The sequence below is a fragment of the Watersipora subatra genome, chromosome 7 (genome assembly GCF_963576615.1).
Source record: "Watersipora subatra chromosome 7, tzWatSuba1.1, whole genome shotgun sequence".
Classification (NCBI taxonomy): domain Eukaryota; kingdom Metazoa; phylum Bryozoa; class Gymnolaemata; order Cheilostomatida; family Watersiporidae; genus Watersipora; species Watersipora subatra.
In genome coordinates, this window is record NC_088714.1 from 32,048,231 (window position 1) to 32,192,409 (window position 144,179).

General features: G+C 35.1%; 4 protein-coding genes across 7 annotated transcripts; 2 read left to right on the plus strand and 2 right to left on the minus strand.

Annotated features, from left to right (window-relative positions):
* Positions 1 to 7,364: 7,364 nt before the first annotated feature.
* On the minus strand, positions 7,365 to 21,815 carry LOC137399291 (N-acetylgalactosaminyltransferase 7-like). 2 transcript variants are annotated; one of them, XM_068085334.1, is made up of 12 exons: positions 21,537 to 21,815; positions 19,494 to 19,635; positions 17,949 to 18,087; positions 16,464 to 16,630; positions 14,448 to 14,655; positions 12,936 to 13,112; positions 12,061 to 12,178; positions 11,184 to 11,303; positions 10,752 to 10,842; positions 10,216 to 10,346; positions 8,362 to 8,583; positions 7,365 to 7,838 (listed from the first exon to the last, which is right to left on the minus strand). In XM_068085334.1, the coding sequence occupies exons 1-12, from the start codon at positions 21,747 to 21,749 to the stop codon at positions 7,698 to 7,700; spliced, it is 1,869 nt and encodes a 622-aa protein (XP_067941435.1). In that variant the 5' UTR covers positions 21,750 to 21,815; the 3' UTR covers positions 7,365 to 7,697. The 2 variants fall into 2 exon arrangements, with proteins under 2 accessions (XP_067941435.1, XP_067941434.1); XM_068085333.1 differs by having other exon boundaries at positions 21,528 to 21,815.
* A 2,083-nt stretch (positions 21,816 to 23,898) lies between these two features.
* LOC137399404 (symplekin-like) lies at positions 23,899 to 65,735 on the plus strand. Its single transcript, XM_068085502.1, has 27 exons — positions 23,899 to 24,026; positions 25,890 to 26,012; positions 26,746 to 26,819; positions 27,519 to 27,645; positions 29,506 to 29,612; positions 31,238 to 31,444; positions 33,020 to 33,117; positions 37,678 to 37,937; positions 40,006 to 40,173; positions 41,208 to 41,343; positions 41,751 to 41,885; positions 47,038 to 47,151; positions 47,686 to 47,772; positions 49,885 to 50,083; positions 52,682 to 52,763; positions 53,262 to 53,375; positions 53,578 to 53,731; positions 54,360 to 54,450; positions 55,119 to 55,263; positions 56,060 to 56,194; positions 57,978 to 58,164; positions 59,801 to 59,988; positions 60,569 to 60,745; positions 61,386 to 61,541; positions 61,795 to 61,891; positions 62,498 to 63,201; positions 65,325 to 65,735. Exons 1-27 carry the CDS (start codon positions 24,000 to 24,002, stop codon positions 65,406 to 65,408), a joined length of 4,176 nt encoding a protein of 1,391 aa, XP_067941603.1. The 5' UTR covers positions 23,899 to 23,999; the 3' UTR covers positions 65,409 to 65,735.
* Positions 65,736 to 68,996: 3,261 nt separating this feature from the next.
* Positions 68,997 to 92,083, plus strand: LOC137399439 (organic solute transporter subunit alpha-like). 3 transcript variants are annotated; one of them, XR_010979160.1, is made up of 10 exons: positions 68,997 to 69,182; positions 70,907 to 71,054; positions 71,707 to 71,867; positions 73,303 to 73,376; positions 78,211 to 78,369; positions 84,051 to 84,183; positions 85,690 to 85,939; positions 87,529 to 87,708; positions 88,185 to 88,270; positions 91,366 to 92,083. XR_010979160.1 is itself a non-coding variant. In XM_068085550.1 (9 exons), the coding sequence occupies exons 2-9, from the start codon at positions 70,934 to 70,936 to the stop codon at positions 91,422 to 91,424; spliced, it is 1,137 nt and encodes a 378-aa protein (XP_067941651.1). In that variant the 5' UTR covers positions 68,999 to 69,182; positions 70,907 to 70,933; the 3' UTR covers positions 91,425 to 92,083. The 3 variants fall into 3 exon arrangements, 2 of the variants coding, with proteins under 2 accessions (XP_067941651.1, XP_067941652.1); XM_068085550.1 differs by lacking the exon at positions 88,185 to 88,270 and having other exon boundaries at positions 68,999 to 69,182; XM_068085551.1 differs by lacking the exon at positions 88,185 to 88,270 and having other exon boundaries at positions 68,999 to 69,182; positions 70,912 to 71,054.
* A 135-nt stretch (positions 92,084 to 92,218) lies between these two features.
* LOC137399440 (transmembrane protein 229B-like) lies at positions 92,219 to 99,637 on the minus strand. The gene is made up of 3 exons (XM_068085552.1): positions 99,544 to 99,637; positions 97,497 to 97,694; positions 92,219 to 92,806 (listed from the first exon to the last, which is right to left on the minus strand). The coding sequence occupies exons 1-3, from the start codon at positions 99,632 to 99,634 to the stop codon at positions 92,604 to 92,606; spliced, it is 492 nt and encodes a 163-aa protein (XP_067941653.1). The 5' UTR covers positions 99,635 to 99,637; the 3' UTR covers positions 92,219 to 92,603.
* Positions 99,638 to 144,179: the final 44,542 nt, after the last annotated feature.

Sequence of the window (144,179 nt, forward strand, 5' to 3'; positions counted from 1 at the left end):
AAAGTGAACTAGCAAAGTAAACAAGCAAAGTAAACTAACAAAATAAACTAGCAAAGTGAACTAGCAAAGTGAACTAGCAAAGTGAACTAACAAAGTAAACTAGCAAAGTAAACTAGCAAAGTGAACTAGCAAAGTGAACTAGCAAAGTGAACTAGCAAAGTAAACTAACAAAATAAACTAGCAAATTAAACTAGCAAAGTGAACTAGCAAAGTAAACTAACAAAGTAAACTAGCAAAGTAAACTAGCAAAGTGAACTAGCAAAGTAAACTAACAAAATAAACTAGCAAAGTAAACTAGCAAAATAAACTAGCAAAGTAAACTAACAAAGTAAACTAGCAAAGTAAACTAGCAAAGTGAACTAGCAAAGTGAACTAGCAAAGTGAACTAGCAAAGTAAACTAACAAAATAAACTAGCAAAGTAAACTAGCAAAGTAAACTAACAAAGTAAACTAGCAAAGTAAACTAGCAAAGTAAACTAGCAAAGTAAACTAGCAAAGTGAACTAGCAAAGTAAACTAACAAAATAAACTAGCAAAGTGAACTAGCAAAGTAAACTAACAAAGTAAACTAGCAAAGTAAACTAGCAAAGTAAACTAGCAAAGTGAACTAGCAAAGTGAACTAGCAAAGTAAACTAACAAAATAAACTAGCAAATTAAACTAGCAAAGTGAACTAGCAAAGTGAACTAACAAATTAAACTAGCAAAGTAAACTAGCAAAGTAAACTAACAAAATAAACTAGCAAATTAAACTAACAAAGTAAACTAGCAAAGTAAACTAACAAATTAAACTAGCAAAGTAAACTAGCAAAGTAAACTAACAAAATAAACTAGCAAAGTGAACTAGCAAAGTAAACTAACAAAGTAAACTAGCAAAGTAAACTAGCAAAGTAAACTAGCAAAGTGAACTAGCAAAGTGAACTAGCAAAGTGAACTAGCAAAGTGAACTAGCAAAGTGAACTAGCAAAGTAAACAAGCAAAGTAAACTAACAAAATAAACTAGCAAAGTAAACTAACAAAGTAAACTAGCAAAGTAAACTAGCAAAGTGAACTAGCAAAGTGAACTAGCAAAGTAAACTAACAAAATAAACTAGCAAATTAAACTAGCAAAGTGAACTAGCAAAGTAAACTAACAAATTAAACTAGCAAAGTAAACTAACAAAGTAAACTAGCAAAGTAAACTAGCAAAGTAAACTAGCAAAGTGAACTAGCAAAGTGAACTAGCAAAGTAAACTAACAAAATAAACTAGCAAATTAAACTAGCAAAGTGAACTAGCAAAGTAAACTAACAAATTAAACTAGCAAAGTAAACTAGCAAAGTAAACTAACAAAATAAACTAGCAAAGTGAACTAGCAAAGTAAACTAACAAAGTAAACTAGCAAAGTAAACTAGCAAAGTAAACTAGCAAAGTGAACTAGCAAAGTGAACTAGCAAAGTAAACTAACAAAATAAACTAGCAAATTAAACTAACAAAGTGAACTAGCAAAGTAAACTAGCAAAGTGAACTAGCAAATTAAACTAGCAAAATAAACTAGCAAAGTAAACTAGCAAAATAAACTAGCAAAGTAAACTAGCAAAGTAAACTAGCAAAGTAAACTAGCAAAGTGAACTAGCAAAGTGAACTAGCAAAGTGAACTAGCAAAGTGAACTAGCAAAGTGAACTAGCAAAATAAACTAGCAAATTAAACTAGCAAAGTGAACTAACAAAGTAAACTAGCAAAGTAAACTATAGAGTAAACTAGAGTCTACCCACAAACTGTTTCTTGCCAGAATAACTTGAGTGCCAAGCAAGCAGGAGGTTGTCTGGACCAGTTCTTAGAAGCTGAAGTTGATGATGAATGTATACGAGGTGTTATACTCAGCCTGATCATAGGAGGTTAGTAACATTATTAATCCAGAAAGAAATGGTGCAGCTACAATGTGATTCCAGATTTTTTTTCACTTGAAGATATAAAATGTCATTAAACAGCATTGGCTACATATAAGCAGAAAAAAGAGAGCTTCAAAGGATATCTTTATCTGCACTTTGAAACCTTTGTGAAATGTTTTTAAGTAACTCTTTCTTTGCCACCTTCTCAATTTGAAATTATTTTTCTGTGAAGTAAAAAGCGATGCAATCATTGTCACAGCATAATGTATATGAGGCGGCATATGAAAAATGTTACTGCTTCCTATTTTTCCATCAGCAGTAGAATTGTTGTCTTTTGACTTAGGTTAAGCAGCTAGAAACAATCACAGGAGAGTTTCATAAAACCATTCTGCATAGCTGTCAACATTTACTTAAGCCTCAGTTTTAAAGCATTGTGTTGAGATGATTCACACAACTAAAGGTGCCAAGTCTAATTATTGGTCACAATTCTGAAAATTCATTATGCATATACAAATAATACAGACTTATTTAGTTGATACAGGTATAACATGACTTTAGTTAGTTGATGCAGGTATTACATGAGATTATTTAGTTGATACAGGTATAACATGACTTTAGTTAGTTGATACAGGTATAACATGAGATTATTTAGTTGATACAGGTATAACATGACCTTATTTAGTTGATACAGGTATAACATGACCTTATATAGTTAATACAGGTATAACGTGAATTTATTTAGCTGATACAGGTATAACATGACTTTATTTAGTTGACACAGGTATAACATGACCTTATTTAGTTGATACAGGTATAACGGGAATTTATTTAGCTGATACAGGTATTACATGAGATTATTCAGCTGATACTGGTATAACATGAACTTATTCAGCTAATACAAGTAAAAAATGACCTTATTTAATTGATACAGATAAGACATGACCTTATTTAATTGATACAGGTAAAACATGACCTTATTTAGTTGATATAGGTATAACATAAATCTATTTGCCTGATACAGGTATAACATGAATTTTTTCAGTTGCTACGGGTATAATGCTATCTGAGACAGTAGTTACATGTACATGTACATGTCATATATAATTACTAAAGGTATGGAGTCAAGTCTAAGCAGCCTCTCACAGGTTTTCCTAGACTTGCTACATGATCCTGAGTTACAGCAAAAGCTTCAGACAGAGATTGACAGTCAGTTTCCATCTACTCAACTCATCACTCTGAAGGATAAGTAAGCAAGTAGTCAAGTACATGTATACAATAGATGCTCCTACTATGTAGATAATCTGCTTCGAGAATGTTTATATTATAAGGATTTTACGTTATAAAAATAGTAAAATACATATAAATTGCTTAATCCATTCCAAGGTTTTCCCAAACTCATTCCTTTGTCCCTTTAAATAGAAAAAAAACTAAACTTAACTTTTTAATGTAATGGTTGTAAATAAATTTCAAAAAGCTCAGCAGAAGATGTTTTTCAAACCACAAAAAATACATAATAGTTTTTAAATAGTTGTAGACAATGGGTAATTAGGATTGCTTTGTAAAAAGTTAAAACATCATAATTAAAAATTTAGCTACAGGAGAGTTTATTTGAATTATCAAATCTTCCAGTTTGTAACATTTCTAAAGAATTTTAGTCACAAAATAATTTGGGATCCATCTGTTTTAAATTCACTCATGATAGCACTTCATTGTTATTCACATTATTTTAGTTTCACCATTGCTCTCTTGTTTGGGTTTTTAGTAAAAACTATTATGACTTTCAAATGTCAGTGTAACATAGCTAGTGGAGAACTCAGCTCTCAGTTCGTGAATCATTTTTTGTAGTCTCGGCTAAAGGATTTTTTATAAAGGTTATTCAACGAGTTTGTAGTCATGGTTTGTTGGGCATGTATGAATATGCACCTTACATAACAAACTACAATACTAAGAGTGCTAACACTGTTGACTAAGAAAGTGTACATAGTCTTCACTCTAGTTGAAGTTTATTCGATATTATAAACACAACACTGGGTGGCATGGTCAATTCTCAACATACCACTGCTGTGAAATAACTAACTTGTAAAATCAGGGATTTCTACCACTCACTGTATGACTAATCTAAAACTCTTAATAAATATATGAATAAAATACAGTGATTACTGTTTACTCCATGTTTGTAGAAACAGATTACCTTTACTGAATGCATATCTACTAGAACACATTCGCTACCTCAGCCTCTCACCTTTGCTTGTCCCACACTTTACCATTAGAGACACACGAGTCGCTGGCTACCAGGTATTGTTTATATTGTCTTACACCAAAAAAGTTGGACTACAATTTCAGAAGTGATGAATTCAACCAAACTAAAAATATGACAAAAACGCCACTCAATAGATTCTATAAACAAAGTTCAACTGTGCAAGAATTTTATCAGCTTAAATAATTACATGTAGGAAGTTTTTCGTCGATAAATTGCTTATATCTGTAAATTATTGGTGTCTATAAATTGTATATAATGCTGATATCTATATACTGTTGATGTCTATAAATTGTTGATGTGTATAAATTGTTGGTCCATAAATTGTTGATGTTTGTTAATTATTGATATATATAAATTGTTCATGTCTATAAATTGTAGGTCCATAAATTGTTGATGTTTCTTAATTATTGATGTCTATAAATTTTTCATGTCTATATACTGTAGATGTCTATAAATTATTGATATCTATAAATTGTTGATGTCTATAAATTGTTGATGTCTAGAAATTGTCGATGTCTATAAATTGCTGATGTCTATAAATTGTTGATGTCTATAAATTGTCGATGTCTATATATTATTGATGTCTATAAATTGTTGATGTCTATAAATTGTTGATGTCTATAAATTGTCAATGTCTATAAATTGTTGATGTCTATAAGTTGTCAATGTCTATAAATTGTTGATGTCTATAAGTTGTTGATGTCTATAAATGATTGATGTCTATAAATTGTTGATGTCTATAATTTGTCGATGTCTACAAATTGTCGATGTCTATAAATTGTCGATGTCTATAAATTGTTGATGTCTATAATTTGTTGATGTCTATAAATTGTTGATGTCTATAAATTATTGATGTCTATAAATTATTGATGTCTATAAATAGTCAATGTCTATAAATTGTTGGTCTATAAATTGCTTAAGTCTATAAATTGATCAACACAGATACCAGCAAAGACACGAGTTCTCATCAATGCCTATTATACCTCACACAACCCTGATATCTATCCTGAACCGTTTGAGATCAAACCGGAAAGATTTTTGGATAATGATGGCAAACTAGTGAGCCCAGGTCATCCATCAAGACGAAAGTATGCAACAATTAGCTATACTCCAATATATATTACCAATATGTGGCAATACTTCTACCCAAACATAACATAAGGGCTAAACTTGCATGACACAATGACCATAGGCTAATGTCAAGGTTCAGAACAGAACATATGACTTTGCATTTTTTTATAATATTCAAAAAGCTTGACAGCTTCCTTAAAAATAAATACATGTAAGAAAACCCAAAGAACTGTATATATTAAAAAAGTTCCGAAATAAATAATCTCAGAAAACCGCCATAATAAATACTTCAACGCTTCTAGCATAGTACCCAATATCATGTTTATTGGCCCTCACTATAATATCTTTGACACAATACTTCAATTCTGTGAGAGTACTTACTCCCTTTTAATAAACAGACCTCAACAAATTGATTTCAGGATATAATTTGGTCTTAAATTATTTGCTATTTACTAGGAGAGAATAAACAGAGGAATATATTCCTCAAAAAGTTCAAATACAAAATAAAAGCAAAACACTATCATACTAAATTTGTTAGACCATCAACTTTCTAAACGCTTTGATACCCAATTTATAGGGTTCTTCTTTTAGCTTTGAGGCTGTAGTTACTGCATTTTTAAAGCTACCACAATTTTATTTAAAATTGTAATTTTTTTAGTTTTGCAACTATTCAAACTGCATAAACCAGTTGCGATTGTCTGTTTAATAATTTCAGTTGTATCGCGTTTGGTGCTGGAAGAAGAATCTGTCCTGGAGAGACATTTGCTAAGGCTAGGATATTTGTCTTTCTCGCTAACATCCTACACAAGTTTGAGATAAAGGCGGTAGGAGAGATACCAGAGCGGGATGTTAGACAGTACAAGCTAGAGGCGATATTGACTCCACCTCCGGTGTCAGCACTATTTTCTGTAAGAAAGTAAATCCATTAACAGAGAAATACAAACTGGAAACGATATTGATTCATATACTAGCTGTATGTATTTTTGTACAAAAAATTGCTATACTTTATAATTCCTTTTCTGTTATTTTTATCTTTTTATGAGCAGTTCAATATAAATAAAGTTAATGGAGTCATTTCTATTTGTTTGATCGTTTATTGATTTTGTTTGAGTATTTATTTCGTTTGTCGAAATACTTATGGTTGTTAGTGATTAGGAGACTCTTCTAAAAGCCATTTACACTATTTTGTGAGTGATTCTGAACTGGAGTGACATTGATACAATCAAACTTGACCTACAAGTTTTAAAGCCAAAGGAGCTGCTCTGCTATTTTAATAAGAGTTTAGTTTATTTCTGCAATTTATCCTATCATACATTAATTGTAAGTACATCATAATACTGTACGTCTTGTACTACATGTACTCTAATAAGTATGTCATAATAGCTCATCAAGAGGTACATACGAATCCCTGTGTCTATGCATCCCTGTGTCTATGCATCTATTTGTCAGTAATGCTTTTACCTAATATTCCTTCTAAAACATTTAAATATGGCTTAATTTGAACTCTCTTAGCTATTATCAGCAGGAGAAATTATGGTGATACTAAATATATAATATATACACGAGTTCGAATCCAGTATGATGCACTCTTCTTTCACAATCCCCAACCGTGGCTTCAGACTGATGAACATATAGTTCTTATTGTAGTAATGATGTCAGTGCTGTTCATTGCAGAATATTTTAGGAAAATAATATAGCTGCAATCAGTATAACGAGCTATAAAAAATATAGCGAGTGAAGTTTTACTAACACCTTGCTTCCAATGACTTTAATTCTTATGTTCAATAAGATAGCAGAATTTTCGCTCGATAGGGCAGATAGATGAGATGAGTGGAGCATGCTCAGAAGCAGCATGACTGATGAGTTTTCGTCATATCTTTGACAAGACAATTGCTGGTAAGACAGCAAATCATTAAAAAAACTTGAACCAACATTTTTGTCTTATTTTTTATTCATTTTCGTTTAATTATGAGTTTTTAAAAACTAGATAACTTTACAATAATGACTGCCAAAAAAATGATTGGCGTTAAGACCAAGGAAAATCAACAGCGATAGCAATTTAACAAGATTGTGAAGGCCAGCAATGCATTGCAAACAAATACATTGGGTCAGTTATTCACTTGAAGATAAGATGGAATTTTCTTCCCATAACTAGCAATTAGATGTACTCAATTAAGTCAAGTTTATTGAGCAAGTAAAACCAAGAAGGAAAAATAAATAAAGCCTTTACATAAACTGATAGATTCATATTTTGTACATAGAATGCAGTCCATCATTGATTTATCAGAATGGTGTGCGTCACTCACTGCAAAAACAAAGTATAAGTTCATAATTTGTCTTAGGAGAACAAGTTATGAAAAACAAATATTCAATATTATTAATAGACAAAATTATGAAATCCAATCAGTTGAAACCAATACATTGATTAGATAATAGCGGAATGCATTGGACACACACTAAAAATTAGCCGAGACAAAATACGACTGACTGTTGTTCATTTAAAACTGTTTGACTTGGATGAAGTTGAATTTTTGTGCTGTAATTTGACTATCGCATGTTTGCATGTCGAGTTCTTGGTCATTTCCATTTGGTTTACCTGCGCATTTACCTGATGACTTGTCCCTGATCTGCTTTGTGTCCTGCAACACAAACAGAAAAGCGTTATATGAAAAATGTACAGTATTTATTCTTCTAATTATATTATTTTTAATCGCGCTTCAAAATAGTAACAAATGTTGCAAAAATGGTATGCTTGTTTTTAGCTAAGATATTATTTGTCGCAAATAAAGAGCAGCATACAAAGCTCCGCTTATATGATGCCATTCGTCACTGAAAACATGGCAGAAAACTTTGACAACATTCGGGGGAAATAGCTTCACTACAGTGGGTCATTTGAACAAAAGCTATTTTGCATGACAAGTTAGATAATTTTTTTGTCAAATGAAGTCAACCTCACTGATTGGTTAACGAATGAAAACATAATGTATCTTTGTAAACTTTGATTTTGTGCATGTTGATGAAAAAAATTCATTTGATGCAAAATGACCTTCAATCTATATCTAAATTGAATGACTCGTGTACATGAATGAATTTTATTACATAACAAAAGCAGCTAAAACAAGTGAGTTTTTTTACGTCTACAAATGCAGTTGGTTAGCTAACCTCTAAATACTCCCAATCACCGGTTGGCTGTATTGGGCAGACTATCACCTCCACATGACCCCCTCGAGGCACCAAACATCTTTCTCCAGATGCCAGCTGTCCTTTGACATTCAAGCGCATTAGCTGACTACCGCCAAGCTTGTGGCAGCGATAAATCGCAGCATTTCGGCCAACTGACCAGCCGACAGCATCCCAGCAGTCATCGGTTCCCTCTTGTTTGAGCTAAAGAAATCAATAAAAAAGTTTCCTGAAGATCAATTTTAATCAATAATTATCACAATCCTCATCATGAAACCTTCCAAACAAATACAAGAGGCAGTTCACAATACAAGTCACAGCTTTGCCATATAGAAAGAAGCGCGAATTCTGTCATTTTTTGCAATGAAATCCTATCAGTACACAGTTTTTTTGTATTCAAGATTTTCCCACAAAAACAGCTTATTAGCTCGATAAAGCTGTAACATAATTTGACTGAGCGTCTGTCGAATGAAGACCATTGATGGATACAATAGAAGCAACAAAACTTGAGTTACTTGTGACATTTCAATGAAGCACTGCAGTTAAACAACAGAGAAAGGGGTGGATGCAGAATTTTTAAACTCTCCTCTTCACCTTTTAACAACCATCCTGTTAAAACACTAAGAATATGTGCTAAAAACACTAAGAACATGTGCTAAAAACACTAAAAACATCTGCTAAAAACACTAAGAACATGTGCTAAAAACACTAGGAACGCAGTTAAAAACAATAAGAACATCTGCTGAAAACGCTAGGAACATCTACAAAAAACACTAGGAACATTTGCTAAAAACACTAGGAACATCTGCTAAAACTCTAGGAACAACTGCTAGAACACTAGAAACATCTGCTAAAACACTAGGAACGTCTGCTAAAACACTAGGAACATCTGCTAAGAACTTTGTAGTACATGTATATCTAACCTTCACAGAGAGCGCCTTCTCACAGAGAATCTATTAAAATATTCCACCAACTATTTTTGACTTACACTCACAAGATGCTGTATTTACCAATGGAATTTACACCTGCACAAAATAACTTGTTTTCCATCTTCCTAACAATACAGAAAACAAATACATTTCTTTGCCATTCAATAACATACCTAAAGGTATGAGATCTATCACCAAGCTGAGCTCAATCGAAATATTTTTTTCTAAATATCTGTTTTATAACTACGGTATAAAAAAAACTAGGAGAACAACACGGAGTACAACACGGAGTATACTCTCACAGTTTCGTGTTCAAGACCAAGTAGGAAATAATTTGTTTCTAAATATGTACGATGAAAGCAACAAACCAGTGGAGCTGCCTCTGAACAGGCTCCTTTTGTCTATTCAGTAAAATTATACAATCTTTTATAGAATAGAAAAATTAAATCCTTTGAAACCAGGTGTTTGCAAAATTCATTGCAAGATAAAGCAAGTCATATTCAGCTGAGATCATTAGAAAAAAAGGAAAGGAAACAGGAAATAGTTTCTCTAATGAAATAAGCAAGCGGTCCACTTACAACTAAAAATATTACTGCAACAACAAAGCCAAGGAGTTTTAATATCCCGCAGTGATGCACACATGTGAATATTATACTCTTACTACAGCTTATTACTAGAATTACATATGAGGGTGAATGGCATTCTCACCAGCTCTTCAACTCTTAGATGAGTCTGAAACTATATCAGGATAAGACAAATCCAATTGATTCCTGTTTGCTTATGACTTGATAGTAGTGAACGATTAGAACTGCCCCATATAATGTTATGTAGATTCTGTCATCGTAACATTTATTACATGCAACACAAAAAGGTAAATAGCTATGAGAAAATAGACTAAGGTACTTACCATGCCCCAATGCCTGTTTGCGGGAGGCGGAGGAAATCTATCATAAACTTCATAAGCTATGTTACTCATGAACCATTGAAAGCTCTTGCAATTGTGTTCTTTTTTAAATGCCAGTTGTTTGGAGATATCACCTGCAATTAAAATCATAGTTTAGGTCTAGAATGCGAAACGGCACCTAGTAACCCCTTTACTTATCACCAAGACAACTATGAATTTATCAAGTGTAAAAAGAATTTCAATTATAATACATATGTGACACATGAATATAGACAACGAAAATTTGTTACATTATTAGCCTCAGAGTTTTTGAAAAGTTTGTAGGGGATCCAGCCTACTAGCCACTCAACCTTTTCAACAATAACTCTTAGTCTAGTCCCATTTACACACTTAATAACTTTTGTGTTTCACTGTGCGTGTTCAATGAGTTGAATCAACTCTGAGGAGAGGATACTACCAGCAACTGATGTGACTACTCAAGATACTAGTGTTGCCAGATACATATAATGCAGACAACAAAGGGATTGGGAATCACTCACCAATATCATAACCTTTAACTGCAGGTTCTCGGGTATAGAAATACTCCTTGAACTCGTCATCCAACCACACCTCTACGACCCTCATATAGTTCTAAACAAGACAAGCAGCTATGACATCGCTATAATAATAGTGGTCTAGTGTTGCGCAATAACACCACCATAATGACATGAAAAGGTCTCAAGATCATAAAAATAGTCAGCATTTACGAAAACTCACTACAATGTGAGATCTGCTGCTGATCATGTGTGCAGCTATAAAAAAACCACACAATAATAGTAGAATAGATACAAAGGTAAAATGTAATAATCAAATTATAAATACCCTTAATACACAAAATATTTCTGCAAATTTCATCAAAAACTATTCTCTCTATACAGACATTAGGGCTAGCTAATCATTTTTGGAACAACAAAGCAATTCAATTCACTTACTATTTGGATGACAGGAATTTTTGTGTTTATGTTGCCAAAACCGTATGGCATATGATTTCTGTAGACGTGAGCAACTCGAGAACACGGGACCCATTCTATCTCCCCGCCGCATTGCCATATCTGCAAAGTGTAAGGCTATATATCGACTAACTATACCAGCATAATTGTAGGAAAGATAACCACAAAAATAGGCACAAAGACCTTTTAGCTATAAGAAAAAATTTCCTATGAATCTTAATACTTTAAAATAGAATATATATTTTAAGTTTATTGTTGGCAATCATCCTCGCTGAACATCTCAAATGACAAAAAGTTTAAAACCTGTATAACTTTCAAGACCCTACAAATGCATTTTTGAATAACAATGTATCGCAATAATTTGTCACACATACGCTTGTTAAAAATGTTTATTATCATTCAAAATGATAATAACAAGCAGCCTTGAATGATCTTGTATCTCAATAAAAAAGGCATTCTCTTATCTGCCATGAAATTGTTTTTACTATTTCATAATAACCAAGACATCCGCAAATTTTATTATAAACCTTGAACTGAAAAACAAGTATGCACGAGGTATTCATACTCTGACTTGAGACTGTACCTGGCCATAGACTTTTTTGAATAGAAATTGACTAACTTATATGTTCATAACATTACAGGGGTGAATAAATATGTACATCAACAAAGCGAATTCTGCACACCAACAAAAAGTTTTTTATACCAACAAGGAGAAGTCTTTACACCAACAAATAAAATAATATAACTTTTATGATACAATATTATATACTTTGCAATTCAATGAGCAGCAAGTTGTTCAGTGATAAGTGCTCATTAACAGACTCGAGTCTGGAATTGTATACAAGATAAGCACAAATACCTTAAAAGAAAGTTCAAAATTCTCTCCTCCCCAAATTAACAGGCCATCGTCATAGGCTCCCAACTCAAAGAAATACTTTCTGTCCATTGCAAAGAGACCTCCGGCATGTGTTGGGGCTCTAAGAGACAGAATACAGTACAAAATATGTAGAGTTTACCAATCAATGAGGTCTCTGGACAAACATAAGACTTCAGTAAACATCAAGATGGTAAGATTTACTCATTCCTGCAAGAAAATATGACCTAAAACATCTTTATACCGAGCAAACAGAAGAAAATAAAAATTATATACAGTGTAGATCAATATAATGAAGAGTAGGTACTGGAAAAGAAAAAAATATATACTAGACCACATGAATAAATCAAAGGCAGCAAGTAAATGTTTAAAAATCTGTACTTAAAATATACTTTATATTGACAGAGGCAATGACAAATCCAAAAATAATATCTAGAACACAATGCATAAGCTATATCTATAGTTTATATTCTCTAGAATAATATCTAGAACACAATGCATAAGCTATATCTATAGTTTATATTCTCAATGTTCACAGATAAGAACTTTAAATTTGATAACATCAGGGTTAGAAGAAAATCTACAAATCAACAAAATTTCTATGTAATGTCTCTCTAGCTTAATGAAATACTTTAATAACCAGATATAGATATTATGTACCTATAAGCGTCAATGAAATACCTTAATAACCAGATATAGATATTATGTACCTATAAGCGTCAATGGAATACCTTAATAACCAGATATAGATATTATGTACCTATAGGTGTCAATGGAATACTTTAATAACCAGATGTAGATATTATGTACCTATAAGCGTCAATGAAATACATTAACAACCAGATATAGATTGTATGTACCTATATGGCTCACTGAAGTGTGTACGCCTGTCAAGCTCACGCTGGGGCACCTCTGACTCCTTGTAAAGGAATCCCCACTCGAATATGCCTCGGTAGTGAGTGCCATGGCCATATACTGGTCTCACTCGGAATGTGTTGAAATCAATACCATCTATAGTTGGGACAGCCATCAACTTCCTACAACAGGATGTTGAGCAGTTTACTAATATAAAATAGCTAGATACTTACAAACGCCTTATTGAAGCCAAACGAGGCACATCGGATCGAAAACCCGGTGCTAACTTTTGCTTTCACCAAACTTTTATTACAAACTGGTAGACTATAAAGCCTCAGTGTATTGACATATACATGTATAACAAGCCAAAGCATGGCAGAACTAGATTGATCAATCTATTATCACTGTACTCTCGGTATAGAACTCTCGGTATAGAACTCTCGGTATAGAACTCTCCGTATAGAACTCTCCGTATAGAACTCTCCGTTTAGAACCCTCCATTTAGAACTCTCTGTATAGAACTCTCTGTATATAACTCTTCGTATATAACTCTCCATATATAACTCTCCGTGTAGAACTCTCTGTATATAACTCTCTGTATATAACTCTCCGTATATAACTCTCCGTATAGAACTCTCTGTATATAACTCTCAGTGTAGAACTCTCTGTATATAACTCTCTGTATATAACCCTCTGTATATAACTCTTTGTCACTTAAAATCTTTTTGTAAACTCACCAATTAAAGGGAGAAAAATTACATGGCACACAAAATATTAACACAATTCTTATTGCCAATATCAGTCCTTCCTCACATATCATATTGAATTCTTTATTGTGTTTCTAACACTAAAACTGTTCCAAGTAAAACTCATTGCATTGATCAACGCTCCATTGCCAGACCGAAACTATGATATATTATTGCCTGATGGAAACCTAGTGCTAGGAAAATGGTGCAACCAGATCCATAACAGATGCCTACATTCTTCAGCACTTTTAAACAGGAACATCATCAACTATCAGAGTAAGAATTGATTTCAAAGGATTAAGCAATCAGCCATCTTTGATGTCAGTTTTTAAAAATCCCTAAACAACATGAGCTATGAATTCTATACATTAAATGCTTGGCTGTATCCTTTATAGGTGTGCCTAAAGGTTATCAAACTTTAGGCATGTGTGTATAAATTTCTAACAATCAAAAAAGGTAGCAATTTCCTGGCAATAATTGGATGAACCCTTTAAATACTTCTTTAAAGGTCAAAACTCACAAGGTGAGCTAGTAACTCCTACCATTCACAACGCACCAAGATTTGTATTTATACCAACACAAAGGAGTTGAAAAGCAGCAAGTAAAAATCTTTATCAGATTCACCAGTGATTGGCTGGTATGACCTTCACATCGGTTACAGTCCAACAAACTACAGCGGCCTCAGACAGAGCATCGCACCAAACCTCACTACAGCAAATGTAGTTTGATTCTATATGAACTATGGACTACTGATAAATTTGTACTACATACCTATTGTGTTTAATTCTGGCAAGAAGTGGCACCAGCCAGTTTCTGTTGCACTCGCAATGAGCATCGAGGAAGACAATTACATCACCCTCTGCGTGTTGCGCTCCGATAGTGCGAGTCCTGATGAGACCCTCCCTCTGCGAGTTTCTGAAAAGCTTTACTAACCCATTGAACTGCTTCAAATAGTCCTCTAGAGGCCCTTTCAGGTGGGCTACAATATAACGTGTAGTTTCATTATTGTTTGCCTAAACACACTACACCGAGTAGTTGGAGCGAAGGCATAGAAAAGCCAAAATGCATACATGTACTATGCAGAGTTACACCCTCTTCATAGATTATTGAGTTTCCCTTTATTCATAAAGAATTCTTGCTAATGTAGCTTATTATAAGAGCCTCACATAGCCTGAGAGGCAGTGGCTAAGCAAGAAACCAAAATTTAAAAAACCCAATAAACCCCTACATACTGTAAAAAGCAACAATAGCATGTTAGTGTAGTAGTGGAGCAATGCACAAAATAAAAACAATATAATGCCATGAAAATAATGTTGTTCAGAGATAAAAAGTAGCGATAGACAGTAAAGAAATATTAGTCTTTCGCCATGGAGAATGATAAGTAATGAGTCTAATACAGTGCACCCTCAGAATATGACTTTGATCCGTTCCAGGGTTGGCATCGTATGGTGAAAAAATCATATGTAGGGGTAAAGAAACCATAGTAATTATACAATGCAAACACCCCCTGGTAAAAATCGTCAAAAATTGTCCTTAATGAAACAAGAAACAATTTGCGTTGATACTGAAAGAAATCCCGAGCATTACCAGGCTTAATGCTAGTGCAGTATATAATAATTTCTACAACAACTAGAATGCTAGTACAGTCAAACATGGATAACTCGTCCACGGATAGCTCGAACACATGGTTAATTCGAACATTTCCTTTGGTCCGTTCCCACGTAATGATAAATTGCTATAGATAACTCGAACTCAACACTGTTAAATCGAACTGTTTTTTGCCCAACAGCTACCGAAACGGTTGTTTTCGCTTTAGAAAATCACTTTATTCAAAGCCATAGAGGTAAACTTCATCTTTTCGTAATTCATATGCGTCGTTATTACCACCATCGGCAAAATATTTTTGTCAATGACTTTTCTAAAAGTTTGGTGAAATTTGATTTATACTGCGATACGATGAATAGCACGGGCTAGCCGGGTCACGCGCGCAAGAATTTTCGCCACGCACATACAAAACAAAAATCGCATGTTGTTTTGTATGTGCGTGGCGAAAATCCTTGAGTGCGTGACTCGGCTAGCCCGTGATGAATAGTTTTCCGACGTTGATTCCGTGTTGAATCAACGTCGGAATGTTGAATGTTTAAAACGTCTTAAAAAATGTTGTAATTAAACGTATACGTTGTCTGAGCTACAAAAAACTATTCATCGTTTGACCTAAACACAGAATACGTGTGTACATTCAATAAGTATCTATTAAAAAAGCGTGAGTGATATAGAATGTACCGTGAAACCTCGTAAAACTTCTAATTGAACTGCCTCGGAGTGTTGCTCTTAACGAATCCCAGGTAAAGTAAGGTAATCTGCATAAACTTCAAGAAAAAACGGCAAAATTGATCGTGGGTAAAACTCCAAAAGAAAAAAATGTCTTTTCTTTTGAGCATTTCAACAACGATCAAGTTTTGCCAATGTCAATCTGAAAAACGTCCTGGCAATAACATCACCTCAAACAACAAACCAATCTCAAGTGATAGAAAAATCTCTATACTTTTCATGAAAACGTTTTAAACTTTACATTAGAAGCATTTAATTTGAAACAAGCCATTTGTGCTTTTGATTTATATTATAGTTTGTATATGTACATGTATCTACTAATAAATAAGTAAATATATGGACTTGTGACAGTGCTCTGATAACTTGAATGCTCTGATAATTCGAACACTTTTGCTCGGTCCCTTGAAGTTCGAGTTATCCATGTTTGACTGTATATAATAACTGTCTACAGCTTACGTTTGTCACTGAAGTCATCAACCATAACAACCTCATGGAGCAGTTCGCGTGGAGACGTGTTAATAACACTGTGTACAGTTCTGACGAGGGTTGAGAAGCCCTCGTTGTGGAAAACAAGGATAACGCTAGCGGAGGGCAGATCAGTAGTATAGTGCCAGTACTTGCACCTGTAATTCATACACCAGCCACTAATAGATTGAGCATCCACAACACCATACGCATTATTAGGACAAGGCGTTTGACCACTTCTGTTGAACAAAATTTTTTTGCAAAATTTTCAAATAACAGTTCTATGTTGTTTACAAATTTGAGAGTCAAAACTTTTATGAAGCTAGACTCAGTTTAAAATAAAATAATATTACTTCAATTTCCAAGTTTTCTTTTCGAAAGTTAACTAACAGTGAAAGTCTCAAATACATGCCATGACTAAAGGCAATAAGCAACAAAAGGCCATTATCATTACGTGTGAAATCTGTTGTTTCTTCAACCAATGAGAATGTTTTAAGTAAACAAAGTGTAAATAAAGAAAAAGTAAAATATTACTGATTCACAGTTTATCAGAGTCGGTGCTGTCAGAGTTTCCAATGACCAATATCTATCAGTAGCTTTGGCAGTAAAAGATTATCTGAAACGAGCCGGTCATGTCATCTGAATGAAAGGCAGTAGACTTCCAAAACCGTTCTTATACGGAGAACTCGAGGAAGGTAAACAAGACCAAGGAGAAAAGCAAAAACGTTTTAAAAATAACCTCAATAACTATCTGAAGTAATGTTTCATTGGTCACAACACTTGGGAGTACCTTCCAAAATATAAAGCTAAATAAAAGCCCAAGTTCATCAAGGTGCGGAGCGGATAGCAGGATGCAGCATTGCGACTAGCTGAGAGCTCATGGAGAATGGCCACATTTCTAATACATTCGAAATTAATGATTTCAAATGTAACAGTGCCCAAAAATATGCAAGGCGAAAAATGGACTAAACAGCCAGTCTACATCTCATAATTAGCATAGCAAGCCCATATCTTACTCTATAACGAAGGATAGCAAAAATAGGCTAGCATATTTTCAATTTCGAAGAAATAACACAAAATATGAGCTTCGGTAAACATGGGAACGAATACAAAGATAGTGTGTCTTAACTTATTACGATTGTATCATTCCCATCAATGATAACTAATTAGATAAGATAGTCCAGATTAATAAAGAATGAAGCTTAGTTAAATATTGTTGAGTTTACGTTAAGTTGTTTTACTAATTCAATGCATTCAGAAAGCTAAAAATACACCAACAACTAACAAATCAACATGCTAAAAGTGTACCTGAGCAGCTTGATGTTCACTTGTAATAAGAAAAACTGCAAATTAAAATCTCATCAAAGACATTGATAGTTGAGTCTCGAAGATCAACACGTCTTCATTGAAGATTAAAACTGATGTCTAGACCAGATATCTTTTAAGGCTCCAGAAGACAGTTATAATATAACTTACTCATCAAGCCTGGTGTCTGGTATAGTTCTGTTCATGGCTATTTTATCGCTAACAACCATGTTAAAACCGTACTGGTTCAGCTGTTTCTTAGCCTCAGCATCCTCCGACATGTCATGATAAACTGGCTCTCCACCCTCACCTGCATTACATTAGCATTGCAAAACCTCATTTGACCTCTTGCACTACTGTGAAATGAGTTGTCAACAAACACACTTACAAATAGTGGTCGATAAATCCTTCATACAATAAAAATTGTCTGACACATCTTCCCTTTAATAAAAATGGCTTTCAACAGTTACTAGCCTGGTAGGGAGAAATTACACAGAGCGAGTTGAAAAGTAAATAATAAAAGTATCCAGTTTGGATTTTAGCAGACCAAGCTTATCAGTGGTGTTATCAGATCACCACATACAGGGACTTATTAAACTCAATCAATGAAGCCCATTACGTAAATTTGAAGCCTGATAATTCACTTCTGTTAGCCTTCATGAGAGCTATGGTAAGATTTTGTGCTATCTTTTAGAACCGTACAGCCCAAATGAAATATTATATTTCAGAAAACAAAATGGCTCAGGCATGAAAAATCTAATGCGACAAGCAAAACATGTAGGGCTGCTGAGGCACCGCTAGGTGAAGTCAGCGCTCATTTGACACTTGAGTGAAAATACTGCAGACAGAAAGTAAAATGAACATTTCAGCTAGTCAACAAACTACTCATAACATTAGGCTACTCGTTGTTGCCTCAAAAGATTAGCAAGGCGTAACAGGTTATATGTGGGAACAATCCCTCAAAAATCGAGTATGATATCTGCTTAGCTTACTGCAAGTGGAGGCTGTGCATGTTTTTAAGAGCCATTACTACACAAACAATGTCTCTGTGATCATGGCTGAATAAGTCTGAGTACACTGGTAAGGAGACCTTGACACTGGAGACATGCCCATTTGTAGAGAGCAATTTAAGGTTGGATGTCATTCCTGTCACCACCTGTGGCCTTTGTTGGGAATTGAACCCCAGCCAATGTATCACCAGGTCAGGCGCTCTAGACCACTAGACCACTGCTGCTCTTAACAGATCTTTAAACATTAAGAGATAAAAAGAGGTTAAAGTCAATAGATAAGATTTAAAACTGCTGTACTTTTTCCCCTTAATACACATCATTGTCTTTACAATTGCAGTCTTCAACTACACAAATGCTGGTCACTACTCCTCCCATATAGAGATCAGGCGTTGTCTTGTAACCATGGATACCGTGTTTTAACTGGATGTTCAGCTTACCACCCTAGCCATGAATATAACTCGAACAACCTTCTATACGCAGAATCAGGAAACGCGAGATAGCAAGTGCTCATCTAGTAAATAGCGGCATCCTAAAGCTAAAACACTGATAGTGCCGGAGATTGTACAAGAGAGACGCATCATAAAGAGTGTCTGAACTAAACTAACACTCTGACTGAAAAAACTGAGTTTGAAACTTTCATGCAATAAATCACGGTGCTAAGCCACTCGTTTACCAATATGTTGGTTTTGGGAGGCTCCGTACATACCCGGACCGCTGCCTTTTTTGATGACGGGCTCAAAGTTGCCCAACTCTCCATCTTTAAAAACTGCAGTAGGCTCACTGACTACTGGCTGCTTTGAGAAACCATGCACACCCTGAATGACCTGTGAGGGTTTGCCCATCTGAGGCTACAAGAGACATTAGCTCCATTAATTCTAAACTTATAGAGTCGACAAAAACTGTACAATCTTCTATATCCCTGACACTAACTACTTCAAAAATAGTTTCATCAGCTTACAGAATGTTAACCAGAAAAAAAGTTGAAAAAAGATTTGTGATGCTAACATTATAAAATTATTTGTTAAAGACGAACTTGCCAAAAATTTTAGTACATTTTATCAGATAGTATCGACATTTTCTATCATTTGCGATTGTTTTTGGTGTTTGAGGTGATCTGACTGCCAGGATGTTTCAAGATTAAAATTGACAAAACTTGATCGCGATTAACAAGGTAACGCTCAGGATAAAAATACGTGCGAAATGACATCACTAGTAGCTATCGTTGGTCAGCTATGTTGATCGCTATCAGCTATAGTTGAGATCGGCTCTTGCGTTCAAGTTGCAGCATTACGTGTCTCTATTCTGGCGGTATCTTTCCAACTACGGTGGAGCCGCCATAGGACATTAATTTGTTCTAGTGTTGGCATCGTAAGGCAAAAATGTCATAATGAGGTTTTGTCATATAGTCATATAGGTCATATAGTTTCTCTAGGTTTTCATACCGGAAACCTAGAGAAACTATCTAATGCAAACACTCCTGGTAAAAAACATCAAAATTTCATATAAGTACTGTACATATGAAAAATAAAAATTAGCAACAAAATAGTGTAACAACCTTCGTAACTATGGCTACTTACAGTAACTTTATTGTATTTAGTGGTTATGATCTGCTTAAGATTATGGTTATGATTCTTACTTTATCCTTTAATGTTGTTTATCAATCTTAGGACTCATGGCTAACAAACTAAAGTTATATATGTAGTTATATGGTTATATGAGTATAATAAATTAAAGCTTATAGTAAATATTAGATTAAACGCTAAAATGCACAATAAATTTTAATTTATGCTTACTTTTCACTAATTTTCATTTCACTCACACAATATTAAATATTTACGTAACCCGAAAAATGCTGAACGGAGAGAGCGCGAGAGCATTGTGTCTCTTTTAAGCATTTTGGGAGGGATTTCGGCGAATAGCATATCAGCATCTTCATTATTCCGACGTATTCAGCACATCAACCGCCAAATTTGAATTGCAAGAGGCATTTTTGTTGATGTCATCTGGTAAAAAAAAGTCGTAACGAGGGACAAAAAACATCGTGTTCTACATCATAAGGCAAAAAAAAATGTAAAACGGGAACATCGTAATCTGGGGTGCACTGTAGAAACGTTATAGTCGCACTTTTTCTTGATCTGAGCATTTTAACTGCGATCAAGTTTTGTCGATTTTAATCTTGAAACATCCACGAAATCAGATCACCTCAAACATAAAAATCAATCACTAATGATATAGAAATACTGATACTTTATGATAAAACCTACAAAGACTTTGTGCAAGTTCATCTACAAGGGCCTCTAACAATCCGTAGGAAAGCACACTTGCGCATTTTCAATTCAAATCATCTTTCAACGGATGATTGATAAACTTTCCTAATCGTTCTTAAACATTGTTGCTAGACGAGTAATCACCCTAATGCTGCTTATTGATGCGTGTGAAACTGTCTCGTGGTTTTCATATATCACTAATCTACAAGATACAACCCAGCACGCATACATACATCACGACCCCACCTTATTTAACTAATATATCAGAATGATAAATTATACCAAACAATTTTAGACAACGATGACTAGCCAAACAAAAGATGTATAGATAATGGTAAGATTTATGTATGCTATTTCAAGTCGAACACCATCAACTGGTCAATTTAGTTCTTTGCTATTCCCTATTATTTCATTCAATATCTTGTCACTTCAAAATGCCTTACAAAACTTCAATGAACGTAGAATCTACTCACCAAGTTCACATGAATTTTCTCTGCGATATCAGAGATATGTTTCTTTGGGGGAGGAAGGCCCATGTTGGGACCATTGTCAGTATGCTTAACCTTCCTTCTGTGCTCATGATAGCCTCGGTCTCCACTAGGCCTCTCAAACATAGAAATCAGGGAGGGACCCGCAAATACCACAAACAAAATGGCTAAGAAAATTTTAAAAAGGTTTTTCAGGGTCAACCGCATCCTGCCCTGATTGCATCAATCTTGATAGCTAAAGAGATCGTATCATAGCACCATCTTCAATCAAACTCCCCTGAAAAAGTAAAGCAAAGGAGTAAAAAAAAGTATTGAGCATCCTAAAACCGCTTTCGCGTGAACCAATCAAACCTTAACAAAACAAACTCATTTAGGCAGTAATACTATATATAAATTTACGTGCTTCAGAAAGTAGCTTGATAGAATAAATCTAACACAAACATAACGACAAATAAACCAGTGATCTCACAATGCTGAAGTTTCAGAGCACAGACCAAAATAAGGCAAGATTAGAGCCGTATTAGTAAGATTAGATATGTCTAATCCCTGACTTTCAAACCCAAAACCCTATTTTAATAACTGTTTTATGAAAGTTGGTACTTGACACTGATCCATGTGCAATCAAACCTGTACTTATAATCACTTTAAAACATAGTTTTAGCATACTGAGCTCCGAATAAATTAACTCCATATGTAGAGTTTTCACTGTTTGTCTCATTCAGACAACTAAAATTTGAATATTCAGCTAACATTTTAGGTAACAACACTCTTGTTGTAAATATTTTCACCAGATGATTTTTAATTTTGAGAAGATATGCGAAAAAGCACAGTGAAAATGTAGAAGATTGGTAAAGTAATATAACATTATGATAGCTAAATTACAGAATATCAACGGAAGTTGGTGTCATATAAAACAAGATCTATACAATTTTTACAGTTTGCAAAAACAATACTGATGCATAACACAGCAAAAAGGCTGAGAACGCCTGAACTACTAAAGCTTTGGTAAAACAGATGCTTCACGTAACTGAATGTAACAGACAGACTCCAATGCAGAGTTTTGGATCAAATGAGAATGATACAAGCGATGTGGAAAATCTTTATATTGAAGTACCGATTGTTTTTGCATTATTTCTCTATCCATCTGATTTAGCCCTATTTGAATGTACACATACAGAAGGGTATTTTTTTGTTTTTATGTAAACAAAAATAACTTGTTCGTTAACCAGCAGCAAAGGAGAAGCATTAATAATTCTTGCAAATGTATGTCCAAGCCTATGTGAATATGAATAAAGCTTCGACAACATACAATCGTTTTTTCATGTTACCCGTAACTCTATTTAACAATTCTTAATTTTTCTATATATAATTATTTTGTTAAAAGAAATATTATGAATACGGATAACTGATTCAGCTGTTCAATGAGCATGGCGGTGAAAAACAATTTTAAAAAGCAAATGTGTGTTTGTGATCTTTGTAACAAGTAACACTGATTGGCAGTACATCAACCACCAAACTGGACAGCAGACAGAACGAAATTCGTTTCCATGAATAATCATGGCACTTAAGTTCAGATCTACATGCATTCAAAGCATGAGTAACTCAAACAAGATCAGTTATAACATAAGTATAGGAAATCCTCTGTAACAATTTTGTGCATTAGCTAAACAACTTGACATAACATTTTTTTTATAAAAACTTGATTGTAAGCTGCGGTTATAATTGCAAAAGTTGAGTTTTTTAGACAAAAACTTGACTTTCCTAAGACAGTGTGCTTTTAAGTTAGTGAAAGGTTATTTTTAAACGTTAATCACCATGAAACTACGTGTTCACTTCAGTAAAACTTTAAAAAAACAGTGCACTCCAAAAATTAGGGCTTTAATATAAAGCATATGACGCATTTTAAGTGGCAATATGTAAAAAGGGAGTACGATCCAGCTGACAAAGAAACGGTGTTGCTGATGTTAATCACAACAAATACTTTTTTGAATACAGCAAGTATTCAAAAAAATAAATGTTTACGTGTTATTATTCAAAAAAGAAAAGCTAAACGGTTTTTATTTAAAGAACGTTTATGTTTACAGACAGTAAATATAATCGACTTAATGTAATATAAAGCAATAAGCACGATAGGTTTCAACAAAAAACAATGAGAAACGCACTTCGCCAAAATTTGTTTGTGGCACTGTATCCGGTGCCGCAAATTGACCAATTATCGTCTTTGTTAAACTATTTTCTATCTCCTGCCAAAAAGTACTTAGTCACAGTTTTTCCTTACAGAACTACTGAATCGAACAGCGAGCCCAATTTTATTACTTTCCACCTAGCATTCGGAGTGCGAAAGTAGAAAAAATCTGGTCACCGCTTACTTAAAATGCGTTTCCCAGGCCGATCACAATAACTAGTCGAATCAGCCATTGTTTTGTTTGTTTCTACAAGTTACATAATTGATTAGCCATGGCTGAACACAATTCCTATGACTTGGTAGGTTCTTAGCTTCATATAAGTAAGAAAATTGCAAGATGCATTTTCTCGTGAGCGTCTGTTTTTGGTAGCGTTCATGCAACAAACGATTCGGTGCTATAGATGTTAAAAAATTAAATGCGATATAAATATAGCAAGGTAATTTTTAGTCTTCGGGCGTTTAAGCAATGATGCCACAATTTCGTTGTTTTTTAAAGCTATTGGTTTCAATGGTATATTTTCAGTTTTAAAATAAACGTTCTTCAGAAACTATAAAGCTGTTTAAAAGGAGAGGAAGCTTGCTTAAATTTAATTTTTGCGCATAAAGATGTGCGAAAATAACAAACTGAGATGTTGTCTTTATGGATTTTCAAGAGTTCGATATATTATTATTTAATGTTAATAATTAGTGTGACGGTTTATAGTCCGAACCTCGACTGGTTTGAAACTCGACGAGTTTGTATATCGACAACGGTTGGCCCAATCTCGACAGCAGTTTTACTATTTTACCATCTACTATTTTCATAGTAAATGAGCGATTTATATGTAAAAGACTTATTTGCACAAAAATATCTTGTGATCCATTTGATGCAGCACTCCCCAGCTTATGTAGGCCTAACAATATTTTGCCCAACCTAAATATAGAACGAATGCTAAAACAAGTAACAATCATAAATATGGTTGACTGTTATGCTAGCAAAATGTTTTATTTGAAATCTAAACTTCAGTGAGTAGCTTTGATTTTTATTTTTTGAAGTGAGGATAGAACTGCAAAAAGACATTTATTATTTGTTGAAGATTAAATTATTGTAAAACTGCATCAGCCTTTGTCGATGTTCGGACCAACCTTTGTCTAGATTCGGACCAACCTCTGTCGAGATTGGGACTTGTCTAGGTTCGGACTTGTCGATGTTGGGACTGTTTCCCAGTGTGACGCCATCAAAACGTAAGGGGCTATTAAAATATTAACAATAGTTATGCAGCTGTGTGTAATTTTTATAAAGTTTTAAAATCAATTTATTGCAATAATTGCTTAAAAATATGATAAAATGATAAGCTGCATAAATTCATAAGTTGCATAAATCCATAAGTTGAAGCGTGTTAATATAAGGCACACGATTCACAGTCATTACTCAAATTAATAGCTGTTCAGTTGACACTGATTATTAAAAGTGTTATTTAGCATTGGTGTGTTGAAATACTGTAACATTTTTAATCATTTCACTTAAGGCTTAAAAATTGGCAAGCATCACATCTAATGAGTATTTAATGCAATTGCCTCGATGAATGAGAAGCACACTTTGAACACAAGGCATTTCAGTCTGGTTTGTAAAATAAAATACTTGAGCTTTTGTTACGTTGCTGTTTGGTAAGTTAGTCCAATAAGCTATTACTTATTATATGTTTAAATTAAACGGTTCTAATTTAAGAAACGCTATAATAAAGTCCAGTAGGAATAAAAGAGCTTGCACAAGTTGCTGTGCCAACAAACTTGGTTTGAACACCATTTTTGCCCAAGTTTTATAAAGACATTCGTATACGGTTTCTATAAAAATAGTTACCTCTGTGACTGGTAACTAGAAATAACTTTTGTGGGAAATGATGGAATAAAAGAGTTAAATGTTAGCTCACTGAACATAACCTCTTTAACGATCATGGCCTTTTACGATAGATGAAGCAATCTTTCTGTTAAAGATAACGGAGCTGAATACACCTATACAGCTTTAGGTTGCTGCAGTAGTCAGTGTCACCTGGGTAATAATTGAATTGGTCAAGTCATTGTAGTGTTATAGTACCTTTACAATTTCCATTAGCATATTACAGATGTTCAGAAAAACACTTTACAAGTATGAGAATTCACCAATTAATTATTTTATATAACAGGTGGTTGAGTTGCTGAACCAGGCTTCCCTTGAACGACAGGGGGCAGCGAAGGTCATTTTGCTTAAACAAGTTCAGGAACTTATTATTAACAAAGATCCAAACTTGCTGGACAATTTCTTTGATGTAAGTCGACCTACAAACATAATGCATATCATTACTATATTTGCCTGATATCTCTGATTCATTATTTGCATCAGGTTCTAAGTCTGACAATTAATGATGATGAAGTCTTTAAGTAGAGGTGATGGCATAGAAGTGATGGTGTAGAAGTGATGGGGTAGAGGTGATGGTGTAGAGGTGATGGTGTAGAGGTGATGGTGTAGATGTGATGGCGTAGAGGCGATGGCGTAGATGTGATGGCGTAGATGTGATGGCGTAGATGTGATGGCGTAGATGTGATGGCGTAGAGGTGATGGCGTAGAGGTGATGGCGTAGATGTGTTGGCGTAGATGTGATGGCGTAGATGTGATGGCGTAGAGGTGATGGCATAGATGTGATGGCGTAGATGTGATGGCGTAGATGTGATGGTGTAGATGTGATGGCGTAGAGGTGTTGGTGTAGATGTGATGGTGTAGATGTGATGGCGTAGATGTGATGGCGTAGATGTGATGGCGTAGAGGTGTTGGTGTAACTGTTGAACTCATTTTTAATTGTTTATGTTTTGGCATGAAATCGACATTTTTTTCACTTGCATGTAAATATACAATCAGTGTTTTATTGAAGTACTGCAGCTATCAAATATTTTTAAAATTGAAACTAGTCATCTTATTAAATTTGCATATCAATTTTTCAAAAAAACTACCATACAACTACAGATATATCTTTTATGCTATCATAATTTCTTTGATGCCTGCAGGAAGTTATCGGATTTCAATCTGACCCAAGTGTAGATGTGAGGAAGTTTGTCATTACCTTTCTAGAGCATGCATGGTGAGGTTTTTTATAATAGTTGTTTATAATTGTAGTCCTAATGCATTTGGTGTATATTGTTTGGTTCTATGCTAAATTATAGCTATGCAAGTCATAATCAAAAAAGTTCAAAGATCCATGGTATAATTTGTGACCAACATGTAGCTAGTGAGGTCACTCAAGATGCTGCTTTTCAGTTGTCTGTTATAACTGTTATAGATCACTGCAAAAACTAGCACTCAGGTTTTGTGTAAACCTCAGAACGACTACATCATTAAATTATCATGTGCGACAAACAGCTTTCAACAACAAGCTCTAAACCATAGTATAACATTCGAGTAGGTAGATGAATTTATTGAGTCAGCAGAAAATAGCCAACTATCCTTCAGACCTAAAATTTCAAATGTTGAAGAAAACGATTGAAGCCATAAATAGAAGCGCTTGTTTCAGACCCAAACTGATGTTTATAGATGTAGGACAGAATATTGGGTTAGCTTTCGCAAAAGTTTTAGAAAGTTTGTTAAAAGTATCAGAAAGAAAAGAGTCGGCATGAAATTCATTCCCTATTTGTTAATATTTGATCAAATTATTAAAAGTTTTTAAAGATTTCATGCCGTGTCAGTTTGCTTTGCTCAAACTGACTGATTATTCATCGCTGCCGCTGCCAGCTATTAGGCAACTTAGTCTTCTATGAAGGCTGATGAGCTGAGGTCGTTGTAGCAAAGTTGATGGTGACATCTTGTCAAAGATTATCGGCAACCTGAACATCTTGTTATATGATGAGAATGTAAACATAAAGAAAAAGGTGATGCTGTCCATGGGGAGTCTTTATAGAACTGCCATCAAGGTTAGTCACCAACTCTAACAGCATGTTTTAATGACCGTAGTTTATTGTAGCGATAGGAAGGTTGGGTAATTAGTCATCATTATAAACACTGTTTACTGCAGTTGTTCAGACATAACTTGTTGGTATAGATTTATATATTGTCATTGGGTGTAGATTTGTATTTACCGTAGCTGAGTATAGGTTTATGTTCTTAGAGGGTGAGTACTGGGTTATGTACTTTGACTGAGCATTGGTGTATATAACTTTACTAAATGAATGCCTGGCGGTGCCCGGGTAATAAAAAAATCTTTGTACAAAAAATTCATTTTTATTTAACATATACATGTCTGTGTACAAAATTTACCATCATAACTCTTGAACTTTATATCATGAGAAAAGTGTTTTGTGCAGTTCAAATAAATTGAGAGAAAAACTAAAGTCTGTTTTGTTATAATGAAAAATAATATGATACAATTATTATGAACTGAAAGAACAAATTAAAAATCATGACTATGTTGAATTAATAATAACAATGAGTATATAAAAGTGTGCATGTATAAAAATTATTTACTGTTGCAATCTTGAATACGACAATGCTGGTACCTCTTCATATTCATACAAACATAAAAATGAGATATCAAAATTAAATACATTCGTGAAGCGTATGAGGGTACCTCGTCTGACCAAACAGCAGGAGAATGTATATGTAGAGGCAATTCCTTACTCGAGAATGTCTATTTGAACAGTTTTTAGTTTCCCAGTTTCTAGCGAATGCAAAGCGAGGTTGAATTTTTGCCGTTACAGTTACACTGTAACGGAACATTTGAAAATCAAATGGCGCATTGAAAATTACAAATCAAAAAATTAATAATGGATATCAAAATTAGCTTTTAAAAAAATTTCATAAGACAAACAAACGCTAAACGTAATATTAATTCGTAATAAAACATACATATTTAGCTTTAACTGTAGATAAGCTACTATAGGATGATAAGAATGGCTTATCCTTGTGTTTAGGTGCATGTGTCTACAAACTTGCCATTGAAATTGTTGGGAGCTATATTATAGTGCTGTGCAGATTTTTTGTTGCTAGATTTCAGTCGCCATAACTGGACACAGGAAACAAGATGAAAATGGAGATTTATATATGTATAGATTAAGTACAGGGTTATGTACTGTGACTGAGTGCATGTTTATGTATCTTGACGGAGTAGTTTAACTAAGTGTAAAGTTGTGTACTTCGACTGAGTACAGAGTTATGTCTTGTATTTGGACTGAGCTAGGTACATTGATGAGTACAAGTTTGTTTACTTTAGTTTAGTACAGGGTTATACACTCTGTGTTTAAAAGGAAAGATTTACATGCATGTCGTTCTTTGGTATGCAGTCAAGACCCAAGGAAGCTTTGGTGTACATCTCTAGTCATGAGATTGTTACTCGGTCTGATGATGACCTAGAAAAACGAGATGTTTAAGAGGGTCGCAAGAGTAAAATTTTTGCCAATCTTGGAATCAACAAGATTAACTATAAAAACCTAGGAACTCCATTTGTCAGTAACTTAAGATTCTTTCACACAGTGTTGTGAATTCAGTGAAAAGTCAAATTGTTCTTTTAAAAATTAACAATAATAGACTCAGTCCGGAGTGACAACATTTTTTAAACAAACCGCTGATTTCATTGGTGAATCTACCACAGACTAGTCCTTGCACGGTGTGAGTTGCAGATGTATTAGCTAAATCTATAATTACCTGCTAGATAGGTAGTAGGTCTAATGGTCATTTACTCGACTGCACATGTAGTGTTTACCATTAATCGAAGAAGCTCTAGCGATTGATTTTGTATTATATATTTGGTTTGTTCTATGTCAATGATGCCATTTTAGTGGATAATGCAAGCCAAGAGCGTCACAGAAGTTATGGAGGAGACTTGGAAATACCTCACACAGATGAAGAACCATATTGTTTCACTACTCGATGATGACAATGATGGGTAATACTTGAAACCGCCCTATTTATCATTTATAAACAAAAGGTTCCTATTGTTGAAAAGTGTAAGAATAGAGGCAATAGAGGCCATTAAAGTATTCATTTTCTGTGATAGACCAGATGTTTACATAAATATTACAAACTATAACAAAGAAAATAGAAGGATGCGTGAGCTGGTAAAATATTTATGGAATAAAAAGTTTGGCTTTAATTTAAAGCGAAGACACATGGAATAATCTTCTGGTCATTGCGTGCCCTAACAGGCTTAGCATTTTTTGTAGTCAATATTTTCATAGAATCTACTTATGGTGTCTCTATATAAACTATTATTTATATGCATCACAATACAACCCCTATTTCCTTATTCCTTTACTGCTAAGTGATTCAGGCTTATTGTCCATTGTTACAAACAAGCCATTTCAAAGTCACCATGTTTAGTAACTAGTTATGGCAGTTGTTATTTATACTTAAAGAAGTTCAATATGATTCATATAGAGTTTAATCTTGATGTTGGCTGATCTGTAGGTATTAAAAACGACTCAGTTTTTTGAACTTCTTCACTATGTAGGCTTGTCTGAACTTTTCAATAAATGTCTAAAAATTTAAATGCAAAGTCGGGTTTTAGTAAAAGCGGAGTATGACCGTGTGTTTGATTTTACAAAATTGTTAAAGCCTTCTGTTGCACTTCTTTTTATTGGTGCATAAGCATAAACATTTATTTGTCCTTTGCACCGTAACGTAACGTTGAAAAACCAATATTTGGCATGCGTGTTCTTATTTACCAAGTGCTTCTATTATAATGACAACTTCAAGCCTTTTAAGTGATGTACCTCCATTGTTCATACATATTGAATCTTTATTTAGCAGTTAAATACCATTTGAACAACAATATTCTATAAAATAGTAGTTATACAATGGTATGTTATACAATGATATGTTATACTATGGTATGTTATACAGTGGTATGTTATACAATGGTATGTTATACAATGGTATGTTATACAATGGTATGTCATACTATGGTATGTTATACTATGGTATGTCATACTATGGTATGTTATACTATGGTATGTCATACTATGATATGTTATACTATGGTATGTCATACTATGGTATGTTATACTATGGTATGTCATACTATGGTATGTTATACTATGGTATGTCATACTATGATATGTTATACTATGGTATGTCATACTATGGTATGTTATACTATGGTATGTCATACTATGGTATGTTATACTATGTTATGTCATACTATGGTATGTTATACTATGGTATGTCATACTATGGTATGTTATACTATGGTATGTCATACCATGGTATGTTATACTATGGTATGTTATACTATGGTATGTCATACTATGGTATGTTATACTATGGTATGTCATACTATGGTATGTTATACTATGGTATGTCATACTATGGTATGTTATACTATGGTATGTCATACTATGGTATGTTATACTATGGTATGTTTAAAAAGTCGGTATTACTCATTCTTTTGTTACAAGTGTCTCGCTAATAACCAGCCTGTTGGTATTTAGGACTTGCAAGCGCTTGTGTTCAATATTTTACGCTCTTAAATTATGTTGCTTTCAGTTAGTGTTCATATGTGTCATTTTATAGCATACGCACCCATGCAGTCAAGTTCTGTGAGGCCGTGGTGCTTGTCCTATCAGGGAAGACACCCGACTCAGATGCCAAAGAAGATGACCAGAGTCTAGACATAATATCAGAGGAAGAGGGTTTTCTCAAGAAAAAGAAACTGGAGGAAGATGGAAAAAAGACTTTCAAACACATGTTGGAGTTTCTTACCTCTCAATCTATTACAAGGTGCTTTTACCTGTTGTATCATATATCAGTCTATTACACGGTGCTTACTTTCACCTGCTGTATCATATATCTGTATATTACAAAGTACTTTCACCTGCTGTATCATATATCAGTATATTACAAGGTACAGTCAAACATGGATAACTCGAACTTCAAGGGACCGAGCAAAAGTGTTCGAATTATCAGAGCATTCAAGTTATCAGAGCACTGTCACAAGTCCATATATTTACTTATTTATTAGTAGATACATGTACATATACAAACTATAATATAAATCAAAAGCACAAATGGCTTGTTTCAAATTAAATGCTTCTAATGTAAAGTTTAAAACGTTTTCATGAAAAAGTATAGAGATTTTTCTATCACTTGAGATTGGTTTGTTGTTTGAGGTGATGTTATTGCCAGGACGTTTTTCAGATTGACATTGGCAAAACTTGATCGTTGTTGAAATGCTCAAAAGAAAAGACATTTTTTTCTTTTGGGGTTTTACCCACGATCAATTTTGCCGTTTTTTCTTGAAGTTTATGCAGATTACCTTACTTTACCTGGGATTCGTTAAGAGCAACACTCCGAGGCTGTTCAATTAAAAGTTTTACGAGGTTTTACGGTACATTCTATATTACTCACGCTTTTTTAATAGATACTTATTGAATGTACACACGTATTCTGTGTTTAGGTCAAACGATGAATAGTTTTTTGTAGCTCAGACAACGTATACGTTTAATTACAACATTTTTAAGACGTTTTAAACATTCAACATTCCGACGTTGATTCAACACGAAATCAACGTCGGAAAACTATTCATCACGGGCTAGCCGAGTCACGCACTCAAGGATTTTCGCCACGCTCATACAAAACAAAAACAACATGCGATTTTTGTTTTGTATGTGCGTGGCGAAAATTCTTGCGCGCGTGACCCGGCTAGCCCGTGCTATTCATCGTATCGCAGTATAAATCAAAGTTCACCAAACTTTTAGAAAAGTCGTTGACAAAAATATTTTGCCGATGGTGGTAATAACGACGCTTATGAATTACGAAAAGATGAAGTTTACCTCTATGGCTTTGAATAAAGTGATTTTCTAAAGCGAAAACAACCGTTTCGGTAGCTGTTGGGCAAAAAAACAGTTCGAATTAACAGTGTTGAGTTCGAGTTATCTATAGCAATTTATCATTACGTGGGAACGGACCAAAGGAAATGTTCAAATTAACCATGTGTTCGAGCTATCCGTGGACGAGTTATCCATGTTTGACTGTACTTACTTTCACCTGCTGTATCATATATCAGTATATTACAAGGTGCTTACTTTTACCTGTTGTATCATATATCAGTATATTACAAGGCGCTTCCTTTCACCTGCTATATCATATATCAGTATATTACAAGGTGCTTACTTTCACCTGCTGTATCATATATCAGTATATTACAAGGTGCTATTACCTGTTGTATCGTATATCAGTATATTGCAAAGGGCTTTTATCTATTGCATCATATATCAGTTACCTGTCACATTGAACATATCTCAACTATATTTCTACCACCTAACTTCATGTGTATCATGTTTTTAATACTTGCAGCGTGAACCTGATGGCATGTATGACTAGCATGACTACAATAGCGAGAAAGAGGCCTCAGTTCATGATTGAAGTTATACAAGGATTTGAGTCTCTGCACGGTTAGATACTCTCCTTATTTGTAGTTTTAACTTTGATCAATAGATTAGTGTTTGCGATCAATATATACTTTCTCTCTTAACTGCTGGGAAGAGCTTGCAGTTAGCCACATCTTCTGTGTCAGAGGAGAGCATTGATTACTTTTGCTGCTGATGATTGGCTGTAAGAATGAATTCATGAGTTTATTCACACAATTTAGTGACAAACTTCCTACTAATAGTTAAATCTAGCTTAGCTAATTTGGTTTTGCAAATGTTTATCACAAAAAACATTGATTTATAAATAATATGAACTTAAAAAGCATCTCATTCACGTTGACTGTTTGCAATTCGATTTGGATAATTGACTACTTTAGATGTTTGTAAATGAATGTAAATTATAGACATTTTAGGGTGATTATTCAGTTCATCATTAACAGGAAGTTGTTTGGTTTATTGATTGGCGGAGCTATTCCTCTAGCTTGAGTATTATTTCACAAATAATTTGCCCCCTCCAATCAGGTTACAGTCTAAAGGTATGTTTACATCAGGGTGATTTGTTGGAGTTGCTTCCACGCCAGCAAAGTCGGTTTGGTGTAAAACGAAAAGTGTCTCAGTGGCCGATACAACATCAGTGAAATGCGCATACTATGTTTGTCCGATTATGATGGTCATTATTGACGGAATACAACATGAATTTGACCAATCATATCTCTCAATAGCACCAAAAATACAATACCTATGTTAGTCCAGTGCATGTGATGCTGAATTGTAAAATATCAGAAAACGGCCAGCAGAAGTTTTTTTGATAATTTTAAAATGGTTAATGTAACATAAATTAACTAAAATAAAGTTCTTGGAATCTGAAAACTTGCCATTTGTAATAAAAATGTTACAAAATACAGTTGCACTATTTCACAACGCGCGGTCATGATTTTATAATTACTACGCCATATTAAGCAATGCGCTTTACTATGAGTAATCCGGTTTGTTATTATTAAAAAAGTAGTGCGTAAGCCGCATGCATGTTTGCAAGTTGAAATGGAGAAAAAGGCTGCTACCTCATGTGCTTTTCACTGTCTGAAATCAGAAAATGACAACTGTAACGTGATTGTTTTATCATCAAAGCGGCTCGGCACTGCCGAGTCATATGCTCAGAAATATATTAACTATTATCTTGAGCCACAAAGGAGTTTATCCAGACTCTATTTGCAACGATCTTCCAAGGGACTAGAAGTATCATCATCTTCTACCACTACCAACACCTCTCAAGATATCACTATCAGCTGCCATGAGAAATGCTACAGCCATTTCACTCACAAGAACACATTACAATCAGCTCAAAAGAGAACTGAAGTGAGTTGAGTAATGCTATCTCAAACAACGATCTCCTTTGCTTATAGCCTTCGGAAGACGCCACGAGAGTAAATAAAGTTGTGCCACTCTGGAGAAAACATTCAGAAAGCAGAAACAAAAGCACAAACAAGCTACAAACAGAATTCCCAATTTTATTTAAATATATTTTTATTTCTGATTATTCGTTCGTTCACTGTTACAAAAACGATCGTTTTTGAAACGATCGTTTTTGAAACGATCGTTTTTGTTTCTCAAAACGGCTTTTTTTGTTGCTAGTAGAAACCAATCTATTGTAGTTTACTATTAGTAAAAAATTGAATAAAAAAGACAATACGCTAACCAGAAATCAGTTTATAAAAAACGTTCGCGTGGTGACATAATAGCTCTGCCAACCAGCGTCAGTATCGCAAAGGGTTAAGGCTATGTATATATGAGATGCAACTGTTTTACGCAGAGTACACAAAAGTCTAGTGTGTATGTGTAAAATGGTCTGACTCAGGGTTGTCAAGTTACATGGTTGAGAACCCGCCACCCCAGCTTAGCCTTTCATTCCATCATAATATAAACATATTCTTTGCAAAAATGAAAGTAAGCTTGCACATTTTGCGTAAAATCACCACAGCCAGAGACAGACCCAGCTGTCAATATTAATGAATCTCAATTGGAAAATAAGGGTATAGGGGAGACACCTAAGCCTGCTAAGAGAAAACGAGTGGCAAACCAGCGACCAATCTTACCTCCAATATGTATTCTGTGTCAGAAGGAACGCAAGTGCAAGACTGGATGTGTAACCACTACTATTGATAAACTCCGAAAAACCCAGTCCAACACTGCAGGTAAGTCAATGAAGAATGTTTAAATAATCTATGACGGCTGGTTTGATCTACACTGTAGTTGGTTTTATGGCATAGTATTATTATGGCGATATCATCCGATTTTGACCTACTAAAGGTAACCTGTAATTTATGGTATATGTTTGAGTTGTGCTATTGGTTTTGCTATTTTTCAAAGATAAACTCTAGGACTGTGCAGAGATCCTTGGAGATGAACGTCTTTTGCGGGAGTTTAGCTGGAGTGATGCTGTCGCTCGAGAGCTGAAATACCATAAATCCTGCTATGATAAATATGTATATGACGCCGAGAGGTAAATTTCCTATTCTATTTCTTTTTAAGAATATTATTGTTGTTAGTGCTTTATAGTCTCTGTGTGAACAGGTATTCTATCTTTGATATTTGTTTGTCATGTGAAACACTCAGCACTGCAAAGCATGATTTTATTTAACAGATTACACAGGAAAGATGTGGTATGTATAGAGTGTGTAGAATAATAGGTATAAAAGGTGTATGGTATATGTTGTAATTTGTGTGCCCTTCCACTATAGAGATTGACAATCTGTTTCAGTTGTAGTTTGAGGCAAAACAACAACCCCAAACATAGTGGCGCTGAACTAGATTATTAATAAATCTCAACTTGAGACTCTTTAATATGGTTAAAGATCATAATTATTCGGCAGGGGGAAATAACTCACCTCAAACATAAACCTATCAGTGCAATGTAATCTTAGTAGAAAAAAACAGTTGATTTGTGTTATATAATTCTTCTTCAACATGGCTACATTATTATCCTGCTAACATCTACACACCCTAGGACTGCTAATAAAGAGCTTTCACATGCTTGTCTAACAATTTGATATAATGCCATTGCTGTTTATGGTATGAATTAACATTGCACATATATAGACTTTATTTCTTTCAAGCCCAACATTCCTCCACCTCAAGGTAATGGCTGGCACATGACTAAAGAAGACACACAAGAAATAACTTGGTATCAGAAATCTGTCATACCACCACAAGTTCTGAAGACGGTACATTACAAGTGCGACAAAAATGGCTGCCGTCAAAGATGCTCATGTAAGATGGCCAACTTACCACGCATGCCACGCATGCTGCGACCTTTGTGGCTGCACTATTACAGAATGCACTAACAGGGGTGTGGAAGAGGATGAGGAGGATGATGATGAGGAAGATGAGAGCTAAATCCTATTATTAAGTTATCAATATGTGTGTATTGTTATTTATCAAATCTCAATAAAAACCACAATTATTTGTTGAAGTTGTCTCCCTTGTGTCTGTAGAAAATACATTTAATAGCATAATGCATCTATTCACTTGTGTAATAGTTCAGTGAATAGGTATGAAATACATTGATATAATCACCTTGTATATAAAACAAAGTTAAATAGTTGTTTAAAAGCTTTTAGGTCACCGTAGACTGCCACGCACACAGTACATGTGTAAATGGCAAATGTCGCTGCCAATAAATTTGACGCTGATTAAGTATTGGCAAGGTTGGCCATTCCGACAAAATGAATTTCTAAAGACATACATTACAGCTATCTTTTCGAACAGTCAAATCTTGCTCTGCTTTTGGTTTCCTAAACTAAAAAAAATTTAACAATTCAGCATCACATGCACTGGACTATGTATTCTGTTCTCCTAAAGGATCAGTTAAAAATATCTTTAATAGCATCAGATATGTCTACACCAGGATGACTTAAAATAAATATTAATTAGTATTTATTTTAGTAATTACTAATTATTAATTGCTATTATTATTACATGTACTTGGCATGTGGTGACGGAGTGACTCATTTGTGTTCATGCTGATAAACAGTTTGAATGGAATAGATAGCGATGTATTTCATTGGCAAAACAAATACTTAAAACAATGGCATGTTTTGCACAGTCGAAGTATGAGTTGGTTTCGTGTAAAGTCTTTGCAAAAACTTATTTCACACAGACTAGCTTGTAGCTTCATAAACAGAGTAGAAGCCTTTCCAATTACAACTCTCTCATTGGAAATACAATTCCGACAATTCATCCTATTATAAACCCACCTTTAGTTTTTGTTAAATGCTGCGATTTGTCTTTTTTTTACAAGCAATATCAAGGGATAAGGTTAGTGTTCTATCGTGAACTCCATTTTTCATAGAGTATTAATAAGGAAATACTGTAAGTCCTGCAATAAACATCTGCATTTACATGTTCGGTGCTAGCAACATTCATACTTTTTGCAAAGCTCATTTGGGTTGATCGATGGTTACAGTTTTTTTATTTTATCTGGTGTTTTAGTTGAAGAAACTATTACAGTCATGGTCGTCAAAATTTTTATGTCAATAGATAATCTGATTTTAATTTATGTAGCTGGTATTTAACTGTATTTACCAGTGAATCTGCCACCCACGTTGGCCAACAGCCAGGTCAGTTCAGTCAGGAAGTCTCTCAAGCTCCAGATGCTTGCCCTTCTCAGGCACCCTTCTGCAGTCGACTCTATACCACAGATAGCCACACTGCTGACAGATCTCGGAGCAACTCAGGCCGAAGTCACCAAGAACATGCCAAAGGCATCTGAACTCGCTGCCAGCCGCAAGAGAAGGGCAGAGAGCGAAGCCGAAATTCAACGAAATAAAAAGTTTGCTAAAACGGAGGTGGGCTTCCTTTCGTTTGCTCTTGTCTATTTCTATAAACAGATTGTTTTGTAGCTTCTTGCTATAAATGGTAGAATCTTGTAGCTTCTTGCTATAAATGGTAGAATCTTGTAGCTTCTTGCTATAAATGGTAGAATCTTGTAGCTTCTTGCTATAAATGGTAGAATCTTGTAGCTTCTTGCTATAAATGGTAGAATCTAATATTCAGTGTTTCTATGCTTGTTAAACTTGTAGGAAGTTCAGGGTTTCAGATGCCAGTGATACATTCACTATTACCCAATATTACTTTTTGCTGTGACGATCAAAACCCATATCTCCGTTCCTTTATACAGTATATAAAATTTTATTTTTTGATTTTAGTAGCCGCTTTTTCAAGTCAATTTGAAAACTTTTATTTCATAGCGTGGTAAACAATTATTCAGATTAAAGTTAATCTACGACGAGGTTATAAAATCAACAAGATAATAATTTATTTTTGTTCAAGTTGTGCTATAGCAAGCCTTTTTTCTAGTTTTTAGACAAGGAGTGATGTGTTTTATGTATACGAATATGAGTAAGATATTTTGTGAAATTGCTTTACTTGGCCTTCAAAGTCATCTTTAGCCAAAGTTAATTTAAGCGTCTTGCTCCAGTATTTCGCATGTGTTTAGTACTATTGAAAGATTCAATTAATAAGATTAGCATGCATAAGATGTGGATTGTTTTACTTACTATCACTTTTCAGTATAACACACAAATATAGATACAATCATACTTCGACTTACGAGCTTAATGCGTTCCGAGACTGAGCTCGTATGTCAATTTACTCGCATGTTGGTGCAATTTATTTATATATAGAACAATTAAATATATATTGATTGGTTTCTATACTCGAAAAATGCAAATAAAACACTCAAAACAAGATATTGTAACAGAAGAAAACATGTTGGTTATTGTCCTAACTTACCACATGCTTTCAAAAAGCAACAAATAAAAAATAATGCAAGGAAATGTGATTAATTAAAATGTAAAATTAAATACATACAGTAGCAGCTAACGCTAGCATTTGCCAGGGAGGGAGATATAAGTGTTATTCTGCATTACAACAGTTGAAGTTGATAAATTTGGGTTTTATCAAAGTCTTAAAAAACAAACTTAAAAGCAAACCTAAAAGCAAACTTTCATTTTTAACTTAACGTAATTAAAATTTCTTTGGCGTTCATAGTTGGAAGTTTCTCGCTGGTTTGCTAATTTTTCCTTTGTTTCGCTTTTACGACTAGCCGGCTGTTTTAAGATAAACCTAAGGAGGTTTACCTTTATCGCCCTTTCGACATGTTGCGATTAGAACGAACACTGGTGTCGTCACAAAGGGTTAATGCACGACCACTAGCCAACTTGTCCGAAAGTCTATTTTTATAATTTTTATAGATAGCACCGGCCTTTCCACATAGGCCTTTTTGCATTTTAACCACTGGCCTTTTCGCTTTTATAGAAGCATCATTTCAGTTACGCTGTCACCGGCCAATTGTTTATCTTTTTTCCAATGCCTGAGCAGTCTCTCCATCAGCGGTCGTGAAGATCGCTGCGTCATTTAGAAACTATTGTTAGTCCTTTTGCAAACTAAATGCCCTGAATATAACCCTTCAGTTTGATAATTGTGGATGTATTTCTGTCATATTGCTGAGCTAGCTCAATCACGCATACACATTTCGCATATTTTACAATAATTTTCTGCTTAATATCAATTGTTATCATTTGCTTTTTCTTTCCATTAACTTTCATTTTACTGGCAAACTTTCGATCTACGCACCGTACTTTTAATTCACATAATTCTGCACTGAAAATTGCGCACAAAAAAACACGGTACAAAAGTATAACCTGAGTAGTCAAAAAATACAGAGTGATGCTGTTCTCATAAAACACCTACAGCATACTTCGCAACTGACTCACATGCTCGTATCTCAAACATTGCTCGTATGTTAGTGCTGAAACGTGCTTAAAAGCTGGCTCGTATCTCAAGTTTCTCGTACGTTAGAGCACTCGTAAGTTGAAGTATTACTGTATTATATAATAGATCCTGTTTCACCAGATGCCAGCACTACCTGTGGTGGCTGATGCAGAAGATGAAGAAGATGCTGAAGGAAGTGCAGGAAGTTCTGACAAGGCCAAACCTCTAAACCCTGTTGAAATTACGACTGAAGACATTATTCCAAAGATGTACAACACCAATGTTGCTGACCTAGTACTTCTCAGTATGGTATGCTCATCTGTACCTCACTGTACTTCAACATCCACACATTTATATATAAAAATAAAATATATGTATACATGTTATACACACATGCACGCACTCATATACATGTATCTCAGTGTTTGTTTGTCTTTTTGTTTTTGTCCCTTTGCCCAATTATAGCGATTAAAATCTAGAAATTAAAAATCCACTTCCCTTAGAATTTTAACTCAATATTCAAATCGCAATTCTATGAACAAGCGCATAACCAATAAACTAAGTCATTCTTATTATTGCTAAAGCTCTTACATATAGGTATATCCTTACCTATATGTAAGGATATCATATCCTGTATAACCTTATCACAACTGCGCACACTAAATATGCACTTATTATTATTAATTAATAGTCCCTTTTACTGTTATTATTCTTTAGAAATTCTTTTAAAAGCTTTTTTTGCCATTACTTTTTTAATTTGTAATTTTGAAATGTGCTGTTTCAATTTCAAATGTGCCCATTACACTTCTATTGTCAGTTTCGGTATATCTGTAAAAGCTAAATACTTTGCCCCCACTAAGGAACTGCCCCCACATTTTCTCTCTGTTTGGTCAGACAATGTATCCGACAAAGAAAGTCTGATACCTCATTTTTATATTTGTACCACTATTAAGAGGTACCGGTATCGTCCAGCAAAACTTTGAATACACCGAGCTTCTGCTGCAACAGTAAACTTTTTTATACACACAATTCTATGTAGGCATTTTTTATTTTTTCTCGTAATTTATTTGAACGGGACAAAAATGCTTTTCTCATGATATCAAGTTTAAAAGTTGGAATGGTAAATGTTGTATGTGTTAAATAAAAATAAGTTTTTTGGGCAAAGACTTTTTTATTATTCGGGCATTCACCTAGTCTATATATTTTTTTACCAAAGTCATCCTTGTTTGATATACAGTAATGATGTGCTTTCTCGAAGAAATAGGTGTTATATTTATAATCATATAAAGAAGAGCACTGCCAATTACACAGGGTAGTTGCATGTTTAGAACTGGTGTTACTAGGTAATGCTGCCAGATGAGATGCCTGCCCATTTCCAGTCCACATATACACCCATCGCCGCTGCTGGAACTCCTGGGCAAATAAAGCATATCTCAAGGCTATTAGCTGTGCAGCTTACAAGCGCTGGTCTTGGCAAGGGTTGGTGTCCTTTTATTTCAAGATGTCTGTTGTTATGCTTCATCATCTTATCTTTTTATGCGTGTAGCTTTAATTATTTTGTTCTGCAGAAAAAAATTCATCTCTGCTGCCTCTTTGTTCCAGTGCTTAGATTCACATTGTCTTAAAATTTAACATTCAATGTTCACTTAATAAACTAACTGTCTGGTGTTGTCATTTTGTTTTGTGTTTAAACATTTGCTGTTTACAATATATTTTACTATTAGTACTAGCATGGGGAGACAACAACTGATAGCAAACTATGCTACCTATAAATCAGATTCTATGTCAGATTTGGAGGTGTTGCTTTATTTTCTTTGAATGTTTCACAAAATAAGGCTGTACATTGTTGTTCATTTTCTTATGTCCTCTCTGTTTAATCCTCTCAGGTATTGAAGAACAGAGAGCGAAGGAAAAGGAACAAGCTAAGCTGGAAGTACCACCAACACCCTCCAACAGCGCTATACAAGTAGTTGGAGAGCTTTCTTCACAGGCTAAGCAGCCGGTGATCCTACCAATGTCAGGTAATTGTTATGGCTTTTATGTTTGAATATTGCTTTGTTTTTACTTCGTTGTTAAGTACTTTAATCAGCGACAGCAAGATGACCACAGAAACAGGATATCCATAGCCATAGTCGAAAAGTGGCTGCAGCAGTACAATGAAGGTAATATAAATTGGCACACGGAGAAATAATCTATATATATATATATATATATATATATATACAGTGAAACATGGATAACTCGCCCACGGATAGCTCGAACACATGGTTAATTCGAACGGTTTCTTTAGTCCGTTCCTACGTAATGATAAATTGCTATAAATAACTCGAACTCAACACTGCTAACTCGAACGGGTTTTTCCTAACGGCTACCGAAACGGTTGTTATCGCTTTAGAAAGTCACTTTATTCCAAGCCATAGAGGTAAACCTCAACTTTTCATAATTCATAAGCGTCGTTATTACCACCATCGGCAAAATATTTTTGTCAACGACTTTTCTAAAGGTTTTGGTGAAATTTGAGTTATACCAAACATCCGCTTAGCGATCGCCCTTCGGAAGCGAGGTAAAGTGAGGTAATCTTTGCATAAACTTCAAGAAAAATCGGCAAAATTGATCGTGGGTAAAACGCTCAAAAGAAAAAGATGTCTTTTCTTTTGAGCATTTCAACAACGATCAAGTTTTGCCAATGTCAATCTAAAAAGCGTCCTGGCAATAACATCACCTCAAACAACAAACCAATCTCAAATGATAAAAAAATCTCTATACTTTTTAGTAAAAACGTTTTAAACTTTACATGAGAAGCATTTAATTTGAAACAAGCCATTTGTGCTTTTGATTTATATTATAGTTTGTATATGTACATGTATCTACTAATAAATAAGTAAATACATGGACTTGTGACGGTGCTCTGATAACTTGAACGCTCTGATAATTCGAACACTTTTGCTCGGTCCCGTGAAGTTCGGAGTTATCCATGTTTGACTGTATATATATATATATATAAATCTCAAAGTTTATCTGTGTATGTCTAGCTATAGCTATTAAAATCTTGGAATTGAAACTCACGGAGATTGCGACCACAAGTTTTAAATCCACACACTCTACTACTGAGCTATACAAGGCTTGTTGATCACGTATGTTATCATATAGCATATAGCATATATAGCGCATGCACATGCTAAAACTATTATTATTAAACTATTAAAATTATTTGAAACTTTATAAATTCTATTAACGCTATGAAACATGATGCTTTTTCGTGTTTTCTTGAACTTCTATTTTTGGTTTTTCACGAGGTTTAATTGCTATATCACAATCAAGGCCGATTCTTTTCACACGGACATTTGTATTATCTCCGTAAGAACCGCCTCGACATTCTCTCTCCATTCGGTCAGACAAAGACAGTGCGTTATCTCATTTTTACATTTGTACCAGTATCGAGAGGTACCAGTATCGAGAGATACCAGTATCGAGAGGTACCAGTATCAAGAGGTACCAGTATCGACAGGTACCAGTATCGAGAGGTACCAGTATCGAGAGGTACCAGTATCGAGAGGTACCAGTATCGAGAGGTACCAGTATCGAGAGGTACCAGTATCGAGAGGTACCAGTATCGAGAGGTACCAGTATCGAGAGGTACCAGTATCGAGAGGTACCAGTATCATCGTGGCGTATTCAAAGTTTTGGTGAATAGCTTCTGGTGGAACAGTAACTTTTTTATACACACACTTGTATGCACACACTTTTTATACACTCACATACTTCTATGCAGGAATTATTATTATTAATTCAACATTTTCAGGATTTTTATTTTGTTTTTTCAGTTTGTATTAATTGTATCATTACCGAATCATCTTTTATTGTAATTGTTGCAAAACAAATTTAATTTACCTATTACTTAATAATTATTTCAGATTTACATTTAAACACTTTTATAGTTGTTTTATTTGTTTTAATTTATTGGACCTGCACAAAACATTTTCTTCATGAAATGACATTTGAAAGTTACAGTTGTTTGACAAAGTTTGAAAACCTTTACAGTTGTTTTTATTTTCTCTCTTAATTTATTTCAACTACACAAAACACTTTTCTCATGATATATAGTAGTGCTGGGCACAATTACTTTTTGGGCAACAAGTTTAGAGTTGTCCCCTTTGTTATTGTATATTTGAAAGCTAAACAGCAACTGACTTACTACATAAGTGAAACAAGAGAGTAAAAGGATTATTACATAACAATTACATAACAGGTGAGTAAGTCAATATGAACAAAGAGTATGACAACAGCTATATACAAATACAAGATAATGACGGTGGTCAAAGTCAAAAACTAGTACATATTCAACACCCTTTCGTGCGAGTTTTTTGAGTATCGGGTAGATGGTAGTGCTTGGCACGAGTACTTCTTGGCCAATGAGTTTTTCAGGTATTGGGTTTGTTGACACGGGTTTTATGTCTAAAATTTCCAAACATCAGGCATATTTTGAAATTTACAATGCAATTATAATTCTATTCACTTTATTTATTGTTTGTTACTATTTTCAAACGACTGGTGTTCGTGCTCGCAGTCTTAACCCTTTGAAGTTTGAACCCCAACTGTCAGTTTTCTGCCATTGCGTAGGTTGTGTAAGAACCTCTATTGGCCGGAATACCAGCATTCACATGGCTTTGTTTACAAAAGCCATTTCTAATTAACAGCGTAAACCAATCAAATTAATTTTTGCACAAGATATTAGACCAGAAATTTCACTTCCATTTGTAACAGTTTTCAAATATCCTTACCTACTTCCTTCGTTTTGATAACAAATTTTATTTGAACGATATCGCGAAAAAATTGATTCGTTTGTTGGTAGGTCATAACTGATTGGGATGCAAATAAAGAATTTTATACAACTAATTATAATTTTCCAGTATATTTTGAGTCATAAAATAATGATGAACATGTGCTCAATGGTTATGGTGCTATTGTAAATGTTTTTACGAGTTTTTTAAAATCATACAAATTTTTATAGTTTCAGCCCGAATAATGGTAAAGTACTGTTTTTTCTGTTTGATGACATTTGCTGTGTGTTGCCCGACTTTTTTTACTAGTGTTTTACCAAATATCATATATTATGAGAGCGTTCAGATATATATAATACAAGTTTAAAAACTTTGGATCGTTGGATAGATTGCCCAGGGTTACTGACACGCAATGACTAATATGGCCAGTGTTCAAAGGGTTAACAGGCAGGTTATTAAGCAGTATTTAGAGCGCAGGGCGCAAGAGACCGAGTTTTCGTCTACTCAACGAATCCGTGTACCGAAACCCGAACTCGCAAGTCAAAACCCAAACTTGCAAGTCAAAACCTGAACTCGCAAGTCAAAACCCGAACCCGCAAGATCGAAATGCTCAAAATTTCTATTACCCGAGACTCGAGAGAAAATAAACCCGCCAGTTCAACGAGTTTTATTATTAAATCATTTCAACTACCCAAAACACTTTTCTCATGATATGTAGTTCGAAAGTTAGAATGGCAAATGTTGTTATATGTTGAATACAAATCAATTTTCTGACCAAAGAATTTTCTATTACTCGGGCAATGCTAGGTAGTACAGCTAGTATATATCGAAATCTCAAAGTTTGTGTGTGTTACGATTTGTCCAGCTATAGCTATAAAAATTTAGGAATGTAATATCCATTTCATGCTGAATTTTATCTTGGAACCTCCCATTCGCCAGGACAATATCTTATCAATTAAGCTACGTGAGATGCAGATAGAATCTGAGGCGATATGAGTTGTTATGCCAGTTAAAATAGGCATAGCATACTGCGGAACGCAACGTAACTAAAGCTTACTCTCATGACTCATATTGGTAAGTTTAGCAATACGGATAGTAGCATACTCAACTTATTCATCGGCCAAGTGCCAGGCTAATGGCAAGTGGCAGGCAACTACATTACCTGCAACTGATTATCAACTGTTTGTTGATACCCATGCAACACCGGAAACTCGGCTCGTATGGTCATAAGGCGGAAGCAGTCGTAGATATAAACAAGGTAAACAGGTCCTCAACACATAGACAGACAAAGTGCGAGTTGAGAAGAATTGACCTTGTATTAATGGGCTGAAATACAAGTTAATGTCAAAATACAGACAACATTTGTTATTGTCTGTTCCTTTGTTTTATTTTATTGAATAAAGTACATAACAGAGAAATAGAAGAAAAGGTGCCATGAGGACCCACTTGTGCAGTGGCTAGTCATGGCTCTGGGCCCTGGTTAACAGTTAGTCAGTTTATTTAAATGAGAATGTGAGAAAATACACAACGACTGTGTATCGAGTGAATCAATGAGGTGTTGCTTGAGACTTGATATGAAGCTATTAAAGTTGCTTATTTTTTGGAGTTAATTGACAAAAAGTTTCATAGTTCCGACACCTGAAATATGACCCACCTATGACCGAATGCGGAGGAGGAAGGTAGAAGTAGTAGAGTCATCAAGGAATAGTGTGTGTTACATATAACACAGGTCATTGCTTGATGAGCCATCGAGGAGTGGCATGTGTTATATGTAATCGATGGATTAGCTGAACAGATAGAACAATAACCAAGTACAGAGAGCTAGAATATGAGACAGACAAATATAGAATGTTAGAGCAGAAGTTAAGTTTAGAGTAACTATTGAACATTGAACAATATTTAATATACACTTTCCTATCTTATCTTTACAAAATAAGAACTAGCACTCCGTTTAAGATAATCCAAGCTTCAGAGGTATGAGAAGTAGCCTGTCGACGGAGGAAGGTTTTTAGTAGTCAGCAGGTTCATGAATATCAGTAGCTACGGCCTGGGATCATCCGCTTACCTGCATTTATTAGCATGGTGATTGAAGAAGCAATAATTATAGTTCATTAGATTGCTTTAAATGTATGTCTAAAATTAGTATTCAGATTTATGTTGATGTTGTTTTCACGTCCGTAGTACAGTATCATGTGACAATCTCGTAGTTTATCTCGTATTACAGTACATAGTACTGTACGTAGTACAGTACTATGTACTGTACTATGTACAGTACATAGTACAGTACTGTACTAGAGATGTTTTAGAATTACATGTTATTTTTGCTGATGTAGATTTTTGATCGCATTAATCGCGCTTGGCTATCATTACACAGTGTGTTGTATTCTTCCAGGTACAACAAGGAAGACTAAGGCCTATGATCTTCAATCTGTGACCCAACCAATCTCTCTGCCATCTTCCACCAACCTCGTAACCATGGCCATGCAAAGGATTTTCAAGGCGGAAGGTGGGTGATGCATTCTTCATTGTTATGTTAAAATAGTGTATAGATTGAGCAGAATGTCAGTTACTTTTTTGAGCCTCATAAAAGTAGGTAAACTTTATGTTAGTTGTGGCAAAGGTCTGCCAAATAATTCGGTTGGAAGAAAATATAGATGGAAATCGATGATTGCCTTCATTCAATTTCATCCTGTCAAGCTATTATATAGTGGCTAAATCCCTGCAGTCCAGTTTGCCGTAAGAGAGCATTAACTGTAATAAGTATGTGCACAATTCTTCCGAAGTGCATCAAGGTGGTCGAGTAGTGGAGAGAGCAAGGTGCCTGAGAGCTCAGCTGAATGTCTGAGTTCGAATCCTGTGCTATGCAATCCTTTTTTTACCCAACATCAAACAGTGGCTTCGGACATGACTCTTGTTATAATAAAGATTATAGTAACAAATGCAAACTATAAATTGTATTTTTCATTCCTAAAATTTTGTTTTGTTGTTGCATAACTATTAAAGAAGTTGAGCCATGTATTCGCTTCACTAAATTTTGCAGGAGATGCGAGTCGAGCCAATCTGAATGCAGCTTTCTGCAAGATACTATCTGGACTCACAACACAATTTGGAGGTTTTCTAAAAACAAGTAAGTCTTATCTTTTGTAAATGATTCTGTTATTTTTAATGTATAATAACCGAGTGACAATGTTGAACCAGGTTATCGATGAAAACCAAAAGGTTGCGACAAACCATCTGATCAGTCCTAGCCTCTCTGAAGATTTAAACCTTACGTGTAAACCTTGAGTGTGCCTCACTAGGTTATTTGCTCATTACGTTTTATGGTATCAGTATTTGCATCGTTAGCCTGTCACAGCTTCGATTCTTTGCACGGTAACAAATTAACACAAATGTATAAAAATAAGAAATAAAGGAAATATATAAAATACATAAATATTTCTCATGCTCAAGCCTAGTGAGATCCTTCTGCGAGCATCATCGGGCTAGAAGCCGTCTCAGTTTGTTATTTTCCTGTTACGTTTTGTTAAGTGTAAAAGTTCAATCTGCTTGCGACACCCTTTGTCATATTTCTTAAATGCCCACAACTCAAAATTGTCCATTGTACTTAATTAAAAGAAAAAACCGCTTATGATTATTGAAAAAGTGACTTGATTAACTCTTTTGCTACCGTAAGCCGATGTATCGGCTTATTAATAAAGTTTCACTTCTTTTTTTATTACGAAGCCCACACATTAGCTAGACCAATCAAATTCTGTCTCCAATGAAACAACCTTGTTGCCAATCACGTGCAACCAATAAAAAATATTTTGGCTCAATAACTCCATTTCTAATTATTTTTCAAAATGGGAAAACCAGAGCGTTATCGTCATGCCAATAAAAAACTCACTGTGTTCAATCAACACAAAGAAGTCTTGCAAGAGGGGGATTCACTAAACAATTTTATACTTATCTTGTAGAGAATTTCATCTCGAATAAGATGCGTTTTACCGTAAAACAATATCTGTTTTGATTCTCGAGATATTGCTTAAACCATAACTGCCACGAACAACTTTTATTATATTCACTAGGTAAATCAGACATGCTGATTCCGATTTTGTAATCAAAATAAAGATTAGGCCACTAACTTTCAGAGTAATGAAGAACTTTTTATAGCGTTTTAATATCGGTCTCGAAAACAACACGATCGGCATAACAAGCTCCGCCCATAAATACGTGACGTAACCTAGCTTTTTAGGAACAGAAGTTACGTAGGGATGTTTAGACCGATTTAGAATAATAGAGATGGGTGTTTTAAAATACATTAATATCTAAATTCAGCCTTAAAAATAATATCAGTCTTTTCTGAAAGGTAGATAAGCTATTTAGCATTGCATATTTAAAAAGCGCAATAACAACGCTAGCTCGTGATAAAACCGCGCTTTTTGAGCTCATTTTTCTCGGCGTCCAGCCCATTTAAACGTCATGTAACAAGCTGCGAGCAATTTTAAATAGTTTATATCCGTTTCATAAAAAACTGAAACTATTTACAGGCTGGATTTAGATAATAATGGTTTTAAGACACCCATCTCTATTATTCTAAATCGGACTAAACATTCCCAACTTCCGTTTCTGAAAAAGCTAGGTTTCGTCACATATTTATGGGCGGAGCTTGTAATGCCGATTGTGTTGTTTTTGAAACGGATATTGAAACGCTTTAAAAAAGCTTAAATGACTTTGAAGGTTAGTGGACTAATCTTTATTTTGAGTACAAAATCGGAATCAGCGTGTCTGATTTACCTAGAAAATACGATAAAAGTTGTTCGTGACAGTTATGGTTTAAATACTAGCGATATATTGACTTTTCGAAAATCTGTTTGAATTAATTCGGGCAGAATAAACATTTGGTCAGAATTTAATGCAGTAGTGAAAGAGTTAAATAAAAGGCAGGGCCACAAGTGCCTGTATCTAGCATAGTCGGTTTTAATAGAAATAGTGAGGCAGCTTTTATTTACTTATGCATGTTATTGGTGAGCGTTGAATTATCAGTCATAAGACTTGCAATTTTTTCAAACAGTGGATATACACCATGGACACGCTATAGTATTTCTTACGACCTTAAAGGATAGTTAGAATGAAACAAGACCATACAGTAATGAGTATTTTAACAATAATATAACTCAAATATTTGTGTTTGAGATGAGTAAGTGGATTCTGACTTGTGTAGTAGACAACGAATGATTGTTTCTGTCTTCTATTTCAGTGCTCTACGACTTTATCATGGCTGATATAAAGAATCGTGGTGAACTCGCTTTAGCTTGGGTATACACCGAGTATGTTGCCTACCAGGGCTTCACTCTTGCCCCTGACATGCCTAAACCTCCAGTTTTGGGCTACGATGAGTGCGTGTCTTCTCTCATGCGTGGCCTTCTGGACCAGATGGATCAGCCGGGTGCCTCCCAGTATGTTATTCCTTTTTGTCTCCGGGTTCTGTCGGTTCTCAGGGTTCTGTCGGTTCTCCGTCTCAGATTAATCAAGTTAGTTAAAGATGAACCTACACAAAATCTTTGTAGATTTTATCAGAAAGTATCGATATTTTTCTTTTATTTGCTGTGGATTTGTTGTTTGAGGTGATCTGACTGCCAGGATGTGTCAAGATTAAAATCTACAAAACATGATCGCTGTTAAAACACTCGGAAGACAAATACTTGTGACGTCACTAGTTGTTAGTGTTGCTATAGTTGACATTGGCTATTGCTATCAAATCGGATCGTTACGCATTTCTATTATGTCAGTTTCGTTGCAACTATGGACGTCATAACCACACTTTTGTTTGCTCTGAGTATCATAATCGTGATCAGATTTTGTCGATTTTAATCTTAGAACATCCTGACAATCAGAACACAAACATCAAAAATAATCTCAAATGGTCGAAAAGTACCGATACTTTCTGATAAAATTTACTAAAAGTTTTGTGAAAGTTTATTTTTAATATAATATTACTGGGTCAGCGGTTTATGTATACTAAATGTAGTCAAACCTATACTTACGAACTGCAATTCACTGCACAGCACGAAAACCTCCAATAACTCATTAAGAAGTATTCATACATGTCATTAAAGCGAATATCAACAACTATATTAAAAACTAGATGTATAAAACTAAATTATGCGTGAAAGACTAAAGTAATAATCAATAAAAATAGTTTTTATCGATTATTGTACCTTAATGATATATAAGCGGAAGTGTAGGACTGGCGATAGGTTCAGACGTAGAGGTGCGGATGGAAACATGAGACTTACTCTAACTTATATTTAGTGAAAATTTGATTAATTTACCTTAAATGTATTTTTATTGTATTTATACATTCTCATGTATTCACCTGGGTCTGTCAGACTGAACGTGTTGCAAAGGCATCCCTTCAGGTTAATCTGACAGTTTCGGAAGTGGTAGATAGTGAGAACTGGGTCACTTCTTCTTTACCATACTGCTCGAGCCAAGCATGCATCGCTAAGATGCAAGTCATTGTCGATTTCCAACAGACAGCAAGCCACCAATCGTGTACTTTAATTTTCACCACCTTCAATTTTACTTAGAAAACTGTGATGTTTCAAGAAACTTCAAACACCATGCTTTGGAAACTGTTCTGGGTGTAGAGTCAAGTATCTGCTCAAATTTTAGTTTGTAAAGTATGTATGTCGAGGTGATAGTTTGTAGAGGTTTGACTGTATGCAACATGTGATTTTAGTTTATAGCCATCCACGCAAGAAAAAAATAGATTGTATGAAAATTTGTTCATTTGCCATAATTTTGACATCAACATAATCTTTTCTGTTACCATGATTTCTTACACTCTATGATATCCCTTCTTGTAGATTCGCTTGTCTACTGCCCTTCATTCATAGGAACTTATGTTTCCCGTGGGGTTTTTAAGCTATATAGATGTTTTTTATTGTATTAGGTCTGTTAAGCATGATTGATAAACTGTTTATATGCCTCAGTAGTGTAATCAGATAATAACAATTTAAGTTCCTTTTTAAAGACATTTGCATTATCAATACAACATTAGCTGAACCTACATGTAATTAAGGTGTACCAGATAATCAATTATCTTTCCCAAATTTTCATCGAAAAAGTTATGCAAAAACATAGCATTTTTTTCAAACAACTGTAGTTTTAAATAGTGGAGAGGGTCAAGTTGGCCGAAGCTAAGGGTAAGATCAATTCATCATCTCATCACTTTGTTTTGCATGCTAAATATACTCGCTTTGTAATTTCAATTTTAACCCGTTAAATTGCCTCTGAAAATTTGAAACAAATAATACGGTTTATAATGCAAGGCTCCACAAGACAAGCTCCACCCTGTTACACTTGATTCTTTTAGCATTTTAAATAGCAATTAAATGAACAGAAAATGTTGAAAAAGATATCTTGTTTCTGCATTTTGTCAACTTTGACTGACGTCTCCATTTGACTGACGTCTCCATTTGACTGACGAGTCTTTTAAATTGCAACAACTAGTTTATATTTTTGAAGTTCGATAGTTTATTTATTGTCAGTAAATTGATTGCTCATGCCTGTTGAGTCATTTCTGGTAGATCATAGATGGGAATTGCAGAAATGAAAGAATTATTTGTATTCTCTAATAACTAGACGCAAAATGAGTCACTGTTATAGGCTGTACAGTGATTGGCTGTATTAAGGGATGCTGTCATTTCAACCGGTCAGTCTGTGATTCGTGGAGATGCCAGTAATCTTTTAAAATTTTATCCTTTCTATTAGCATATTCTTTCCACTGTTTTTAAAGCATGTTTTTTGTACGGGAAAGCTTAAAAAATCATCATTGTTTAACTGTATTAATATGTCAGTTTGCCTATTTAATGTAACGCCTCTTGCCTAATGTAAAGCTTTGGGATATAGGTCATCCAATCAACGGAGTCAGGTTGAGCTGTTCTCCTGGAAACTCAAATGTCAATAATGTTGTTGCTTTATTTGTAGCTGCAAATCTGAATAATTTTTGACCAAATTAAACAATTGTTTTATGCCTGTGCTTATTGTAGGGTGTTTTCAAGGTTGGTTCTCGAGAGCCCTCGTCTACCCCATGCCGCTATTGATACCCTCAAGTTATATTGCACAGATGAGGTAGGTGTTCCTAGTCTTTGTTCAATCTTGCGAGTATTAACCTAATTTACTAAGTTGCTGCTTGAGTGAATGGCAGCAGTTTAGCTGCTGTCACATTCAATTTGCATCTCATTCTGTTCATATTTTTAGTTATATTAAACATAATGTGGTATCCTCAGCTATTTTTCCTATTCAATTATGTAAGGTTGTTTTTAAAAACCGTGTGAAGTGGTCTTTTGTCTTGGTGTGCCCGCCAGACAGTTGCATGTGTTTGGTTCAGGCTTGTGCAGAGTCCTAATCTAATCTTACCAGCAGGTACGACTGTTACAGATGTGGGCTATCCTTCAGTAACCTGCGGGCTCATAGCCAAACAGCAACCTTCCTTCAATAAACTGTTGAAGGCACATTGATGCGATGCTATGGACCTGATGCTAGGAGTATTTAAAGGGCATACATGTATTTATTTGCTTTATAATTTCTAGTTATGCTTTAATACCGTTTAGCCTGGCTGTATTGCAGAAACACATGTACCTCGGTATTCACATGCTAAGTGAGCTTGTTCTGAAGAGACCAGTGCTGCTCACCAGTGCCCTCTACACTCTCCTTGACTTCTCTTATCACGAGAAACAGGAAGTACGTTGCTTTTAGTATTTTCTCAGTTACTCACTGCTTCCTCTGCATCATCTATTATCTGTTTCCTGCATGTTTTTTATTTAAAAGATTCACAATATTATAAACAATCATTTTATTTCTTTTGAAACTTTCATGAATTTTATTGCATAGTTTTGTCAAATATCAAAAGTGTAACTAAAGGTATCCTCTTTGCTTTCTTTAGGTGAGGAACACTGCTATCCAAGTGATCAAGGACTTGTATGAAAACCCAAAACTCACAGAACTTATCGACCAATTTTGTAAAGGGATGATTAACCACTTGCTTTCTCCCGGTCCAACCTACTCCATGTTTCCAGCCAATCACCAGCTTAAATATGGTCAGTGCTCACTAAGCCCGCTCAGAGCTTAATTCATAAGATGGCGCATGATCTGCAATTTTTTCTGTAAAGTTCATAGAAGCGATCCCCTAGATGGGCGTTGTCTCAGACAGGCATGTAGTTAAGGTGGCTTCTGTAGCCTCGTTATGCTGTTCAAATCTAAAGCTTTCATTGAGTAGTGTGTAACTTCTGCATTGACAGAACTATACCAGTAGAACTAGATGGGTTAAGAATATGACATCATACTGTGCAGTCATAGAAACACCTCTCAGCACTTGCATATTGAAACACCTGCAATTTAAATTCGTTTTGTCATACAGAAACTCACTGGTGTGAACCACTGAAAACATATTGGTTAGAATGCAAAGATAATGTTGTGAAGTAGTGTGAGGCAGTTGTGAAGTTTCAAACTGAGAAATGATATTTCTATGGTCGCTACTGCAATGACAGAAACAATCATCTCCGTTCTCATCATCTCCAAAGAACCTTTTATGTCTATGGATTTTATGCAAGATAATGTTTTTAATTTTGGTAATTATGTCTATTTTTCATTGTTGAACCCGCACCTTCATGTCATGTTTTTGCACCACCACTTTATTTGATTGTTATTCATTTTACTCTGTTACAGTGTCTGCAGCCCAATGGACAGAGATGTTCATAAAGCAGGCACTCTATTTGTATCTCAGTATTCTTCCTGATAACCCGTCCTATACTAACCTGTAAGTAAAAGTTTATACTTTACTAATGAGCAAAGGAAGGTTTCCTATAAATAAAATGGTGGCAAACAGATTTTGTTCCTTGATTAGCCACTTTTTACACACGGTTCCTACGGTTTACTGGTAGAATTAGGTTCAATTTGGATTATTTTGTGATTTTTTGAAGTTCACATAATTTGTAAATATTTTAAACATTTTCTTACCTATATTATTTTTCTCTTTATGAATAAGTGCCAGGAAATCGATAAAGTACTGAGAATGCATGGAATCATACAGTATTTTATATCATTCTTTTTTTCAATATTTTATTATCTAACTTTTCCCAACATGCTTCATGTGCCCTGTTTGTAGTATCCTCCGTCATCCGCTCGCTCTTTTTTATCTTTCGTCGACGGCTAACATCTTTCTCTTTGCTTGTTCTACCTTTTGTTTTGCAGAGTTGTTCTGGTAATGCTAGTTGTGAATTGATACCTTGTTATAGATGCATTATATCATCTTGATAGCAAGACATGGACATTTGATAGCGCTGCCGATCTTCTATGCTTCTGATATTTCATCACTGATTTAGTTTATCAGCATTTCCAATTCTTGTATCTCTATTAGCTGTAATAACGAGATATTCGAGAAGAAAAGCACTAATTTATTTTGCTATTGTTATTGTACTTACTCAGGCTGGCGGAGGTATACGTGAAAGCTTCCTCCGATGTTAAGAGAGTTATATTGCGACTGATGGAAGCCCCAATAAAACAACTTGGAATGGATTCACCAGAACTTTTTTCATTTATCAAGAATTCCCCAGTTGGATCAGAGACACTGGTAAGACTGCTTAGGAGAAGGTTGGGTAAGTTGGGTCAGGCCACATATGTGGAGTTGCCTGTTATGTTTGTTTTTTTAGTTAGGTCAATGAGAACATCTTAGGTCAAGGTGACCTTTTACCATTACTTAGTAAGGAAAATTTAGCAGTTGAGAGTTTTATTCAACATTTACTATTATTTGATATCAAATGTTAACTTTACCTGCCATATTGTACTCCATGATTTTGGTAGAAAAAAACAATATATTTATGTAATTTAGAACTGCTAATGGCTAAAATATCACCTTTAATTTAGTAGATAAATGTTTACAGCTGCTAGAGCCAATATTGAGAATAAGTACATTTTGTGCAAAAACGACAGCGGAGAATGATGGGTCAACTTTTGTTAGGCAAGATGGGTCGCCAACCCAAGAATATTCTTATTACCTTCCAGAAGGTAAACAACCAATCTTTTAACTATGCGCTTTTCTAAATTTGTTTTTACTCAACTAGCTAATGAGAAATTTAGATAAAAAGGCTTAAAAAAATACTCCCCCAGTCGAAACTATGGTGAACTAAAATGGTATAGAATGGTAATGATTAGTAAACATTCTGTGTACTAACATTTTTCTAAAACACAATAGGAGGCTGTTATATTTGTTGAGGTAAAACACAATAGGAGGCTGCTATATTTGTTGAGGTAAAACACAATAGGAGGCTGCTATATTTGTTGAGGTAAAGCACATCTAGCTGCAAACTGCAAAGACTTTGTAATTTAACCCTAGTAAATATCTACTTGCCATTCAATGTTCTTGACAGATTACTAGGATAATACATATACTAACAGAAAGGCAAGTACCCAGCAGTGAACTGGTAGATATAGTCAAGGATCTCTACCGTGAGAGGGTCGCTGATGTACGGTTCCTAATACCTGTCCTTGGTGGACTATCCAAGGTTTGTGTTCACTCTAATAAGAACTATTGGAATCTCCAGATACAAGTATATGAAGCAGTACTCTCCTACTGTGTGTAAATCAGATGGATAGCCTCAAGTACAGTCAAATATCGTCATATGGTGTTGATCTGTTCCAAGCTTTTCTTTGTGTGTCAAAACCATCATATGTTGGAACAAGTATTTTTATACGAATGAATTTTGGTTAGTTCAATCCATCCCACAGTTGAAAATTTTAATGAAGCATACTTCAGGTAATGACGCATATATATGTAGCATTAAAACAAATAAATGATATAAAGCAATGTAAATAACAAAGTAAAAAATTAAATTATACAAAATTAACTTAATACAGTAACAACAATCAATAAGAATGGATTTTTCACTTACTTCACCATAAAAACATGATAACGGAAGTGTAAGAAAGAAAAAAAGGGGTTTCAGAAGTAGAGGAGGGTTAAGATACACAACGTAATATAATGTGATTTAAAACTGAGTGAAATTCTTACTAGCTTAGTTGATATATTTACAGTCTACATTCAATTTTTAATCTTCATCGATCTCTTCGTTTTCACGTAAACAGCTGCAATGTTTTCAGAAATGTCATGTCACATGTTGGAAATTCCTTCAGATGTCGCATGTGGGAAATTCCTTCAAATGTTACTTGTTGGAAATTCCTTTATATGCTGAGTCAAATTCATGCTCAAATTTCACACCGTATGTTGAAAAATTCATTAGATCAAGGAGACTGTAAACCGAAAGTTTATTATATAAAAGTAATGCAGTCTGTAGATATATAAATACTTCTGCAGATTACATTTAAAGTTTGCTAACACGTCTTTTGTGTTGCATAAGAGTTGTGTTTTGATTATTCCATTTATACATGAAGGTATGAATAAATGCTATGTTTCCCTATAGTTCTTTGTGGGGTTATTAACAGTTTTCTTTACACAGTAACTATGATAAGGTAACTGAAATAGTTTGTGCTGCATATTTGAAGGTTCCTCGCCACAGAGTAAAAAATTAAATCACTTGTGTGGTGTACCAGTGTACTCTTAATAGTAATTGTATGGTAGTCACATAAAAAGTTGAACTATCAGACATTGATGGCATCAGTGATAAGGGATTTTATAAGCATGCATTAAGGTTTTCCAAATCCTCCCTATATTGTGCCAATATATAGCCAATTACATATATATAGCTCATCATATATAGTTTGTAATAATAATCTCTTTTTCATTATGTAAATGTTTTATTCTTGTATTGATAATTTTAACTTATTTTTTATACCCTGTTGGGAATGAAGGTTGATATTCACAACTAGAAGTATGATGCACTTGCTGTGCATCCAACGATAATATATTTAATTGCATTGGGTAATATTTAAAATTTTTATTGTATGTGAGAAACTAAAACAGATTTTAATAAATACAATAATTATATTTGGATTTGAAAAATAAAATAAATATTGTACCTACTTGTACAAAGGAATGCAATTATATATGATAACTATAAAAACCATGAATTAGTCAAAAGCTTAAAGACCTTAAGATGAAGCTTTTATCAATTGCCGCAAGCATGGAACCTTTATGTGACTTCTCGACTCACAAGGTCTCCGACTATAAGAACATTCTAGGATGTAGCTTCTTGACACATCATTGTAGGCATCATTTTAGCCTCACAGTTTTGATCTGTGCAAATCTAATATAAACCCTGTCATTGCATTTTGTGCAAATTCTTTCAGTGACATGAAGAATATTCAGTTAAGCAATCGTTCTGTTTGCAGTCAGAGATAGTAGCAGCGCTGCCAAGGCTAATAAAACTTTCTCCCGCTATAGTGAAGGAAGTCTTTAATCGCCTCTTAGGGGTCGGAGCGCACATCGGACAGGAACCAGCGATGACAGCTAGTGAACTTCTCATCGCCCTGCATCACGTTGAATCTGACCAGTGTGATATAAAGACTATCATAAAAGGTGATTATGTTGAAATCTTGATTAACTACAGCGGAACTTCTATTTTCTCAAGATTCTTAATTCAAAACCTTTCAAGTTGCAAAACGTGTTGTGGTAGAAATTTTTTTCGACTTCGAAGGATGTTTCTAGATATCAAAACTTGAAAGGCCTGTCTTGTTTTGTTCTGTTTGTTTGATATCTTGGCCTGTTTGCTTCTTGTGGTTACGTCATACAATGCGTCTCACTCAGTTTTATCTGATTTCAAATTAGTAAATGACAAGCGTTTTGTTTTCATTTGTTGTATAATTTGGAGTTATCATATATTACATACTGAGTAGAAGAACTTTTGTTTTTAACAATTTAAGTTCGGTGTTTTTTGTATAATAATAGTTTCCTAGTTTAAATGTAAATAGTTTTTCTACTTTATTAAAACATTTATTTTGAGCAACGCGAAACTAGGACAACAATATAACATCTACCTCTTCTAACCACTCTCCTCCTACTCTCCCCAGCTTTCACTTAGCCGAAAATATCCGTTGCCAAAGGTAAACAATCATGCCATTTTTTAGTTTTTATTTGTGTTTTTTTTCTTCCGTGTTTACTATTTTATTTATTATATACTAATATAGTGTTAACACCCATTTGTTATAGGTGTTAACTGCTACATGTATATATAATTTATGCTAATGTTATATTCGAGTTTTGTGTGGGCTTGGAATGGATTAGGACATTTGTGCGGTAAAATGGGTTTCTACTTACGAAACTGCTTCTGGAATGAATCAGTTTCGTGAATAGATGTTCTATTGTGTTTGTGATAAATTGAAATATTTGGCATTATCGTAGGATTTGAGCTGTAGAACTAATTAAATGAAATGCAGGCTTTCCTCAAAGGAATATTTGCTCCAACATATGGTGATTTTGACATACGAAGCAGATCATGGTATGAATTAGCTTCGTATATCGAGGTTTGACTGTATGGGTGTATCATGTGTATGCACTAGGGCACTTGGCACCAGGGATTACTGTTATGAGCATACATTGAGTAGAATTTATTGCCTTTGCATGCTCTATTGCATTGTTTCATAGCGCACTGTATGAGAGTTCTATGTTTAGAGGTGGCTGTGTGTTACACGTAAGTAATGTTTGATACACTGAGTATTTTGGTAGTGCTAACTTTCTGTAATAAATAAGCTCATTTTTCACTTCATTTTTGGAAAGTAAACTTTTTAGTTTTACTCCAAAACGGCTTCTAGGTTCCAGCCAAATGGGCTTTCATCATAAAGTTACATAAACTGTGTAGCTACCTTCTTCATACCAATTTGTCAAAGGATGGTGTTTTTAATTCTGTTGACCTATTTACTTGACACGGCGAGGTGAATCCATGAGAGTGCAAGGGTTGTTGGTCTAGCCTATACTGACTTGCTTTGTAATCGGTTGTCTACACTATCAATCTTTAAAAAAATCTTTAGCAAAAATAAATGTCTTTACATTTCTTTAATATTTCTCAACTCAAGATGTTTTCAAATTAGTTCTGCACTTGAATATAACACACATTACTTCAACACTCTTAAATTATCTTCTCTTGCTTCTGTTGGCATAGCGTCACTTTCAAGTTATCATCTCCTACTTTTGTTTGCATTGTGGTATTCTATTGCAGCCACAACCATGTGCTTCCAAGAGAAATCACTTTTTACTCAGGAAGTACTTGCTGTTGTCATACAACAGCTCATGGAGGTCAATCCGCTGCCTACTCTCTTTATGCGCACAGTTATTCAGTCACTGGCTACCTATCCCAAGCTCCTCGGCTTTGTGCTTAATATTCTTCAGAGACTTATCGCCAAGCAGGTAGCGCCTACCATTATTTCTTGCAACTTTCACCTCATTCTAATTCTAGTTTCTCGTAGGTATGTTGTATGCAGGTTTGCCTTGAGTTGAAACAAAAACCACAAAATTGGAGCAAAGTAAATTTTGTGCTAAGATCTGAAAGGCTACGCATTTGACATTCTTCTACCTTTGCTATTTGCCTGAAGAATAAATAGAGTATGCGCCATAGAGTATGCGCCATAGAGTATGCGCCATAGAGTATGCGCCATAGAGTATGCGCCATAGAGTATGCGCCATAGAATATAGTAAAGACTTGATTAAATATTGGAGTTCCTAATGCTTATATTTTGTTAAAACCTCCTATTGCACCTCCACCGCAAAACCCTGAAATCTTTAATGTCAGGTAAGTAACCGCAAAGGTATCGCCATCTATTTCATTATGTAAAAAAAGAACACATTTTATTATCAGTCTAGTGTAATTGTAGCTAAACTCTATTTATTTTATGTATATATTAATTGTTTTAGTACAAAATTTGCGATATTGGTCTTCACATAGTGTTCTAGTGTCGTCACGCTGAATGAGTGTCACTTTACATTGCAGGTCTGGAAGCAGAAGAAGATATGGGATGGATTTGTTCGATGCTGCCTCAGAGCAAAACCTCAATCTTATCAAGTGCTTCTTCAGCTGGCTCCTCCACAACTAAGGATGGCCTTTGAGACAGCTCCAGAACTCCGACAGCACCTGCTCAAGCACATCAACACCTTCAGTGCTCATCAGGTATTTGATTAGAACATTTTATGGTCGAGTTTGTGGTGTACTCTCAAAGCTATAAAAAAAATTTTTAATAGGATTTTTAAAATATTGCAAATTCTAAAATCTAAAAGTTCATTGATGACCGTCGAAAGAATAGGTTAAGATAACACACAGTTGACTATAAAGTTACCACAATTTTAAAACATGTCTTCAAAATAATGAAACATCTAGCTTTGTCAAACTAACTTTTTTAAACATTGGATAATTTTGGTAATTTTTTTCATAAAATGTGTGTAATCAATTCACCTTAAATCCTGTTCACCGGTCATAGCGCTACGGTATACTAGTAGTTGACTGTCTCATAGCGTAGAGCATCGTTAGGACAATTTGTCTGCTGTATTTCATGATGTCAGCGACCTGAAGTTTTAGGTGAAGTTATGTTTCCAACTGAGCTTAAGTTATGGTTGCCTGCTAAAAATTTATCTTCTCACGAACCTAATAAAAGCAAAGAAAGAAAAGATCTAGTGAATTGTTCATATTTGTGTAAAAATAAAAACCTAACAAAACAACATGAAAACAGTTTTTTGCAGTTGTTGTGAATAATAACAAATTCACATAATGAGATATATCCTCTGGCATGTATTGCTCCCTCCATACTTTGTAGAGGGCTCATGTACCCAAGGCTATACTGGCTGCTATCGAGCAAAGGGAGGAGGTAACTGAAATGAAAAATGAAGCCGGTGTCAAGCGGAAGGAAACCACCACTGAACAGAAGGATTCTGTGGTTACAGAGTCGCCAGTTTCCATGGAGATTAAGCAGGTAGCGTTGCTAATGTGATGAGCTATAACTTTATACTAATGTTTTTAGCTTAGCTTCAGGTACCGATCCGCCTTCATACATTTTTTGTCTACGTCTTACTCGCAAAAAAATTCGTTTCAAAAGCCATATCGTGATTCTTTGTCGTAATTATATCGTAATTATGTCGTAATTCATATCGTAATTCTTTATGGTGTCTGTCCTGGTGTTAATTCCTTTCTATAAAGGACATAAGTTTTTGAGTATCTATTTTCAGGAATCGCAGGTAAATGCTGAAGCAGATGAGCAAACGGATCAGATGGTTGAGTCTAGCAGCTCTCAAAAGGAACATACATGCAATGAGAATACACGAGGTAGCCTTCGTTTCCGTGTTTACATAATGTTTTGTTTGTTTAAATAGTAACTTAGCTTTAAATTATTGACATAAAGGCTTTAGAAGCCTAAATGCGTAATAGAAAATATTAAAATACAGTTTTACCTCCTACCAAGCATCGAAACTTTTGCATCACATTTTAAGGTATATAGTGTACATATTGTTTTATCTTTTGATATGCATGTAGAGGAAGTTACTATCCAATAGGCAATATGTAAACCTGCCAATTGGTTTTACATTCTTAATTATTATACAAAAACGTTTGGTGATGGAATTAACTTTATATCATTACAATAATAGATGAGTAAAAAAGTTATGATCTTCCTCGCTGTGAAGTTTTGTTGTCTTGTGCTAGATAAGACAACTCCAATGTATGTTCGGGCGTCTATATATTTGTCTTTATGTGCCATCAAATCTTCTTCCGGAGGGATGAAGGAATTGCTTTGACGTAACATCACGGAATCTAGATGTTGAGGTGTGCCTGAATGGGAGCTTTTAATGGATTCTTTGTAAACTCTTATCTCACGCTCATGCGATTTGGCATTCGCCTAAAATATTAATACTTGTAAACTGTACTCTATTGCAGAATCTTCTGAACAAACCACAGTTGTTCATGCTGAGCCAGCATTAATGGACTCAGAGCTCACAGTTGCTGCAGATGCTACCGCGATTGCTGGTGCTGGAGTGAGTGATTCTGACTTGGAATGTTCAGTCACTGCGGAGAAATCCACAGTTGCTGGTGTCAAGTCATCATCTTTTGATACAGAAATTAAAGCTTCTACAGATGATGCTGTTGGGGCTAGTGTCATGCCTGATGGTGACAACTCGGAAACTCCGGTTCATGTTAACTTGGAAACTCCAGCTAATGTCATCTCGGAAACTCCAGCTAATGTCATCTCAGAAGTTTCGGCTAATCTCATCTCTGAAGCTCCAGCTAATGTCATCACAGAAGCTCCAGCCAATGTTATTTTGGAAACTCCAACTAATGTCATCTCGGAAACTCCAGCTTTAGTAAACAATCCTGCCAAAGAGGCGAATAGTGATAGATTGGAAGCAACTATCCACTCAGAAAGACGTGGTGCTCCTGGAGAATTGCTCATCAGTGAGACCGTTGAAACGCAATCCACTTCAGGCAAAATGGTGAGTGATGAACCAAAAAATGAGACGGAAGGAAGCCAATCAATTTCCGATGAGCTAGCAACTGGCCAACCAGGACAGAGTAAGTCATCAAGCAGTATGGAGGCTGATAACGAGGCTATCGAGGGTGCACAGCAAGAAGATTCCAACAAGGTAAGGCATGACTAAGGATTATTAGGCTGAATTTATTCTTGCAGCGAAAGGGAAAAAATCATAAAAGGAAAAAAAATCTTTACCTCATCAGAGATTAGTGGTGGTTTTGCTTTGGCCCTAAGAACATGGTCTTCAGATGATTAGCTGCCCTTAGTCTATACTAGAAATTCCACTGTCATACAGCCCACGACCAAAGAGATATTGAAAAAAAGAAAGGGTACTGATGGTTGAAAAATGCAATATTAGCAGTCAAATGGCACTGCTGGCAGTGCAATAGGATAACTGCAATGGTAGCTGTAATGTACTGGGTGTTATTATATACAACAAATAGCAATAATGAAAGGAAAAGATTATATGTTTATATCTCTCTCCCTGCAATAGGTGAAATGCAATATTGGCCAATATTAGAAGTAAAATGCACTGATATTATTAGAATAACCATTATTATTAATATAGTAATAATATAAAACCAATGCACAATTTTGTTGACATTTCAAAACGTCATAGCTAGCAATATCAAGAAGTTGTGATATTTGTATAGATTTTTCGAAAATCTGTACTACGTAGTCATTGTTCTGTGGTCATCCAAACTTATAATTAAATATTGTAATAACCTCATGAGGATCGTTAGAAAAAAAATCATCGTCATTTCCTTTACTTACACTGCGTTGGACGTCAATTAGAATACCAAAGTACTCAAAGTGTCTAAAATGTCAGTTACTTTGGAATGGGCAAAAATGAAATGATTTCAGTACTCCTACGTTAATTACATAAACCTTCGGTAATTCGACAATGCTGTAGACTGGTGAAATGTGCACGTCATTTTTCCGTGAAATGCGCACGACTTAATCGTTCTATTCTCTGTCGCTCGGCGTTTCAATTTCTGGTCTTAACTTTTATTAAACCAAGCTTGTCAAGCGTTTTGTGAAAAATTTCAGCCAAATTAATTGGTCTATTTGTGTATAATTCGTTCAGATGGGTAAGTTTTAAGAGAATTTCGACAATTTACAAAGACTTGGTTACATATTTAAATAGGCTTATATGTGTTTTGTATCGTTATTATACTTTAACGACTCTACAAAACGATGGTTACATTTGTTGATGAGATTTTGAAACAAGGGTTCGTCTCGTCGTTGATGAATAATTTTCGTAAGTTGTGTGCACATGCATTTATCATAAAAACTCTCAAACTTCGCATCTGCTCGTTTGGTCGTGGGATCATGATCTTATACCTCCTTAAGGTTGTTGTTATCTATATTTATTGGTATACGAAGAAGATTTCTAAAGCCAGGTTCAAGTTAGGTTAGTGAGCTATGATGTCTACAAGCTTTAAACTAGGAGGTAGAAGCTCATCAGTTTTAAATTCACCAATCAAATGAAAGGAAAGTATCTTGCGAGATGAAGTCTATTCCTTTAGCTAAGCTTTTTCAGTTAAAAATGAAATTATAGAACTAAAATGTTTAAGATATTAGTTCTGAGACGGTGCTTGCTTAAATGCTTACCTCCTGAAAAGGAGGGTTCTCTGATGAAAGCACTGTTATACTTTCAGTCTATCGTCATATATGTTTTGCAAGTCATTCTCTGTTCACAAAGGATATTTTTGGCAGCTAGATCGCTAACGGCGTGTTAGAAATGATTGGAAAAATATTGAAGTTGCTTGTCCTGAAGAAAATGACACGAAGGAACACAACTCTGCTTATTGTTCTAGTTTAGCCCACATAAAATTGTTAATTCCACTTGCCATCCAGGTTTAGTAGCTCTGCACTCAATGCAGTGCACACTACTAATCATCAGCCATGGCCGGTTACTTAGGTTGGCAAGTTGGTCATTCAATCAGTGGTCCATGACTAAATTTCCAATTGCTTGAATATCATTGGACCTACATGTAGCAGTAACACATACTTAAGTTATTTTTAATAACGTATTTTTGTTGTGGTTTTCAGTAATTTGGCCTGTATATCAGCCTGGGGCTCAACATATCTTCACTTAAACAAATTTTGTCTGTAGTGTTTGTTCTACTTTTGTTAGACTATTTTAGCGCCTAATGTTTTTTGTAAACTGGGTGACTTATATGCGTGTAAGTCACTATGTAAATCCTATGACATACGTTGCTTCATTTACAGAGCCCTACTAAAAGAGGAAGGAAAAGAATGGCAGCCACTACCACAGCAACTGTCACAAGGAAGTCAGCACGTCGTAAAAAATAACGATAATTGTTACATAGACTATGTAAACATTGTATATACATTGAATAAATGCTTAAGTAACTGCAACTGGTAACCAGTTGCTAAAGGTTCGCCCACTCCGTGTGCATATCTATCAAATATGTTCACAGTTCCCTTTGGCTGCAGTGGAAAAGCCTTGGAGCCTAACCTCTCAAATTAGTTGCAAATGAAATAGAAATGGTTGGCAGCTGGAAATGTTGCCTGAGGCCATAACAGCGCTAACAAAGCGTAAAGGTCAAGACAGGATTAATACGTTTATTGCAAAATCATAGTTCTTAATACAGTTTGTTAAAAAGCCTAATTTTTGAAACTGTAAAATATCCTATATAAATGTACAATTCTGTCATCAGAGAAACCTAGTCAGAAACTGTTAGACACGCATAGTTAAGTGTTGATATCAGGTTGGTATAGGGAATAACCTCACTCTTCATTGATTGAAGATCATTCATGTAGTGTATAATCGTACTTTTAAGCTTCCAAAAATCAATAAAAAATTATACAAATGTGCAGACTTGCTTTTGGCACAACCCATTGTCATATCAGCTTGTAGATAGTGTTTTAGATATAGTGTGCTTGCCTGTCAAACCTTTTGATCTCCCATCAGGAATGCACTGAGTTTACAAGGTTGTAGAGATTCTTGTGCACAAATGTATTTACTGGTGTGGAAATACAAAAAACTACCGTAGGTTGAGTCAACATAACCTATTATACGCTGGTTTGCCCAAGTTAGTATTATAAATAGCTACATTAGTGCCATGTGTGCATTAGTATATTGATTTGTTACTTCAGCCCCATATGAAGAGCTAGCGAAGATGCGCATTTTTGCTGAGATTGAAATGTTGATTGAAGACAGCATTTACGCACATAAATGAAAAGAACCTTTATGCTTTTTTCAATTAAGGCTCAGGCAAATCGGGAAGGTCTTTGCAAATTCATTGCGAGACTGGAATTGTAGACTGCCTAAACAAGGTATCGATGAGACTAAATCTCATTACCCAGGTGGTGACAATTTCAAAAAGGTTGGTCACAATCTCAATACATGGTAGAATCACAAAAACTCATACCATAACTGAGCTACAACAATAAATCATGAAGTGGACAAACCTTGCTAGAATTGATACTATTAACAAAACCAATAATTTAGTTTCTGTTGAAAACGACAATAAGCATGCAATCTTAAAATTTCTTTTCCGAGTGGATGACAGTCTATAAGTCTTCTTGGTATATAAGGTCTGACAACTCACTATATAAAGTGCATTGTCTTGCGGATAGATGTGTGTTGTTAATATGCTTATATTGTACATGGATATTCGCGTGTCATATTATTTTGAGGTTTTCGAATTCTCATAGTTTATGTTTTGTATGTGTTGTGAGTCGAGTGGTCCTTAGATTACAGTTCAAAAGTTAAGCTGTCTATTCATTAATCTAGTGCCACTACAAATACTACTATACCAAGAAACAATTCATGAACCTACCAACAGTGTGTGAATGTAAGGTCTTGAGTCCATGAACGTACATGTACATATATCACAAACATTCGAGGCATATATATATGTATATATAGTACTTTATTGGCAATAATTTCTTGTTAGAGGCATAGACATGTAGAAAGATATTTCAGTACTTCGAATGTGCTAATTTTTGTTAATGTTAAATATTATGATGGAATGTGGACTACCCAGCATCTCCACCAAAATATAATGTTGGAATGTGGATTAGCCAGCATCTCCACCAAAATATTATGATGGAATGTGGTGGTTCTCAATTACTCCAACTAACAAAGGGGTGAGAATTATTAATAGAAATGAACTCACCCACACTCCACCACAACACAGATTACTAATATTAGAACTCGCTTGCAGAAAGAGTTTATTTGTTTATTAACTTATTCTTAACTCGAAGAGAATTATTAGTATTGTTCTTAATTGAAGAAATGTTTAAAGGAATGATTATTACATGATTACATTTATTATTAAATTCAAGGAAAATGAAAGTATATAGGGATTCAGCACACCTGTTTTGTGGTGAGCGCGGATGCGCGAGTTTGCATGTACGCAAGTCGCCACGGCAAGAGCAAATTTTTTGGTTTTGATGTAGTCAGCAGCAGGATTTCACGTCTAGTCACCAGGCATCGAAAAAAGCTAAGATGCAGAGAGGATCCATAAAAATTCTGGCCTCTGTGAGTACCAGAAGGCGTACGCAGGATCCCTCACTGCTCATGAGGAGTTGGGTATCGGTAGACTACTCTATTAAAAGAGAACTTGGCTATCATACATGACCCAGGCTCGCAGGTGTCGTTCTATTGGCTAAGAGACAGACAGCGCCGCCGTTAGGTCAATTCAAATGTCATTCGCGATGTGAGACAGATAGATACCAGTATCGTAACACAGGGCGAGCGAAGTGATGCAAAATAACCAGATGACTGCGCATCACTCTATGAGCTATCTAAAGCAAGATGACAACTCCAAGTTTTAAGTGATAATTGAAAACTACTGAAATCGGATATAACAACATTAAGCTACAAATGTATTTGGTATAGCGTAAGTTTGCCCAGTTTCAACATATTTATAATTATTATTATTGTTGCTCGTTATACGTAGTTATTATTAAATAACAATAATAGTAGAGTTTCAGTTAATTACCTATAAATGAGTTCAATCACTAAATACACTCTTATTCCACTTTTTCTAGACTTTGAATCAGTGAATAATACTAATTCTATATAGAATTCCCACTGAGTCGACTTAACTAAATTATTAGCCAAGTGATTGAAGGCTACCCATTGTAACTTGCTAAAGATATGAAAATTAGAACATGTATAGTTATATCGCTGCACAACTACTGTATACATAAAATAATGTCCTTTCTTGGCTACAAACATGCCAAAACATACAGATTCTGAAATAATACTACTGAACATCATGAGTTTAATCTATTACTTATATTACATCATAATACGTCAAAGCTTGCCACAGTTGTACCAATGATATACAGCCTCCCATGGGGGGCTGTATATTATTAGTTGTACCTGCTTCATATGATGTGTTGTCAAAATATTGGAACAAACTCTCATGAGATAATTTAAATATTTTGGGATCATCAAATTATTACTTTTAAGCAATATGGTCTATATTAACAGCCCTATAAAAGGACCGCATTCACGTATTACTGGCCCCATTACTAAGTCTGTTATTTGAGTGTAAGAAAATTGCAAGGTGTTTCAATTACCTAAGTTTAGTATCTCACGGTAGAAGTTGTGTGTCCTTTGTAAAAAGTTCACGATCCGGCGGGCCCAAGAGTTTTCGAATCAGGATGGCCTCACTGGATATTAGGTCTTACATGTATGTACGTATTTTGTTTTCTTTTTATATTCGGAGCGTGTATTAATCTTAGACATCGATATCATTTGTCGCTGATACCACTACACACATTGACGAGGAGTTAATTTTTCATCGACCAATAAGATACCTGCATTATAAGAAAGCGCTTGCTCCGCAATTATTAGAGGCGTCGTCGAACAGATTCATCACATTACTCCGCGAAAGCAGTAGAAAGAATAAATTTCTGGCTATTTCTCATTGACCCGAAAATCCGTTGCTGGCCAAGCTGTTGGCTGCGCGGCTGATCGATAGCCCTACGTTATATAATTTTTTTTTAATAAAATATTTTTTGTTGTCGTGAGGTTTTGTAAGGTATTCTGACCATCTGACGGAGACTCAGCTTTATCTGCACAAACTGTGATAAATACACTTGAAGGTAAGTTCGGTTATTAATTGCGGTTAATAGTCCACTGGAACATGCCTGGTCTCTCAATTTCTGTGATTTCATAAATGTTTTTATAGATAAAGACATGATCAGCTGTAGCGTGCAATTCCAGCTTACAAAGTTTCAAATTGGTTGATGTTGTGCCAAATTTATGTAATTCATCCAGCCTGTTGTACCAAAACCTATCATTTTAATAGTAAATAGTGTTATGTGTTTTAACAGTACCTAAATATCAAACCCTATATTAATACAATAAAGTTGTAAGTTTAACATACAAAAAAAGGACAGTTTTTACTGAGTGATATAAAAAGATAGTAATCTTTATTGAAATATAATCAATTTTAGATAGAACGTAAGCTACGGCGATTGCAGACCGGGTGAGTTTTAGGAGGTTTTATACTAATTAGCTCGCACATGACATGAAGTGTGTGCTTTTAGAGAATCATTGTGACTTTTGAAAAATGTGGTAGATGGGTTAGCATATGTACCAGTCATCTTGGCCCTTTGCCAGATCGCCCGGAGTAACTCACCTCAGTGGGACAACTCATCCCAACTAAGCTTACCAGCACTAAGTCGGCTCGCTCTACACAAAATTAATACCTTTTATTCAACTTAATTAATACTATTCATATCGCCTGCTATTGAAAGGTGTAACGTCAGCCAACATTCTGGAGTTGAGCATTGTTCTTTCTAATATAATGTCAGTTAGTTATTGATAGTGCTTCCTCAATACAGTCAATAGCAGTAATAGAAATACAATAAGAACAGTTTAACAGCATAAATAATTTATTCACATCCATCTTGCTTGTCCAACCTTTTGTCACGTAAACCTTCGCTTCACCTATTTTGTTTTCCCTGTGAGCAAATTGAGTGATGGAAATGATTATTATCAGATCAAATAGTTTTGAATGAGTAAAGTGAATCGTTGAATACGGTGAGTTGGTGAGTTGTCTCGAGGCGAGCTGAGAGACATGAGTAGAGTTTTCTGGTGTCAATATGCTTATTTTGGTATAGCATTGAAGTGACTTATGCCCCATACCTATTGCAGGATGTGTATAGCTTACAATAATGAAGTTATTTCGCTTTATTTACATATTTTGTTGCAAAGATCAGTAGATATGCATAACATTAAACTCAAACCACTTAAGTAAATAATTATTGACAAGAAATCATTTACTTTTTATAGATCAAAGTGCGTAACCTAAGTTCTGTTTGAACATGTGTCACTAACCGGATTCTATTGCATGTCCCATTGCCTTTGATCATGGTCTTTTACAACTACTATAGCCTAAATGTCGGTTGTCAGTGTGTATGGTAGGAGGGGGAGCGCAGAACAGACAATATCAATCTTCAATGTGTTGATATTGTCGACGATTAGCTTTACTCAATTGTTTTTTGAGTGTCATGTTTTGTAAATAAATATTTGGCATTATGTGTGAATTAGGTAGGGAAAAATATTTAGGATGAGTAGAGCAGCTGGTGGGGAGGGGGTGGGGTGAGAAGATTGTAGTGTGTTCTGACAGTAGGTGTGTCCTGACGAGGTAGGGCAGTAGTTCCAGCTTCCCTATTCTCAGTTTTGGAATAAATGCCCACCCATCTCTTTTTCATTGTGATCACCTGACAAACTCCATTGTTCTTCCTAGATGAAGGTAAAGTATTATGAAGAGTATGGTTGACATGTTGACTGCTAGTTACTTCGGTTTGTTATATTGCAGGGTAGGCCGACCACTCGCTTGGCCACAATGATTGCAACTGCGAGGCCTAGTAACACTACTGACATGGCTGTAAATATTTCAACCACAACTAAGCCTATAACAACAGTCTGTCCATTGGATGTACCCAACTCTACATACTATCTCAATAGTAAGTTGATGTCACAGTTCTTAAGCAGAAATGCTGCATTGTAGCTAGCGCATTCTGTGGGAGATTACGTCCGCTATGATACTCTGTTGTTGAATTGCAAGGCATTGACACGCATCAGCTGGGTGACATATCATGTTTACTATAGAAATAATGTGCCATCTTTCATATCGTTCAGAAGTAATAACTAAGATGATAAAATATGACCTTTCTCATTTCCCTGTCTCAAGAGCTGTGGATGGTATTAAACTCATGTTGCACCTTGAACTCCTGATAATTGGCATAAATAACTCCAAATCCTTCATAAAATAAGAGGATTTGTATGACTACTCAACCGAATACAGGGTCAAACAAATTGACCTCATATATATCTCTGCCCACGCAGTCGTTAGGCTGAATGCCTATGACACCCTTGAATCTTTGCTCTCATCTCCGCGCTAGAATACGTCATTGCAATGCCATCATTAAATAGCTACTACGCAAACATTGCTGTAAAATTTCAACCAATAATTTTATCTGTTGGTTGTGAAAGCAAACTGGATGCCTTTAGAAGACAGTTTCTATTGTTTATATCAAGTGAACTGTTGACATCACAAAATGTAAAACTTGGTGCTGCTACCTGTAATTTTATGTTCACTCTTGTATTTGGTTTTAGTGATCTGGCAAGATCCGCAGCAGAAGGCATTGTTCACATTCTCTGGTGTCCTTTGTTTCATGACTCTCGGCATATATATGTACGAAATTGGGCACTTGTTGCGGAATAAAATGAAACTGATAAGGAGGATACGAATGGTCACCCTCCTTTCTCTTTATCCTGTAAGCTGTTAACACTAACCTGTTCCTCACTAACCATTTTATCCAATCTTTTTATACTGGTGGGTGTAGTTAATATCACCTGGTTTGGTTGATCAACAGGAGTTGCTTAGTTATGTTCTCATTTGGCAATTCGTCCTAGACTAGATGTCTGTTTAATGTTTTGGAATGTTTGTAAATATAATAGTAACACTATAGTATGTGGTAGATTGAATAACCTCTCCAGTCTGGTGTGAAATGATCTCAAGTGAAAATTTGCCGTTCGGTCTGGGTTCTATTTTTCTGTAAAACACATTTGTCCGGTGTACACACTCATACGACGGTGTGTTTATGACTGCATGCGTGTGACTTTGTATGCAAACTTTGGTGTATGTATGCTTTTATCTTCCAGGCTTGAGCTGCTGCCATAAAATAAGAGATGCATTTATCGAAGTTAACTTGAAGTGCATACATAAGTTTCGAGCTAGAGCTAATATAAGATAATATTTATCCATATTTGTGAAAGAAATAATAGTAATGCATATTTCTAGGTAATGAGACAACGGGTTTCTTGTTATTACTGTTTCTCTGAAAATTTTCATGATTGAATTCCAAAGCAGCGGAAGCAATTGCTGCCTAACGCTGTTGACAATGACATTGGTTGGTAGAATGACTATAATTCCAATCTGGGGTCATGTGTGTTCTATATCTTGTTTATATCTTGTTTGTAAAGATTTTACCAGGCTCTGTTTCGAATGAGGAAACATGTTAGTTTGTTAGGCAAGAGTATGTAACTGCATCCCTACTGGGCTGTTTTCAAAATTTGATGACTCACAACCTCTTAATCTCCATAAATTAAATGGCTAATGATTTTGTAGCCTTTTGTTGAGATAGCTGATATTGTAAGATAATAATCTCATGATCAGCTCAGGTTAGCCATTGTTTGTTGGAGTTGAAAGCATTCATGTCATAGGTACACAGGCTAATGTTTGGCGCTCACGCTGGTGACGACATCGACTGCTTTTGGCAAGTGTTTGCAATGCCTTTGTATTCTTTCTCTAATCAGTAAATTAGGCCTACATCTGCATCAAGCAAACTTGATTTTTGAAAATCTTGGGAAATGGTAAAATCATCAATACAATAAATATTTTCTCTTGTACTGAAAATATAATAAGGTACTAAGGAAACTTTAATTTCATTAGAATAATTATTTTTTTTAAAAACAGTAGGCCTACATACAAAACATTAAGAAAACATCAGCAAACATGGTTGTCTTGCATAGCGGCTAGAGTACCAGCACTTGCTCCTTGCCAAATGTCAGTACTCTAGAACAGCTATGGCCAAATGTTAGTACTCTAGATTCTAGAACATCAGTCTGTGTACCACATTTTCCCTCTAACTTGTAAGGACTCCTATGAACTAGTATGTTTGTTCTCTAATCAAAAGCTTTTCTTTTTAGATATACTCCCTACTTGCCTTTTTGGCGATATTAGTGCCAAGAGCTGCTACCCTGATGGACCTGGTAGTCAATGTGTGAGTATTCCTACTTGTCACATGTTTTAAACCTTTAGGGGATGGCAAAGTAGAATTAGACAGGTGTTTTTGATTGGTCACAAAATTTTTACTCATCTTCAGAACCATCATACTTGGTCTCAGAATACTACATCAGGGCATTTAAAAATCTGCTGGGAGTATGGTATTCCTAATGAACTGCTTAGGAATACAGGCTAGTATAAACATCTGTCTCGTTCCACCCTACAGAATTTTAGCAGGGTAGCATGAGACATGGCCTGGGAGTACTTCGAGACAATAAGGACTCTGGATGAAGGTCGAGACAAAATTAATGCTATCCTTCGTTTTTTCGTGACGTCGTTCTATTGTTGTCCGCCATCTTTATGGACACATTTTATCGTTAAAAACACGAAGCTTCTGCAATTAATTATTGCAAACAATGCTTTTGTTTGCAAATTTTCTATTTTAGTATCAAAACAACACCGAAAAATACTATTAATCAAGAGAATGACGATCATTTTCTACAAAGATGGCGGCTTTTTTGTGAACGAGCGCATGTGCAAACAGGGTGATGACGTCAAAAAAAATGATGGATTGGGAATGTCTATACTTCTTGTATTTTTTGCTAATACTAGATTTAACAATCACTAAAAAAATAAAAATGCAATACAACAGTTTTAATATCCACTAATGGTCTAGTAAGTACATGTATGAATAGTGCAGTGTACACTACACTGACTACAATGTTTATAGTGATAAAACACTGTTTCAAATTATCAATGCAAAGCTAGTAGTTCCATGTAGTAGAATGAACAAGATAATGCAATGTAATAACCGAAAAACAATAAAAATACACTAAAAATCCTCTGAAAATGAGATATAGACAGTCATGCTCCTACGAGTTAGCTCAGGCTATACTATGGCAGTATTTAACATTGATGTGATGTTTGATGGAAATCAATTATTCTAAAACAAATTTCTATGCGGTAGAATGTTTTGTGAAAATGAAGCAGTTTATCGAATTTCCTTATTAGTCGGAACGAAGCGATCAAATTGGTAGGCTGACTTTTGACTCTGCGTGCCCCCATGACTAGCAGGCTGCGGCAGCTTGTATCGCAACTGACTAAGGTGAACATCATGTACATCAGGTACATCCGGCATGTAGAACTTGTAGATGTTAGAGAATGATGGCCCTCCTTGGCGAAAACAACTCACGGTCATGCATTTCACTCAACACGTCTAAAGTTTTGCCATGTATCTATCCGCTATTGTGGGCGTTTTCTATTCGACTAAGACAAAATCACCCTCAGCAGGTTTTCATACAACTCCCAGCTAAACAATGATATCTTCTGGAGGGATGCCATCTATTTCTTCCGTGTATTCATCATCTAGCTTCCATGCCTTTTGCAATTCCTCATCATGTGAGGCATCAGTATCAATGATAGGCCTACTTAGTGCTACGGACTCCTTTGTTTTTCTAATGGTTTGTTTTCCTTCTCTGCGTTTCTTCAAAAGTGACTGAAGATGTGGGTGGCTCTGTTTCATCAGTGTCAGTAATGCTTCTTTTACCTTTTTTCACCTTTCTTTTGCCTTTACTGGTTTCTTGCGGCTTTGGCTAGCCTTTGCTCATTTCTTGTGTCGCATGATTACTTGTGACCTTTGGCACCTCAGTTTGGATCATCCTTTACGATCTGATCCTTAAAATTCATCCTTGCAATAAAGGAAGCTAGCACTTTTTTCTTCTGATGCAAAGAATTTTGGAAAAGCACTGAGGGAGTTCCTCTTGCAGAGCTTGTCCCACAGTACCTTTGTCTCAATTGACCTTGTCTTCTCATACTAGTCGGTGTTCGTTAGGTATATTGGCGGTCTTACGGGCATTTGGTAAACTTTGTTATTGTCTAAGCTAAAATTTGAACAGCACAACAGTGCTGCCATGAGATAAGATAAAGATAAATAAAGAGATATGGTCCCTTTTTGCACATCTAAATAACTTTTTTAATTGGTGACAAATAGTTCACTATTAAATATCAAAAATATATGACTGTTGAAATGACAACAAAAGTCCTAAGAATGTAAAAATCTGATTTTAAGTAGCGCTAGTACGAACAACACCTCATGAATCTTTAGCCAGTTTTACAATACCATTGTCGCCATGAGTGTCATGTGCAAATAAAGCCTTTCTTCCTCCCGTTTGTCTCTGACACCAAGGAGAGGACATGTCCTCAAAACCCTAAGCAGCATTAAGCTACTGTATAAAAGATTTAACATTTAAAAATAATATTTTCATTTGAACTGGCAAACATGCAACTGTCCATGCTACGAGAGCATGCTGTTTTGATATGAACTACCCACATCTGCAACCCTTGCCAAGCTTTGCACCTGCTTCTGTTGCCAAAATAACTTACCTAGTTATTCAAGTTTATCTCCTAATAACTTAGGAGATAAACTTTAATGTTTGCGTGTAACAGGGCTATTATTCATGTTAAATTCCTGTCAACGTAAACACATGAGTATAAAGAGTGAACATGATTTGAAGCAAATTGCTTGCCATGAATTTGGCCTTTTGATTCATATTGTGTTTTCATGGGTGCATTCACTGCCTTGGGATTCTGACTCAGCCTTTTGCACTTCTTAAGTTGGTTAGTGAAAGTGTCAAGGCCAATATTGATTAATTGAATTCTTCTTAACACACATTTTTGTGGTGCCTTAGGAAGTCTTAAGATGTGACAAGCCTGTTAACGACCCAATGGTAATAAAGATATGCATGTTCATTCTTATTTGCCATGGAATATGCTTGCATTATCGTTTGTGGTTTTGATGAATTATCAGAAATGATTGAACTGAGTTTCTATTTGACTGAAACAAAATCTGCAAACCTAAATAATAGCGAATTTATACAACATCGGAGACGCCTTGGCACAATATATAATTTTTTTATGTTATTCGTTACTGTGTTATATTTTTTAGTATAAAAATATCAGAAATTGCCAATTTTGATTCCTGGGTACCTAACAAAGTTGTGAGCTTAAAAAGCTGCTAAAATTCGATGCGATGTCTAGAGAGTAATGCTATGTGAGGCAGGCGCATATCTAATCCAAATGCATCTTAAACTTCATTCTCAGCAACTGCTTGGAACTGCAGGAGGTTCTTTCAGGAGATTTCAGGTTTGGCTGTTTTATTTGGCAGTTAAATCTTTAACCTGTCAAAGTTATGTTTACTGCTAACCAGTCTCCACTCACCTTCAGCATTTAGCACCTCACCTATTAGCATTTTTGCTTCTGGCTAAGATAACTGTTCTACTTATTATCTTAGAGCAGAATTGGGCATTGCGCCCGGGAACCGCCTGCATGCTAGTAACCACCACTAGTCCTGCTGGTATTATCCCAGTACATTATGCTGGTGTTATTAGCATTCCAAAGCGACGACTCAAAGCCGTTAGCAAAGCTGTCAGCTCATAATATTATTTAATTAACTATAGAGTTTAAGGGTTGAGATTGTGGGACTCTCAACACCTTCAAGGACTTCCATGCTTTGCATTTTTTGCTGTTTTGGTTACTACATTTCTTGGACGGATATGCTTTCTTTTGATATTACTTTGAAGGTTGTCCATTTGAGGTCACAAAGCAAAGACTTCATTTGCTGTTTGAAACTGAAATCTTTAATCATCTTGAGAATGTCTTGCTGAAGTTACTGTTTGAGTTGAATGCTTTAGTTTCAAAGTAAGTCAGAAGCAGCAGTTGAGGTTGTGTTCACGGATCAGGGACTCTGTACACTATTTAGGCTCAAGTTTGTTTGCTTTGAAAGGACTGATTACACCCCTTCATTGAGTTGCGCATTCTATCTAGCAAACAATTTGCATAACTAAAAATTTGTTCCGATTGCTCTCGGTCATAGCTATAAACAAGCTAAGTGGTTTGCTGTTTGCCAACTGGGGCTGGCGATTTTCTGAGAATTGCTTACAAATATGGTCACATTTCTTTTCTGACGAAAAGCAATTTGAGATTCTCTAGACTCTTGTTGGTATGCTTTTGTTTTATACTGAAGTTGTTTGAAGTTGGTTTTGATTAGTTTGTTTAGACATATTATTGTGGTGAGTATTGGTTCTGGAGTCTTATAGTCTGTTGGTATCAGAGAATTTATTTCCAAAATAAGCAGTATTTTTGAGTTTTTTGTAAAAAAATAATAACTATTTGTTCACGAAACGATTGTAAAACGCTAGTTTCTACAGACCTGTAGACCTGTAAGTTTAGTAAACTAAGATCCGACTTGACAAGTTTTGGACTTCTTACATGATCGTGAGAATAAAACGGACGACTAATCATAATTATTTCGCATCTCATACCTAGTAATGCAGTCTGGTATCGTAAAATATTACGATAGTACCTTTATTTGTGTACGTGATTTGTTCTGCAAATCGTTTCACGAAGTGAAAATTTGGTTAGAAGTGCGTTTTATACTCTTTGAGTGTCCCCTAATCAATTTCAAGCCGCAAAACTGTCTACATGCTTTGTGTGTACTAAATTTTTCCAGCGTGAAAATAAGGCTTGTGAGATCCTCAGGGGCCGATGGGAAAACATTAGAATTTGGGAGCTGGTAGTAGCAGTGCATATTTAAAATTTTTTGCTTCAATCCTGAAATGTTTTTCGTAACTACAGTCAATATTTTTCTGAAGAGGTGTTTCATAACCTTAAAGTACCGTGTATAGTTTCAATGTTTGTTATTATTATATATATATATTTATAATTATGATCTATTATCGTAACCACGGCATAAATGTGATAAATGGTTGATGTAATTTCACTACTATCTAATCACTTCATTTGTCTGTATGGGTAGCTTGTCTTTTTGATTTCAGATATTTTGCTTTGACCTTGTGGCACTTCCTGCAGCTGATGCTCATGTACTTTGGTGGGGATTCTCGTATGATAGAGTCCTTTAGTCAATCAAAGATTAGCATTCAAACTCCTCCCTTGTGCTGCATATTCTGCTGTCTGCCCAAGTTTACAGTTGACAAGTAAGTATAACTCCGCTCTCAAGGGTTAGCAATGTCTGATGCTCTAAGTTGTTCTAGGTTGATTTTATTTATTTGTAAAAGTTAACAAATGTTGCTACTAGGTTTTTGATCATAGAAAAATGTTTTACATTTAGTGTTCCACCTTATCATTTCTCTGGCTAAAATGTTATCAGGTAGGAATTTTAAGCTGCCCAGGAAAAGTTATATTCATTTAAACCAGGGTGTCTATCGGTATTTGCTGCTTACAAGTGTCTTCCTGTGACATGCCGGTAGTGTTTTGCCACCATATTTACAGTAAAGTATTCAATAAGAAGGCCGCTTCATTTGTATCTATAATTAGTTGTAGTGCCTAACAATTATACTAATATAATAGTGATTAATTAGTCTGGGGTGCATCTATACTGCTCATCAACCTCAATCTATACTGCACCTCAGGTATGGCTGTGGTTTGTAGTTGTCAGTAGCCAACGTAACACTTTGACTTGTCTTGCCTTGTCTAACCATCGGTGAATTACTTTCTCACAGACTAGGTCACTAGAGAATGTACCAGGTAGGTTGCATATCCACTACACAAAGAAAAACCTTGCTATCCGCTGCCTAATGATGCCATTCTGGATTTTCATTTCGGGCGCTGGTCCGGCATTTATGTAAAAGAAAAATGCCTTCCATTGATTTCAACAGATGCTACAGCTAAGTAGCTGCCTTTCAGTTCGCTCACTCTGCTCGATTCTTTCATCCAAGTGTCAAAGAATTGATTATTGATTCTCCAATTACCATATAGTTATAGTTGTTTTCTTTAGCTAGGCCAAGTAGCATCGAGTTGACGTATGCCCTAGACATCTGAATGGTCGCACATGCCGATGCAGCTCAATGATACAATAGGTTGGCTGTTTGGCCGATAAAATCTATTCCTCAGGCATGACATCGATGCTGCATTATTTAAAAATTTATCTTTTCCGAAGCATTCAGGAGGCGATATACATAAATTTTGTATCATCTAATAAGTTTTCAGATATAAATTTTAGTTGACAGACAGTCGAAGTATAGCCAATGAGTGATAGTATAAGGATTGTAGCGCCAAGGATGTATTGTTAAACTTTGGTTATATTTCCTTGAAAGAGCAGCGATAATAGCGGGCAAGCCATTGTAATTGTTTCCATATGGTATCATTTCTGTAGGTTAGAGGGGTAACATGTTTTTTGTACACAGACTACAATGGTAATAAGAACTCCGTTGTTCAAATCACCTCAATTTTCGTAACGTTCTTCGATGTTTTGACTAATTTACATCTCATGGAACTTTAGCGGATGTCACTAATAGTAATCATGGAACCTTATCACGATTACGCCTACTGTTGTATTTTCTGAAAAAAAAGAGCAAAGATTATGAAAGATTATGAATCGCGGTTTAGTCTCGACTGAATGAAACATAATAGAGCTAGAAACCAATAAAATGATTGGGGATTTTTATCCAACATGCATTTAGTCCTGTTGCTTACAGATCCGACATGTCAGTTGATTTAAGGACATGACTATGCGCCAGGCGTGTGTCGCTAAGCCGGTAATGTCTATGATTAAGCCCGCTCTATAACCCGGTAATATGTCTTGGTTTAGTATGGAAATGTTTCATTAAAACATTGTCAACTAACTGAAGCATCTACAGGTTGTCCAAGATTTGCAGCAGACTCTTTTTTCACAAATAAATATGTTTATGGCAGACTTAAGAGAATTAGAGTTGTTTGATAGTACAGATTTCTCACGCTGTTATATGGAGTTTTTTAACCAATTCAAGATACAGACAGATGATTATAGCCCATTTTATGAGGTATGCTTGGGTCCACACCTACTAGTAGGAAACTACCCACACACTAAAAATGCGTTCCAGACCAGTTGTTTTCTGCTCAGTGGTTCTCATCAATCCGCTTGAAGCAAGCCATGTAACAATGGTATCAGAATTGCATTAATTGTTGTCTAGACAGACAAACATGGGTTTTTTTCTGGCATGTCAGCATTGAGCCTTGATTTACTCACAAGAACCATATCCCAACGAAATACTATCTAAATGACTGCATTTCTGCTCTTACCCAGGCTCTTGTTGATTAAACTTTCCCAAAAACACTTGAGAAAGTTCTAGAAATTGGGTTAAAATGAAATGGAATATCAATTGCATCAGTCTCTCGCCACATGGACCGCAGCTGGTTACAACTTTCTCTCAGCTCTTCCTAAAGTTCATGCGTAATCATTATAGATTAGTAGGCTATTTTCCTGACTACAGTGTGCGCTCTTTCCCGCTGCTGCTGACAATCAGCTGCTGCTGACAATCAGCTGCTGGTGACTCATTTCTACTACCTAGCTGCCCTAGTATGTTAGCCGGCTGTCATAATGATGAATGCATTTTATAAGCCAGCGTTGAAGTTATGTTATTGTTTTATAATTGAGCCTTCCTTTGAAATAATGTCTTTTTTGTACAGACTTCATTACGACTACGTCGAGGCTGGCTGGATGTGAGAAAGTGGGACACATAACTTAATAGGAAGGGCAGCTCGACAGGCTTATACATTGTAATTGTATGAGCTTGATGAGCGTGATGCCGTGGGACTATCGGCATTGTCCTGCGGCATCACGCTGAAAGAATTGGTTTTGTGTGGAGGATGAGCCTACTTCATAAGTCATTGATGGATGAATCAACGGCCCTCTTTAACCAAAATTAATTCGCATCTTGCTGCAATGTAACATTGTGATATTTGTCAATTGATCTATGTGGTTCATATTATCAATCAGCTCCATGACCCCTCCTAATAATTTACGACTATCAAAATCATCACTGTAGTTGCCATGTTAAGGTGGCTGGCGCAGGTTGCAAGATGGTGAAATTACCATCTTGTTTTAATTTGTCTTCGATATTTTTGGTTTCATAACTCATGAAAAAAAATTTATTATTTCACATTTGTCATTCTTCTTGGTTATTGACACATACTATTTTTGGCAACTTTAGGATCAATCTTTCAGGGTGTATTCCTTCCACCTGCAATACTTTCTCATGGCGGCTAATATTTTAAAGTGCTTCGCAACAATTAGATTGACCCGATTTCTATGGATCTCATCTGGAGCAACATCAATACTTTCCTATGCTTATACTGACCTGCAATTTATCCATCTGTTGCCGATGAGTTGGTTTCATGGATAGTGCCACGCTCTTGTGGTTAGCCCTACAAAAAAATCTCATTACTGTGTCACTTTTTGCTGTTAGATCTGAGCCTCACAGAAAAAATATCATTTTCCATGCGCTTCAGAGCAGTTGCAAAATTTGCTCGTCAGCTTTGATGAAATTAGATGTAAAATTGTCTATCGACTAACCGCATAATTATACCACGATATTTAAGGTATTTTTCATTCAACTAGGAGAGTTGGTGTTTCAATACGTATTCACTCTTGCAGAGAGAGGAATGCTTAGACATGAAATATTGAATAGTAAATAGCTCGCCTAATCACAGGCTGGAGCATGATTGTCCAATTTCAAGCCTAAGAGCCTGAGGGTCTAATAAAAGCATTTTCAGGAGCAGTGTCTTCCAATTACATTCAAATCTTGACATACAAAGTTAATTCACCCTAAAGTTCGCTTTGTTTGGTGAAACCATTGTATATTGGAACAGAAACTTTATAAAAATACATATATATCGTATTTTGTTAAATTTGTTCCAGAGCCCAAAAAACAAGGATAAGTATTTAAAGTAGTTCAGTATTGTATCAATACAAATGCATCATACAACAGCGTGTGAAAAGCTAAATTAAAGAATTGTTTTATTAACAACAAAATAGAGTAATGATCTGTATAAAAGTTTGTTTATTGTTACTGTACCTTAGACATGCGTGAGAAGTCTAGGTTCAGTGATAGAATGATAAAAACAGGCATACTAGGTATATTTCGTTTGTCGTGACAAATTGTTGTTCAAACATTACAACATGCGCTGAAATCTGAATTTTGAAAGGTGACAGTCAAGGCTTGTCTGTATTTGAGATCATTAAATCAGTCGTGGAGTAGACAGGTTTTTAACAAGAATACAATTTTGCTTCCTTTCATGCAACGTAAAGGAAATTCCTATTTGAACAAAATCTTATTTATTGAAATTATTATTTAAATGCTTTATTACAAAAAGCTGCCTTAGTTACTCATCTCTGGGGAGAATCATGACACACCGGTTGTCTGAGATGGTTTGCCCATAAAAATGCAAATATATATTCAATGATAGAGCGAATAACTCCTTTTTTAGAAAAATTTAGTTTAAAAATTTTTATTGAGACTTTGGCCACCATCAAATATTAGTCTCGAAACAGATAAAATTTACTGCTAAACTGCTGTTGTTGAGATCGTCAATTTCATTCTTAAAGCTAGTCTCTGTGCATCATATAAACCAAGTCTCCCCAAGTCCTACCACCATAATGCTCACATATTGATTATCAATGGTGAAAATCGAACTAGTCCACTTATCCATTGTCCACTATCGCGCACTGCTGTTTTGTGAAGCGGCCAACTAGGGTTACTGGTCTGAACTATACAAAGGGATCACGCGCTGAGCTATTGGTTGAATCAGAATAAAACATGCTCGGATGTCTGATGACAAGTGGGTTGCTATCAACAAGGCTATGCTAGTAGTGCTGAGTCATACACGCCTGCCTAGTAGCCTCGATTGTTTAGTAATAGGGCTATGGAACGCTGTGTGAATATGTATATTGCTCAAGGAACCAACATGGTGTCAAAGCTATTAATACAACATTTTGATCAAGTTTTCAATTACAATAAATTAAAATGCTAGTTTTTCAATACAGTTCAATATCACATAAACCTTGACAAACAGATATTGCCATCGGATTATATTCTGAAACATTTCAAGAGATAGAGTTACTTCAACTCATCCACACACACAGACAATATAAGTGAGGAGCTACCCCATATCTAGACTGATTATGTATGACATTTGGTCCATTTTAGGTTTATTGTTCGACCTGGTTAAGCTAGTTAAGCTGGTTAACCCTGGCTAAGCCTGGTTTATGCTTGACCCCATTTAAACTTCGTTCACATCGCTCCAACAGTATAAAAAGGTTGATCAAGCCAACCATTCTCATTTGCATCATATGACAAGTGTGAGTGAAGATGCATGTACAAGTGTATATCAAGATACATGTTCATGATCTACTGCTTTACTTATCAATACCACATGTTAACAGCAAGGTGAACATTCAAGATATACCCAGGTTTGGGTGTGCGCAGTTTATTCTTAACGCCTCGTGTTAACAGAGTCTTTATTAGTTTTCTGAGAAATCAATTACCAAAGTTGTCTCGCAGTGCTGGTTTCAGCCAAGGATCTTGTTTGGTTGTTTTAAAATGTTTTCGCTTTTAAGAATATCAAAGTAGGACTGCTTAGTATTCCTGTAGTATCTCTGTATTACTACTACTAAACCTATATTGCTGTGCAATAAGTAAATCAAACTAACCTATATAAAAAGTGATTAGTATAGTAAATATTTGATTGAAAGGCATATTTCAATCAGTAATTATCTATAACGGTGCCAACAATAGTTTTTATCTGTGGTAATCACCACAATACTGTTACAAAGTGCTGTATCAACTAGTTAAACCTTGCTAAATGCACCTGGGTTGGTATTGTCTTGATTATTTTGTAGGAGTTTTATTAGGAAATTGAAGATTGGAGCTACCCAATTTCTTATACTTCGACCGGTGTTGTTAGTGGTTGCCATGATACTCTGGGTCGAGGACTCCTACGACTATATCGATCCAGTGACAGGAATTCTAAAGGTGAGTGATTTTATTTCTCAGCCGCTATCGGATACGATATCAGCTGGTTATCGGCCATACTAATTGCTAGTGTTGGAAAATGTGCGTAACTACTGTAACAGTCAAACCTCTACTTACGATCACCTCCAAGTAAAAAATTTCTGACTGACGAATTTGAACATTTAACAAATATTTGACTCTAAACATGATGTGAATTTGAACACTCTGACATTTGAAGTTTCTCGAAACATTGTAGTCTTGTCAGTGAAAGTAGGCTGTTTAAATCAAATCCAAAATGTGAAAGATATAAAAATATAATATGTATAAAGTAAGATAGCTTACAGTTCTCTTAGTCTGAGTTAGAGTCACTGCCTATTCTCTGAACCTGCGGATTGTCGAGCTACATTTCCGTTTGTGTCACTAAGGTAAAGCAACCTTAAAAGCCTCTTTTTCTGCTTGTAACATTATAGTTTTGACATACAATTTAGTTTTTAATCTTGGGTGCTGCGTAGTAAAAATTTGATATGATGCGTTTGTTTTAACGCTATGTGTAAATAACTATTATTTATTATAGTTTGGCCACTGAACTAATCAAACAATTTACAGTATACTGTAAATTGTTTGATTAGTTTATATTTATGGATGTATTTAATGAGACATATATTTATGGACGTATTTGCTTCGACTCATGATGGATGTCCAATGTAATGTTGGAAGTATATTTTAGAACAAATTAGCTTTGTATGTAAAGGTTTGAATGTATTTTCAAGGTGAATGCAGAGGGTGGGGAGATATAATGATATTAATGCAATTGCACCTTATTATGCTCAAGGTAGTTGTGTAGGTTCAAATCTGTTTCTAATCATTGTTATATTGGATTAACAAAACACTTGTTCACCTCTCAAGTACAACAAACTTTTTCAACACTCGTACTATTATGAAATTACTAACCAGTTCATGAAGGTTTTATCTGATGAGTAGATGTTGGTTTAGGCGAGCAATGATGAAATTTAGAGGCTGCGGTGAAGTACAGCACGATTTACAATACACAAACTTAATATTTATCTTCTCTCTATACAAGAAGAGTAGACAACTCTTGTAGGGTTATACTGTAGTTCCTGGTCTAGCAAGACCGCTTGTCTAAATTGATAGTTTAATAATAGCTTGGCTCATGCTTTGAGAAACGGTGCCTAAATTTTTTAATAATAATGTTCATGAAAAATTGAAAATTCTCAAGTTCACTAACAAAGATATTTTACATTAATTTATATTTTGTTGTTCAGCACCTACATCACACGACTTTTCAGCGGGGAACATTTTGACCTCAGCAGTCTCAACCCTAATGTGCCTTAGCTGTGTATACAAGATGACATGGCCTAATTTGATGACTAGCCATGAGCAGACAACTACAATATGCTTTTAGTTATTGTCAAAACTTAGTATAGCCATTTTCTGTAGCCGTGTGATGTTAGGGAGTTTTATATGGTGTCTAGACTTTTGTTTACCTTGAATTTATTTCTGTTGCAGCCATACCAATCGGCATCCCTATATATATCTCTAGTCAATATGATGACGACTCTACTAGCCATGTGGCCTATTGTCATCTTGTTCAGAGCGGCCATTACACCCCTCGCCCATTATCATATACGTGGGAAATTTGCAGTCTTTCAACTAGTCATGATCTGCGGAAACCTGCAAGACTCTATACTTACACAAGTGGCAAGCTTTAACTATCTTAAGTGCACAGATTTGTTACCTGTCAAATCTGTGGCATTAGGTGAGTATGCATGCTGTCATTCAGTAGTGGTAAGGTTGCTTTTGGTAGCTGGCGTTTGTTAAACCACATGTTCAAGAAGCTCTACTCTTTTTGCAAATGAATTAGCAATGCCCGCCTGGTTGATTCGCGATTTGGTTACGCAGATGCAAGCACTGATCTGTTCGGTACATGGTTTTAATCGCATTGGAACCAGGCGGGGCACTTCAGTGTTTGGTCAGCCTTCTTTTACCCCACTCGCATTTTATTGGCTAACCCTGGTAGCAATTAGTGCTTTGGTAATTTCATTAAGTATTCAATTTATGGTGAAAGCTAGATCACTTCAGCACAAAATATTCAATGTGTGAGGTGAGAATTAAGCAACATATGAAATCAATTCTAATATACGATGTATGAACTTTTTGTAACATTACAATTTTGTAAATAAAAGCAAAAAAAGACTGCTAGAAATTTAAGATCTAACCTTAAGATAATAAAGAATAAGATATGGTACTTTAAACTCTATCTAGTGTAAGTTACAGTAGGTTACACCGGCCATTTCTATTACTTACATTGTTACTAAACCTACACATTACTGAGCTCACATTACTCATCTGACTCTAAGGTTAAGTAAAGATAAAAATCTTTTTTTTTTATTAAAACTTCATTATTTTTTATATAATTTAAGTTCTTTACATTTAGATTATACATAGCTATATACCTATGCTATATATAACAGCTTACGGTGTTTATTATTGATTCTTTGGCCTCGAGAGTGAGTAAACTAAAATACAATGTATTCTTATAAGAATATTTGCTACAATATATGAAGGCTCTTACATACCGACAACATCCAAATGTTTCGGCATACAAAGCTAATATTGCAATCAATTAATTTTATTTAACTGTAATCATTCCACAGCTCAGAAGCCTGGGATAAATTTTTAATGAATACCGCTGATAGCTACACATAACATTAAAGAATGCGTTATGCAAGGATGGTTAATTCTTAAAATTCATATAAAGTTAAGTTGTTACTAACACTACCCTAATGGTATGCAAACAGAAAGCAAGCATGATGATTAGGTTGAAGTGGGGATAGAGATCTGCAGTATGGCTAACTTGCTGTTAACTAGGTGAAGTTTAACCTAGTTAAGTTTGTATACGTAGTATTATTTGTACCAAATTATATTTTGTAGGTTTTCATTTTAATTATAACCATATTTTACTTCTTCTTTTGCAAAATTGTGATACTTCAATAATTTTTAAATGGCATATGCTGGAAACCACTTCAGGTGGAGAGGAAAGTAGTAGTTCAAATTGTAGATTGTCTGCCAGAAAATTCATAACAAAAGGCAATCATAAGTAGAAATCGGACATTATATAAAGCATTCAATGTGTGATTTTAATTTATGGCCATCTATGCAAGAGATAAAGAAATTGTATGCAAGTTAATTTATTTGCCACAGTTTTTACATTACTATAACCTTCCTGCTACTAATACCCGTTTCACATGAAAAAAATTTCAAATATTTTATGTTCATCACCTAGTTTGCCTCTTAGCGGTAGTCAGTGTATCAAGCTCCAGGATACCAAATTAGCTGTGTTTCTAGAAATACACCACCTCGCTATAACAGCAGAGATGTTCATTCTGAGTGTGGCAGCGTTAGCGGTCTACTGGAAGTATATCAAGGAGGACATACCACTCGATTATGCTCTCAGTAATGGTCACACCTCTCTCAGACGCACGTCAACAGATTCAGGAAGTCATGACGATGTCACTGCTGAAGATGGTAATAAGACAAAGTTCTATTGTATTAGCCAATCAAGTGGCCCTAGTCATATTAACATGAAACATTTGGATAGCGCTGGAATTTGTAATATGAGATATTCTGAAAGCTTTATAATGCATATTTAGTTTACCCCTTAATGATTTGAAAGACTAAGTTTTGTGCATCCCAGTGATTTTGGAAGGGCTTTGCTCGCTTGAGCTGTTTTGTTGTATTGCTCAAAAGGGGCCTGGAATTTGACCATGTTTTCTGCAAGCCTTTTAATCTTGACCATTGTTTTTGCTGTTGCCTCTGCATTGGCGTGCATGGCGCAGGTGCTGCAAGCTTGCTAGCTTCTCTCTAACCTATATCGGAAAAAATTAAGTACAATGTATATTGTTACTTCAAGTGATTGTGTTGGAGTCGTCTATCTCCAAACACCTGGTATTTGTTGTCATTAGTTTGTTTTAATGTGCCCTAATCTTTCTCCTGTCTTTTAGATATGAAAAATTTTATCCATACCTCCTCAGTATGAGGAAGGGAATTGGTAACTCGCCGTGGTGCTGAGATGAACATGGGCAGAAGGGTCAGTAGTTGTCATAGAGCTACCTGTCGCGTAGTCTATTGGTGCTATGGCGCTTTGCCCAATCATTTAAGGCGTCTATTTGACATTCGCGTCAAATAGATTTCGCTCTGTGTAAATAACCCTTTTTCAGGCCCAACAGATTGCGTTCACGGTAGGCTCTCTGCTGCTGAACCCTTTCTTTTATCTCCTGCGTCGTGAGGTTCATTGCTGTTGCTCAGGCTGGATACATCTCTGTTACTCCAGTTAAAAATAATTTACAGGTATCTTTTTGCAGTTTTAAAATGATTGCTAGCATCGAGATTCTGGAGCCGTATTTACATGGTTAGCAGACAAGACAGAATTACGAAAAAATATATTTGAATAATTTCGCAAAATAAGAAAGTTTGTTATGCTTTGGGCTCGCATCCTCCGAGAATAATTTGCATTCTTTGAATTAACCTTTTCATGACCCGCTCCTATTCTGTTAAAAACTCGCTGTTTGCTATCAGCTGAACTGCAAATGTTGGACCTGATTTAGAATATGTGTGTACATTTCACATCCTCTATTAGTTATTAATGTAGAAAGTTGTTTTGCTCAGGCCACGGCTTGTCACCAATTCTTACGCTTTCCAGTTGCTCAGCTTTTTATGGCCAAAAGTAACCTATTATTTATGTTTATAATGTTAAGTTTTATTTCTAACCACCATGTCTTCAGCTATGAATGTCATGCTCGGTAGTTGGGGTGCACCCGGATACTTGTGTTGGTAGCTTACGTGTAATTAGTTGCTCTCTCACTCCTCCTTGTCAGCTCTTTAATACAGGAAACGTGTGAAATAAGTATTCTAATTACATTTGTGTTGAACTTATGTTTCTTTCCAGTTATTGCCTCTCTATGCTGTAAAATTTATGGGTGAAACTCGGAGAGTTATGTGAATGTTTACTAGTCTATATTCTAGTCAAATCCCCAGTTGTATAGTTTGGTGCATCAGTGGCAATATATGGGTGGCAAATTTTATTCAATGAATGTGCTGCACTATCTAACCAGATTTAGTTTTGTCTGGTATTTAATTGTAGGGGGGTTTTCTGTGGGAAAAATAATGCTTGCTTGAAAATTTAAATATAATTCAACTCTAAGTTAATGCTGAAAAATTCACCTATTGAAAGGAAATTACCTACTTTACTAATCCCGGTCGGTCTCTCAGAAAGCACTGCCATGTGCTAGAATCATATCTGACAGGGAATTTAAGCATGGAAAAGAGACCCCAATGACATGTCATATGCGTCAGTTTAATCAGATTGTTGCACTTTTTACATGAGAAGGCAATTCTTAATATTTGCAAAGAAGCTTGGTTGATATGTGTAGTCTCACTTTATGTTTTACATTTTTTCGGTCATGATCCGAGTTCACTCACTTCTGTAATTTTACTATGATTTTTATCTTTCAAACTAGAATGTTATTGTTTCTTGGCTTCTGCTATGCTTGGCTTTATTTCTACCCCGCTAGCCCTAGAGTGCAATCCCGACATAGACAGTGGTGTGATGGGGTTATTAATGTTTTCACTGTTTTTGTTTGGTAGTTGCTAGTCGCTACTGATTTTTTTTGCCTTTGTTATTGCATATTCCCACAAAGTGCCCGTGAATCCCTTGTTACATCGTGTGTATGAAGGTAGTCAGCTGTCTCTGCCATTCCTCAGCGTGCAGCATTAGTTCCTTTTATATAAGTATGTTTGAATGTTCTTAAAGTAAATAAAGCATTTCATTCAAGCTTTGAAAGCGTAGATATTTGCTGTGTGTTATAATGCCATAGAATGCAAACTGTCTTTATTCTTTGCTGAATTACGTGAAACTATGAGTTGCCTGCACCTGAGGTTTTCTAAACCATGGCTCCATACACACAGAAATTAAATTGAGGCCTCGGAAGCACGAATGTCATGATGAAAGTTTACAAATTATTGTCACTTGAGTTTTAAACAAACACGAAAAAATTGACATCTATATCATGTCCTCTGTTTAATTGTTTGAGGGATTCCATTTGTTTTGTTCTGGTTCTCAATTGCAGTAACTGTTTAGTAAAAAATAATAGAATACTATACTGTATTCATTAATTATAAATTGACTAATCAAAAAAAGTTCTAGTTGCACCACGGAGTAGCGCCCAAGTCATTCGGTTACAAGGTTTACAGGTGCAACCAAATTTCTGTTCTCCCAAGTGATGATTGCAATGTTCGAGGCTTCAGTTCAGTTGCAGCAGGCGGCCATCACACAACCCCTCTCACCCAATTACCCCTGCTACAACCGTTGTGTTGCTTCTCACCACCTCTAATAAATTGCATACTAACCTATCTCGGCTTTTATCTTCTAAGTTATTTTTTATTGGGTTTCAACAAGTTTTGTTATACAGTTCTCACTTGCTTGGTTCGTCCGACCCAATCACTTGAATGGTAACTAGCTGTGCCAACAGTGTTTAGTTCTAGCTGTGCCAACAGTGTTTAGTTAATGATAACTAGTTGTGCCAACAGTGTTTAGTTAATGATAACTAGCTGTTCCAACAGTGTTTAGTTAATGATAACTAGCTGTTCCAACAGTGTTTAGCTAATGATAACTAGCTGTTCCAACAGTGTTTAGCTAATGATAACTAGCTGTTCCAACAGTGTTTAGCTAATGATAACTAGCTGTTCCAACAGTGTTTAGTTAATAACTAGTTGTGCCAACAGTGTTTAGTTAATGATAACTAGCTGTTCCAACAGTGTTTAGCTAATGATAACTAGTTGTTCCAACAGTGTTTAGTTAATGATAACTAGCTGTTCCAACAGTGTTTAGTTAATGATAACTAGCTGTTCCAACAGTTTTTAGTTAATGATTATTCATTAAAAATAAGCACTAGATATAATTCACTTTCCACCATACATTTTTTGATCTTCAAAAACATCTGCTTAACATGTAGATGCACCGAAGTGTGAAATGTGCTTTGCGTGGTAGCAAGTGACTTCTACTACTGTACTTTTGTGCATATGTATTTTATTGTTGTTTGACATTCATTGTCACATAGCATGCATGTTCACCGCTGTTGTTGAACTCAAGTTGTGCGTGTATTAACAACGAGCCTCCTTGTCTAGGTTCATATGATGACTCACTCCTAAGCCCTGGTCATCTTCCTTCTAACGGCATCAACTGAGGTTCCTCACTGTTTATCATGCCGGGTACTTATAGCGATCTCACCCATGGCGCTGTTCACTGTAAGACTATCAATATAATGTTGTCACTTTATCTATTCTCTATACTCACATTTTATGTTGTTACCAGCTAATGGGCTAGGCTATCCGCTCAGTGACCAATATTGTGCATTCTCCAGGCCGAGCCATTAATCATGTAAAATATTGTCTATTTATGAGTTATCTTCACATGTAGCTTCATATCCTTACATTCAAGTGATGTTTTCTAACGTTTCTCGCCTATACCTGAGTCATTATACTGAATTTTCCAAGCAAGGCTGTGATGACGCTACAAAAATTTGCTATGCACATTTTATATTTTAACTTGCTATGACTGTAAAACCTTTTTACATTCAGCATTGTCCATATTTCTTTTGTCATAATATAAAGTTCACCGACTAGGTAATGTTGTAATTTTGAGATAATAACAGAAGATTGCATAATTGTTCAGCTTGTATGGTGTTGATTGTAGTTGTCATAGAGCTTGCGTTTCATGCAGCATAATTTAATTATTAATTTTAATTATGGATTTCTTTGACCAAATTTTGTTAATTATTTTTCAAAATAGTTCTGTACATAGAACAGACGAGTGCTATTAAACCATAATAAACATTTAACATAAGAGACATTGTGTATTGTCGTATGTGAAGATATAAACACAGGAGACAGACATTGAAATATTCAGAGTTGTTAAATTTCAAAATACCAGTAGGTAAAAGTAATGAGATCTCGTTATGATAAATGGCCAATAACTCTGAAATGGATCTTAATCGTGTATAGAAAGGTCTACGATTGATATAAAACTGCATACAATCAAGCTTGTGCCTAAATCTAAAATCTGCTCGTAGAGAGTAGAGTTGTAAAAATGTAATAATTTCATAAAATTTAGTTTTGCATTGTGTAAGGAAGCTGCCAAACAGCAAAAGAGCACTGCGCTGACCACGATAAAACCGTGAATAATATGATGAAAAAGCATTTTTAAAGATTATCTGCAAGGATTAGATGGCTTACAGTCGACTAGCATAAATTCAATCGACATTTAAATTTTCTACCGACTTAAATAATACAATTATGCAATAAAGTGTATGATACTCACCACTGATGCCAAAGCATAAACAACATGTCCAACTACTGTCGCATTTTCATTTTGCCTTATTACCATTAGCTACCGTCATTGGTGAATGCCTCCATTGCAGTTGTTGGATGCCTGGTACTAAGATCTGGTCATAAAATATTGAGCCGACATACCAAAGTGGTGCATACTCTAGACACACGAGACCCATAAAATTGTAAATATGCTCTCCGTAGTCCCAAGGACAAGCTCCGAAGATTCGAAGAAGATAGCCTAAAAATATACAATACCTGGACAACGTTACAGAAAGGGCACTTGGCGATTACCACCATAAGAACTAAATTTAGCCAGATGCAGCATTTCGATAGAATACGTCACAAACAAACATAGCTCAAGTTGGTCGACATGCGACACGATGAGATTTTTTAATTCTCAAGTTCTAAAAGTTGACGATAGAAATTGCGTTTGCAGCAAATTTTCATGGATATGTGGACTGTGAAATTCCATCATTTTGGTATAGCATTGATGGCAAGATTTAGTAAATGTTGTTTCCTTTGTCAATGATCGTTGCAGCGTCTATATACAAACTAAAGAACGGTTTTGGAGTTGTCAATACTTGTAGGATGACATAAAAACTCATATTCTTCGCCCCATTGCTGGTGAAACACAATTTAAGGTGGGATTTTTTAAAAGGTGCTATTTGTGGAGGGAGAACTGTTTTTCTGTGTGATTTATGTTAAAAGTATATTTCGACTTCTCACACTTGAACTGCCAATTTGCACGATTGCACAGTTCAATGATAATTTTACAACTGTTTGGTCGAAAACTCTCTAGTGGTATAAAGAAAAATTAATCTTTTTAATATTTCCAAATGACAGTTCCACATATTTTGTATGCGGAATGTCATAATATATACCGGTATATAGAGATATCATTAGTTCAGAATACATTATTAATTCTCACATATGAGATTCTATGAACGCATCCGATAAGACTTGTAGTACTGCTAGCGTATACCTTGAGCAAATGATATACAGGCTATTCCAAGGGCACAGTGCTTAATACTACAAGAAGGTTGTCTGCTCCATAAGTGCTCTTACGAGCAAAGAATTCATGCAACAATTAAAGGCTCCTAGCGCAAAAGTGTTTATCAAGTGAGAGTATAGACTGCCAATATCACATTGTTGCTTTTATTAGAATTAAATGCTCCTAAGCATTCCTAAACAGCTAAATAAAGGAAATGATCAAATAAAATAGTTGAACAAATTTTGATTAATTATAGTTTTTTATATTTTCACAAATTATATGGCAGGAAGATGGGCCGAGTTAACGCTTATGATAACAACATTATTTTGCAAACTATTAATAGACAAAATAAGGAAATAATTGGCTCATTCTCCGTTTTATTATGTGACTTGACTCGTTCCTTAGACCAATATTTGAAGGTAGCGTATTATACACAATTAGCTACTAGAAACGTATTCCAAAAACCAAACTAAATATCATATATAGTTTATCATCAGAGAGCCGAGTATCGAAATATACATTGGTAATTAAAATGACAAACTCGCTTGATGATAAAAATGCCCTAATCATTGATTTATTGAAAATCAGAAGCGTATAGACAAATAAAAACAAACGTAGATAATGATTTTATAAAACATTCTTGACCTGTTTAGCTCTGGCAGACATTTACAGTTGTTATTTCATTCATTATTGGAATGTGCCTCCATTTAGCTCACTGACGAGTGGGTGAGCTTCATGTGAGAAAAGAAGAGTGGTGCATGCAGCAGCTCTGTAGTCGATGAGATAGTGTAATTCATAATTACAATCTAAAGACTGGATTGCTGGTGAATGAAAAAGTGCAGTAAAAACGATTGAAACTGCGTACGTTATTACGATAGAGAACAAGTTAGGCGTATCAACTCACAGCACCTAACTTTTACAACCAGAATATCTTCTTGTTTTTTACATGGTTCCTGGAAATAAATGAGATCATTCCTAATTAGTGGCTCGGAAAGGGGTCCGACAGGGGTGACAGGTCCCCACGCATAATTTGTAAAAACAGTAATTATGATTCAGTTGGGACTAATTATTGCTTATGCTGTCCATTTCAAACAAACATCATAGTGTCACATAGAAACTGGTGGTTATCCTTACTATTGGTTCGAGGACCGAACATGTTTAATACCCATAGTTATCGCAATGATATCTCCTCACAAACAGAGAGAAAACTATTAAAATTTATTTTTCTGTAATAGACCTTATGAGCGAGAGAACAAATCTTAAACAACAAAGCGCCGCAGAACCCAGAGTTTTATGAAGATCAAAACCCGTATGGTAATAATTGCTGAGGTAACTCTCTGTATTGCAAGTATTGAACTAGAAACTATCAAATTACAAAGGGTCATCGGTGACTTGTTGGATAAAAGCTCCAACTGAGTGATTATAGGCCCCAAGAATAGTGGTTTAAAAATGCAATCTTGTATCCTAGATGAGCTACATTCACATGAAACTCTGAGAGTTGTACGCTCTTTTTCTAATGATTGCTAGGAGGATTAAGACTACAAATCTCAGCTTTGTGTTTAGAAGCTACTAGTATGCATGCAAAGTTGCTCGAGATATATTCACTGCTCTTCCAGTAAACTGCTCAATGCATAGTTCTATCCTTTTCACATACCTGAGCAAAACCAGAGAAGATGACTAACTCATCTTCCGATTCAAACATAAAGTGACTTACTACACACAGGGCAAGTAATTATTATTATACTATAAGCAAAGTTAATTGGTATTTTTTAAAGTTTGTTTTTTTAACTCCAAATTGAGTGAATGATTCATTCTTTAATGGCTCATAAATGTTCACGAGTAAAAACCTTGGCATGGGAGATTGTGCACCTTTTGCACCTTCGCATGTTGAAACCTTATTCCTATTCTTCGAGTAAGAGTGCGTCGAGGTTAATAGCCAGAAAGCATGAGAGTATATGGATTGCGGTAAATCCAGTACAGCCAATCCTTTACATGCAAAATTAGTTTGTTCCAAGATCTACTTCATATGTTGAAAATCGTCATATTTTAGAGCTAATATTATAATAAGAAGACAACTGTAATGTGTTATCTTCTTTCAACGGTACAAAAACCTACAATACTTAGAGATCCTACAAGTAAGCACAGCATTAATACAAATGAGTGAGAAATAGTTTAAAGTAAGTACGACAGGAAGAAGCAAATGCAAGCGGACAACTCAATTTTTGTTTGATGCCATTCATGCATTAAATAATTTAAAAAAATTTATTTCATTCCAAACTTGAAATGACCAACATAAACTTTTGTCCTACAACATTGTAACAATAATCTATTCAGTTCTGCATTGACAAGGAATTAACGGAGCAGACACGAGTGTTATAGATATCGGCTTCAACAGCAGGTTGATATCGAGAGTCATATAAAACATTTCAGGAAAATAATTTGAGCTAAAATGTTCATATACTCCATCGATATCTTTAAAATGCAAATTCTTCTGCCAAAACGAAACAAAAACCATGTTGCATATTCAATACAACACATAGATGTTTATGGTTGGAGAAAAAAAACATACTCAATCTCTTTACTAGTGTTGATGTTTAGAACATTGGACAGAATTAGTTCAGGAATGATGAAAAAGTTCTCTTAGAATCATATGGTTAGTTAAAGCTTCTGAAAGAACAACTCTAGAGCAGAGAACAACTCTAAAGCAAAGAACAACTCTACAGCAAAGAACAACTCTACAGCAGAGAACAACTCTACAGCAAAGAACAACTCTACAGCAGAGAACAACTCTACAGCAGAGAACAACTCTAGAGCAGAGAACCACTCAACAGCAAAGAACAACTCTACAGTAAAGAACAACTCTAGAGCAGAGAACAACTCTACAGCAAAAAAACAACTCTACAGCAAAAAACAACTCTACAGCAGAAAACAACTCTGCAGCAGAGAACAACTCTACAGCAGAGGACAACTCTACAGCAGAGAACAACTCTACAGCACAGAACGGTGCATATATATTGCTCAAAGTTGGTGTGTTTGTACATATGTGTATCTCTCCGGCTATAGCTATAGCGCACGTCAATTATTTCACCAATGTGTCCACGCGTTACGATGTCGATGTTAAGAAATACTTTTCGTAAGGTTCAATTACTATATCTAGGGTCAAGGGCAATTCTTCTCACGTGTACAAATATACTGTATTCGTGACAAGAGCCTCTACATTCTCTCTTCTTTCGGTCAGACAAAGTATGATATCTCATTTTTACATTTGTACCAGTATCGAGAGATAATAGTATCGTCGTATTCAAAGTTTTGATGGATATCTTCTGCTGGAACAGTAACCGTTTTTAAACACACACTTCTATGCAAGAATAGTTATTATTAATTCAACATATTCAGGATTTTGATTTTGTTTTTTCAGTTTGTATTAATTGTATCATTACTGAACCATCCTATATTGTAATCATAGCAAAACCGACTTAATTTAGCTATTACTCACTAATTATCTCACATTTATATCTAAACCCTTTTATAGTTGTTTTATTTTTTGTAATTTATTTGGCCTGTACAACACATTTTCCTCATGATATGAAGTTTAAAAGTTACAGTCGTTTGACAAAGTTTGAAAGCCTTTACATTGTTTTTATTTTCTCTCTTAATTTATTTCAATTACACAAAAACGCTTTTCTCATGATATGTAGTTTGAAAGTTATAATGGCAAATGTTGTTATATGTTAAATGCAAATTAATTTTCTGTCCAAAGACTTTTTTATTACTCGGGCATCACCGGGTTGTACAGCTAGTATAGATTTTAAACTTTGAAAATTGGTCGAGATTTCTTAAACATTTGGAATAATTGTGGCAAGTTGGCCAAAATCTAAACACGGAAATCCCGCAGGTATAAAATTATTTTATATTTATAACGGAGACATAGGCCTACCTGTGCTAAACTCCCAGAAATAAGTCCAAACCACATAAACAACGCATCGCAAAGGAAGAGGCAGTTTATCTTTTATGTAAAAATATATCTCTTCAACGACGAGTCCGCTAATACCATATATGGGCATAGTCCACACTGAGGTTGTCCCCATCAAGGTATACTTTGTAGTTAAGGCGAACTCCCATGCAGCGGTAAACACTAAAATACAAACCATATTAGTTTATCACCATACAATATGCAAGTTAGAAGGGTAGAGAGCAGTTGGAGCCTGAAGGTTAGAACAGTTGGCCTTCAATGAATAGCCTGAGAACCTGAGTCTTATATTGGAGTATTGCTCCAAGCTAAAATGCTCCCAAGCTAAAACTAGCACCATCTCATGTTAAGGGCGTAGTGAGTCCATCTTTCTTGATATTAATTGAAATTTTTAGTACAAAGTAATAAGAGATGGCAAACACTATAATCCAAAAAGTTATATAATCATGACAAAAGTAAATTTGACACCATCATGAGAGACATGATCTTCTTGCTACCTTTACTATAATAAGAACCGTGTCTGTCCATCCAAAGCCACAGTTAGATGTTAGAAAAAAGATTGCATCGCATGAGATTTAAACCCAGACATTTAACTTAGCATCCAGGCACACAACCATCTGTGACACTCACCGCTTTGCCATATTTTGGGATAACTGTGCAAATAGTTATTACACATGATGATTTTTCACGGTGCACCGGACTATCTGGGTATGAGTACAATATAGTGATTATAGTTCATAGTACCGAATTACACAAGCTTGATTAACAGATCAGCGAGCAAAAGAGCTACTAAAGGCGATATTTGAGAAACTGACATGACTCCAGGTATAGTAGTAGTTAGTAGCAGTTAGCTGATGCTAACAACCGATGTTAAAGAATAAACACTTAATTTGAGAAAAATCGATACATTACTGTTAAACTTGAGGAATAACTAGCATAATTGGTGCGAATCTTACTAACGCATGACGATAATAATCCACAGGCAGCACACATGGCAGAACACTTAGCCTTCGACAGATAATTGACATGTTTACAACATAATAATTGTCGTCATTTTGAACACTTTCTGTTTAAGATTATTCCTACAAAATATGTCACAGACCTTCGTGCGCTAATGTATAATAGACGAAAATAATATAAGTATAATACGATATTGTTAAATCAATAATATTATAATACATATTCGCAAAATAATATTTGATAACATTTTAGAACATGCGTTCATGAAGAAGCATAAATTTCCTTATATACATGATATAATGTAGGTAGGTGGGCTGTGTAAGTTTTCATTGGTAATGCATAAACATTTAAGCCCTACTATTAATAGGACAGCCCAAACAGTTTGACAGCAATAATTTAAAAGCGATTGTGAAGCATATAAATTCAACTGAGAATTTCTTTGATATTTTGCAATGAAAGCTGCTGAATAACTCATTGTGAAACCTCTTCAGCGAGCAGAAGCTATTAAAAATATTGAAACACCGCTTTATGTGTGGCAGTCAAATATATATTAGTTATACTGTCAGCGATGATTAAAAGCAAGGCAGTCATTGGTATTAGAGTACTAGGATGAGCTCTCTAGGTAATATCTAGAGGAGGACAAAAACACTAAATATTCCAATTAATAGATGTTTAATGGATCTGAATCTGCCATTTTTAATTAGCATCCAACATAAGCCGCAACAGGTATGTTTTTATGCTCACTTGTCAGGAAACGGGAATAATTTTTTGCATCTAGAGCTGTGGACCAATCAGAACTTGAGTTCAAAGACTATTATTTCTATTGGTCGGAGTGTTCTTCAGAACGCGAGAAGCCAAGCCAATTCTTTGTCGCAATGCAGTCTATCAATGAGACTTTAAACACCGTGCTGACGTTGATAATGTGGTGTTTTACACCTGTCCATCCTATGAAGTTGTTCATAGATATGAATTCTTTTTAAAACTAGCATAGAAATTAATGTTAGTTTGAATTGTTAGTGCCTAAATGTTTACAGAAGCAGAGACATTGACTTACATATTTCAGCACAGTATCCATGTAAAGCATAGATGTATAACCTCCACCACAAAGAAAGACCGACGCTCTGGTCCATTTGATAGCCAGGCATCACCTTCAAACATCATCAAATAAGATCATTATCACCAAATATTTTATTTATAATATAATATTTAATATATAATAATATATAATATAATATATATTTAATATATATAATATATATATTATAATATAATAATATTTATGAACCACACATATCGAAGCTAATGGTGTCTTTATCAGGTAAACTTGAGCCTGTATACATTATGCGGAACTGTTATGTATCTAGCAATACCAGTGCATGTCTGGAGTGACTAGAACACTAGACTGTAAATGTAAGGAGAAGGTTAGAGTTAATCGTAGCCTGTATATATGCTATGAGTAGAGCCTGAAGATGAGCAGCTTGGACCACAGTCTATTGAAATAGCGAACTCATTACAGAACAGATTGTATTCTTAAAACTGGTTTACACTATATCGCCATATGTCAGTGTTAATCACACAATATTTCGATGGTCATCTGTGACATATCATCGTTCACACTATCACAAAACCATTATATATGAATATCAATATTCATGTTTACATCAGAGAATAGTCCACAGCATAGCATTTTTATCATACAATCCGGTCGTGGAAGCGATGAAATACTAGTTTTGAAACAATTATCAAGAAAGAAATATAGATCAGGCAGTCCGGGACGGCCAATCACCATCGCTGAAGTGGTGTACATCACACAGGCTTTGATGGATGCTCGCCGAATTATCAAGAAAGTTTGACAGTCACAGTCTTTCTTGATGTATCCGCGTTGCCTCGATGATGCCATTAGTTTGCGATGTACATAGTCGACAAATAATCGCCGATAGGACAATGCCAACATATAGCGATTTAGTGCGAACCAGCTTTTACAGCACAATTTTGTATAACTAAGAATGTACATACATGTACATCAGCACTGAACTTTTACATAAAGTGAATAGTCTTCATTTAGCCAAACCATCATTTTCTAATCATCAGAAAGGAGCTCTAAGGGTCTTAGTACAGTTGACCATTGAGCATACTAACAGTGTGCTAATACGTGAACGACCTACTACGAGGGTGTTTCTTTGAGGGAATATGTTAATTTGAGTTTCAATAAGATTAGTGTGGACAACTGATCAATCAACTCGACACAGTTGACCACAATTACAAGACTTCAATGATAACATTCAGAGCCGTTTGAGAAGACAAATGCCAAGTTTTCATTAGATTAGATGTACAGCTATATGGTGTATTTCAAGCTATACTAAATTTTTTCATGTAGGGAAAGCAATCTAAATTGAAACTATTGACTTGAAACCATCCCAAGTAAACCATCTATGTATCCAAGCAACAAAACATTACAAATACGATTATTAATTTACAAAAAATAATTCTGAATTAGTAATACAACTTAATAAATTAAGATAATTTTCTAATTGATAAAATTTTTTAGTTGCACTAGTTACAATATTTTTACTACCCTCTGTTTAATATCAAATAGGTTTTCTACAGAGAGTAGTTTTGGAATTCTAGTATATTAGTAGTATAAATTAGTCACCAAATACAACAATAATATTTATTGGTATAGTATAGTGGATTGGTATAGTAAAAGTTTATGGATGGTATAAAAGATATAACATAATGAGATGATGGATTACAAAGCCAACAAACACATGGAACGTGTAAATGATAAGGGTAAAGGGATTGTTTGGAGAGATACAGGTTCAAAAGGTCAAGTGGCTAACGATAAAACGATGAGATTTGAACAAATAGACTATCAGAAGTGAGTATGTCAGAATGATTGTAAAATGCTCATATATCCACTTGTAAGAATACATAAGCCATGCTCTAGTTTTAGAGGCAACAACACTAAGTTAGTGAACCAACCTGAAAGAGAAGCACAAGTCAATGCAAAGCTATAGGGTGTAATGATTCAATACCGTCGCAATATTATAACTATTACAGTTTTGAAAACAAGATTCAAGGGTTTAAAATGGCTTTCAATACAATCAGTTGGAAAAGCTTTTTATTTTAAAGCAAGTAGAAGCACAATCATATAACTTTCAATGTCGAGTTCAACGTCTTTCATCATTAATATCATATTCATGAGAAAATGGTAAAAATAAAATAAAAACACTGGCTTGATGTCTGTTGAAAATCGACCATGACTTGCATCTTAGCGATACATGCTTGCGACGAGCAGTATGGTAAAGGAGAGTTCTTAGTATCTACCACTTCCAGAACTGTCAGATAAACCTGAAGGGATGCCAGTGCAACGCGTCCAGTCTGACAGAGCCAGGTAGCTATTTCACTTGCCCAATGTGCGAAGGACAGAGGTGGACCTTTAACGTGCGCACGTTGTCCGTGTGGTACATGTTGTCAGTGTGGTCCATGGGGCCTCCAAGTTAAGGTCTAGCTCCGAAAGACACCGCAATTTACGATTGAAAGATTGCTGAGAGCTTTTTGTCAGATCGGCATTAAGCAGGACTCAAACCACCAACCCAATGGTTGATAGTCAAAAGCGCTACCACTAGGCCATCCTGACCAGTTGAAAATAATAAACACTATTAAGACCAGTTGAAAATCAAAACTTCTATAAGCTTGTATTCAATAACTTGTGTTCAATAACTTGTGTTCATTAGCTTGTGATCAATAGCTTGCGTTCAATAGCTTTTGTTCAATAGCTTCTGTTCTATAGCTTCTGTTCTATAGCTTGTGTTTAATAGCTTGTGTTCTATAGGTTTGTGTTTGATAGCTTGTGTTTAATAGCTTGTGTTCGATAACTTGTGTTCAATAGCTTGTGTTCTATAGCTTGTGTTCTATAACTTGTGTTCTATAGCTTGTGTTCTATAACGTGTGTTCTATAATGTGTGTTCTATAACTTGTGTTCTATAGCTTGTGTTCCATAGCTTGTGTTCTATAGCTTGTGTCCTATAGCTTGTGTTCTATAGCTTGTGCCCTATAGCTTGTGTCCTATAGCTTGTGTTCTATAGCTTGTGTTCTATAACTTGTGTTCTATAACCTGTGTTCTATAACTTGTGTTCCATAGCTTGTGTTCTATAACTTGTGTTCTATAACTTGTGTTCTATAGCTTGTGTTCTATAACTTGTGTTCTATAACTTGTGTTCTATAGCTTGTGTTCTATAACTTGTGTTCTATAACTTGTGTTCTATAACTTGTGTTCCATAGCTTGTGTTCCATAGCTTGTGTTCTATAACTTGTGTTCTATAACTTGTGTTCTATAGCTTGTGTTCTATAACTTGTGTTCTATAACTTGTGTTCTATAACTTGTGTTCTATAACTTGTGTTCTATAACTTGTGTTCCATAGCTTGTGTTCTATAACTTGTGTTCTATAACTTGTGTTCCATAGCTTGTGTTCTATAACTTGTGTTCTATGGCTTGTGTTCTATAGCTTGTGTTCTATAACTTGTGTTCTATAACTTGTGTTCTATAACTTGTGTTCTATAACTTGTGTTCTATAACTTGTGTTCTATAACTTGTGTTCCATAGCTTGTGTTCTATAACTTGTGTTCTATGGCTTGTGTTCTATAGCTTGTGTTCTATAATTTGTGTTCTATAACTTGCGTTCTATAACTTGTGTTCCATAGCTTGTGTTCTATAATTTGTGTTCTATAACTTGTGTTCTATAACTTGTGTTTCATAGCTTGTGTTCTATAATTTGTGTTCCATAACTTGTGTTCTATAACTTGTGTTCTATAGCTTGTGTTCCATAGCTTGTGTTCTATAACTTGTGTTCTATAATTTGTGTTCCATAACTTGTGTTCTATAACTTGTGTTCTATAGCTTGTGTTCCATAGCTTGTGTTCTATAACTTGTGTTCTATAATTTGTGTTCCATAACTTGTGTTCTATAACTTGTGTTCTATAATTTGTGTTCTATAACTTGTGTTCTATAATTTGTGTTCCATAACTTGTGTTCTATAACTTGTGTTCTATAACTTGTGTTCTATAACTTGTGTTCTATAGCTTGTGTTCCATAGCTTGTGTTCTATAACTTGTGTTCTATAACTTGTGTTCTATAACTTGTGTTCCATAGCTTGTGTGATACATATAAAAAATGAGCGCTAGTTAATCGCTTCCACAAAGTAAGCAAACATAAATTATACAATACGTCTTCCACCTTGAGGAAATCCGCATAAAACTATTCAAGCACAAAAAATGTTGATCAAAATTTATGGCCAAAAAATTTTGGCCATTTTTGCTCAGCTTAATATGTTAACTCCTTTATATTCACCTGACATTCTACAATACATCTGTGGAAGACAGTAATTATGAAGCACAACTTTCTCAAAATATTCTTGAAGTAAAAAATGCTGGAGTATATGAAAGCTGAAAACTGAAAAAAGCATGAAATAGACAACCCCTAAATGCTAGAGGAGTTTAAATATGTGAGAAAGACATTTGTAATAAATGTTGAAGCATATCTGTATATAAATATCTGTTTCTGTGGAGTTTGAGAGTAAATTTGCCTGTCAGAGCCATAATACCAATATGCATGGCTGTTTCATCACTACCTACTTGTGAATCTACAGTGAAGTTACAGTGAATCTACAGTGAACTTACAGTGAATCTACCTATTTTTTATTGTAGCTGATTGTTTTGCTCCTTCAATTCATATATAATACGATATATATATATATATATATATTTGAGACCTGGGAGTTTGAGGCGGGTGCTCAAATTCCCAGGTCTCTGGTAGGAGACCCGAGTTGGAGCAGAAACTACCACCCATACGGGTTAACCGGGGTGAGGAAACAATTTTTTATATTATGTATATACGTAATATATCAAATGGATAGCCAAATGGATATCAAATAAATATTATATATATCTTATGTTTATACATAATATATATACATGTATATATAACATATATATATGTTTACATATTATATACACATTTGAAACTTTTACTGATTAACCTACCAAAAAGGTTTCTGGTCATAGTTTTGCATCAGTTCATCATATTTAGGCTATCATGAATAGCTTATGAATGATTTGGAGTTTTTGTTGCATTTGATTCAGAATTTTTGCTTGTGCCAAGCTCTCCTCTACTGAAAACTGTTAATGTATTGTCTATAAACGTGCTAGAATGTTGCAAAACGCCTTTGAAAGTATTTATTCATTTGTGCATCAGGTGTCAGAAAACTGTGTTTTCTAATTTGCGTAGCCTAAATTACGTAAAATTACCTAATTACCTAAATTACGTAGCCTATGTTCCAACCAATTTCGGTAGATTTCAGAGATGTGTGTGTGCTTAGTGTCAAAAATCAAACCTAGTTGTTTATTACATATTTTTAAGGTGACCAAATGTTTTTTATTGAATAATAAATGAACAAGTTTGTTAAAATGAATTCACAAATATATCTAGGTTACTTATGAAAAAGTTATGCACCAGTAATATATTTGGCTATAAACCAATATCTGTAGCAGTGTTTGTGAGATCTCTGCTAGAAGCTTGCACACTTATGAAAACGTTTTAAAACCTTCAGTCTTCTAAAAATGCAAGTACATGCACTCACCGTGACAGCCAAAGAGAGTCATCTACATCTCAAATTTATAATATATGCTTATCAGCTATTTGGATGGTTTACTAGAGTGAATCTAGGGTAAATATCAGTTACTCACCCATGAAAATGGATCCAATTGTGCATAACCAGATTTGTTGTTTACTACGAAGTTGTATACTTCTAACTGAGCTATTGAGTACCACTGACGCTATATGGCTACCCAAACAGACCATAATGACACATAATGACAAGTGTTTGATTTCTTCTATGTATGCCGGGTGTGAGTATGCAAGTCGCTATAGGAGGTATCAAAGGAATTTTGTGCATGTGTAATTCTAACAGAAATATTGATTCATCATATAATGCTGCACAGTTGCCCTAAGGCTTCCTATTTGCTACATATGAAGACCATGAAGCTTAGAGTGAATGTCCATTGTGTCCGTTGCCTGAGACTATGCGATTGTGAGATAATTGTGTAGACTTGGGAAACTTTGTTGGATTAGCCTTTCCCTAGCTGGAAAACTAGATAAAAGCTGATGACAGAGCTTAGTTTAGCCTTTAGATTAGAGTGCTGCAATGTTGTAGGTCAGTAACACTGCTTTTAACTTAGTGTTATAAAATGCAGCCAAACATTCTAATAAGGCCCTTTAAAAACTATTTGGGCCAAACATTTAGAGTGATGTATTCGGAAATTTTAACTGGACTGTGTAAAAACTGTGCCTTACAGTGGTGATGAATACTAGTAAAGAATTGAATCAATCAACAAGCAATGCATTCGTAAATTTATTTCAGTTGCTTGCCTAGAGATGCTGGTAAAGAGCTCTTCAGCATGAGTTTTTGAAATCCCTAACATTGACAGACTGAATGGCCTATCCAGTCTCCACCATTTGTATTAAGTTACAGTAACCCATGGCACTTTATTCTTCAGTTACTTGGCTGACACTATAAAATATTTTCATATTCTTCAGGTTCTATCCCTGCAATCTTATGACAATAAACTTTTAAAAGGTTCATCTAATATATCATGTGTCTTGTCTTTAGTCTTGTTTGTAAAATTGGCATTGCCAGGAGTCAACTCGTTATTATCTGTTATTGCACTTTTACCCTTTTTGTTGACACCCTCCTTCAGATTATACAAAGCAATCACGCCAAGGCAAGTACATGAATTAAAACAGCTAATTTAGTAAAACAAGGTATCATTGTGGAACACAAATTTTATCACAATTCTATAAACTGACAAACTCGGCAACTATGGAAAAACAGTTTTAAATGCTAATAAAAAAGCCTACTTAAGTTTAAAAAGCCTTCCACTTGATTTGCTGCCCCATGAATAGAATGGTTTGTAGATGCCCACAACCTATCTACATGTATATCTTGCTCCATTTACTATTTTTGTGATTTTGAAGCACACAAAAACTATCTTTCTAAAATGCACTATATATATATATATATATATATATATATATATATATATATATAAATATTTTGAGTCAATGAAGACCGTTCCATTCATTAGTAATGGCCAGTAATCATTACAAAAAGTATCACCACAATTTTGTTTAAACTAGATCATGCAACCAACGTTACATTGCTAATTAGTAAATAGATATCTTCGTGACAGTATTATTGCAGCCTGAGTTCAATATATATTAAGTACTGCTAAAATAAAATATTTTAGTCTTATAAAAAAATAACTGCCACGATATAGACTTCCCACTTATCTAACGCGCTCCAAAGCGTCCAAGGAGGTGTCACCGTAGCATGCGATATTCGCTCGCATCAAGCGTCACTAAGGCCAATGGCATGCGTCGCACGTTGTCGTTATTGCTATGTAGCCTACAATGAACTAGACTAGCTGAAACAACTAAATCCAGTGACTATGAACTATTATCGAGCCATCCGTCATATCGAAAGATTAAGTAGAACCTGGGTTAAGGTTGCATAAAAAGAAAATAGCTACTATTGAACATAAAACAATGGGCATTTTTGAATCGCGCCGAATTACCATAGGTACGGGTTGGTGCGCAATTTAAGTCTATTTTATGCAGCAGTCGGGTTACCACATATCGCTATTGCATAATTTAGAAAGCAAGTAAAATTTACTACGAAAACTATTTTGGTCAATAGAATTTATAAAACAAAACTAGTAAAGCCTACCACTGTACGTTTTATATATACTTTGTTGAGAGTTGTTTATGATGCGCACTGGCAGCCATTTATGCCGCACTAGGACAGTATAACCATTGGACTTTACAGCAGCAATTTTATTATACCCCAATTTTATTATATAGGAACGCTAGACGCTGCATTGAACGGGAGAGTATAAAAAGGATATGACGTAATGTAATATAACATCGATGTATGTAGTATAACTAATAGTGAGTTGTCATCCCATGGTGTACATAACTCTCAGTTCGGTGTACACAATATTCAGTAAAAAGCATAGACTAGAAAGTGTAACGGGAGTATTGATATGAATATTGATGTAGATTATATATATATATATATATATATATATATATATATATATATATACATACATACACTGTCTATCAGAACGTGCTACATGGTAATGATTGTATGTCAACATACTTCTGATTCCCAAAACAGCAGTAAAAAACATATTCAGCATTGTCTGTGCTTACAACAATGATATAAAACCTCCAATGGGGGTTTATATAATTGCTTACAGTTACAGAGAGGATAACATTTAATTTACAAGGAAGAATGTTAGTTTACGCAACTATACAAGTGGCAAGGAAAATTTCCAAAATACCAGCGTTATGCTTTTAAACACTGAGGCTAACAACTATAAGTTAATTATTGGAGATTTAGATGAAACACAAAATAGTTAAATTTTGTGTATACAATACACTGTTAATCATTTATAATGAAGCCGACCAGTATTATAAAATATCTCAAAATTACAATCATTAATGCATTGCTAAAATAACAAATAAAACAGACTATTGTTCGCCTATGAATAATTTAAAGGTTGACTTGTAACAAAAGTCACATTACAGTTATTTAGTATCATAAGACTCACCATGATTTACTTTTGCTGTGTTGTAGGTGCAAAATATGTGGAAATGTGATTACAAGCTCTTAAAAGCGAAAAAACGAACAGTTAATTGCAACCATCACGAAAACACTGTAGGCTAGAATCCCTCTCCAAAACGACTCCAATGGAACGTAGTTCAACACGATTTGCTTCTGTTTACACTTTCATGCAACCTCATTCGCCGAAATATTTTCACAAATATATTTCACGTATTCAATAGAACCATGTCTATTGTCCTTACGCGTCTATTTCATCATCATTCGCCTATGAAGTGTTGCAAAGCAGCAAAAAGCTGTTGTTAAAAAGTCCGTTAATTACATAATTATAGCAAGCCACGGTACGTACAATTATTGCACCGAGGTAATAAGTCGCGCAATTCCCAATTGTACTAGCTTTACATGTTTTTTTATGAATAAAGATGTGAGTCTATAAAAAGCGAAGCCGTCTTTTCACCCTAGACAAAACGTAATTCTCGTGAGCAATGAAGAAACGTGCAGCCGTCAATTGGCAAGAAACTTTGACGTCAGCTGTAACGCAAGATCTTCTGCAATATGCCAGTGCAGACGTCTCATTGATCGATTTACGTTAATAAACTCGTTTGAATTTTTGTGGTTTTGAGTAGCTTCTGGTAATTCTGTTAAATTTTGTTAATTGTGAGCTTATAGGATTTTTCTTACAAAAAAGCTAGTCTGGATGCTACCATAAAAGACTTGAGGTCCGGCATGTCTGTATATTAGCATGCATTACTGAGACCGTCTCAGATAATATACTGCATACAATGAGCATATAATCTGCAACAAATATATCTACTGCATATAATTTCCCAAATACGACAGTAGTTGTGAACATTTTACGTCGTCACATATTGTTTTTTTTTATAATAGCATGGCACTAGTGATAACTAGAGCCGATAACTTGAACTACATGTATATGATTTAGAATTTGATTCTTCATTTCTGTCAATCACTACTGTTGCATTATAAGGTTGGATGGCGTTGGACAAATAGTACAGAGTAAAGACAAGCCTTTGTTTATTATTTATAAAAGTCTCGTTAGTTTATGTATTTATGAAAGTCCTAGTGACAAAACCGGAAACACAAGTTTTTGTCATACAACCAGAAACAGTAATGACAATAATACAGCAACTAGTTTTGCAAAGGGTTTAGCAAGAGAATGCAGCATTGCATCGGTTTTTTTCAGTCTGTAGCCTTTTTCTATAAACAACATGTACCAATATGTGTAGCTAACAGAGTATTGATCCACTAGTAGAAAAACAAGAGAGGAAATGACTACATTAAACTCAGAGACTATACACTAGCCTGGTTGATGAAACTGAACACTGGCCCGGCTAGCTTGAGACCAGAAAGGCTTACGGGGCTGTCATGGACCAAAAGCTGACTTGATTGACTAAGGCACATTACAAAAACTCTTATGGTAAGTCACCGTAAGTGGACCTCATAAAACAATAATTTTTGAATTAGACTTCTGTTTGGTTTTTCAAGCTATACTCAGATGTTATGTTGCTACTTTTTCACAAAACACTTATCTAGCAGGGTTTGTACACTTTAGTGGATGGGACTAGGTTCGCAACCCCATACCATGCATACGCAGCCTAGAGTTCTAGAATGGTCACATTCATTTGTTGATCCCTGAAACCTTGTGTGGCTGCAGCTCTAAAATGCTATTATATTCATGGCTAATAAGTAGTAGTAAGTAGAGTAGATACAACTCATGGTCTATGCTAAATGGTTTGCTAACGCTCAAATAATAGACAATCATGTAATTTATTCTAAATTTACTACTATCTAACTAAATACAAGATCAGATCAGACAGCCTGAAATATCACATTCCCAGCTTTGTATACACAAACAGATGACAGCAACATTATTGTTGAGGTACAACAAATTTACATTAAGCCCAATGCAACCAGGCCCGTATTCCTTTGGGCGACAAGCTGCCCCAACTTTTTAGTGATGTTCGGCGGCTAAGTACTAAGAATTGCAGTTTAAGCTCATTCACTTAAAATTTCCAACAATTAATTTACTTTTGTGTTAACTTGAGAAAGAATGAATATGTTCACTTAATTTAAAAACAGGTTGTTGAAAAGAAGATACTTTATTAGGATATTAAAAAAACTTGAATTAACTTCATTTGAAAATGTTAAAAATTTTACAAACTTTGCCTACAATATTTTGCCAGCGATTTCGATAGTCGTGTTTTGACTGTCGCCTTAATATTCGGGTACTATTACAGTTGTTGACATGAAATACATGCACTAGGAAACTCAGAATCACTCGATATAGAGTTACTGGAGTCCCAATGGCTAAGAATGTTAGAAGCTTCTATGGCTTAAACGATGGCAGTATTCTTTTTTGACTGTTTTTTTTCCGCGGTGAATTTTCCGTTTGATAATCAGTGAGCCGCTAGCAAGCGAGAGGCCTGCTAATTAGTCTATATTGTTAGCAACAAGCTTGTTTTCATAGAGACCCGATCTTATTGGTCTATCTGAAGCAAAAGCTGAGTTATTATAAATAAACTAACGCATTGTCTAAAATGCATCTGCTTCCGGCCACAAAGAGAAGGCAACCCGAGCCGATACATCGGCTTGCGGTATTGAAAGAGTTAAGATTTAGAAACTGAACTTTATTGCTTATAGTGGGGGTGGGAAGAAGATCTCCAAACTTGCATTTTCCTTATCATATAAAACTTGTGCCATTGCAAACTTGCTTCAAAAAGCCCTTTTGTTCAGAGATAGCGCTTTTAGCTATTTAGATGAACATTGACTACACTACAGTGAATGAACAAAAGAATTTAACTGCGTTCTTCTCCAGGTAAACCTTATGGTGTAGTAACTAGGTGTTTTGGTTGATTCTGCCACCAAAAATAAATAAGCTGATCATGAGCAATACACTTTGATCATTCTTAATCAAACAATCAATGACGCTCAAAATTTTATTTTGAGAGTAGATTTTGATGCTTACAATTGATTGCATTTATGCATATTTCAAGTGTTGTTGATGCTTAAATGTCCAAAGCTTCGGGGCGCTGCCCCAAACCTTGTTGGGGGGCTTATGCCGCCCCCAAATCCCCTGCCCCCAGTGTTCATAATTAGTCGCCTACCATTTGCAGCCCCAACTTGCAACCAGGTAATACAGGCCTGAATGCAACAACTGGTTAAACGCACATGACAAAAAGGTAATATAATACGGACAAGACAAACTGATCAATTAAGCAAGTTTTGGTTGAAATATGGAGGAACATAGTAATTTTAAAGCCTATTCCTTTTGCTTACACAAATAATAATAACTTCAGTTACCCGAGCCTTAGTGGACATTGCCACTCATTTGGGTTAACATTGCTGAAAAAATAGTTTTATATAAATGTATATATATAAATATATATATACATGTATAATATACAGTGCACCCTCAAGATACGATTTTGATCCATTCCAGGTTTGGTATCGTATGGTAAAAAAATTGTATGTAGGGTGATAGAAACCATAGTAATTATATAATGCAAACATTTTCTGGTAAAAATCATCAAAAATTTATTTAAGTGATGTACATTATTTAAGCTAGTAACAAATTAGTATGTTAACCTTAGTGACTATAATTACCTACAGGAACATTATTGTACTTAGTGGTCATGATCTGTAATAAAATGTAGCATTATAATGTAGAGAGTATAGAGAGTTCTTACCTTCAAGACATACGTACGTATAACATAAACTTTGAATTCACCTCAAATAAGTTTAGCTTACTGAACACACACTTTTTAAGCTAAGCTTTAGTATGTATTTTCAACTATTTTACTGAATTTCAACTTTTTAGCACTAAAATTTTATCATTGGTCGGTTTCGGTCTTCGCTTTCGCTATAACTTCTAACTGGCCTATTTAAAATCTTTTTCAACCTCATTCGGCAAGAAAGCCTGAACAATGCTGTTTTAGTAATGAAGTTGATTTTCGTCAGCAGGTTAAACGACGTTGTCTGACTTTCTGTTTGAAGAGATCGCAACTCTAACTTTGCTACTGGTTTCTCAGGGAAAGTATTACCGTTTAGACACAAGAAGTGCTGAACTGAGAGAAATCAGTCATTGTGTCTCTTTCAGGCGGTGTAAAAATATTTTAGGTGAACAGAATTTTGGTGTTTTTGTTATTTTGACCTACATAATAAGCACACTGACTGCCAAATTTGAACTCGAGCGAATATTTTGTTGAATTCCTGCGGGGAAAAAAGATTTATATGGTGAGGTGAAAATATCATCATGTTCCACTTCGTAAGTTCAAAAAGTTGTATATCAGGGTAATCGTATCCTGAGGGTGCACTGTATAAATAAATATGAATATATATATATACAATATATATATTATATGTATACATATATACACATGAAGACCTCAACGGAAGAACGATCAATGTCACATTTTTTCAAAATTCTAGATTTATCTTTTCTTAATAGTTCTGGCAACAAAGTTTAGTCTCTGTGACAAAGTTTCAGCAAAAATGATTCAGGTCCAGAGATATTCCTGCTTAAAATAAACTAGCTCTTTGCAAAAACGATCAATGTCCAACGGCTACCTAACAACAGCAACCATTTTCCAGTCATGTGATTACTTTAAGCCAATAGTAACGCATACATGTTTGGGAATTTCCAACTTATTACGATCGCTTTTTCTTTCGTACGTTCGAACTATTTAGTGTTATTATGGCTTTCGAAAGTACCTCTCAAGTTAGAAAACATAGAATTAATTACGCTGAATATGTCAACTTTTTCTATAAAATTACCCTAAAATAATGAAGCAATTTCAAATTTTTGTTTGAGAACTTCCAATCTGAAAACGAATATTTTTGTGTAAGTTTTTGTAAGTGCCGCCTGTGTTAAAAAACAGATAATTACGTATGATGATAACATTATTGTTAATACAGATTCCGATTTTCGTGATTACACAGACAATTCAAGTAGCAGCACTGACTTCAATGGTGGTGAAATTAATAGTTGTGTGGGAATAAAGAACATTGTTGAGTATCGCTTCAGCTTCGTAGCGATCGTAGCTTCACATAGCTTTAACTATGCACAAATTGTAGATACATTGAAATTTTTATAGCACTAATTGTTAACAAGTTTGTAAAAAATAAAATATATAATAAAAATGCTGCAGATATAGGTTCAAGTTGAAACAATTTGTACACATATCATGAAGCAAAATCCACAATTTTTTGGCAAAATGGCTGGTAGTAGGATTATAACTTAATTTGTATATGGATGGCAGTGAAAAGGTTAATAAATTGATACAATTGACAGAGGCAGTGGGAGTGAAGGGAAATATCCGAATAGTACAAAGAAGCAAAAAAAGAAGTGTGTGCAAAAACATGTAGTGTAATGCAAAACAAAATATTGCAGTTTTTTTAGGACACAGTAAAAAAGTTGTTGTTGTAGTATTGTGACCTGTTCAATCTTGTTTGGTTGAAATTTAAATTGTTGAAACCCTTTATTTTACTGCAATATAGCAATTAAAATAAAAATATTATAATATTGTAGCATTATCGTCTAATAAAACATCATGCATAGAGAGTTGCCAATGATTTCCAAAGTAAATCGATCAATGTCCGTGTAGTGGTGTTAATTTAGGCCATGTTGTGCCACCCCAAATTATGTTTACCGCTTCTTTGTTGATCACATTCCCAGGTAACATCCTTATTAACCAAAATCTAAAAGGTTTCAATGATATAAGTTGTAAATCTTTCTAAAAACAGTTTGTAAACTTTAAAACGGCTATATCTCAATTTTGAACAACTGTGACATAGATCGTTTTTCCGTTGAGGTCTTCACATATATAATTACAGAAGTATAATTATATATAATTCTGCACATATACATATAAAAGAACTTATATGAAGAATAAAACGTGTATATAGACAAACATTCTTAAATACTTCACTGTTGTTAGTCGGCTTGCTTGTTAGTTGTGGGTATCAACTATTCATCATTAACAAAATATGATGCTTAGCAAATTAATGGTATCGAGTTAAATATTGCGACTGCTGGTTTTATTGATTTTCTGGGTTATTTATCATGACTTGTTACAAAAATTTATTTATAGATGAAGTCTGATGAGAATAAAATAAAGAAACACACAGGCGCTGTTCAGTCAAAGATAAGGTCCACAATTGCTATAAGCACCCATCACCAGTGCATTGAAGAGCTTATTTTAAACTCACTGGATTCGTCAGCTTCTTGTATCTCGATCCGTATAAATGTTTCCACAGGGTTTCTTCTTGTGGTAGACAATGGGAATGGCATCAACTATAAGTCGATGAGGGTTCTTGGAGAGAGGTTAGAATATGGCACACGCGTGTGTTGGCAATTGCTGTGATAGTTCACATGAAAGTAGATACTCTCGCAGTGTCTGATGTTTTGACACTTTTGTTGTTTGAACTTTTCATCACATACCATAGCTTTGGACACTTTATTTCAAATAGAGCATAGTGAGCAGTGTGTACCATATGAAATTATGAATTGCTGTAAAAACTATAAACATCTAGAACTCCTGTGCATTGACCCATTTATTAATTGGCCCATATGCATGTATAATATACATATATATATTTTTTTTTTAGTATATATAAATATTGTTAGTATTGTTAAAATGCTAACTAAAAAGATTTAATTATTTGCCGTTTGCCAATTGAAGATCTGTTGCATGCAACAGATTTGTAGAGACTACTATCTGAGTCTTTTCTTCTTTTATCAGTACATTTATTATGTATATAATATATAGCTATGTTATATACATGCTACACAGTGAAGTTCCGGGTTACGGCGTCCCTCTCTTACAGTTTTTTCGCCTTACGATGTGGAACACAAAGTTGTTCCGACCCCTTTTTACTGCATTTTCCTCGCCATATGGCATCAACAAAAATGTCTCTCGAAATTCAAATTTGGCGGTTGGTGCACTGCATACGTCGGAGTCGCGAAGATGCTGATATGCTATTCGCCGAAATCCCTCCCACAACGCCTAAAAGAGATATGATGCTCTCTCAGCATTCTTCATGTTTCATGAAGGCTTGATCTTGCATGAGCGAAACGGTATCGAATCTATTGTGCATTTTATTGGTTAATATAATATTTGCTAGAAACTTCAAGTTACTAAGATTACTAATTTTTACTATATACAGTATGTATACAAAATTGTGATGTTTTTTACTCGGAAGTGGGGTGTTTGCATTAGATAATTACTATGGATTCTTCCTATATCCCTCTATACGACATTTTCACCTTATGATCCCAACACCAGAACTAATTAATGTCGTATGGCGGGGTCCACTGTAGATATATATATATACAGTGTATATATTCAGTATATGTATGTATATATGTATAGCTAGACGGGTTTGACAAACAATTTTTCGCGGCAGCTACTATGTTGTTTTATGCTTGGCGCTCATCAAGCTGCGATTACTTTGAAATGACATAAGAAATATATATATGCTATAATATAAAATACAAAGAACACTTAGCTATTAGTCAATCACTGAACATTTGCTTCAAGCAGATTTAGATCTGCTTTAATTTTGATTCTTGCTGTTGCTATGGTGTAAATTTTGGTCATGGCCACCCAACATCTAATCTGAGACTTGAAAAATAGACATATCTCACTCAAAGCAATCGAAGTTTCTAAAGTCTGGTCAAATGGGTCAGAAATGAACACAAAAATTTAATGCTACTTCACCTATTTGCTGTCTAATGATTTAGCAATTCAATTTGCTGCATTTGAATTACTACTGAATTGCTGATTTGTAACAAAATAAAATAGATATTCGATTGGTTATAAAATATTGTCTCATTAAATGCTGGTTTTAGTTGCGATTTATCTAACCAAATTCAGCATGACTGCAGTCATTTGTTTCCAAAGTTTAGGGCTTTGGATTTCTGTGTGGCTATGTCTTAATTGTCAGACATCATTTATCAGTGATGATATAGTTGAGAATGTGCCTTGAGAGTTTAATCTAATCGTGTATATGTGTTTAGGTGTCAATAGCAGAGACAAACTTTGTCAACCGGACATCCTCAAACTAGATCTTAAAAGCAAGTCACATGATTTCAGTCTATTACTAATTTCTATTTCAAGGTAGTCAATTTCGGATTGACTTTAGCAATGGGCAACTGTTGATTTTTTTTACATTATCATTGCAGATACGCAACAAGCAAATCACTTCCTTTACAAAACAAGCATAAGAGCCATGGCTATAGAGGGGAGACTCTGGCCAGCATTGCTTTCCTTTGTGAGAAACTCGAGATCACAAGCAAGTGTGATGAGGAATATGATACTATGTGTAAAACATATCACAATGGGAAATGTAAGAAAACATGTTATGTATTTATCTCATTTGTAAAGATGACTACTTGTAAATCCTTTTGGATGTTTGTCAAGAATTGGTTTGATTTAGTCTTACTGAATTTGGTAGACAACTGGTTTTTGTTTGCATCCATAGTCAGTATGATTCTTGTATCTGTAATTGATTTACATATGAGTCAACAGGCAAACATTCTCTGTAGACAGTGGCAGTTATCAGAAAATTTCAAGAGAGGCAACCATTTTGATAATTGCACTTTGCCTTATGTTGATCTCCTCCTACATGAAGTTAGCGTTTTAATCACCATTAGAATTAAGAGTTATCCTACTATTGTGTCAAGTGTAGATAACGGCTTCTTCAAAGAAGTTGTGCTACTTAAGTAACAATGTGTTGGCTTATCTAGATGTAAGGAGACTAGTCTATAAGCAACGGGACTGACAGCGCAGATGTGCAAAGCATCTAGAGTTGTCAGATTTCGGCCAATGCTTTTAGTGAATCAGTAAAAAGACTTGCCAACCTATTAACTCTTTCGCCATGGCACGCCACCTTAGTGACATGTGTGATAGTTTATTCCATATGGGATGCCACTTAGAAGCCGCTCAAGGCATCGTTAGGAAAAGTGGTATTGCTTGACCAGTACAAGGAGTAGAAAATTGGAAATTTGAAAAATCAAACGGCTTGATTCAAAGTTTTTTTTAAATAAGATTAATGCGGATTGCGAAGAAAGTACGTCTCGATTTTTTTGCAGAAGATGATACAAATATTTTATCTCATTGGGGCTCCGAGTCCTCATTTAGTAGCAAAATTATCAGTGAATCTGTTGATTATAATGGTGACCTTGATTGGGTTGTAGCTAATGAATCTGGGAAAGTAGAGTGGAAAGAAATATTTTACAGCAAGTTTTCGATTTTTTTATATTTAAAATTTTTTTAAAAGTATTATTGCTTCTAATTAAACTTGCTAAAACTAGTCCATCCTGTAGGAAAAAATGTACAGACTTGTTCTTAATTCGTGGCAATAAGATCAATACTTTTCAAATTATGGTAAATATTGTCAGCCTGTGTTTGAAATAGCAAATCTCTAGGATATTAATTACGTCACCACTAAAACAATTACCTTAGGAAATAGTTAATGCAGACCCAGCTGCTGATAATCAGACAATGAACTAAACACCGCTATTAGAGCAGTAAGAGAGTGCTCACAATGTCTGGGGGAACTAGTACAGATGACATCTTGTAACTTCTTCATAAGCGGGGTAGAGGACATAGCAAGAAACATCTCATCAAGGGCACCATCAAAGTGGCCATGTATTCACTACACTTCAACCGATTAACATGCTTTGAGATTTATATGTTGAAACTGTTAAAATTCTCTATAAGTTTTTGACGGATTGTCTTGAGATGGTGCGCAGCTTATCCCATAAATGCTTTTTATACATTTTTAGTATTTCTTCCTATTAATCCTAGTCAAGGAATGATGCCTAAGCGAAATGAAAGTAAACGAAGGAATGATACTAAACTCTTGGCATGTTGATTGTAGGAATTTTTTTCCTCAAAAACTTCAATCAGTAAAGACTAAAAGTAACTCGCAATGGCATTACGTATATATATTTATTATACAACTAAACATCAACTCATCACCTCTGCATACCAATTTTTTTATGGCATATAGTCGGAGAATTTAAACTAATTTTTTTTTTTACGTACAAAGCAGTTTCCAAGATACAATGACAGTTTTGAAACTATAAATTAAAAAACTGGTAAAAATTAAACATAGAATTATAAAATATATACAAATTAATTAATAGAAACTATATTTAGTGCAAGTTACAGTAGGTTATACTCTGGGTATTATCACTTCTATTCACACGTCTCCAAAGTAAAGGATAAAAAAACTTTACCGGTCATCATATTTTAATTTAGTTTTAAATATAGTTTGGGCTTTATATTAAGTTTTTTTCACTTAGTTTGTCACATAATACATTCACTTCAACGCTATGTGCAATGCAAAAAAATATTAGCATAGTAAAAACTATGTAAGGAAAGTTAGCTTATTATTCAGTCTGAGTTGGGGTAACTTACGCTGGGTATTTCCATTGCTGACTTTACATACAAGCCTATGCATTGCCAAGCTTGAACTTTCTATATGGGTTTCTCTATGGTAACGCAGCAATTACAACATTTTTATTATTATCACTTAAATACTTTAGTTTGTTATAATTATTTTGTTTGTTTTTGTACGTAGCTTTATTAAATACATTTGTTTAAATGCTTTGTGTGATTGTTTGACGTATATATCTATTATTGTCTTTTGAGCTCTAAAACAGATTTAACAAAGTACAAAGTATCTTTTTAAGAATAATTGCTGCAGCATTCATTGGTGTTAATATAAAAAGCACGTATTCAATCAGATTAATTTTGTATTGTTGAGTTTTGACAATACAGCTGAAATTTTAATGCATATCTCAAAAATAAGCTGATACAAGTTAGTTTGCTTTGACCTGAAACAGACTTGTCTAGTTGCCTTTTCACTGTAGGGTCTTTAGATATTGCTGGAGAGGCTAGACCGAGTAAGGGCACAACAGTTTTGGTTAACAAACTCTTTTACCAGTCACCCCTCCAACGAACCTCGAAGCTTCCTGGCCACATCATGGCAGATGTGCTATCCAAAGTGCAGCATCTTGCTGTCGTCCACTGCTGTCAAGCCAGCTTCCTTCTCAAGGATGATTCAAATAAAAAGCTGCTAGTGAATACTGGACGAGTGAGAAGTGTCCGAGGTAGGGTCACACGAGGATCATAAGTTAGTAATCAAGCATTTGTGGAACTTTACAGAACTGCAAAATCAATATGGAATATAATTCCTTGTTTTTAGTTAACTGCGCTTTATCAAACAACAACTTTTCCTTGCTCACCTACATGTATTTGCTTGCACCAAGCATCTTCTTGCATGATCAATGTGCTTGATAAATCGTTTTATAAAATCAAGTTGAATTCTGTTACGATTAAACTACATAAAATGTTCATTCGTTCAGAAACTTGCTTGCTGTGCTAATATCATTGTATGTTGAATCTTATATTTTCATAACATGGCATTGTGTTGTTAATTTAATTTGTTTCTCTACTGGAAATAATTATAAATAGCATTAATATAAATGCATTATAGAGAGATTAAAGAGTTAACAATAAAAAGTTCACATTGATGTAAATTTAGAGACATGTGAACAGCGGTATAGGTTAAAGATGTGTAAATTTTGAGGTAGCGGTGAAGATAACTTGACTCGGTAAAGTTTATACTAACTTTGTTTATATATTTCGGTTTTTCTTCCATTACTTTTAACTTTTACTTATGTAATGATGATTCTTCGTCATATTTTATAAAATTATTGACAATTTAACAGTTTAACAAATATGGAAGTAGTATGTTAGAAGTTATTGAAGATGTAGAATGAAATATTTGTATGTTTAAAAGTTTGTTTTCTAAAACCATTGTAATTTTTGAACAGCTATGTTGTTATTGGAATGACCCCAACAGTTGCGCCACATTCGTCCCAGGTACCTAGTCAGAGATGTTCATGTGGTAAACAATCTATGTGTAATGTCGTGAGGATAAAAATGGAATGTTGAAAGGATTTTTTAGATACAGTCGATCCTCGTTCGAATAGACCTTTTTAGCCTGGATATCAGATGAAACTGGCCAATTTTGGCATAGCTGCAATTAACAGGCTGTTATGATCAAAAATTTGATAGTCGATTTATAACGATTTTTAGTAAAAATCCGGAGATTTATTAAATGTAAGAATCTCTAGTCTATTGAAGTCATTTATATAAATCACACACAATAGTTGAATACATTTTTTTTATCACTTCCTTTGCGTTTTTGACTTTCATGACGGTTGAACATAATTATATATGAGTTATGAATATGTTAGAAATTCACAACATAACTTTGAAGTAACAATTTATCTTATACTCAGTAAAAAGAATGAATGTAATACATGACATAAATGGAGATTTTTGCAAAAATTTTGCCATTAAAGGAATTGTCTAACCTTTTTTTGTTTAGACATTTGAACAGCTTAGCAATTTTGCGGAAATTTCTATTCTCACAAAGTGTTACCCCAAACCCACCTGCTAGTGCTCTATATTTTTAGTGAATATTTCTGTGATTAGATGTGATTCAGACCTTTATTCTTCGTAGCATTTTCACAAGGCTATCCACATCCGATACGTATATTTTTATTTTTATATTTAAGATGTAATTATTCGCACAGACTAAACATTTTAAACCAAATACAGTATAGCATAGTGCACAGTGTATAGGCCCATGTATATAGGCATCATTTGGGATTTTTTTTCTCTGTATATAGGCCTATTTATATAGGCATATCAGTTAATACGAAAAATCGGCTAAACCGGACGACCACCCACCACCCCTATTAGTCTGTTTAAACAATCGGCAATTGTTGTTATTTAGATCCAAGTATTATTTAATAGTTCAATTCATGGATTGATTACAGAATCCAAGGTGTCGTCTGATCATTAGACATTAGCCTCAAGCTGCATATGCCACAGCTCTCTGTACTGTTACAGAGGTAATTGCCGCCGTGTTTGGTGCTGACTACTGCAGCAAGCTCAGGCCTATCAGTGGCACAGATGATCAGCTTCAAGTTGAAGGAGTCATCAGCGCTGTCGCCTATCCTTCCCAGAAGCTCCGCCTCATCTCGCTCAACAAGAGAATTCTCAAACCCAACAAACTTCATCACGCAATTGGGAAAGAGCTGAAACATTCGCTCATAAATCTGCCCAACAACCAGTCTTCCAAACAGCAAGGTATCTAAACAATTGACTACGCTGGAATCACGATGATGCTTTTAAAGTGCACATACCTCAGTCGAAGGAACCTAAGTTTATAAGGAGTGACTACAATGATTCCAACTAAACTCAGAAAGTTAACTTCATTTCAGCTATTTCCTGTCTCGTAGTCATGTGATTCTTTTTGCTTCATTCAAAATCACAATTGAGTTGATCGTTTGTGAAAAGTTGCTGTAAATAATGTATTTGCTAATAAAATATTGTCTGATCAAGAGCAAGCTTTGGTTGTGCCAGTTTAACCAAATTGAGCTTAACTGAAACTTTTTAGGTACAAAATTTTATGCTTTGATTACTTTGGCTGCATCTCCCCACTGACACTCCCTCCTGGTGTTAAATGCTATAGATCAATTATGGCATGCTTATTACACTTTTGGTCTGCGTTGTGAGGATTTTTATCAAAATACGGTATGCTATGTTGTTGACTACGATGAAAAAAATAAATACAACTGTTGAACTTTACCATAAGAAGTATATGTCTGAAGGTCAAGATACATTCGTCCGAATGTCAGTATATATTTATGTCTGAATGGCAGTATATATATTTGTGTCTGAATGTCAGTATATATTCATGTCTGAATATTAACATATATTCATGTCTGATTGTCAGTACATATTTATGTCTGAATATTAATATATATTTATGTCTAAATGTCAGTATATATTCATTTCTGAATGTCAGTATATGTTCATGTCTGAATGACAATATATATTCCTGCCTGAATGCCAATATATATATTCCTGTTGGAATTTCAATGCCAAATAATTCTAACAATGTATTTATAAGTTGTCAAGGCTTGAAAATCATTCTCTTGATAAAATATGTATTAATTATGTTGGTTTTGGAATAAAAAAGCAGAAAAAAGGCAATTTATGAGATGCTTTTATTATAAATTTAGTTAATACTGCTTAAACCATCTTTATTATCTAAGACAAAAAGGTAGCTGGTCCAAAATTTGATTTCTCTCAACAAAATATCAAATTAAATTTTTTTAATTTTTGGCTGTTCATTAGTTGTCATTTAGAGTTTTGGAATATTGCAACACTTCTTCAATTGCTAGGGAGTGAGAGGGTCGTAAGTCAACATCGAAACTTCCTCTATGTGGTGAGCCTTCGATGTGATCCACGGTTGTATGACATCATGATCGATCCTCAAAAGGCAGAAGTTGAATTCGAGGCATGGGATCGGATGATTGATTCTTTCACCAAACTTATCAGAAAGTTTCTCTTTGTTAACAACTTGAATAAAGGTGGGTACAGCAGTGGCTAGATGGCACAATTTCCTGTAATTAACTGGTTTATCAAAATAGTAATCTGCAGAAGACTGAAATAAGTGTCAATATGATTGAATATTCAATTAGATTGACAAACATTGCATAAAAATACAAAAAATTATCATAGTATAATATATTGGCCTTAAAATATTAAATAAGACTTAGTAATTTTAACCCTTTATATTATGTTATTCTGCATGTATTCACATGCAGAATAACATAATATAAGCTTGTTGGTTTGAGATTTTAAAATGGTAGTTATGTACTTCCTGTATAGTAAACTACATTGTTTGACGTTTTAAAGCGTGTGTGCCATAAAGTCAATGTAAGGAAATAAAATCATTATAGGTAATGTAGTATGTAATTACACGAATGAATACAAATGATTTGGTTAAAATTCTGTGACCTAAACAAGTACTGCTTTATAAAACTTGGAGCTTGGCTAGCTGAGTGCCTTATAACTCTCCTCTCTTCAAGGTTTTTTGCATCAAAACTCTGATATTTGGTATACTAATTCTTAGGGGGTTTAATGAGTGGGAAATTGTTGTTACTCTGTTTGCCGTAGTCCTACACAGTGTTCGAAATAGGGGGATACGCAGGGATACGGCGTATCCCTAAGAAGAAATTATGGGGGTACTCTCTGGAAAGCGTATCCCCTAACATCAGTTTGCTCATATACTATAAATAGCGATAAAATGACTACATAGCGATAAAATCGCTATGAAGTCAACAAATATTCACATAACATTTTCTCAATTTTTTAACCCGAGTGTCTCTTAAACCGAAAACAGTAAGCACTATCGGTAGAGGTGACACAACGTCCGCGCTACTAATCATTGAGCAAGTTCCTCGCCTCAACAGATCAACTATGCTACTTTGTGAAAAGCATAAATTCCTTCAACTTTTCTTCAAGCAACACAATCAACGGGCGTCCTTGTCACCTCTCCAAAGACATCATCAAATAGCTTGAGATTATTCCATGTGCAGGCATTTTTTTGGACTTTAGCTAACTGAAGTAAACTTTCTCAGAAAACTTATCTAATTTAAGTTCTAAAGCAAATTGTTTTTTCATTATTATTTTTATTTAATTAATAATGAATCGTCATGGACCAATTGATAGTTACTTCAAAGGTGAGTGAGAGTATGTGATGATTGATTTACCTTACTAACATTCTACATACTAACTATCTACCTTTTGCACTAGAAACTTATAAATCCCTTACTTATCATGACCTGAACTAGAAATGATAGCTTATCACAGCCCTGCCACTAAAAATGATGGAATTATGGCAAAGAAATGGTAGGATCATTTACCTTCATTGTGATGCCAACTTGAATCTCTCAGTTTATTTAAAGGAGAACCCCAAATAGCTCTCAAGTGGAAGGGGGAGCATTTTCACATCAGGTGCACAGGCTATTATGAAACCTCAATTAATCACAAAGCTTTTTCCAGAATATCTGATGAGGAGTGTATGTGTATCACACAGCTCCAAATATTTAATATCATGCAAGGCAATGCTTGTAAATTAATGTATTATGTATAACTGACCGACTCATTACCTAAACTATGCTAATACTAGGCCTACATCAAGCCTAAGCTTCATCTTAGATGATTAGGAATGATGGAAGTTTGAGGCCATTAAATTTAAGACCCGCTGGTTTCTTAGCTATTTGGGGCACACCTTTAATGGGTGATATTATTGAGATTTAAAGGTTGACTTGCAACAAAATTCACATTACAGTTATTTGGTATCAAAAAATTCACCATGTCTTACTCTGTTGTGTTGTAAGTGCCAAATACGTGGAAATGTGATTACAAGCTCTTAAAAGCTCAAAAATGAAAAGCCGCCGTAGATTGGAATCTGTTTATTTATCTGGCGTAGTCATTCCAGTTTGGTTATCGTCTTGTCACGTGATGTTCTCACTTGAATTGAAAGGCCAATAAAAAGCTCAATATAAAACTTGTCGTAGCACTAATTTATGACAAACACTTCGGGTTTTACCGAAGATCCCGTATCAAATATAGATGCTCGCTACTTTACAGTTTTGTTTCGGCATTATTCAATCGTCAAGTCGTAATCTGATCACGTGACCCAATACTTCGAAAATAAATTTTTGCAGCACTTTTCAATTATCACAGGTATCCAACAGGCTCGTCATGATTATCAGACAAGGATATGTACTCCTTCGAGGTAAGGTTAAAACGTTTAACGATTTTTTGCGGTAAGTTATAAGATATCAGTGCTAAAAGCGAAAGCATTACAATGACAATAAAATAGACGCGTAAGAACAATAGACATGGTTTTATTGAATGCGTGAAGTATATTTGTGAAAATATTTCGACGAATGAGGTTGCATGAAAGTGTAAACAGAAACCATCCTGTAACAGCTACGTCCAATCTGAGCCGTTTTGGAAAGCGAATCCAAACTACGGCGGTGTCGTGTGGCTGCGGATTAACCGTTCGTTTTTTAGCTTTTAAGAGATTGTAATCACATTCCCATATATTTTGCACCTACAACACAACAGAGTAAGACATGGTGAATTTTATGATACCAAATAACTGTAATGTGAATTTTGTTGCAAGTCAACCTTTAAGGTGATCTTTGTTTGCTAGGTTTCCTTTTGTGTCCATGTTAAGAGATGAGGCTGTATGTGCTTGCTTAAAAATTAAACCATTCTCATTTTTCCTGATTAGTTGATTTTCTTGGGAAAACTTGAAATTTCCCTTATGTTTCTGTTGCACTGATTGTTTCTTCCGAGCTCATTTTATTTCCATTTTAATGAATATATCTGTGAAGTTAAGCACTCAAGATGAATTTATGTAATAAAATAATACAAATTATACCATTGCAAAATATTTGTTCTCTCGCTGAAAAGCTGTAGAAATTAGGTATAAGGCAGACTCTTAAAAAAAAGTTTCCCCGCACCCCCTCTACCGAGAGAGCGCTCCAGCGCCCCTCTCGAACTCTCCTCGCGCTGCTATGCGGCTTGGGCGGGCCGCTAGCCCGAGTGTCGTCTCGCCTACCTGTCACCATAGAGTACCCCCATAACAACCCTTACACTTCAAACACTGGTCCTACATACGGTAAATATCCTACAGTGTTTACGAAAACTGGAATAAATTAACAGCATGCAATCTACATTAATGTACTCCAGACGTTATTGAGCAAACAATGTTAAGGTTCAGGGGATACTAGTTGATAGTATTCCTTATCCACAAAAAGTAGACTACATTAAGGTTCAGGGGATACTAGTTGATAGTATCTGCTATCCACAGGAAGTAGACTATATTAAGGTTCAGGGGATACTAGTTGATAGTATCTGCTATCCATAGGAAGTAGACTATATTAAGGTTCAGGGTATAATAGTTGATAGTATCTGCTATCCACAGGAAGTAGACTATGTTAAGGTTCAAGGGATACTAGTTGATAGTATCTGCTATCCACAGGAAGTAGACTATATTAAGGTTCAAGGGATACTAGTTGATAGTATCTGCTATCCATAGGAAGTAGACTATATTAAGGTTCAAGGGATACTAGTTGATAGTATCTGCTATCCACAGGAAGTAGACTATTTTAAGGTTCAAGGGATACTAGTTGATAGTATCTGCTATCCACAGGAAGTAGACTATATTAAGGTTCAAGGGATACTAGTTGATAGTATCTGCTATCCACAGGAAGTAGACTATATTAAGGTTCAAGGGATACTAGTTGATAGTATCTGCTATCCACAGGAAGTAGACTATTTTAAGGTTCAAGGGATAATAGTTGATAGTATCTGCTATCCACAGGAAGTAGACTATATTAAGGTTCAAGGGATGCTAGTTGATAGTATCTGCTATCCACAGGAAGTAGACTATATTAAGGTTCAAGGGATGCTAGTTGATAGTATCTGCTATCCACAGGAAGTAGACTATATTAAGGTTCAGGGGATACTAGTTGATAGTATCTGCTATTCATAGGAAGTAGACTATATTAAAGTTCAGGAGATACTAGTTGATAGTATCTGCTATCCATAGGAAGTAGACTATATTAAGGTTCAAGGGATACTAGTTGATAGTATCTGCTATCCACAGGAAGTAGACTATATTAAGGTTCAAGGGATAATAGTTGATAGTATCTGCTATCCATAGGAAGTAGACTATATTAAGGTTCAAGGGATAATAGTTGATAGTATCTGCTATCCATAGGAAGTAGACTATATTAAGGTTCAAGGGATAATAGTTGATAGTATCTGCTATCCATAGGAAGTAGACTATATTAAGGTTCAAGGGATGCTAGTTGATAGTATCTGCTATCCACAGGACGTAGACTATATTAAGGTTCAAGGGATACTAGTTGATAGTATCTGCTATTCACAGGAAGTAGACTATATTAAGGTTCAAGGGATACTAGTTGATAGTATCTGCTATCCACAGGAAGTAGACTATATTAAGGTTCAAGGGATACTAGTTGATAGTATCTGCTATCCATAGGAAGTAGACTATATTAAGGTTCAAGGGATAATAGTTGATAGTATCTGCTATCCATAGGAAGTAGACTATATTAAGGTTCAGGGGATACTAGTTGATAGTATCTGCTATCCACAGGAAGTAAACTATATTAAGGTTCAAGGGATAATAGTTGATAGTATCTGCTATCCACAGGAAGTAGACTATATTAAGGTTCAAGGGATGCTAGTTGATAGTATCTGCTATCCACAGGAAGTAGACTATATTAAGGTTCAGGGGATACTAGTTGATAGTATCTGCTATTCATAGGAAGTAGACTATATTAAAGTTCAGGAGATACTAGTTGATAGTATCTGCTATCCATAGGAAGTAGACTATATTAAGGTTCAAGGGATACTAGTTGATAGTATCTGCTATCCATAAGAAGTAGACTATATTAAGGTTCAGGGGATACTAGTTGATAGTATCTGCTATTCATAGGAAGTAGACTATATTAAAGTTCAGGAGATACTAGTTGATAGTATCTGCTATCCACAGGAAGTAGACTATGTTAAGGTTCAAGGGATAATAGTTGATAGTATCTGCTATCCACAGGAAGTAGACTATGTTAAGGCTCAAGGGATACTAGTTGATAGTATCTGCTATCCACAGGAAGTAGACTATATTAAGGTTCAAGGGATACTAGTTGATAGTATCTGCTATCCACAGGAAGTAGACTATATTAAGGTTCAGGGTATAATAGTTGATAGTATCTGCTATCCACAGGAAGTAGACTATATTAAGGTTCAAGGGATACTAGTTGATAGTATCTGCTATCCACAGGAAGTAGACTATATTAAGGTTCAGGGTATAATAGTTGATAGTATCTGCTATCCATAGGAAGTAGACTATATTAAGGTTCAAGGTATAATAGTTGATAGTATCTGCTATCCACAGGAAGTAGACTATATTAAGGTTCAAGGGATACTAGTTGATAGTATCTGCTATCCACAGGAAGTAGACTATATTAAGGTTCAGGGGATACTAGTTGATAGTATCTGCTATCCACAGGAAGTAGACTATGTTAAGGTTCAAGGGATACTAGTTGATAGTATCTGCTATCCATAGGAAGTAGACTATATTAAGGTTCAGGGTATAATAGTTGATAGTATCTGCTATCCACAGGAAGTAGACTATATTAAAGTTCAGGGTATAATAGTTGATAGTATCTGCTATCCACAGGAAGTAGACTATATTAAGGTTCAGGGTATAATAGTTGATAGTATCTGCTATCCACAGGAAGTAGACTATATTAAGGTTCAAGGGATACTAGTTGATAGTATCTGCTATCCACAGGAAGTAGACTATATTAAGGTTCAAGGGATACTAGTTGATAGTATCTGCTATCCACAGGAAGTAGACTATATTAAGGTTCAAGGGATAATAGTTGATAGTATCTGCTATCCACAGGAAGTAGACTATATTAAGGTTCAGGGGATACTAGTTGATAGTATCTGCTATTCATGGGAAGTAGACTATATTAAAGTTCAGGAGATACTAGTTGATAGTATCTGCTATCCATAGGAAGTAGACTATATTAAGGTTCAAGGGATACTAGTTGATAGTATCTGCTATCCACAGGAAGTAGACTATATTAAGGTTCAGGGGATACTAGTTGATAGTATCTGCTATTCATAGGAAGTAGACTATATTAAAGTTCAGGAGATACTAGTTGATAGTATCTGCTATCCATAGGAAGTAGACTATATTAAGGTTCAGGGGATACTAGTTGATAGTATCTGCTATCCACAGGAAGTAGACTATATTAAGGTTCAAGGGATACTAGTTGATAGTATCTGCTATCCACAGGAAGTAGACTATATTAAGGTTCAAGGGATACTAGTTGATAGTATCTGCTATTCATAGGAAGTAGACTATATTAAAGTTCAGGAGATACTAGTTGATAGTATCTGCTATCCATAGGAAGTAGACTATATTAAGGTTCAGGGGATACTAGTTGATAGTATCTGCTATCCACAGGAAGTAGACTATTTTAAGGTTCAGGGTATACTAGTTGATAGTATCTGCTATCCATAGGAAGTAGACTATATTAAGGTTCAAGGGATACTAGTTGATAGTATCTGCTATCCACAGGAAGTAGACTATATTAAGGTTCAAGGGATACTAGTTGATAGTATCTGCTATCCATAGGAAGTAGACTATATTAAGGTTCAAGGGATACTAGTTGATAGTATCTGCTATCCACAGGAAGTAGACTATATTAAGGTTCAGGGGATACTAGTTGATAGTATCTGCTATTCATAGGAAGTAGACTATATTAAAGTTCAGGAGATACTAGTTGATAGTATCTGCTATCCATAGGAAGTAGACTATATTAAGGTTCAGGGGTTACTAGTTGATAGTATCTGCTATCCACAGGAAGTAGACTATATTAAGGTTCAGGGGATACTAGTTGATAGTATCTGCTATTCATAGGAAGTAGACTATATTAAAGTTCAGGAGATACTAGTTGATAGTATCTGCTATCCATAGGAAGTAGACTATATTAAGGTTCAGGGGATACTAGTTGATAGTATCTGCTATCCATAGGAAGTAGACTATATTAAGGTTCAAGGGATACTAGTTGATAGTATCTGCTATCCACAGGAAGTAGACTATATTAAGGTTCAGGGGATACTAGTTGATAGTATCTGCTATTCATAGGAAGTAGACTATATTAAGGTTCAAGGGATACTAGTTGATAGTATCTGCTATCCATAGGAAGTAGACTATATTAAGGTTCAAGGGATACTAGTTGATAGTATCTGCTATCCACAGGAAGTAGACTATATTAAGGTTCAGGGGATACTAGTTGATAGTATCTGCTATTCATAGGAAGTAGACTATATTAAAGTTCAGGAGATACTAGTTGATAGTATCTGCTATCCATAGGAAGTAGACTATATTAAGGTTCAGGGGTTACTAGTTGATAGTATCTGCTATCCACAGGAAGTAGACTATATTAAGGTTCAAGGGATACTAGTTGATAGTATCTGCTATCCACAGGAAGTAGACTATGTTAAGGTTCAAGGGATAATAGTTGATAGTATCTGCTATCCACAGGAAGTAGACTATGTTAAGGTTCAAGGGATACTAGTTGATAGTATCTGCTATCCACAGGAAGTAGACTATATTAAGGTTCAAGGGATACTAGTTGATAGTATCTGCTATCCATAGGAAGTAGACTATATTAAGGTTCAAGGGATACTAGTTGATAGTATCTGCTATCCACAGGAAGTAGACTATATTAAGGTTCAAGGGATACTAGTTGATAGTATCTGCTATTCATAGGAAGTAGACTATATTAAAGTTCAGGAGATACTAGTTGATAGTATCTGCTATCCACAGGAAGTAGACTATGTTAAGGTTCAAGGGATAATAGTTGATAGTATCTGCTATCCATAGGAAGTAGACTATATTAAGGTTCAAGGGATACTAGTTGATAGTATCTGCTATTCATAGGAAGTAGACTATATTAAAGTTCAGGAGATACTAGTTGATAGTATCTGCTATCCACAGGAAGTAGACTATGTTAAGGTTCAAGGGATAATAGTTGATAGTATCTGCTATCCACAGGAAGTAGACTATGTTAAGGTTCAAGGGATACTAGTTGATAGTATCTGCTATCCACAGGAAGTAGACTATATTAAGGTTCAAGGGATACTAGTTGATAGTATCTGCTATCCATAGGAAGTAGACTATATTAAGGTTCAAGGGATACTAGTTGATAGTATCTGCTATCCACAGGAAGTAGACTATATTAAGGTTCAAGGGATACTAGTTGATAGTATCTGCTATCCACAGGAAGTAGACTATGTTAAGGTTCAAGGGATACTAGTTGATAGTATCTGCTATCCACAGGAAGTAGACTATATTAAGGTTCAAGGGATACTAGTTGATAGTATCTGCTATCCATAGGAAGTAGACTATATTAAGGTTCAAGGGATACTAGTTGATAGTATCTGCTATCTACAGGAAGTAGACTATATTAAGGTTCAAGGGATACTAGTTGATAGTATCTGCTATCCATAGGAAGTAGACTATATTAAGGTTCAAGGGATACTAGTTGATAGTATCTGCTATTCACAGGAAGTAGACTATATTAAGGTTCAGGATATACTAGTTGATAGTATCTGCTATCCACAGGAAGTAGACTATATTAAGGTTCAAGGGATACTAGTTGATAGTATCTGCTATCCATAGGAAGTAGACTATATTAAGGTTCAAGGTATAATAGTTGATAGTATCTGCTATCCACAGGAAGTAGACTATATTAAGGTTCAAGGGATACTAGTTGATAGTATCTGCTATCCACAGGAAGTAGACTATATTAAGGTTCAAGGTATAATAGTTGATAGTATCTGCTATCCACAGGAAGTAGACTATATTAAGGTTCAGGGGATACTAGTTGATAGTATCTGCTATCCATAGGAAGTAGACTATATTAAGGTTCAGGGTATAATAGTTGATAGTATCTGCTATCCACAGGAAGTAGACTATGTTAAGGTTCAAGGGATACTAGTTGATAGTATCTGCTATCCATAGGAAGTAGACTATATTAAGGTTCAGGGTATAATAGTTGATAGTATCTGCTATCCACAGGAAGTAGACTATATTAAAGTTCAGGGTATAATAGTTGATAGTATCTGCTATCCACAGGAAGTAGACTATATTAAGGTTCAAGGGATACTAGTTGATAGTATCTGCTATCCACAGAAAGTAGACTATGTTAAGGTTCAAGGGATAATAGTTGATAGTATCTGCTATCCACAGGAAGTAGACTATATTAAGGTTCAGGGGATACTAGTTGATAGTATCTGCTATCCATAGGAAGTAGACTATATTAAGGTTCAGGGTATACTAGTTGATAGTATCTGCTATCCACAGGAAGTAGACTATATTAAGGTTCAAGGGATACTAGTTGATAGTATCTGCTATCCACAGAAAGTAGACTATGTTAAGGTTCAAGGGATAATAGTTGATAGTATCTGCTATCCACAGGAAGTAGACTATATTAAGGTTCAGGGGATACTAGTTGATAGTATCTGCTATCCATAGGAAGTAGACTATATTAAGGTTCAGGGTATAATAGTTGATAGTATCTGCTATCCACAGGAAGTAGACTATGTTAAGGTTCAAGGGATACTAGTTGATAGTATCTGCTATCCATAGGAAGTAGACTATATTAAGGTTCAGGGTATAATAGTTGATAGTATCTGCTATCCACAGGAAGTAGACTATATTAAAGTTCAGGGTATAATAGTTGATAGTATCTGCTATCCATAGGAAGTAGACTATATTAAAGTTCAGGGTATACTAGTTGATAGTATCTGCTATCCACAGGAAGTAGACTATATTAAGGTTCAGGGGATACTAGTTGATAGTATCTGCTATCCACAGGAAGTAGACTATATTAAGGTTCAAGGGATACTAGTTGATAGTATCTGCTATTCACAGGAAGTAGACTATATTAAAGTTCAGGGTATAATAGTTGATAGTATCTGCTATCCACAGGAAGTAGACTATATTAAGGTTCAGGGTATAATAGTTGATAGTATCTGCTATCCACAGGAAGTAGACTATATTAAGGTTCAGGGGATACTAGTTGATAGTATCTGCTATCCACAGGAAGTAGACTATATTAAGGTTCAAGGGATACTAGTTGATAGTATCTGCTATCCACAGGAAGTAGACTATATTAAGGTTCAAGGGATAATAGTTGATAGTATCTGCTATCCACAGGAAGTAGACTATATTAAGGTTCAAGGGATACTAGTTGATAGTATCTGCTATCCACAGGAAGTAGACTATATTAAAGTTCAGGGTATAATAGTTGATAGTATCTGCTATCCATAGGAAGTAGACTATATTAAGGTTCAGGGGATACTAGTTGATAGTATCTGCTATCCACAGAAAGTAGACTATATTAAGGTTCAAGGGATACTAGTTGATAGTATCTGCTATCCACAGGAAGTAGACTATATTAAGGTTCAAGGGATAATAGTTGATAGTATCTGCTATCCATAGGAAGTAGACTATATTAAGGTTCAGGGGATACTAGTTGATAGTATCTGCTATCCACAGAAAGTAGACTATATTAAGGTTCAAGGGATACTAGTTGATAGTATCTGCTATCCACAGGAAGTAGACTATATTAAGGTTCAAGGGATAATAGTTGATAGTATCTGCTATCCACAGGAAGTAGACTATATTAAGGTTCAAGGGATACTAGTTGATAGTATCTGCTATCCACAGGAAGTAGACTATATTAAGGTTCAAGGGATAATAGTTGATAGTATCTGCTATCCATAGGAAGTAGACTATATTAAGGTTCAGGGGATACTAGTTGATAGTATCTGCTATCCACAGAAAGTAGACTATATTAAGGTTCAAGGGATACTAGTTGATAGTATCTGCTATTCATAGGAAGTAGACTATATTAAGGTTCAAGGGATACTAGTTGATAGTATCTGCTATCCACAGGAAGTAGACTATATTAAGGTTCAAGGGATAATAGTTGATAGTATCTGCTATCCACAGGAAGTAGACTATATTAAGGTTCAAGGGATAATAGTTGATAGTATCTGCTATCCACAGGAAGTAGACTATATTAAGGTTCAAGGGATACTAGTTGATAGTATCTGCTATCCACAGGAAGTAGACTATATTAAGGTTCAAGGGATACTAGTTGATAGTATCTGCTATCCACAGGAAGTAGACTATATTAAGGTTCAAGGGATAATAGTTGATAGTATCTGCTATCCACAGGAAGTAGACTATATTAAGGTTCAAGGGATAATAGTTGATAGTATCTGCTATCCACAGGAAGTAGACTATATTAAGGTTCAAGGGATACTAGTTGATAGTATCTGCTATCCACAGGAAGTAGACTATATTAAGGTTCAAGGGATAATAGTTGATAGTATCTGCTATCCATAGGAAGTAGACTATATTAAGGTTCAGGGTATAATAGTTGATAGTATCTGCTATCCACAGGAAGTAGACTATGTTAAGGTTCAAGGGATACTAGTTGATAGTATCTGCTATTCACAGGAAGTAGACTATATTAAAGTTCAGGGTATAATAGTTGATAGTATCTGCTATCCACAGGAAGTAGACTATATTAAAGTTCAGGGTATAATAGTTGATAGTATCTGCTATCCATAGGAAGTAGACTATATTAAGGTTCAAGGGATACTAGTTGATAGTATCTGCTATCCATAGGAAGTAGACTATATTAAGGTTCAGGGGATACTAGTTGATAGTATCTGCTATCCATAGGAAGTAGACTATATTAAGGTTCAGGGGATACTAGTTGATAGTATCTGCTATCCATAGGAAGTAGACTATATTAAGGTTCAAGGGATACTAGTTGATAGTATCTGCTATCCATAGGAAGTAGACTATATTAAGGTTCAGGGGATACTAGTTGATAGTATCTGCTATCCATAGGAAGTAGACTATATTAAGGTTCAAGGGATACTAGTTGATAGTATCTGCTATCCACAGGAAGTAGACTATGTTAAGGTTCAAGGGATAATAGTTGATAGTATCTGCTATCCACAGGAAGTAGACTATATTAAGGTTCAAGGTATAATAGTTGATAGTATCTGCTATCCACAGGAAGTAGACTATATTAAGGTTCAAGGGATACTAGTTGATAGTATCTGCTATCCACAGGAAGTAGACTATATTAAGGTTCAAGGGATACTAGTTGATAGTATCTGCTATCCACAGAAAGTAGACTATATTAAGGTTCAAGGGATACTAGTTGATAGTATCTGCTATCCACAGGAAGTAGACTATATTAAGGTTCAAGGGATACTAGTTGATAGTATCTGCTATCCATAGGAAGTAGACTATATTAAGGTTCAAGGGATACTAGTTGATAGTATCTGCTATCCACAGGAAGTAGACTATATTAAGGTTCAAGGGATACTAGTTGATAGTATCTGCTATCCACAGGAAGTAGACTATATTAAGGTTCAAGGGATACTAGTTGATAGTATCTGCTATCCACAGGAAGTAGACTATATTAAGGTTCAAGGGATACTAGTTGATAGTATCTGCTATCCACAGAAAGTAGACTATATTAAGGTTCAAGGGATACTAGTTGATAGTATCTGCTATCCACAGGAAGTAGACTATATTAAGGTTCAAGGGATACTAGTTGATAGTATCTGCTATCCATAGGAAGTAGACTATATTAAGGTTCAAGGGATACTAGTTGATAGTATCTGCTATCCACAGGAAGTAGACTATATTAAGGTTCAAGGGATACTAGTTGATAGTATCTGCTATCCACAGGAAGTAGACTATATTAAGGTTCAAGGGATACTAGTTGATAGTATCTGCTATCCACAGGAAGTAGACTATATTAAGGTTCAAGGGATACTAGTTGATAGTATCTGCTATCCACAGGAAGTAGACTATGTTAAGGTTCAAGGGATAATAGTTGATAGTATCTGCTATCCACAGGAAGTAGACTATATTAAGGTTCAAGGTATAATAGTTGATAGTATCTGCTATCCACAGGAAGTAGACTATATTAAGGTTCAAGGGATACTAGTTGATAGTATCTGCTATCCAGAGGAAGTAGACTATATTAAGGTTCAAGGGATACTAGTTGATAGTATCTGCTATCCACAGAAAGTAGACTATATTAAGGTTCAAGGGATACTAGTTGATAGTATCTGCTATTCACAGGAAGTAGACTATATTAAGGTTCAAGGGATACTAGTTGATAGTATCTGCTATCCATAGGAAGTAGACTATATTAAGGTTCAGGAGATACTAGTTGATAGTATCTGCTATCCACAGGAAGTAGACTATATTAAAGTTCAGGGTATACTAGTTGATAGTATCTGCTATCCATAGGAAGTAGACTATATTAAGGTTCAAGGGATAATAGTTGATAGTATCTGCTATCCACAGGAAGTAGACTATATTAAGGTTCAGGGGATACTAGTTGATAGTATCTGCTATCCACAGAAAGTAGACTATATTAAGGTTCAAGGGATACTAGTTGATAGTATCTGCTATCCACAGGAAGTAGACTATATTAAGGTTCAAGGGATAATAGTTGATAGTATCTGCTATCCACAGGAAGTAGACTATATTAAGGTTCAGGGGATACTAGTTGATAGTATCTGCTATCCATAGGAAGTAGACTATATTAAGGTTCAAGGGATACTAGTTGATAGTATCTGCTATCCACAGGAAGTAGACTATATTAAGGTTCAAGGGATACTAGTTGATAGTATCTGCTATCCACAGGAAGTAGACTATATTAAGGTTCAAGGGATAATAGTTGATAGTATCTGCTATCCATAGGAAGTAGACTATATTAAGGTTCAAGGGATACTAGTTGATAGTATCTGCTATCCATAGGAAGTAGACTATATTAAGGTTCAGGGGATACTAGTTGATAGTATCTGCTATCCATAGGAAGTAGACTATATTAAGGTTCAAGGGATACTAGTTGATAGTATCTGCTATCCACAGGAAGTAGACTATGTTAAGGTTCAAGGGATAATAGTTGATAGTATCTGCTATCCATTGGAAGTAGACTATATTAAGGTTCAAGGGATAATAGTTGATAGTATCTGCTATCCACAGGAAGTAGACTATATTAAGGTTCAAGGTATAATAGTTGATAGTATCTGCTATCCATAGGAAGTAGACTATATTAAGGTTCAGGGGATACTAGTTGATAGTATCTGCCATCCATAGGAAGTAGACTATATTAAGGTTCAAGGGATACTAGTTGATAGTATCTGCTATCCACAGGAAGTAGACTATATTAAGGTTCAAGGGATACTAGTTGATAGTATCTGCTATCCACAGGAAGTAGACTATATTAAGGTTCAAGGGATACTAGTTGATAGTATCTGCTATCCACAGGAAGTAGACTATATTAAGGTTCAGGGGATACTAGTTAATAGTATCTGCTATCCACAGGAAGTAGACTATATTAAGGTTCAAGGTATAATAGTTGATAGTATCTGCTATCCACAGGAAGTAGACTATATTAAGGTTCAGGGGATACTAGTTGATAGTATCTGCTATCCATAGGAAGTAGACTATATTAAGGTTCAGGGTATAATAGTTGATAGTATCTGCTATCCACAGGAAGTAGACTATGTTAAGGTTCAAGGGATACTAGTTGATAGTATCTGCTATCCACAGGAAGTAGACTATATTAAGGTTCAAGGGATAATAGTTGATAGTATCTGCTATCCATAGGAAGTAGACTATATTAAGGTTCAAGGGATACTAGTTGATAGTATCTGCTATCCATAGGAAGTAGACTATATTAAGGTTCAGGGGATACTAGTTGATAGTATCTGCTATCCATAGGAAGTAGACTATATTAAGGTTCAAGGGATACTAGTTGATAGTATCTGCTATCCATAGGAAGTAGACTATATTAAGGTTCAAGGGATACTAGTTGATAGTATCTGCTATCCATAGGAAGTAGACTATGTTAAGGTTCAAGGGATACTAGTTGATAGTATCTGCTATCCATAGGAAGTAGACTATATTAAGGTTCAAGGGATACTAGTTGATAGTATCTGCTATCCATAGGAAGTAGACTATATTAAGGTTCAAGGGATACTAGTTGATAGTATCTGCTATCCATAGGAAGTAGACTATATTAAGGTTCAAGGGATACTAGTTGATAGTATCTGCTATCCACAGGAAGTAGACTATATTAAGGTTCAGGGTATAATAGTTGATAGTATCTGCTATCCACAGGAAGTAGACTATATTAAGGTTCAAGGGATACTAGTTGATAGTATCTGCTATCCACAGGAAGTAGACTATATTAAGGTTCAAGGGATACTAGTTGATGGTATCTGCTATCCATAGGAAGTAGACTATATTAAGGTTCAAGGGATACTAGTTGATAGTATCTGCTATTCACAGGAAGTAGACTATATTAAGGTTCAGGGGATACTAGTTGATAGTATCTGCTATTCACAGGAAGTAGACTATATTAAGGTTCAAGGGATGCTAGTTGATAGTATCTGCTATCCACAGGAAGTAGACTATATTAAGGTTCAGGGTATAATAGTTGATAGTATCTGCTATCCACAGGAAGTAGACTATATTAAGGTTCAGGGTATAATAGTTGATAGTATCTGCTATTCACAGGAAGTAGACTATATTAAGGTTCAGGGTATAATAGTTGATAGTATCTGCTATCCACAGGAAGTAGACTATATTAAGGTTCAGGGGATACTAGTTGATAGTATCTGCTATCCACAGGAAGTAGACTATATTAAGGTTCAGGGTATAATAGTTGATAGTATCTGCTATCCACAGGAAGTAGACTATATTAAGGTTCAAGGGATACTAGTTGATAGTATCTGCTATCCATAGGAAGTAGACTATATTAAGGTTCAGGGTATAATAGTTGATAGTATCTGCTATCCATAGGAAGTAGACTATGTTAAGGTTCAAGGGATACTAGTTGATAGTATCTGCTATCCATAGGAAGTAGACTATATTAAGGTTCAAGGGATACTAGTTGATAGTATCTGCTATCCACAGGAAGTAGACTATATTAAGGTTCAGGGTATAATAGTTGATAGTATCTGCTATCCACAGGAAGTAGACTATATTAAGGTTCAAGGGATACTAGTTGATAGTATCTGCTATCCACAGGAAGTAGACTATATTAAGGTTCAGGGTATAATAGTTGATAGTATCTGCTATCCACAGGAAGTAGACTATATTAAGGTTCAAGGGATACTAGTTGATAGTATCTGCTATCCACAGGAAGTAGACTATTTTAAGGTTCAAGGGATACTAGTTGATAGTATCTGCTATCCATAGGAAGTAGACTATATTAAGGTTCAAGGGATACTAGTTGATAGTATCTGCTATCCATAGGAAGTAGACTATATTAAGGTTCAAGGGATACTAGTTGATAGTATCTGCTATCCACAGGAAGTAGACTATATTAAGGTTCAAGGGATACTAGTTGATAGTATCTGCTATCCATAGGAAGTAGACTATATTAAGGTTCAAGGGATACTAGTTGATAGTATCTGCTATCCATAGGAAGTAGACTATATTAAGGTTCAACGGATACTAGTTGATAGTATCTGCTATCCACAGGAAGTAGACTATTTTAAGGTTCAGGGTATAATAGTTGATAGTATCTGCTATCCACAGGAAGTAGACTATATTAAGGTTCAGGGGATACTAGTTGATAGTATCTGCTATCCACAGGAAGTAGACTATATTAAGGTTCAGGGTATAATAGTTGATAGTATCTGCTATCCATAGGAAGTAGACTATATTAAGGTTCAAGGGATACTAGTTGATAGTATCTGCTATCCATAGGAAGTAGACTATATTAAGGTTCAAGGGATACTAGTTGATAGTATCTGCTATTCACAGGAAGTAGACTATATTAAGGTTCAGGGGATACTAGTTGATAGTATCTGCTATTCACAGGAAGTAGACTATTTTAAGGTTCAGGGTATAATAGTTGATAGTATCTGCTATCCATAGGAAGTAGACTATATTAAGGTTCAAGGGATACTAGTTGATAGTATCTGCTATTCACAGGAAGTAGACTATATTAAGGTTCAAGGGATACTAGTTGATAGTATCTGCTATTCACAGGAAGTAGACTATTTTAAGGTTCAGGGTATAATAGTTGATAGTATCTGCTATCCATAGGAAGTAGACTATATTAAGGTTCAAGGGATACTAGTTGATAGTATCTGCTATCCACAGAAAGTAGACTATATTAAGGTTCAGGGGATACTAGTTGATAGTATCTGCTATCCACAGGAAGTAGACTATATTAAGGTTCAAGGGATACTAGTTGATAGTATCTGCTATCCATAGGAAGTAGACTATATTAAGGTTCAAGGGATACTAGTTGATAGTATCTGCTATCCATATGAAGTAGACTATATTAAGGTTCAAGGGATACTAGTTGATAGTATCTGCTATCCATAGGAAGTAGACTATATTAAGGTTCAAGGGATACTAGTTGATAGTATCTGCTATCCATAGGAAGTAGACTATATTAAGGTTCAAGGGATACTAGTTGATAGTATCTGCTATCCATAGGAAGTAGACTATATTAAGGTTCAAGGGATACTAGTTGATAGTATCTGCTATCCACAGGAAGTAGACTATATTAAAGTTCAGGGTATAATAGTTGATAGTATCTGCTATCCACAGGAAGTAGACTATATTAAGGTTCAAGGGATACTAGTTGATAGTATCTGCTATTCACAGGAAGTAGACTATATTAAGGTTCAGGGGATACTAGTTGATAGTATCTGCTATCCACAGGAAGTAGACTATATTAAGGTTCAGGGGATAATAGTTGATAGTATCTGCTATCCATAGGAAGTAGACTATATTAAGGTTCAGGGGATACTAGTTGATAGTATCTGCTATCCACAGGAAGTAGACTATATTAAGGTTCAAGGGATACTAGTTGATAGTATCTGCTATTCACAGGAAGTAGACTATATTAAGGTTCAAGGGATACTAGTTGATAGTATCTGCTATCCATAGGAAGTAGACTATATTAAGGTTCAGGGGATACTAGTTGATAGTATCTGCTATCCATAGGAAGTAGACTATATTAAGGTTCAGGGGATACTAGTTGATAGTATCTGCTATCCACAGGAAGTAGACTATATTAAGGTTCAAGGGATACTAGTTGATAGTATCTGCTATCCACAGGAAGTAGACTATATTAAAGTTCAGGGTATAATAGTTGATAGTATCTGCTATCCACAGGAAGTAGACTATATTAAGGTTCAAGGGATACTAGTTGATAGTATCTGCTATTCACAGGAAGTAGACTATATTAAGGTTCAAGGGATACTAGTTGATAGTATCTGCTATCCATAGGAAGTAGACTATATTAAGGTTCAGGGGATACTAGTTGATAGTATCTGCTATCCATAGGAAGTAGACTATATTAAGGTTCAAGGGATACTAGTTGATAGTATCTGCTATCCACAGGAAGTAGACTATATTAAGGTTCAGGGGATACTAGTTGATAGTATCTGCTATCCACAGGAAGTAGACTATATTAAGGTTCAAGGGATACTAGTTGATAGTATCTGCTATCCATAGGAAGTAGACTATATTAAGGTTCAGGGGATACTAGTTGATAGTATCTGCTATCCACAGGAAGTAGACTATATTAAGGTTCAGGGGATACTAGTTGATAGTATCTGCTATCCACAGGAAGTAGACTATATTAAGGTTCAAGGGATACTAGTTGATAGTATCTGCTATCCATAGGAAGTAGACTATATTAAGGTTCAAGGGATACTAGTTGATCGTATCTGCTATCCACAGGAAGTAGACTATTTTAAGGTTCAGGGGATACTAGTTGATAGTATTCCTTATCCACAGGAAGTAGACTATATTAAAGTTCAGGGTATAATAGTTGATAGTATCTGCTATCCACAGGAAGTAGACTATTTTAAGGTTCAAGGGATACTAGTTGATAGTATCTGCTATCCATAGGAAGTAGACTATATTAAGGTTCAAGGGATACTAGTTGATAGTATCTGCTATCCATAGGAAGTAGACTATATTAAGGTTCAAGGGATACTAGTTGATAGTATCTGCTATCCACAGGAAGTAGACTATTTTAAGGTTCAGGGGATACTAGTTGATAGTATTCCTTATCCACAAAAAGTAGACTACATTAAAGTTCAGGGTATACTAGTTGATAGTATCTGCTATCCACAGGAAGTAGACTATATTAAGGTTCAGGGGATACTAGTTGATAGTATCTGCTATCCACAGGAAGTAGACTATATTAAGGTTCAAGGGATACTAGTTGATAGTATCTGCTATTCACAGGAAGTAGACTATATTAAAGTTCAGGGTATAATAGTTGATAGTATCTGCTATCCACAGGAAGTAGACTATATTAAGGTTCAAGGGATACTAGTTGATAGTATCTGCTATCCACAGGAAGTAGACTATATTAAGGTTCAAGGGATACTAGTTGATAGTATCTGCTATTCATAGGAAGTAGACTATATTAAGGTTCAAGGTATAATAGTTGATAGTATCTGCTATTCACAGGGAGTAGACTATATTAAGGTTCAAGGGATACTAGTTGATAGTATCTGCTATTCACAGGGAGTAGACTATATTAAGGTTCAAGGGATACTAGTTGATAGTATCTGCTATCCACAGGAAGTAGACTATATTAAGGTTCAAGGGATACTAGTTGATAGTATCTGCTATTCACAGGAAGTAGACTATATTAAGGTTCAAGGGATACTAGTTGATAGTATCTGCTATTCACAGGAAGTAGACTATATTAAGGTTCAGGGTATAATAGTTGATAGTATCTGCTATCCACAGGAAGTAGACTATATTAAGGTTCAAGGGATACTAGTTGATAGTATCTGCTATCCACAGGAAGTAGACTATATTAAGGTTCAAGGGATACTAGTTGATAGTATCTGCTATTCACAGGAAGTAGACTATATTAAGGTTCAGGGTATAATAGTTGATAGTATCTGCTATCCATAGGAAGTAGACTATATTAAGGTTCAAGGGATACTAGTTGATAGTATCTGCTATCCACAGGAAGTAGACTATATTAAGGTTCAAGGGATACTAGTTGATAGTATCTGCTATCCACAGGAAGTAGACTATATTAAGGTTCAGGGGATACTAGTTGATAGTATCTGCTATCCACAGGAAGTAGACTATATTAAGGTTCAAGGGATACTAGTTGATAGTATCTGCTATTCACAGGAAGTAGACTATATTAAGGTTCAAGGGATACTAGTTGATAGTATCTGCTATTCACAGGAAGTAGACTATTTTAAGGTTCAGGGGATACTAGTTGATAGTATCTGCTATCCACAGGAAGTAGACTATATTAAGGTTCAGGGTATAATAGTTGATAGTATCTGCTATCCACAGGAAGTAGACTATATTAAGGTTCAGGGTATAATAGTTGATAGTATCTGCTATTCACAGGGAGTAGACTATATTAAGGTTCAAGGGATACTAGTTGATAGTATCTGCTATTCACAGGAAGTAGACTATATTAAGGTTCAAGGGATACTAGTTGATAGTATCTGCTATTCACAGGAAGTAGACTATATTAAGGTTCAGGGTATAATAGTTGATAGTATCTGCTATTCACAGGGAGTAGACTATATTAAGGTTCAAGGGATACTAGTTGATAGTATCTGCTATTCACAGGAAGTAGACTATATTAAAGTTCAGGGTATAATAGTTGATAGTATCTGCTATCCATAGGAAGTAGACTATGTTAAGGTTCAAGGGATACTAGTTGATAGTATCTGCTATTCACAGGAAGTAGACTATATTAAGGTTCAGGGTATCATAGTTGATAGTATCTGCTATTCACAGGGAGTAGACTATATTAAGGTTCAAGGGATACTAGTTGATAGTATCTGCTATTCACAGGAAGTAGACTATATTAAAGTTCAGGGTACAATAGTTGATAGTATCTGCTATCCACAGGAAGTAGACTATATTAAGGTTCAAGGGATACTAGTTGATAGTATCTGCTATTCACAGGAAGTAGACTATATTAAGGTTCAGGGTATAATAGTTGATAGTATCTGCTATTCACAGGGAGTAGACTATATTAAGGTTCAAGGGATACTAGTTGATAGTATCTGCTATTCACAGGAAGTAGACTATATTAAAGTTCAGGGTATAATAGTTGATAGTATCTGCTATCCATAGGAAGTAGACTATGTTAAGGTTCAAGGGATACTAGTTGATAGTATCTGCTATCCACAGGAAGTAGACTATATTAAGGTTCAAGGGATACTAGTTGATAGTATCTGCTATCCACAGGAAGTAGACTATATTAAGGTTCAGGGTATAATAGTTGATAGTATCTGCTATCCACAGGAAGTAGACTATATTAAGGTTCAGGGTATAATAGTTGATAGTATCTGCTATTCACAGGGAGTAGACTATGTTAAGGTTCAAGGGATACTAGTTGATA

Excerpts from the sequence above, each read along its gene's own strand:
- LOC137399291 (XM_068085333.1), bottom strand. The coding sequence starts at position 21,749 with ATGCGGTTGACCCTGAAAAACCTTTTTAAAATTTTCTTAGCCATTTTG. Across the intron at positions 19,636-21,527 it reads AGAAAATTCATGTGAACTTG|CCTCAGATGGGCAAACCCTC; the intron begins GTGAGTAGATTC and ends TGTCTCTTGTAG. Across the intron at positions 14,656-16,463 it reads TGATGACTTCAGTGACAAAC|CCCACCTGAAAGGGCCTCTA; the intron begins GTAAGCTGTAGA and ends GTTATATTGTAG.
- LOC137399404 (XM_068085502.1), top strand. The coding sequence starts at position 24,000 with ATGGCTGAACACAATTCCTATGACTTG. Across the intron at positions 55,264-56,059 it reads CAGTTGGATCAGAGACACTG|ATTACTAGGATAATACATAT; the intron begins GTAAGACTGCTT and ends TGTTCTTGACAG. Across the intron at positions 59,989-60,568 it reads AGAGACTTATCGCCAAGCAG|GTCTGGAAGCAGAAGAAGAT; the intron begins GTAGCGCCTACC and ends TTTACATTGCAG.
- LOC137399439 (XM_068085550.1), top strand. The coding sequence starts at position 70,934 with ATGATTGCAACTGCGAGGCCTAGTAACACTACTGACATGGCTGTAAAT. Across the intron at positions 84,184-85,689 it reads CAGTGACAGGAATTCTAAAG|CCATACCAATCGGCATCCCT; the intron begins GTGAGTGATTTT and ends TTTCTGTTGCAG. Across the intron at positions 85,940-87,528 it reads TGTCAAATCTGTGGCATTAG|AAATACACCACCTCGCTATA; the intron begins GTGAGTATGCAT and ends CTGTGTTTCTAG.
- LOC137399440 (XM_068085552.1), bottom strand. The coding sequence starts at position 99,634 with ATGCCTGGCTATCAAATGGACCAGAGCGTCGGTCTTTCTTTGTGGTGG. Across the intron at positions 97,695-99,543 it reads TGGATACTGTGCTGAAATAT|TGTTTACCGCTGCATGGGAG; the intron begins GTAAGTCAATGT and ends TTTGTATTTTAG. Across the intron at positions 92,807-97,496 it reads TTTCTGGGAGTTTAGCACAG|GCTATCTTCTTCGAATCTTC; the intron begins GTAGGCCTATGT and ends GTATATTTTTAG.